Source organism: Apus apus, chromosome 14 (genome assembly GCF_020740795.1).
Source record: "Apus apus isolate bApuApu2 chromosome 14, bApuApu2.pri.cur, whole genome shotgun sequence".
NCBI classification, from domain to species: domain Eukaryota; kingdom Metazoa; phylum Chordata; class Aves; order Apodiformes; family Apodidae; genus Apus; species Apus apus.
Genome location: NC_067295.1, coordinates 3,926,051 through 4,035,308, shown reverse-complemented (window position 1 = coordinate 4,035,308; position 109,258 = coordinate 3,926,051). Strand labels below are relative to the sequence as shown.

Sequence of the window (109,258 nt, the reverse complement as noted above, 5' to 3'; positions counted from 1 at the left end):
TTATTTTTAACATCTTGAGCAGTGGGCTGGTGGCCAGATTTCTGAAGGTGTTTAAGCATCAACAGATGCAGCTGGGTACCTGGAGGGATTTTTCAAAAGCATCTTGCTGTAATTGTTCGTGATATTCTTCACTTCCCCCTCATGATCTCCTCAGTAGCATCCCCATTCCTGCCAGCAGCCCTTCTCCTGTTGCAAAACTGAGCTGGATTTTGCTTCTTTTCTTCCTTTTAGTCTCAGAACTCCAGGCAACTGTGTAAAGGGGGAACAAAATGGGCAACATTTGCTGCAAATGGTCACATTTGGGTAGATTTTAATGTCCTTATAAATAGCAATGGGACGTTGAGGAGCTGCACATTTCCATTTAAAGCAGCAGAACTCCAGCAGGAGCTGAGTCTTTTCAGAGATGTGATCTTGCACTGAGAAGGGTACAGCGAAATCAGCTGCCTGCTCCCTTTGAAATGCAAAATATTCCTGTGTTGCAACATCACGGCCACACTTGCCAGTGGGTTTGGGGCATTTCTTTTCCTAGGAGCAGCAGATATTTTGCAGAGAGCTTCCTTGTCGCTTTTGCCCGCTGTAAATTCTGCGGGTCACGTGTAGGGGGGGGGGGGGGGGGAAAGGGAGGGGGAGTGGGATTTGCAGGCAGATCTGCAGAACGCAGTGATCTGACAAGGGACAGGCTGCGGGACTCCCCGCAGCCCGGGGCTGGTATTGAAAGAGAGAAGGGATCTGCAATTTCCATCCTGCAGTGCCACCTATAGCGCAGCGCCGCGCACAGCAAACAGGGCTGCAAAAAATCACACCAGAAGGCAAGAAAAAAAAACCCAAACCGAAGGAGCAGCCTGCGAGAAACCTGAGTGCCATGAATTAAACTGGCAATTTAGGGACCCTGGTTCATGGTGTGTTGGACTGCACGGGAGCGGAGCAGCTTGGGCAGGGAGTCCCACCCGTCCTCCTGTCTGGGCATCCCTCATTTTTGGGGGTTTGCAACAGACTTTCATTCCCTCCAAATCATTCCAGAAATGACCAGCTCTCTCCAGGGGACAGCTCAAGATACACTAGATCAGAGGCTTGAAACCAAAACCCATTTTGACTCTGATGAGCGAAGGGAATTTCTTTTATTTTTTGATTTTTCAAACCAGATGTTGCTTTCATGCTCTGACACCTCCAAAACAGCTGAATGGATTTTCTTCAAACTCCTCACAAGCACAAAAATTCACCTTTGGGCTGCAAACAAGCTTAAGAAATTGCTCTGTGATGGAGATGTGTTTTTTTTTCCCCTCCCTTCTTCCTTTTTTTTTTTTTTAATTTGGAAAGTTAAAAGGAACCTGAAATAGAAGTTGAGAATTGGATTAAATGTCCCTTTGTTAACTCTTAGCACTGCTCCAAGTCTGTAATTATCATTTCTTAAGGTGCCTGGCTCCCATCCCTCTCACACTGCCAGCTGCCACATTTTTTATTAAAATAACTGCTAAAATAATGTTGAAGACCAGCTCATCTCTGGTGCAGTCTGAAAAGGGAGATTTGCTGAGAAAACTAAGAGAAAGCCTCTCAAACAGCTCTTTGAAATTGCAGAAGGACATGGAGGTGCTCCTTGGCACCCCTCAACATCCTTAGGCAGGAGGGGCAGAGGAACAGGATGGCAGTGTCAAGTGCTTTGGTCTGGGCCTTTAGGTGTTGAAATATGCATCATGAGACCTGTGATGCTACTAGAGTAGAAAAATCTATCCATTCACTACCAGAAATGGATAAATTCCTCACAGACAACTTCCTTGACCTAAATGTAGCTGGAAAGGGACATGAGAAATTAAAGTTGTAGTTACATCATGTACATACCATATGTAGTTACCTAAGAAACCTCATAATACTGCAGAAATCTGAGGTTTGTTCCCACCAGTTCTCTGTTTTTCAAGAGCAGCTTCCAACAGAAAGGTCCCACGGGATGTGTGATCCCAACAACAGCCTCATGGTAATATTCATTAATGCTCTGGGGAAATGCATGTCTAGCTTATGTCCCTTTCTGTGTTGCATGGGAATTTCTAGGAGTGCTGGATGCTTGGGAAATTATTTCATTGGCAAAGGATGGGCCAAAATCACCAGCTCCTGCTCTCACTGTTAATTTTTAGTGACCCCCACTTCAGCTGATGGAATGTCTTACAAGAGTAGCTACTCCCAGTCTGAGCACAGAGCAGACAAAGCTCTACAGGAAAAAGGCAAGGTGAACTCTGCTAGTGTCCAAATAGGGGATTTCAGCCACTCAAGAGTGCTGGAGATTGAGGGGGAGCCACTTGTGACCTCTGGAATGGGTTGGTGAGAGCAGCCCTTGGTGTGGAGGAGCTGGACGGGCTGGTGCAGATGGATGCATTAGTCAGTTGGCCACTAGATGCTTTAACGGAAAATAATAAGCTGAATCAAGCACTGGAAAACAAATTGCACACTCAGCTTGGCTTTGGGGCCAGCCTCTGGCTCGTGCAGGTTTCCTCCATGGAGACATATCCACCTCCCACAGGACCTGCCATTGGGATTTGGCTTTGCTGGATGGCTGGAGCAAAAGCCAGAGTCTCACAGGCAGCTTCAGCCTGTGTGTGGGTGCTGTGTTTGCTGCCAAAGTGGGGGTATTTTTGTCAGGTTTTCCACTAAGAAAGCATACGGCACGGGGGTTTGGCTGGGGGTGGAAGCAAAGCAGGAGGCTTGCCCAGGGAAGGACTGGAGCCTGCTTGGCTAAAACCCTTTGGGCAAGCCAAGATGTTCCTGGAGGCATGGGCTGTGGATTCCTGTGCACTTCAGCTCCTGCTCTGGAGCTGAAGACACAAAGACATGCACTGGAAACTCACTTTTGCATCTTAGATAATGAAATCAGCAGTAAACCTTCCCTGTTTACACCTACAGTAATTCCTCCCCTTGTTCTTGCACGCCCAGTTCAAGTTACCCCTTATTCTTGTCCGTGTATCTGTAAACAGCTTGTTACTGGAGTCAGACCCTGCCAATACCTTGTGTGCTTTTTGGTTTCCTTTCCTTCCAGAGTCGGTTTGTTCCAAGTACCACTGCAGGGTGCAGAACGGGTTGAGGAAACACCTTGGTTGCCACATAAAACCAGTTATTTTTGAGCATGGCCCCTCTTTCTCACCAAAGGAGCCCTTGGAAGATGCAGGCAGCTGGAATCTGGGTATTGTCATGACCAGAAAAACTTCCTTTTACTTTTATTGCTACTGAAAAGCCCTGCATAGACACATTTCTCAACCAGCTGATTAATCTGAGGTGAGAGGTCACCACACCAATGATTACCCTGGTCTGTACCCCTGTGCATGTAGAAGTTGTATATCTCAACCTCTTCCCAAAAGAAAACCAGAGGCAAAGTGTTGCTAGCACGGAGACACAAATAATACTCTCTCTTTTTCATCTGAGACCCCAGCACAGGCTCTGTACACCCACTTAGGCTCCTCTCAGCTCCTAACCTGCCTCTGGGTTGCCTAGCAATCCTAACAATATTTTATGAGGTCTTATTCCAGAGGCACATTTTGCTAATGCTGAATTTTAGCTAGAAGCTCCAGGAGAAGCACAGAGGAAGCCTGAGATAGTATCACTCCAATTTATTACAGCCAGGATACGGGGGGGGGGGAAAGGAAAAGACCAAATTATCATGATGGACATTTAGCAATAAGTTCTTGCATTGTAGCTCACGAGGCAGGGATGGTCTCTGTGGCATCAAGTGGCTGTAGCAACATGACCAAGGATCGGTGAACGTGCTGAGGCTCCAAATAGGCACATCCAAATGGAACAGGCTGCTGGCAGCCAGGTTTCCAAGCAAACATCTAATGGAAAGAAGCTATGAGGGAAAGAAACTTCTGGCTGAATGTGACAGAAAGAATTGGGTTTAACCAGTTGCTCCCATCCTAATGTTGGGTGCCTCCAGCAAAGCTTGACTCCATTGCCCAGGGTCATGATGCTGGGAATTAAATGGGCTGAAGGAACCATGGGCTCCAGCACAACAAGAAGCTACAAGCCCTGGTCCCCCACTGCCTGGGCTGGTCACCCCATTCCACCCCAGCAAGGCTCTTGGCATGTGTGCAGCTCCCTAAAACCAGCAGGTTCTGGGCTGTGTGCTCCAGGCCCCAGGTCTGTGCTTGGCCAGGTGAGGCACTGAACTGGCACTACCTGGACAGGACACCCGTGGCCAAAATCCCCCCAGCTGGGTTGTGGCACTGCTGACCACAGGGTCCCACCTGGGACTGGTTCCCAGCTCTGCATACCAGCAAAGCTCAGGTGCTGAGCAGGGACAGGATGGGGACAGGTCTGCTGGTGGAGCAGTGGGAAGGTGGAAGGGGCTGGAGGCAGGTGACATCCACTGAGTTGTTTTACACCATATGGAAAAGTAAGGTGCCAACATGCATGAACCTCTTTCAACTCACATTCCATCCACCCCAAACAAACATGTCACTCAGGCATAAACAAGACTTTGGTGTCACAGTCAACATTTCTGAAGGCTACAGAGCTCCTATTTTTATCTTTTAATTTAGCTAATGCAAACTTTGTCCAAGACCCAAACTATCTATAAGCTACTCTTAATGGTTGGGGTTTTTTAATCCTATCTTTAAAAAGAAAAATAACGCCCTTAATTTCATCAAAGATCACTCCATAATGGTAATCTTTTACTAACAGAAACTGAATTGATTCAGCCATGAAACTCTTACATGATTATTATTTTGTTGAGGAAGAATGACCTTCAGTTAAATTCAGCAACTGTTTCATTTCTGTAAATCATGTATTTGTATATAAAAAAAAAAAAAATCAATAGACTTGTTTTCATGCCTTTTTATTTTTTCTCTCCCTGTTTTTTTGGAGTGTTTTTAATTTTTTTTCCATTTCCAGGGTGCACAGGTTTTTCTCTGAGCAGGTAAACACATCCCCTCCTGCCTGTAAAGCAAGCACATGAGCATGAGGCAATTGGTCAGTGAAAATTATTCTAAACAAAAGAGGGACCCATCTCTTTGATTTTTTTTTTCACTGACCAAGCTGAAGGACAAGTAAATGGGATTTTAGAAATCCCATCACTTTTATTACTGTATGGTGTTATTAGCAATGTAAGGAAGCAAAACTGTTTATAGCAGTAGGTTTTTCTGAACTTGACAGTGTGCCCTTAAGTGATGCAGGATGATTGTAAATCCAGGGTTTTCCAGCACTTAGAGCAAATGCCCTTACCACACTAACACAACTAACTCAACCAACTGGAAAGAAGAGAGGAAATGGGAAAAGGAGAGAGTTTCACACTTGATCCAGGGTTTTACTGGGAGCCAGCATTAGTGCTGGAAATACAATGAAAAGTTAGGTTTGCTCAGTGCTTTAGTGGTGTCTGGGAAACAGCAGGATATTTACAGTGGAGTCCATCCCTCAGCATCTGCTTCCTGCTCCAGGGATCTCAGAGGGTGCTGAGGACCCACTACAAGCAAGTACGGTTTACAAGTGCCTTTACTAGTCCCTACACCAAGGATAATCTGTCGACAGCCAAACCCAAGACTAGGTCGCAGAAACTTCACATTTCCTCTACTAGGATCTGCAGCAGCAGCAGCTGCGGTCCAGGGCTGCTCCCACTTGGATCCCTGGGCACTGTACTCTTCACCTCTGCCCTCAGCCCTTGCCCCTTATTTAAGAAAAAACAAAGCCACTTGAAAACCATCCTTCCTCTAGGTCTAACCCAGTCTGGAGGGTGTCCAGTGTGTACATTCATCCCTGGGGATGCTCTAAGCGAGAAGACCCAAGCAGGGAGAGAAAGGCTGAATCCAGACCTTTTCCTGGCAGGGCTTGGCCTACTGTTTGGTTTTCTCCCTTTTGGAAGGAAAGCTTTTGGTATCCCGCAGGTCAATAGGTGATAGCTGGTTAAAAGAGAAAAGGAGGTTGTTCATTTCTAGAGGGAGAAAATGTTGAAGAAGTACTAGAAGGCAGCAATTCCCGACGCTTGGGATAGTGCTGGGTCCAGATTCCTGGGTCAGATGCTCAGGACATGGAAGTGATGCAGCAAGGAGGCTGTGTACACACCTAACCTGCTGTGGGTTGTGGATCTGATTCCAGATTGCCCTGACCTTTCCTGTGTGGTTTCTGCCTGTGAAAATATAGGAAGGAAGTTGGGTTCAGGTGTGACTACTGTGGTTTTGGCAGCAAGTTATGCCAGTACATATCATCATATATATCCTCATAGGTGTGAATCATAAGGTTTGGGACAGTAAACATGCAGGTACTGTGGGGTTTGTTTAAATGTTTTGTAGTCATACAGGGAAAATGCTGCAGCTTTCCTGGCTCCTCTAGCTTCTTAGGAAGATTATAAAACCAGATATTTAAGCTCAGCTGCTTCAAGCCCTCCAGACAACGCATGGAGCTTGTTTCAGCAGCAACAGGCAGTATCTGCTACAGTTGCTCATAAAAGTCCAGAACCGTATTCCTTTGGGCTGAAATGCTTCGTGTTTGATATCAGATTTTATACTTACTGGTTCAGTTGGTTTTAGCTGTTGAAAAGTGTGTGGTTTTGTTTTCTTTTCTCTGCTTGCATCGATGGCAAGTGAGAAAATGAGATCATTCAAAAATGACTAAAGCAAATAATTCAGACCTGACTGGTGTTGTGTTGTTTCACCGGGGTCTAAGTTTCAAGCCAAATTGAAAGACAATTCTCTGAGCAGGTTTAAAGCTCGAACCGTACACACGAGTATAAATTTTATGAGTTATTTTAACTGCAACCCATGAAATGGTATTGCTTTTGTAAAATTATCTCGACGACAAATGGTCTTGTTCAAGGCTTTCCAAAAATGGGCTCTCATACATCAGACAGTCACTGGCATGGATTCTAGAAAAGTGACAGCATTTCTGCATGGGGAATGAGCAGATCATATAATATCTCAGGGAATGGCAGAGTCTGGGCATCAGATTTCCTTGGTCTTTATTGTATTTCTGAGAACTTGCTGTGAAAATATATGCTTGATAAGTGTGATTTGGGGAAAAAAAAACAAACCACAAAACAAACAAAAAAAAACCCTCGTGAAACCTAAATAAACTGTGACAGAAATATTTCCAGCATACTGGAGTTTACAGTAAACAAGATCACAGCTGATTTTAAAATGAAAAGATTTGTTACTAGAGAAAGAACAATCTTTCCAGGCTGTGCTGCTCTTAGGAGGGAGCTAACAGATGCAGCATCTCACTTAGCCCCCTCTTGCCAGGCACCTTGGCTGCTGCTCAGCACCCAGCACAAAGCACACAGCACCTTGCAGAAGGCAGCCCTGACCAGGCAGGGTTTATTCTAAGTCCCACTTTCTGCAGGCCTTTTTCTGTCTCTGATACTGCTCCCTTCAGCATAGCAGCCTAATGGCACTAGGAGAAAAATGCATGTTTTGTGAGCTTTCAGGACCATGAGTGCTCCCACCATATTTCTGACTCACCACTGTTGTTTTCCTTAACCTTCTGTTGAGGGAAAGCTGTGAGGGAAAAGGAACAGTTCTTCTATCAAAGTATCACCTCCTCCACAAGCAAACTCTTTCTTATCAAGCCATGTGGATTTAAACCTGGCTCAAAGCCACTGTGAAAAATTTGTAAAGCTGTTCTAATTGAGGAGGGGTATTTATAGGTGTCCCAGATGGGATTAGGGCTCTGCTGGGCTCCCCAGACCGTCAGCATCCTTGATGCCACTGTGATCATCACTGGTGCCCTCCTGGTCAGAGACCCGTGTGGTGGATGCAGCCTCTGCAGACAGGCAGATTTATAGGGGCTCTCCAGATCAGGACCAAGGAATGTCACTGGAGAGACACAGGGATCAGGGTTAAGAGCACAGATCATGCAGCAGAATTGAGAAAACAGGTAGAAATCCCTTAGGAAGCTGGATTAGACACTGGAAGTGTGCAGGTGTGTGTCGGATACTGTCATGCGCCTGAGTATGTTTCAGTGCCATGAATTTTTTTTAACCTCTTGCAACTGCTTGGTTAAGAAGAAAATCTTACCAGGTGCATATTAGTGCAAATCACTTTTTGCTCCTGTGGCACAGCTTTGTGGTTTTCCTCAGGCAGAGAGCAGAATTAAAACCCAACCAGCTGGAGAGCTGAGGCTGCTCCTGAGTGCAGGTGTGTCGGGGGAAGGAGCTCCCCAGATACAGGGCACATTGTACATCACTTACACTGCACATCACCTACATTGCTTCAAATCAGTTTGGACAAAAATAAAAACAGCGTTTAAAACCTCCTTGATGGCTGAGGAAAGGGAAAGAGAAAAGGGATGCAGGGAGCTGGGCAGGAATTTGAGAGAACGCTGCCCTCTTATTTCATATTTTATCTAAATATTTGTGTGATGCAGGTCCCAGAGTCCCTGCTTGCTTGCTAATGATGCACACTTTGCATCAGCAGAAGCCCTGTCACCCTTAACCCCATCAGATTGGCACTGTGCTCAGGAGAAATGCTGGACTGGGCTCACACAGAGACAGCAGAGTCTGTTATCCTTAGAGTAATTGCTTTCCTTCACTCGTCTCCTCCTCCTTCCACGGGTCAGGGCTGTGCACGTTAAGGTAACTTTCATTGTGAGCATCAATGTGTTGTCTAGCTGCTGGGTAAATACATCAAGCAGCTCACACCCAGCGTGCAGCTCACATCTTTCCTTCCTGTTGAAGCTGCTTTTCAATTACTCTTTGGTCTGGGGGCAGAACAGATTTCCTGCAGTGTTGAAGCCGGGCAGCTTCCTTGCTGAATTGGGGCTTGATAAATATGTATTCAGTCTCATGCATCAGAACAACGAGCAACAACCATATGAAGTGCTATTGAAATGCAGCATTTCGCTTAGAGAAACTCAGTGTTTTTAAGCAGGTGCCAGTCAGCAGATAATTGCAGAAATGTCCCCCTTTTGTCAATGTTTTTGCAAGATTTGTGTTTGCCCAATGCAGTGGTATCTGGGTGACCATAACAACCCGTTACATTCATTTGCCCACAACTGATAGCACCAAACATATTCCTGCTGGATATCGCTGCACTGAGACAGTCAGGGATGACACACTGCAAACAAATATTTAACAAAGGACAGTCAGGTTTTGCACCACTCTCTGAGTGTCCTGGTTTGAGTTATGCTGACTCTGTCCCAGCTACTTTCTGCTCTCGCTGCTTTGTCTGAATGTTCAATTTCTCCTCCCAGTTCAGGTTGCCCTGTTGCACAAATGTGGGGGAGCAGGGCAGCACCTCTAAATGGCTCAAGGTGTCTCTATGAAGTGCCAGGAGGGATTACTTCTGCTTGTGCATGGGTATGTGTTTGTACAGGGTCTCAGCACCACACCATGATACTGCCTGAGCATGGTCCTGGATAGAGTGAGCCCACAGCTGGCCAGTTGGGATGGCCAGGGACAGCCAAGGTGCCATTCCCATGTCTGAGCATTGCCTGGACACATTGCAGGAGTGGCACAAGGACTGTGCTCTGTGTGTGTGTGTGTCCCCAGATCCCACCAGGGCTGCTCCCCACCTCCCTGCAGCTCCCAGTACCTGGCTGGCAGCTCCTGGCCATCTGAATATTTTTGTAGGCAACCTGTAGAGTCAGGAAGTTTGGCCACACCCGCAGACACATTCGTCTAAAACCCTGCTGAGGAAAATGAACCACTTTAAAGTCAATCCAGCCATACGGGATGAGATTAATTTAATCCAAACAATTTTGAGTGCATTTACATCAGGCATTTACACTGGGGCAGCCAACTTGACTTTAAGCAGGATTAGATGACTGGAGGAGCGCAAAGCGTTTCCTTGTCTGAAGGGCCCTCGGTTTGATGCTCTGGCAGGGTGGATTAGAGCTGAGCAGAGCGTTGGAGGCTGCTGAGCAGAGCTCTGCTCCTCACAGCACAAGCAGCTTAGGGAATGGATGCTGCAGGCAAACAGGCTGGTGAGACACGATGCTAAGCACAACCCACCAAGCAGCTCGGAGAAATCCTGTTTCTGCACATCGCTTGAGCACCTTTTGCATGAAGCTGGGGTTTATCTCAGTGCAGTGCTGGCTTAAGCAGTAAATTCCACTTGGATGAAATTTCCAGGCAGAAAGAAAAAGACTTGTGAGGAAAAGAATCTCACCGGTTGGTGCAGAAAGAGTGTCTGGGTGGCTGCAAAGTGACCGTGACACGTGTGGACCTGCCCATCAGCATCCCAGCTCCAAAGCCTGGAGCAGCAGGGTGGTGCTGGTTCTGCCCTGGGCGCTCGGGAAGCCTCAGAGCAGGGCAAGGATCTTCACAGCCAGGCCTCACGTGCCAGCCCTGGGGTTATTCCCTGACTGGAGCTGCAGAAATCCATAGCCTGTATCCAATGTGGGAGAGGTAATGGCGCCCAGCCCTGGCAGCGACACGCCTCTTGGCCCCACATCAGACGGTCCACGGGGCTGCCTGCAACTCCTGTGCTCAGAACTGCTGCCCGCTACGCCTTTTCCCACGCAGCCACGGAAACATTTACTGACAACTTCTGGTATCTCTGATCTTTTCAGGGTCCTTCTGGTCAAATGATAACATTTTGGGTTTTAGAAAAGCCTTAGACACAGACTAAAATCTCTCCAGAGCTGCTTTCTCTTTCTTATTTTGACAGGTGAAAAGCTGCTGTGATATGAGGTTGCACCTCTCCTGCTCCCACACACCTGCCTACCAGCTTGGGTCACTTTTTAAGCACACTTAACAGCATACTGGTATGAACAGGTTAAAGGCCTGAGCTAGTTCTCCCATCAATCAGTGTGTGACACTGACTCTTACCCTTCCAGGTGGCCACATTTTACTTTCTGGCCACGAGCATTCGCAGATGCTGAGTGATTTGGGACAAGAGAGGAGCTGAGGCAGACAAGTGTGAGCAGAGCAGCTCCCCACCAGAGCCCTGGTTACACTACTGCAGTGTGCCATGGCCCTGCTTATTTGTTCCTAGCTGACAGCACTATTTTCACCTGCAATTAAATTTCAGGCCTCCAGAATGGACATTTCTAGTTATCACCTCCCTCCTCCCCATATTCCCTCTGGGGATGCCTTTTCTCCCTCTCCTGCCCTGGAGACTACAACCTTTTGCTGTGCCCAGCTCCTGGGTCTCGCTGGAGAGCAGACACTTGCTGGGTAGGAGGTGGCATTGGTGTTTTGTTAGATGGTACTTTTCTTTCCTCCTCTCAGTTGGTGTTGAACTGTAGTGGCAAAGAGCACTCTTACTGAAGATGTCTCAGGTGAGATGTCTAACTCAGGTCTCGACCGCTCAGCAGTCATTAAACATCTCAAGGAAGATGTTCCAGGAACAGGGACGTTAACTTTGTGGTCCTGGACCAATTCCAGCTCATTTAATTACAGCCTTCATAGCTGAAATTTGCTCTGCACTTTTGACTGGTTATGGGTTTTATTTTTTTTTCCCCATCTCCTCAGAGCTGCTGAGCAGCCTCGCCGCGAGCTGCCGCATTCCCCACACGAGCTGAAGCAACACGTAATTACAGCTGCTCCCCTCCCAGGATTCTCAAATTCATCTTATTTCCCGTTTACTTAACAATTTGGGATTCTTCAAATTATACAGAGAAAAGTTTTACCTATTTAATACGGATAATCTAACCAGTACAGAGTATATGTGATCCACCTATATGATGTTGCTGCTAAGAACATGACCTTCATCATTCACATAAGTAACTAATATATAAAAAAAAACCCTATAAAAAGTAATTTGAAGTAATAAATTGTGTAATACAAGCTAAACAACGTATACACTCTCCCTTATAATGAAAAATTATACGGATATAAAGCTACACGAGCATAAAAACGCTGTAGTAGTATATGTCTATATGAGTGTGTATATATTTATACAAACGCTATGAAAGTGTATTAAGGCGCTTAAAACTCACACCTCGGTGTACCTGGGACGAATCCCGCTTTCAGCAAGCCTTTGCAAGCGGCCCAGGGATATAAAGTTTGTGTTGCGATTACACCCCCGCCTAGCAGAGCGGTGGGGGTTTCGGTGTCACGACATGACCAAAGAATCGCCGCCTGACCCCAGCAGGGGCGGGCTGAAAACACCGCAGCCACCGAGCGGGGACGCTGCGGGGGCGAGGGCGAATGGCAGTTTCTGAGGAGATTCAACCCAGAAAGCGATTTCTCGGCCGGGCTCGGGACAAGGCGGGGACCGGCCTCCCCCCCCCCGGCCCCTGCCCGGGGCCCCGCGCAGCCGGCCCGGCCGTGCCTGCAGGCGGCGCCGCTCCTCCGCCCGGCCCCGCGCTGCCGGCCCCCGCCCCGCGCCATAAACCGCGGCGGGGCGGCCCGGGGCCGGGCCGTGCTGCCGGGGAGGCAGGGGAAGGCGGCGGCGGGCTCGGCTCCCGCTCCGCCCCGCTTTCCCTCACCCCCCGCCCCGCCGGCTCCGCCCCGGAGGCCGGCACGCTGGCTCGCTCCCTGCCTGGGAACATGGCCGAAGTCGGGGAGGACAGCAGCGGGGCGCGGGCTCTGCTGGCGCTGCGCTCGGCGCCCTGCAGCCCCGCCGCGGCGCCCCCTCCCGGGCCGCCGCCCCCGGCCGCGCCGCCCGCCGCCGCCTCGGCCGGCCCGGTGCTGGCGCGGCTGCAGGGCCGCGAGTTCGAGTTCCTCATGCGGCAGCCGGCCGTCACCATAGGCCGCAACTCCTCGCAGGGCTCGGTGGACGTCAACATGGGGCACTCCAGCTTCATCTCCCGGCGGCACCTGCAGCTCAGCTTCCAGGAGCCGCACTTCTACCTGCGCTGTCTCGGCAAGAACGGCGTCTTCGTGGACGGCGCCTTCCAGCGCCGCGGCGGCCCGGCCCTCCAGCTCCCGCCGCAGTGAGTGCCGCCCAGGCGGGCCGGGCCGGGGGCGCGGGGGCGGGGGCGGCGCGGGGAGGCGGCGGGGGCCTGCGGGGGCCTGCGGGGCCGGGCCCGCTGCGCAGGGAGAGGGAGAGTCCGCGGCCTGCGGGGAGGAAGCCGGGGAACGGCCTGAGGGGGCGGAGAGGTACCCCCTCCGCCCCGGGGAGGGGACGTGGGTCTGGGTGGAGAGGGGCCTCCGAGGAGAGAGGGGACGGTGAGGGGACAGTGAGGTGCCTCCGCCCCGGGGAGGGGACGTGGGTCTGCCAGGGGAAGGGCCGGAGGGGGTGGCGAGGGGCTGCCACTGATGAAGGGGAGAGTGAGGGATACCCCTACCCGCAGAGGGCCTGAGAGAACAGAGCGGGACTCCTCGCTTGAAGTTGATCGCGGTGGGTGAGACAGTGACCCTCACCTGACGGAGGGCCCGAGGTGGCAGGGAGGGATGTCTGCCCGGTGACCAGGCAGTGAGTGGATCCACCTCAGCATCAACAGGGGGTGTCCTCGGCTTCCGTGCCCTGTTGTCATCTGTCATTGAGAAGGATGATGTTTGTTAGGGCTGGAGCTGCTCCCTCTGAGGAAACCGTGACCGAGGAAGAAGTGTGAGCTCCTTGCCTCAGGGTGTGCCTCCAGCAAACTCTCCCCCATGGTCATTGTCCTTTATAACTGCATGTCAACAGACTCATGTTCAACTAACGGCCTTTAAGTCGTTTCCAGAAGATAAATGAGATACAGAAGGGACTCTAGCCAGTGGGCTAAAACTTGGTATACCCAGGGCCTGACTTCCCTGGAAAAGATCTAGTGGAAAAAAGTTGGAAAGCCACTTTGCCAGAGCGCTTACATTAGGATTGGCAAATTCAGTGTTGTTCCTGGTGGCTCTTTGGGGCAAGAGAAAAAAGGGTGTTGGGCCAGGCCGGGGGTGTTTTTCCTCCCCAGGACCCCTGCAGAGCAGATGCCCAAGAGGTGTCTTTGCTTCGCTGAGGAAGGGAGAGGTGGTTGTCTGTGCTGTGCTTTAGACAAACTCTCTTGCAGAAAGAAGAATGAGGTTGACGTTAATCTATTTCTTCCTCTACAAACATTGTTTATGGTTGCTGAGCACTGTCCAACGGCTGCAATGCTTCACCCCGGGGGCAGCAGCCTGGTAGTCGTGGGTGATGTAATTCCTGCCTGCATCTCTTCAGGTCGTACCAGACAGACTGTGTCTAATGCCATCTCTGAGTGAAAACACACTGTAAAGGCAGGAGGTTGAGTTTGTATGTTGTTCCAGTAGCCTTTTTGTTGTTTGTATGAAATAGCTGTTTTCTGGCAGTTTTTGGCTTTCATAGCGTTTACCTCCAGCACCAGGGTCCTAGAGTTACCCCTCTTGCCAGCCTGTTGCTCAGGGGAGGGTTTTTTAATTACTCATTTCCTCTGCAGGCTGCTTCATTTTGTACTTAGTAATTTAGTTATAACTCCCTAGCTGCTTACTCTCTGAGGCATTTAGGTTTGTAACGTGTTTCATTTTCTAAAAGAGATGTCCTTTAGTGTCTGTTTAATTAATCGTGCTTTGTAAAACAAGACCACCCAAAGCCCAGGACATTTCTGCAGTGAACTCCCTCTGGCTCTGGGTTTATCTGTGCAAGCTCTATCCTCCCTGTCATTCTGTTTCTTCAGTTGGTTAATCATAAGCATTGTTTCTCAAAACCTCTGCTCACCAGCGACTTGGTTGCTTGTTTCTCTATCCTTCTGTTTGTCCGTGGCTCCTGGAGTGGGAATGGCAGTTTTCCTTTTTCATTGCTTTAAAGGGAGGAGTTTAATGCAGTTATGAACTCTGCACAATAAGGCATCCTCCTTGCTTGGCTGCTGTTTGAGCTGCATAAATAAACTTGATGCTCCTCCCTTTCTGACTTCTAGAGTAGGAAAATGTTTTGCATCAACCTAAAGGAATTTGCCCCCTTGCTTTGAACAGGTAAACAACTCCTTGCTTTCTGCTGGCCAGTCAAGGGTTTGTAACTCAGACCAGGAAAAAAAAAAACCTTCTGAAGCTTGGTATACATAGTCTCAATTGAGGCTTAAAACTGTATTCCTCTCCACTCTTGGAAAAACAGACAGTTGCCTCCCAGTCACATACACATACACACGTTCCCTCCCACCTAAACAAAGTACTAGTTGGTACCTATAGAAAAGCCTGCTAGCCAACTAATGTCATCAAAAATAGGACAAAGTGAAGATAAGTCTTAGTACACAGGCTTTACGGTACAAACTATTATTTCTTTGGAGTATTATTTTATGGTAACACTATTGTCCTGTGTGATGCAGCCATATCTACTCCATGTACCAGCAGAATGCACATCTTATGTTAAATATCAGGAATTAATGACAGTTTCATTCAGTAATTTAGATGAAAGGCCCTTGTGATGTGGGGAGCTCTTACTGGTAGAGTTCAAAGGATCAGTTGCTTGATAAGTTGTGTCCCTCCCCTTTTTTTTTTCTTTTCCTCACCTGTCAAGGACAGCAGAAATACGCCAAGTCCTATTTCATTTGGACCAGTGCAGTCACTGCTGGTGTGATACTACAAGCAAAGAGATGCTTGTGTATCATGAGATCATGTATGGAATCAGAGGATTCCAGCAGAGGGTTCTGTATTTCAGGTGTTTTTCATACTGTTTGTTAAAAAAATACACCCTGGACTCATAGGTTCCGTTTCTGAGGTTTCTCCTCACTTCAATTTTCTATATAAAACTTCTCTGTTTTAAGCCTTCTTGGAAGGTTAGAAGTAATTATTCGTAAAATCTACACAGATTTTGTCAGGAGGAGTAGGGAAGGGTGGAAAGAGGAAGAGTTTCTGAGACCCTTCTTGAAGGCTGTACGTGCCACCTAACACAACGGGGGCCTTTGCAAAGTTTTCTATCACTTCCTCCATCGACATCATGTGGCTGGATAATCTGCTGGAACCAGAATTTCACTGCTGGGCAGGAGGATCATATTTCACAGCTGTGTTGTTATGGAAGATTATATTTCACAGATGTGATGACAGAACTATGAAGTATAATTAAACAATAATGACCAACAAGGAGGGCATTTCCTAGAGGTTAATGACAGTTAGGAACAAAGTGGGTAGAAGAGTGGAGGGCCCACACTACAGCTGTTTAATTAAACTGAGTACCACACTACAGCAGGCATTACAAATATAAATCAAGATGAACTTATGGGAGTACTTACATCAAAAATAAGGGCTTTGAATCAAATTAATGATAGCTAGAAACTGATCTCTTTAGCTGTGCTTGTGGAAGCTGGGAATCTGTGAATAAAAATATCTGGGTATTTTTCTATTTAAAAAAATGAATAAACTCAATATTATCAGTAGGATATGCACTAGATTTTTAAAACTAGTCATACAAGGAAAATGTAAGATACAGTGGGAGTACTTTTTCCTCCTGAAGAGAGTAATTTTTTTCAAATTTATCACATAATCAGGTGTTTACAAGATCAGGATGAATTGTCAGCTTTTTCTTTATTCTCATAACTGACTCCTTTTTAAAAAGAAGCTACATTAACAAGTTAGAGACTTGAAGTAACTAAAATAAGCATTGATTTATTCCCCCCCAGTTGACCCGAAGGAACTGAAACAGTTAAAAGTGAAGCTTGCTATCCTGAATTTTAAGCAGCTATGAGTCAGGTTTACAAATGCTCCTAAAGTACAAAAGTCCCAATGACTAAAAATTGCAAATGTTGATTGAGCGTAGCCTGGTAATAGCACTTGAGCTTTCTGAACTGGGAGCTCAATAGATTGGAAAATGGTCATTGTCTGTGAATATTTCGTGGAATATTTGCTTATTGCTTCTGTGGTAGTTTTGTATTTTTGCAGTAGTGCTATTAATGGAGCCTGAAGTTTCTGGTTTTCAGTGGAAATTGATACTTTAGCACAAGATTTCTAAGCATAAAATAAGTTTCTGAACTTGTAGTTCTTGAAGCATTTAGGAAATGAAAGAAATGAATGGAGGAGTTTTTAAGTTTGAGCGTAAAATACATGGGAAGTAAATATAGATGTATGAAGTTAAATGTGGAGTAAAAATTTTAAAAATTATATATGTAAGCCCCATTGTAGATTGAAAACCTACTGTGCATGTGAAGTTTTATTAAGAGCTTGCTGCTTTATTTATAATGGGATTTTTCCTAGGTACTTAATAAACTTGACAAAAATAAATGGTCCAATGCTCTGAGCACAGATCGAGGTGCTGGTCACACAAAATGTTATGTGTGCATTTATCTTTCTGTAGCACGAGTACACAAGTTCAGTCGAGTGCTGGGGTAGTGGAGGTGTCTCTGCAATTGGGGTTTAGTAACCAAGCAGAAAATTGAGAGCTAGAGCCAACAGTCTCTTAATTTCCCTTTCTCAGGGGGTTGTATGGTCTGCTAGCCAGCAACTCCAGGCACTCATTAAAGTAAAAAAAAAAAATTAAATTGACAACATCTAGGAAATGGAGATACACACAAGGTATCACAGTGTTTTCGTGACCTCACTAACCACTGGGCCTCCGTTCTTGTGGTCAGATTGATGCCATCATGGTGTGTCTTGAATGTGAGGATCCTGACATCTCGGAGCGAGCTGCGAGCTGTACAAGTGTGTACTAAGGAAATGCTGTGACCGCATAACCACGGCTACAAAACGGGTTGTTTCTGAAATGCTGCATGTGTATGTTGACTCTGATAACTCCTCATGTAATTTTACTTCTTAAATATTGCATCATCTGTGTGTGCTATTTTTTTGCTTTGTTTGAAATGCATAGTTTGCTTTGCTTTGCTACAGCTTATGGATAGTGGTTTTACTCTCTCTAGAAACTCTTTAAAGATTTTCTGTCTTAGTGCTTTGTCTTAAATTTTTCATGTTCTTATTTGATTTTAAAGACTGTCTTTGAGAACAGGTTTTTTGTTGCACAGTGAGATGGTGATAAAGGATTACTTGATTTTAATTATGGACTTTGTGTCAAGTAATTTTTGGCTGAGTAGCTCAATTTGTCATGGGTTACTTTAAAACGTTTAAGGAAAGTTTAATTATGTGAAGCTACTGATTGATTTGTTGATTCAAAAATAGCTGTGCTGTAAGTCGGGTTGTGAATATAAACTAATGCTGTGCAAAAGTCAGTGTACATTCTCTTATGTATTCTTTTAAACCAAGCTTGGTTCAGGTTAACAGATGTGTTGATCATGAAAAGATTAACCAGAACATGCCGCTCTTGTACATTCTTGCGCAGAGTCTCAGTTCTAAAGACTTAAATGTAGATTGAAGTTGTGCTGGTGTGACCTCTTTGGGTTAACAAACTCTCAATCATTACATGTCTGCTTAGCTGACTGTAAGATTCTTCCAGCTGGTAGTGTTGTGTTTTTATATCAATCTAAGTGAGGAATGAGTGCGAGAGTCTTTGCTTTTATGAAAACAGGAATAAAAAATATTAAATCCGTAGTAATTCATATCTTGGTTATTTTGGTGCCAGCTCTGTGGGCATCCTCACTGCAGAGTGTCTGTTTGGACTTCTGGTAACAGATCAAAATAATACTTTTTTGCTTCCTCCAGCTCCAGAAAATGGAACATGCAGTCTTGCACCGAGTAACTGAAAGCATAAATGACAACCCGATAAATGTGATTGGTTGGGGTTTTTTTGTAAGCAAGCTCCTAGTAACTGTGCTCTGATAGCCATTTGGCTTCAGAGCTGATCTGTGGGATGCCAAATTCTCTTGCTCGATGTTGCAGCTTCCTGGAGGAGTAGATGTGGCAACAGGATGTTGGTAAAAAACAGGAAACTACTTGAATTTGCTACTTACGCTATGCAAATGAAGTCTCATTACTGGTCCATGTGTAGTAATTAGTGTCTGCTATTGACTGAAGTTTTTGCAGCAATTGCAGAGTGTGGAGCTTGGCGAGTGTGTTGCACTGTGTGCTCTGGGAGCTGCACTCTGAGGCTGGGGTAACAAAAGGGGTGGAGAGAGTCCAGTGAAGGGCACCACAGATGACTGGGGGTTTGGAGCATCTCTCTTACAAGGAAAGGCTGAGAGATCTAGGACTGTTCAGCCTGGAACAGACTGAAGAAAAGGCTGAGAGGAGACCTTATTAATGCCTAGAAGTATCTAAAGAGTGGGTGAAGGGGGGATGGAGCCTGTTCAGTAGTTCCCTGTTGCAGGGCAAGGGGCAATGGGGACAAGCTGGAACATGAGAAGTTCCAGTTAAATATGAGGAAAAACTACTTTATGGTGAGGGTGACCAGAGCACTGGGACAGGCTGCCCAGGGAGGTTGTAGAGTCCCCTTCTCTGGAGGCATTCAAGACCCACCTGGATGCAGTCCTGAGTAACGTGCTCTAGGGGATCCTTCTTTAGCAGGGAAGTTGGACTAGATGATCTCTAGAGCTCCCTTCCAACTCTGACAATTCCATGATTATGTAGTTACATGCCTGTTAAACCACTGTTTGAGATTTGACAGTTATTTCAGCTGGCTTTCTTACTCAGAGTGGATCTCTATGAGCACTCTGCTCCATATCAGTTCTTCTGACATGTGCTAATTGACTTTGAGCTCCTGCTAGCTCTGTGTCTGAGCAAGGAGTGTCTGGATGTTCTGTAGTCAGAGCCAAGGGGCACTGTAACCAGAAATACTTAACAGACCAAGATTTACCTTCCTGCTGGTTAGATGTGGATGAGCCAGCTTTCCCTTGACAATCCAAATGGGAATGTGGTTTAAAAAAGAAAAATCATGTGCTTTTGAGCTGGTGATGTTAATGAAAAGGGAGAGGAGTTATCTCATTTGCTTTCTGGTCAGATCCTTTCCTCTCCTTTTGCTTAATAACAGTCCAGAGCACTGAAGCCTCCCTCACGTGTAGCCATACCTAACTCTGGTTTGTTTTGTGTGTCTTTGGTTCAGTCCCCGTGCATGTAGGGGTTTCCTGAGGTTGCATACTCATGGCTGGGACATCCACCTCAGGACTCCTACTTTAAAGAAAGAAGTATGAAAGCTAAATATGCTGTAGAGCTTTGTCCGCAGTGTATTAGGTGGTTAAAGTCTTTGTTGTCTTGCAAATGCCTCAGAAATCCACTGAGCTTGTGTGGTGCTTTCTCACTGCCACACTTTGGATGCAGAAACCAACATTTAAAAGCTACCAAAGTGGTTCGTGGCCCCTGAAGTATCAGACTGCAAGACCAACACCAAGAAACATGGGGAGCCAGAGGGCTAGGTGTCATTTTGGAATGTTTGGTTTGTTTTTTTTTGACAAATCTCTAAGATAAAAAGGTTGAGACATTTTTTGTCTCCTCAGTGTGGGCTACGAAAAGACGTCTTAATGTGCTTCCTGCCTTGGTTAATCGACTAATTGCGAGTACAAATTACTGTGTGGCCTTAATGTGTTCACTTCAGTCAATAATTCAGTATTAAGCACGGAATAGTTTTTCAAGTATTTATAGGTCTCTCTATTTCAGTTGCTTGTAGACACCTTATAAAAGCAGGCTGAGATGGTTACAGAGTAGGTGTATCTCTCGCTTAGGAAAACGTGAGCGAAAATTTCTATCCAGTAGTATATTCTTTGTTTTCGTAGTACAGATACGATTTTGCTAATGTCTTTTCACTCTTGTCTACAAATGTTTTTTGCTTGGAACAGCTCAATGAAATGCACGTGTGCATTCCTTCTGCATGGCACTTAATTTTTATGAAATACATATTTTATTGGACAGTAAAACATTAAAGGATCTTAATGGTGTAATTAATACTCTCTATCCATGTCTGTCTTGTCTATTTTGCTCTTCCTTATCCTACTGCTCCTTTTTTCATGTCCTTGTGCATTTTTTATAATGAAAATTTCAAGCAGCCTTGAGAGAACACTATATTAGAAGCCTGTTCTTTGAATATTCAGCAACTCCAAGTAAGATTTGATTGATAGTCCCTCCCCTCCCTACACAGCCTATTTTTAGCAATTTAAAAGCAAGTTTAATTTCTTGGGTTGTCGTTGGTTGTGTACGTGCAATTTACTTTGGTGGTTTTCCTCCCTCCTTTAAATGTAACAGATTGGTAATTTTCATGTGGTTTGAGGACATACTGGCAGTTTGGAAGAAATAATGTGGAAATTAATTGAGAGCTCAGCCTTAGCAGAGGGGGCAAAGATGGACAGGCTTGTCTGGGTCGGTTGATAGATACAGTATGGTTAGGATAGGAGGATAAGTGGAAGAAAATTTTAAGCACATTTTTATCACTTCTTATCCTGCCTCAAGAATCTTTTAGCATAAGAGACTGTTTTTATGTACAAGTACAATCCACTCCATGTTCTCAAGCAGAATGAAGAGACAAAAAAACCTTTCAGAGGTTCTCTAAGCACCTTGGAAAAGGATATCCCTCCTGTTCTCTCGGAAATAAAACATTATAGCTGTACCCCTTTTTTTTCCCCTCTGCTTTATGTCACTTTAAAGAGAGCCTTGGGAAGTCTTCCCACACAAACTGTTTTAATCTTCTGTCTCCCTTAAGGCCACATACGGAAGCCACCAACATTTTGACTAAGCAGGACTGGACTCCCTGCAGAGCCAGTTTGTGCACTTGCTAAAGGAATTGTTCTTGAGCAACTTAAGGCCTTTCCTCTCTTGAGGGCATAAGAACTGTGGACTCTTAAACACTCAAAATCCTGATTGTGTGGAAGGAGAAAAGGACTAGACCCAGAAAGCAAATTGAGTTTCCACCTAATGGGTAGACCAAAAATGGTTTTGCTTTTCATATTCAGTTTGGGGTGTAGCCCAGACTAGTAAGGCTAGACTCTTGATGTGGGAGATGTGCCAGCTGCTCTTCATTTATTGATCTTTTTCTTTTTTTAATTGTTTCATGGCTTGCATAACATGGTGTACCTTGGATTGGCTGCCTGCCCACTGTGCGTAAAGGGGTGTTGACTGTCAACAAGCCTGGCAATTGGGTGGCTTTGCCTCTTTCTGTCTTGTCCATTCAGCTGTATAATTACTATCTCTCTTCTTCTACCACGTCTCCCTCAGACACTGTCTAGTGAGACAAGCCACAAAGACCTGCAAAGGAAGTCAAAGGTTGGCACATGTTTTGCTGCTAATGTATGGATTATTGAGGCAGGCAGTGAAGTTTTCTCCAGGCATAGGACTCCTTAGGAAAAAAATTCCTAACATGTAGTGGTTGAATAAAAATGTTGCTAGCTTTTTTTGTTTTGTGTAAACAAGACATATGCAAACTGGCTGTTAGAAATAGGGGCAATCAAGAAATTTAGACTTGCACATGATCTGTTTACAATTGAGTGGCCCAGATCATTGCTTCACTACAAGCAGAGTCATGGAATGAACTTGGGAAATAAAATTGTCTTTGTGGATAGTGATTCCAAAACTGAGGTCTCTTGGTGACAAGTGGGTGTGCCCTCTTCTCAAAGTGGTTTCTTCTCACTTTCATCCTGCTTGGTGCTTCACCAGAAGTGATTACAAGTATGAAAACTCTGAATTAAAAGCCAAAACTGTGGCAGAGAAGAGCTAGAGTCCTGTTCTCAAAAAAGCTGAGTGCAAACTATGAAGTTTGTAGGAAGCTTTCAGATAAGGTGTATCTATTAAAGTAACGTGTTTCCCTAATTCTGTATGCTACATTGAGCAAAGGAAGGAGAACATTAGGACATGCTATTAACATGACAAGTGTCTCTCTAAAATTTCCTGATTTAAAAATAAGGAAACCACTGTGGCAGCAACTTACATATATACTGTCATTTTGCAAGAGTCATTGTTACTTCAACTAGTTAAACTCCTTTCCAGGACGAAACCCCTCAGCACAGTTGGTTATGCTGACAGGATTTAAAATATCATCGTAATCTTGTGATTGTTTTACATTGTTTGCCATCATAGCCATGCCCTGCTACGTGGTGTTTCACAAGCCAGTCTAGTACATCTTCTCCTTAGAAGTGAATCACAGTAAGATGATTTTTCATTTCTTCTGTGTAGTAGGTGGGGCTTATCTTACCATGTTGGGCTTGGGATTCTCCTTTAACCTTTATTTTCAGTGTCAGTATTTTGGAGGCTGTAGGTGGGTAGATGTGGGTGAGAGAGATGCTCTCTATTGCCCCAAACACTTGGCTCTGAGTCTAGATGTCAGCTTTTAAAACATCTGCATTACCCTCAGAGCCACTTTTAAAACAGTAATCCTGGCTTCCTCTACTGGGTATTGAATGGATTGTGAAATGTCTGCAGAGAGAGTGGAACGGACTTGAGTGAACATTTTGCAAAGTCTGACTCCATATGGATCGTTTTTTATAATGTACATGAATAGTACATTAGCTCTTTCAAATCACTTTCTAAGTGAGCTGAACCAGCCTCAAAGGAAAATACATCATAGTCACGCTCTGTGCGTTAGAGAGTCTGATTGAATTCAAAGGTTGGTAACATCCCACACACAAGATTTTTCTGGCATATGTCTGCAGGAATTAGGATCTTTTCCTGAGCTTTACAGAGGTTATTTTGTTTTGCACAGCCTTTGCTAATGTGTTTATAGGTAGTTCCTTACATTGGGAAGGGAAAGTCTTCTGAGATGGCTTGTGAGACCTTTCAAGGAGCTGGGCTGGCTCCTTCAAAGCAAACCATACAATGATGAATGGCCCAGTCAAAGAAAGCTGATGGCATTACAAATGAGATTTACATGAGAATTAAACTGCTGGAGTGTATCCAGCAAAGATGCTGAAACAAACGCCTCTCTCCGATGGTTATTAGGTGATTTTTATGAACTGATCTTTTCAAACAGTAGGTTTCTTCTCCTTCTCCAGGGTATAAAATTTTCCCAAGGATCTGCATGCTTCTTATAGTAATAAAGGAAGAGTCATCCCAAGAAGATGTGAGGTAGGATGAAAATAGGAGTTTTGAAGTTGTGTGTTGCCTGTGGCAGCTGTGGCCAAATTTCTGTGGTGAAGGGGGCAGGATCTATGGCAAGCTGGAAATTCCCCAGCAGTTGAACAAAGTTTTAAAAGGCTTGGGTTTGAGTTAGGTATGGAAATGAATAACTAGTGCTACTTGTGGAGGCCAGTTGTGGCACTGCATTTAGTTCCATGCTGTCACTATGTATTTAATTCTCAGTGCACTGCTTAATTTCTTATTGAAAACGGAAGTCTTTGCAGAAGCTGTTACAGGGAAGTTCCCCAGAGTGTGGGTGCAGGTGGGGCTTTTTGGCACAGAGGTAGGTGTTAATTGTGGTTTATGATTGAGGGAGAAGCATACTTAGTTGAGCACTTCTGACAAGATGAGCAAAGAAGGAAAATAGTATTGACCTTTTTAGTTTTAACCAAGATCTGTGTGAGCAACAGAGGCTTGGAAAGCCTCTCAGAAGGGCTTTTGAATTTCGCAGAAGCACGGAAGGAGTGAGAGATGCTGGTGGTGGCCATGCTCTGCTGAGTCACCGCTTGTGGTCTCTGCTGTATCACCTCTTGTGGTCTCTGCTGTGGTAGAATAGAAGCCAGACTCAGGCTCTTAAGATTTGTCTTGGAGTGGGGGGGAAACTTGGCACATCATGAATGGGGGCTAGACAGCCTGTTCTGGTGTGAAGATACTGAGCAGATGTGTGTGTTACAGAGCTAGTATTGGCCTTTCCTTTGTTTCTGGAAAACAAGCTGAATGTCAGACTGACTGCTCACTGCCCGGTGTTGCCAGAGTAGCCACAGGCCAGGGGTCTTGAAGCATCATCAGTGCGCTGTGTGTCATGGTTGGGGCTGGGCGCTGTGGTTTGGCAGGACTGGGAAAGGTGGGATGCAAGAAGTCCTGCAGGGAGGCAAGATGCATTGTTCCTCTGAGCCCTTAACAAACTGACTCCTGATCCAAGACTTCATGTAGTGTCTGCCTTTTCAGTCTTGGTGGTGGAGAGTTTGCTGCTGCTTCTTGAAACACAGGTAGGTGTAGGATAAGGGTGGTGACAGCAGAATATAGAAATAAGTATCATCCTACTTGGTTTCATACAAGTTGCTTTTCATTATGCATTTCACTTAGTGGGACAGCAAGTTAGCACGGGGGTGGATGGAATAACCTTGTTTGTCACTGTGTGTTGTGGGGTTTTTTTAAGAGCATAAAACCTTGGCTGCTGTAAGCACACACTTGAAGACTCTCTGTCTCCAGAGAGTGCTTTTTTCTTTTAAGCTTCTGTTCCACTCCATAGTTCTGCCAATTAGATCTCTAGCTTTGTCTAACGGGTATTGTCTGGTAGGGTTGGGATCTTGTTTTGATCTGGCTTTTTTTCCTTTGAAACATCACACTGGGTTCTAAAATGGAGCTGCTTGAAAAGTGAAAACTAAGATGTGGTGGGGGGACAGGGGGCTTGCCAAAGTTGTCAGAGTGACAACCACAGAAAATAAGTTTGTGTTCCCTGAATATGCCCTAAACATAACTAAGTGCCATACCAATGAAGTCCTCCAGGGCTATGTGGAGGTGCTGGCTTAAGACACATCTTCACTCACTGTCAAAGCAAGGAGTGACAAGTATGATGTTGATTCTTCTAAGATGGACACCGGCTTAGCAGGACTGAAATCCCTGCTTTCATGCAGCCCATTTTACAGGGGTCCACAGAGACCAATGATGACTAGAAGGGGATCAGAAGTATTTGAACTAGGTTTTTAAGACCTGCTTACTCTGTCATCCAGTCGAACCAGCTCTCCAGCCCCATGATGAATGTTGTTAAAATCCTATGAGAGGTCCTAAACACACATTTACCACATAAGCAAGGTGGGCTACACTTGTGGAGAGAATTGATCCAGCCCCAGTGTTGATTTTTGTGGCACAAACACATGCAGTAAGCTGGAGGAGAGGAGTTAATTTTAGCTTGATTAGCACCACAGAAGGGAATCAAGATGACTACACTGTAAATGGCAGTGGGATGAGATCAATGAGGGTAGTTCCATGCAACTCAGTGGGTGTTCTAAGCAATTTATTTTTCTTTTTTTTTTTCTTTGTTTTTAGGAGAACCAAGAAATCTTTCCGTGGTAGCAATTCTGGATACTTTAATGTTGTTGCATGGTGGTTGTTTTAAATGAACACCAGGTGCTTGAGTTCTGTTGCTTAGCAGTTCCTTGTTTCTGCTACCTGGTTCAGCAGCAAGTGGCAAGTGATTCTTGGAATTGGACTCTCAGTTCTTCTCCTACTCACCTTTGTTTATATTCTGGAGCATGTTCAAAACTGTTTATCATTAAACATTGCTCAAACAGCCAGGTTAAGAGTTATTGACATAAAGGAGGCTGGGAGGAGGGAGTGGCTGACTGGTCATCTGTGTCTACTTCCAGCAGATCATGATGTTGCTGAAGTTGTACACGTGTCTGTGCAAGGGCTGTGGTGTGTCAGGCTGCTGTTCAAAAGCACAGGGACTGATACCTGTCAGCACAGTCTTTTTTCCTTTGTATGGTACAATGAAATCTCAGTCAAGGGAGTGTCTGTAGGTGATGCTCTCCTTTCCCTGGAGCTTGGGGTTCTAAAAAACATCCCATGCCTCTCAAGCATGGGTCTGCTATTTCACTCTGTGGGAGAGGCTTGCACACCCAAGGAGAGAGATCTGGCTTTTAAAACATGCTAATAGGGTTGTGACCTACAGGAATTTTAAGCAGGGATCCTTTTAAAAAGAGACATGTACCCCTTAAAAGACAGTGGTGTTGTGTGGAAGGCAAGGAGGTTCAAAATGGGAGACTGGAAGGTGAGCACTATTTGGGAAAATAAATTCAAATGAAAATACAGAAATATCAGAGCTAGGAAGAGGGTACATTCATTAAAAAAACCTATTTTTTTCTGAAGCTAAGACAATGTTTCCTGGCCCCTCTTAGCTGCATGCAAAGCAGAGGTGTTAAGCAGCCATTTTGCTTGAGTCTTTATGTACCGTGTTCAGTTTTGTTCGTTTTAAGATCAGCTATTGGTAACTTTCAGGCTTTAGGGAAGAAAATGCTACCGACAATATACTTTAAAAATTAACAGATTGATCAGCCTAACATGGAAAGGGATTATTGCAATTGTAAGACTTGATGACAAAAGTGAGATACACACACACATGCACACCCCGTATGTTGCACATAATTTACATTTTCTCTGATGATCACATATTTATTTGCTGGTGGAGAAATGATTAAGATAGGATCTGGATCTCTACAGGCTAGAATACCTGATCAGAGCAGCAGTGGGACACAGGCTGTTGTGTGTTGTATAGAGTCTCTTAACTATCGTTATTTTTATGTATACAACCACACACACAACAAAATGAGATAATGGGTTTGCTGTGTGTCACAGATGATATCAGGCCTCTGCAGTGCTGATAGCAGAACCTTCTGGTGCTGGCAGCCAACCTCATTTCAATCAAAGCATTATCTGCTCCTTGTGCCAGCCCACGTCTTTGGTGGCAAATTTTCACATCTGATTTTTGTTGGTGTAGGTAAGAGCTCCTAAACTCATACATTTAGCATGTTGGGAGACTTGCATCTTGCAGAGCTTCAGACTGGCTGCACTCCATGTAATCTGCCTTCTGTGCTGCTGAACTGCAGCTTCCGTGTTTTTAAAGGAATAGGAGTACTCAGGAGAGGAAGAGGAATTTGTCTTCTGATAGCAAGCCCTGTGCCCAGCACTCCTGGTTTGGAGTGAATGGCATATTTTGGAACTGACTCCAATGTTTTGAAATGTGAAACTGAGCGAGGTACAATTATAGCACCACCTCTTTGTTTCTGTGTGCCTACTGGATGGGCACCGAGTTACTACCCTGTTGTCTTGGAGTGCATATTTAAAAGGTAGGCTTTGTGATTGGTGGGCTTTAACAGAGTCCCTGACTGAGGAACCAAAACTCTGCCTTAGTGGGATTTGTTATAAAAGCCTGTTAATAATATTCTTTTGATTATAGCAAGGCTTGCTTTCTGAGATCATCTTATGAATTTATAATCCATCTGGAAATAATTGTCAGGATTTTTCAGGATTAATTTGGACATGAGTGGAGTTTGCTATGTTTTTAAACAGAGAAGTAAATTAATCCTTAGGTGTGGATTGACCAGTGTTCCAGTGAGTTTGTAAGTAAGTGATTATTATGGTATTTCAAGAAAGTCCTTCAGCTTTTTTTTTTTTTTTTTTTTTTCCAGGCATTAAAGTAGATGAAAAGACAGTGCTAGGTGGCTTACAGTGATTTCTGCTTGAAGAGTTTTCTGAAAGGTCACTTTTGAAACTGCACATTCCTGGCCCTTTGCACTCTGATAGCTTTCTGGAAGAGACTGGCGGTTGGTTTCTTGCATCAGAATGAGCAGGATTGCTCTAAAACCCATCCGGCAAAGCTGGGAATAGTAGGGTCTGGAGAAGACCTGTCCATAATGTGAATTTCCCAGGCAGGGTGGTGACTTCAGAAGAGAACCTCTGACCATTCCAGCAGTTTTGGTGATATTCTTCCCTGCTCTTCTATGAAATCCTCTGCTGATGCTCTTTGAATTTATTCCTTGAAGTTGCTGTGGTATTTCATTACACCAAAAATAGGCAACTACAATATCTTATGTGGTTGTTTGTTTTTTTTCCTTCCCTGCACTGTGCTTTCATCCTCAAAAGGGAGAATCTGGAAAGGAAGCTGTGCTTGATGTCTCAAATAATTCTCTAAGAGTAGAATCAGAACATTATTAAATAGATGTAAAGGGTGTGAAAGTAAAAATACAGCTTTTGATTCTTCACTGTTAATTCTCCTGTGAAAAGCAGCCTCAAATGTTCTCACTTGAATAAAAAAATAACTGTTTCTGTCAGTGGTATTGCTCAATTTATGAGTTTGCTCTGTGACAGCAATTAAAAGGTTTGCTAGATAAGAAATTGTAGGGAAGCTGTGTAGAATAAAATTATTTTTGAAGTTTCACAGCATGGTATCATAGTGCAGGCTCCCCTGGAGGTTTTGCTTTTAACATCTACTTGTTGGAACCTCAAAACAGCAATAAAAAGAGTGCTCATTTTCTCCCGTGCCCTTTTAAAGAAGATATAGATGAACCAAATGAGTGTTTTTATGTTCTTTGTGTTGGGCTTCTGGTATATCTTTTCCTTTTTAGCCTTCCTGATCAGCCTAGGGGTGTAGACACTCTTCCCCCTCCACCACCTGCTTGGCTCAGTTTCACTTGCTGCCTGTTCCTGGATGGGCAGTACAGCTGAGACCTTGCTGTTCCTCAGCCCTGCAAGGTAGGATGTCCCCAGAGACTGGAGGGACTGAAGAAGCAAAAATGGTTTGTGTGTATGTCTGTGTGTGCCTGCTGCTGGCAGGGAGAGGAATCCCAGAGTTTGCCCAAACTTTCCTGTGAACGTTGCTGTCTTCAAAGGAGTTTGCTAAAATACCTATTTGAAAATTTGCCTGTGTGTGGAAGTGTTTCTCAATGTGTTTGAACCTTGATGAAATGGTATAAAGGGAAGCCCTGTGCAGCTGAGCTCAATAGAAGCGTTCATTACAGCTAATTTACTTGATGCTTTTAAGAGACATAGCTATTCATAAGCTGTGGTTTTGCCTGGTGCTGCTGGTAATATTTGTTTTAAATAGGTACACTTGCCTGCACACGCTCCTTGCCCATCTGAAGTCCTGTCTGGCTGTGTTGGAAACCTCGTTTTAAAGATGGTAATATGCAGTGTTAGGCAGATCCCAGTGTCACCTGTGGTGCCCTCTCATTAAGGGAAAAAGTCTTTTACATGTGTATTGTTCCAGCTAAACAGTAGCAAGGAGCATAAGGAAAAGGTCTTGTCTGTGACAGAGAAAAGGCAATTGTAATTTTTTCTGAAGCATCCTTGTTCAGCCATTTTCCTGCGCTTGTTTCTCTCAAGGACAATCAGTGATTAAACTTTGGAAGCATGAAGGTACTAACACCCACTTATTTTGCAGCATGCATAGCCTGCTTCTCTCTTCTGAGATGACCGGGAACCCCCACTTGCTGCTGTAGATGTGACCTGCTGGTTGCTATGGTAGAATTACCATGGGTACAGGCCCAGGAAAACACTTGTTGGAATGCAAAAAACATTTTTGGTCTTCGCTTGGTCCTCTAGTGTACAGCTGAGTGACTTGGGATTTGAAGTAATTCAGCTGAATAATAAAAAAATCTGCCTTTCCTGTTTCTGAGCTTCTGAAAATGTTCAGCCTTGGAGCATCAGTGTGGTGGCTGGTGTGATTTACCTGATAAAGAAAGGGCTTTTCTCAAAATGAATTAATTGCCTTTCATTTTCTGAAAGGAGAAGGCAATATTTGGATCACGTGATGCTTAAATCTCAGTCTGTTGTTATAATGTTCTAAATTTGCAGTGTTTTTTGCAGGCACCTCCTCCTTCCTCCCCTTGATACCTGTCCCCTGCATCTTCTCTGTGCCGATGTTAGTGCTTGTGTTGCCATGTGGGAAGGCAAGATAAGGGATCTGATCTGCCCGGCAACTCGCTCCCAAAAAAAATAAAACTGAACTGTGCTTTCAGCTATCTGCTTTGTCTTGCTGTGCTGTGGTTTGGATGGTGCTATTGGCACAAGGGTGGCAGAGAGGAAATGGCTGAGGGGAAGGAATGCCTCTTAACAGCAGAGAAACAGATTTAGATTTTGTTAAAATAAATCTGCTTGAGATTGGCATTATTGATATCTCTTTGGGGAGAAGATTATTTTTAAGGCAGAGGAAACCAGTAGTGTCTGAGCTGTAGAATTTTACCCAATTGTCTGGTTACTCATCCCAAAGAGTCCAAGGTAACCATGGAAAGACAAAGATTTCCAGTTAACTCTGCCACAATTCAGGGGAAGGGGAAGGACAGAAAATCCTTCCAATAATCTGGAATTACAGGCTAGTCAGTACTGATTCCACTGGATCAGGTATGAGGAATTTTCAGTTACTTCAGTGTGAGTTTGCCTTCACTAAAACCAGGTTCACATTAGCTCTAGTACAGGAGCAATGCCTAGAAGTGGTTAATGCCAGAAACTCCAGTACAGTGAGGTTGAGCTACTTGTGCATCTGCAACAGGGCTATGGAAACAGTTGCTGGTTCTTTTTCTGGAAAAAAATTCCCAACAGAAGAAAATTAAAATTCATGAGGGAGAAGCAAGACCACACTCTTTTGGATTTAACTAATTCTTTCAAAGTCATGCTCACTCACATATAAGCACACAGACAATTTTAGTTCAGTCTCAGCTGATATCTGTACTTCCTTGTGTATCTGAAATGTTAAGCGTGACAGGATATAGTAAATAAAGTGATTGTGTTACAAAGCATGAAAGGCAAGTGATCTGTGAGCTCAATGTAGCTGTGTGGTTAGAAACTCAAGTTGTGACTTACAGAATAATTATGGCCAAACATTTCAATGGGTTGCCCGTTGTTTTCACCAGTGGTGGAGATCACTATACTCCTTTATTTGCAGATAATCTCAGTCCTTTCTAAATCTAGTTTTTCTTTGGTTCTGTTAAAAACACTTTTATAGCTTTTTCTCTAATTAAGCATTAGTGGATACACCAGAGGCATTTTTGTAGGGAGCTCTGCAGTTTATTTCCTTGTTCTGCTGCTGTCTGGCAACGTGCTTGTCTTGTATTCAGACTGAGTTGATTCATTACCGGAAGAACAATCTGTGCTTCACCATTTACTTGCAAACCCTTTGCTTATCTACTGCAACAAATGATTTATCATGTTACAGATATTTCTCAAATGTGTTTGATAATGGACTTTATGGGTAGGCTTTCAATAGGATTTCTGTGTTAGACCTGGTCAGCTCAGTAGAGCAATTGAAAGGGAACTAGCAAATGCTGAAAACTCATTACTTTGACTGCAGTAACCTCCAAAATAAACCCAGCACTCTTAAAAACCTGGCAGTTAGTGTGCCTGTGCCCTAGCCTAAAGATGTGTAAAGAAAAGAACTATAATGACTCTTAAATTGCCATGGTGATAGGTACATGCTTGTTTTATAATGTGTATTTAGACTTCAGAGAATAAAATGTATTTGTTTTTGTTCCTCCAGAACTCTTTCTGCAGTCTCAATTAACTTTTTTTTCTTTTGGAATGCAGATTGCTCTAGCCAAGTGGATGATACAACTGGTTTCTTATTGGTATTGATTACAGAGTGTTATTGGCGGGGAACCTAGGGTAGGGAGGGGAAGGAGAAATTTTAGACTATTGTTTTATTATAAAGGAAAGATGAATAGTGCCTAATCTGTGACAGCTCAGACAGCTTTCAGAGCTTGTTGTATGGTTTTATGACATTCGTTCAAACTAATGTTCATTTTAATTCACTTGTGGTTGAAAGGTGGGTTTGTTACTCACATTTTTGCCCACTTTTTTGCTTCAGGCAGCTGTAGTTCCAGCAAAATAATCATTTTGAGCACAATCCTTATGATGATTATTCCCATCAGGGAGCAAGGGTCTAGTTTTATTATTACGAAGATGGAGAAAAATGGTTTGGTTAGTTGCTGAAATGAGGGGAAACCCTTCTAAATATTTAGTAGTTGAGGTGTTTTGTGCTGGGTGAGGCAGTAAGGCTTGCTGTAGAAAAGCTGAAGTTTTGAAGAGCTTTGTTTTCCCTGGGCAGAGTGCAGCATCACAGAGCAACAAATCTTTGTCACTAAATGTTCCCAGCTCAGCTGTTCTGCAGCAGTCACAGCAGTTATCACAGCTTTGTTTTTGAAGAAACGTGAATCTGAGGTAGTTGGGTCTTGTCTCAGTTTGCTTATCTCTCCATGGGCAGATCCTTCAGGGCTCAGACACATGTTTAGTTAAGTGAAGCAAACTCTTTATCTTATTCTAACCAGTCAGTTTGATACTGGGTGTACCAATGCCTAAACTTTCCCAGTGAGTCTTTTACATTGTCTGAGACACCTCCTTTCAGACTGCTTCAAGGTATTATGGGAATAGGGAGTGAATTTATGATTTAATGGGAACTTGATTTTCATAGATGCAGGCAACATGGTTCTTCCCTTTGTTGATTACAGTAGATGAAGAAAATTAGTGACAGAAGGTAATTGGGGCACTTCTCTGTAACTGCTAGGTACAGTGCCTGCACATTGATCATGGCCTGAAATTGTGGTATTTATCCTGACTGAAACAGTGAGAATTATCCACCTTGTCCTCTGGTAAAATCATGTCGGGTACCTTGAAATAACTGGTAATGGTAATAGCTTGGCAGAGATGACTGACAGATTCTCACTTGTGCTGAGAAACCCAGCATATTGTTGGAACTTTGTGCGTGGGAATAATACTGTATTCTTCTGGGGGAACTATGCAATTGACACAAAACAAATTGATTTTAGAGATGTTACAGGGAGCAGAGAAACAGCTGCTGTGTGGGGCTCGTTTGCGACTTTTTCTCTTACAAGGGTTTTTTGTGGGCATCCTTGGTCAAACTTCAGCTAGTAATGGCATAGTTCTGTTTCGTCATGACATGTGCTGCTGCAGTTGAGAGGTCTGGCTGCTCACCTTTGCTGAATCCAAGGTATTTACTGATCGTAGAGATGATTGCCTCATCCCTAAAGTTGGGCTACTGTCCCCTTGCATTATAGAATCACAGAGGCTGGAAGACCTTTAAGATCATTGAGTTCAGCCTCAAAGCTAATACTGCCAGGTCCACCACTAACCCATAGAAATCACAGAATCATTTTGGTTGGAAAAGACCTTTAATATCATCAAGTCCAACCATTGACCCAGCACTACCAAGGCCACCTAAGCACCACATTTACATGTCTTTTAAATATCTCTAGGGGTGGTGATTTTGACCATGTCCCTGGGCAGCCTGTTCCAATGCTTGCCGACCCTTTCAGTGAAGAAGTTTCTCCTAATATCCAGTCTATGCTGCTGCAGTTTGAGGCCACTTCCTCTCATCCTATTACTTGACTGACCTCCACCTCTCTACAACCTTCTTCTGGGTATTTGTAGAGAGCAATAAGGTCTCTCTTCAGCCTCCTTTTGTCCAGGCTAAACACCCCCAGTTCCCTCAGCCGCTACTCATAAGACTTGTCCTCCAGACCCTTCACCAACTCCGTTGCCCTTCTTTGGACACACGCCAGCCTTTCAATGTCCTTCTTGTGGTGAGAGGCCCAAAACTGAACACAGGATTTGAGACACAACCTCACCAGTGCTGAGGACAGGGGGACAACCCCTGCCCTGGTCCTGCTGGCCACACTAGTGCTGATACAAAGTCACAGTGGGAGGGTGGAAGTCAAAGTCATGTGGCAGAGGGAAAGATTAGTTTTTTGTAGTAACACGATTTGCAAGTTTAAGAAGAAAAAGTGGCAGTTGCAGCAAAGGGAGAGAGTCATGCTTAACTGTGTTGTTTGGGTTGTTTCATTTTTTTTTAATGAAACCTGTGATTCAAACTGAGAAAGTGCTATTTTTAACAAAGCACTTCCTACAGGGCCCGACCTGCATCTCTGCACTTTGTAACACAGATGCTGCTGGTGCATTTATACCCACCACATTCAGGAATAACAGGATTCCATAAATTATGGCAAGATAAAGTAGGCAAAGGTGGTACCAACTGGCAGATGACACTGCATGTGTAACAGTCTTCCAGCTTACTTTTCTGGTTGTTACCTTTTGCATAATAAACTGGAATGATGTTTATATATAACATATATTATGTTTATATATATATCACATTATATATAAACATTTCAGGGTTTATATACACTTTTTTGTTTATATATATTTTTATATATGTCTTTCACCTTGGCTTTTTCATTATTTGTCTTCTCCATGTTGTCACTGTGCTCTTCCACAGTGTAAACGTAAAAACATAAATCCAGCATGGTTTCCTGTCTCCTTTTAAAATCTTTAAATAGCCTTTTCTTGCTCTTGTGCAGCAGATTTTAGAAGTCGTTGGTTGTTGAACAGCGCTCAGAGTGCTCTGACAAAGAAATCGGTGACTATAATAGCTTCCATTGAACCTGGGACTGTGTTGTGGCAAATGCATCTCTGTTCGCTTTGCATCTGTGAGTCAAAGGTGCTTTGAGGAGGAGGGAGAATGTCTGCTTTCTATAGAGTCACTTTGTTGGTCTTTTTTCTTTTTTTACCTAACGATTTTTCCTAAGTCTGCTTTAGGGGTGACTGTTTATGAGAAGTCTAGTGTTCCCTAGCACTTTATTTTCAGACCTTATGTAGATGAAATGCTTGTGGTCACTGTCACTGGTTCACCACATGATGTCTAATGGCATGGGTGCTGTGTTGTCAGTGCAAGGAGCTCGTCCAGGAAACTTTTTTGGAAAATCTGCCTTGCTTAAAACAAACAAACAAAATTCTAGCAGCATCTTTTATATCACTGTAACCATGTGTGGCATCCCCTTTCCCTTGGGCTCCAATGTATATATAGCATGCATTCAGCAAGTGCTGGGGAGTCTGAACTCAAGCATGCATCAGGGAGCCAGCAATCCATTTTCTTTTACTTTCTGCTGCCTGTAATCTAATAAAGCCAGATTTGTTTCTATGCAGTTATGTAGGCTGGGGGGCGTTGGTGTTTGTGTGGTTTTAGTTTTAACACAAACTAAAAAAAAAAAAAAGCGTCTATTCTCGCTGTCTTGCAAGGCATCTTAGAGAAGTGGGAATCCTTTCCCACAAGGAATTTATGTATGCAACATACCAGAAGTCTGTGTGAGTTCAGTACGTGTTTATATGGCCAGGGATTGCAGGATACGTCTGTCTGGAGCAGATTATCAAGTGGCAATTCTGGAACTGAAGCAGGTTGTTTCCTGCCTGTACCAGGACCAAGAGATTTTTGCAGACCGTTTATTTACCCCCTCTAATCAGCTGGAAATTTCAAAGGTGCTTAAGAGACTTGACTTGGGCACCCTTGGAAATACCAGTTAACTTCATTGTGCTTTTTGTTGAGTCTAATCTGTGCTTTCAGCTTGCTTTTTTTCTCATGATGGAGACGTTAAGCAGTAGTAGTAACTGCTGTGCATATTATGCAGGAGTTGTACAACGTGGATCAAATAGTAGAACTCGGTTTAAACAACTTGAAATATATCCAGTAATCTGGAGGCATGCGTGCTCAGTTTTGCTTGGGCTGTCTATCTTGTCCTGCTTATCTGCTGTAGAAGTATAATTTTCATAGGCTTAAGTCATGTGCTGACATGCCTCACTCCTAAATAGGGCTACCTGATACAATTAGAGTTTATCCTCTTCTGGCTGGGAAGAGGTTAATTAGGGAATTGAAAAAGCTCATTCAGGTTCATCATAATGAAAAGTGAGCTTCCTGTGACAAGATGGTTCAGAAATCATGCTTTTCTGATTTCTCACTGACACAGTTACCCAGGATTGATGCGTGTGTGCTGATGTGAAGCAGTGTCTTGGGCTGTGCCACTGTTGCTGTTTGCAGTGCCAGGGTTGTGATAGAGACTGGAAGAATAACGTTAATCCCAGGCACCTTCTCACCCCTGAGGGAGGGGAGGAGTTCGGCAGGAATTCGCTCCGTATTTTGCATTGCATTTCCATTTCTTGGGTCCCAGGTTTTTACAGCAGTTAAAAGCATATAGACTCTTTGGATAAGTTACCCCCACTTTGGCTTTGCAGGCAGTGTCAATACTGGAAGCCAGCCCAGACCAGGCTGTGGAAGCCTTTTAAAGCTGTGAGCACCCTTGCAAATATTCACTCTGATGTTTCTGGGACTGGTTCCTTACAAAATGGCCATGGATGTGCTAGCTCACGTAATATGTGAAAGCTTTTTGTGTGTCCTGGGTTCAGCTTCACTGGATTGGCAAGCTTGTCTTTCTAAAAATGAAATCAGAGCAGCCAACAAATTGTTTGCTTGTATAGTCAGCCCAGCCCAGCCTCTCTGGTTCCCTTCCCTCGTTCCAGTCTGAGACTGTGGGGAAGTCACGTGGGTGGATCAGATCACTTTGGGAAGGCTCTCAAGGAAGGGCAATGTTAGATGGGCCTTTTCAACACATGTTTACTGGGTTAGTTTAGACTTCATATTTCAGGTTGACTCATGATTTTGGAAAAGTAACAGTTAGCTTTTGTTAAGGTTGCCCATGCTTACAGACTGATGAGACTGTCTCGCAGTGTTTTGGGTGCAGGTATCAACATCTTATCTAGGGTTTTTACAGCATCAGTAAATAAAAATGTAGAGGAGATAGTTGCACCACCACATGAAAGCAGTAATGTGTATGAGATGTGGATCTTGTATTACCGGGTCCTTTGAAAGAGGAAGACTTAAGTGGCAGCGGGATGGAGCTCCTTACTGGTATGAAGCTGCAGTGGGGATCTTCTGGCCTCAGCAGTGCTGCAGAACTACCCTGGGGCTCTGTGCAGACAGACCTATTGAGAGATCAGCAGCAGGATGGAATTGCACTGAACAGTTAAGCAAGGACTGATTTGACCTTGACTCAGATACTGAAGAATGCTGAGCACCTGGCATTATGGCAGGGAGTTCAATTGCTCTGCGAAAGGAAGCTCAGCTTTTGCCCAGTAAGGACTTAAGAAATTATGAGTCTCTGCTTGTACTTGTGATGCTCATTGCAAATTTATGTATTCTCTGCTTTTTCTATAAGCAAATCCGTGGAGCAGTACAAAAGCTTAAAATCCAGAATAATGAGTGGTTGTTGCAGGTTCATCTCAGTAAGCTGTGTGGCTGCTGCTGGCAGACACTGCCAGGCACAGACACTGCTGTTTTGAATTGTGTGCTTGTATTGAGTCTGCAGGGACCCCTGTTTAGAAGGGTTAGATAAACACGATCAGGCTGCATTGCCAGCAATGATGTTCTTATTTAATGCATTAATGAGTGCAGGTGGCCGGACCTCTGGAGTCAATTGAATGCAATGCAAACTCCCGCCGTATATAGCAGAGCCATTGTGAGTCCAAGCCACTGAATGCTGAGCCAGCTCATTTGGGAGATGAGGTGGGAGATGGGAATGAGCTTTCCACACCTGAATAAAAATTTTGCACTGTTAACAGCAGGTTTCTGAACATTACATTACAGCATGAACATTACAGCAGAGCTAGCTTGTGCAGAAGAACCAAGAGCAACAGAGTATCTTTTTATAGCTGTAGCAGGATTTTTCTTTGCACTTCTGTTGATAGCAACTTGAAATTTGGGTAGTCAACAGCTATGGATTTACTTGCCTGACACCTTGTTCTGTTACCTGGTAGGATTCAATAAAGCACTGGTTAAAATAATTATGTTGGGCCTACACCAGCACTTACAGTGCTGGAACAACACTGCCAGAGTTCTTCATTTCCTTCTACAGGCAAGATGTTGGAAGCCAGCACAATTACTGTGTTCTGCTGGCCATTCCCACGGTGAAACCTGGTTTTTATTTCCTGCGTCTTTAACCTTAGCATCAGTGAAATGATCCCTGGAAAGGTTGTATTGATTGCACATTATTGTCTAATTAAAGCGCAGTAAGAAGAAATGCAGAACACTCGCTCTTGCAGCCCTGTGCCTCTTGTAGACACTGTAAATTAGTAAGCTTTCTGCTCAAATACGGAAAATGTCAGTGCTTATTTCCTTTTGAATTTCCCAGCATCTCCTGAAGGCTACACTTACAGATTTGTGATTTTTTCCTTTTTTTCCCCTGAAATAACAATTGGAAATAAGTGCTATTTAGAGAAGAAATGAGGCCCTGTAGGCTTGCAGGGGCCCTGTTCTGACCCTCTTGGCTATAACCCATTCTGTCTGAAGGGAGGCACTTCTAAATGAATGTATTTTAATCTCAAACCTTCAAGATGATCCTTTAGCATCATATGCAAATATATAAATGGGTAATGAGCTATACAATATATAGAGACCAGTCTTTAAATAGTGCTGTCTGGTCTTAACCTGGAGGCTGTTGCTTTGTCTGGATTTTATGGCTCTTCTTTTCAATGTTGCTGGTGGCTGGATACTTTATAGTAACTTGTACCTTCCTGAGTTCTGTGCAAGAAGCTAATAAAAGATAAATCCTGGTCTTTGATTTGTCAGGAGCTCAGGTGTTTGTCATTGTAGTTCTGCATCTTGACTAGTGATTGAATATGAGGCCTTGGGGAGATTACTTAGCTCACCCAAACCTTCAGCTTGCATCTAATCACTAGATGATGCATGACACACTATGATACATGCACAGAGATTTGTGAATTATCAGTAATTCTGCTCAGGACTCTGGGCAGAAAGATGCTATGGAGAATGGTGGACTTGTATGAATGAATTTATGATTCACCAACTGCATACAAAAACCCCTAAAATGTTTAGTATCATGTGGGAAACTGACTTTTCCCTTTTTTTCCCCTCATAGGTGTACTTTCCGATTCCCTAGCACAGTTATAAAGATCCAGTTCACATCTTTATACCACAAAGAGGAAGTAAAAGAGGAAGCCTCATCACCTCCCCTTCGTCCACTTTATCCTCAAATATCACCTCTGAAGATCCACATCCTGGAGCCGGATCTCCGGACCGTGGTCAGTCCCCTACCGTCCCCCACAGGCACTATCAGGTAAGATGTTAACTACCCAAAGCGTGCTCTCTGTCACCAGTTTGTCAGCTTTGTGTTGTTTATCTGGTGTACTTGGTGCATTAAATACCTCATTAAAAATAAAAATCAAGAAACATGTTAAATATCTGCTGTTCAAAATGACAGAAGATTTAAAAACTGTTATGCTGGCTGGAAGTAGGGCACAAGGCTTTTGTCTAAGAGCTCTCAATGTTGAGAGTTAAAAACTTGTCTCAGTTTTCACACTATAGAGTTACTAGTCTATCTTTGGCAGTGGAATTAGAAATATTTATCGGGAGCTGCCTATATGCATGGAGAAAAGAAAGCAGGCAAATATTTTCTATGTTAGGACTGCCTGATTTATTTTTATCTCAATAATATTCTGTTGTTGCTGGGTGGTGCCGGTGTTATCTGAAGTTAGGGACAAGGGTGGCCATTGGCACGTGGTTTCCTGGGAATAGAAGGAAATGGGGGTAGGATGCTGACCATGTACTGAGGGGCTTTAGCAATCTGAATGTACATCTGTGCGAGTATCCTGTTTTGTAAATTATCTGATTGGTGAGCGTGCAGTAGAAATAACCTGAACACCAAGTTACCGTCTGGAATATTTTCTTTCCTCCTTTCTCAGCAGAGTTGATGTTATGGATTTGCAGTAATCTGTTTTAACAATAAAGCTATTATTTGGAAGCATAATAAATTTAAGAAATTAAAGTAGACTGATGATACAGGATGATGGATTAGTTTTAAAACATGCAGGCCTTAGAATAGCAAGAGTGTACGTGGCAATAGTAATAGCCTTTGGTTTGTTTTCTTGTCTGTACATTTGAAAAAGGTATAATACACAAACATCTTGTGACAGTTAGCACTAATTCAGTGAGTAGTATTCAAATTTACGTGGCTGAGAACAATTTCAGTGTCACAACGAAGCCAGTTTGGTTTTGCATAGGTCTGGAGGTGCTTGCTTGTTTGGGTTTTTCCCCTGGTCTTGCAGAGCTGCACAGATGTGCAGTGCAGATATTCTAGAAAGAGGGGGCTGGAGGTAGCTGTGGTTTTAGTCTTCTGTTCAGGCACTGCTTTTAGTTTATATTTAACCTTCTCGTTTTAGATGAAGCTTGTTGCTGGGAGAGGAGGGGGATGGTTTCATTGCCAACATATGGTATTTAGTTTCCATTCAGTCATCTTGCGCAAAGCAGCACAGTGTGGTTTGTGTTACTAACAGAGGCTGTATCTTTTGACGCTGGCGTATGCCTGCAACTGATATTTGACTCCCCGAGAATGTTTCTTTTGCATAAGGAGAAAGTGGAAATAGTAGTGTTGAATTGTGCTCAGCCCCTAACGGAGTGTTTACTAAGGATGATTAATGATTGCATCCGTTTGTCTTGAGCAGAAGCTTATCCAGACAAGTCTTCAGAAAACCTCAAAAGACATCTGAGGTTTCACTTGCCAAACCCCTTTCGTTTCCGAGTTCCTCTTGCAGAGGAGGGGCTGACACGTTTGTAAACATCCCTGCTCAGCCCCTTCAGCCTTCCCCTCTGCCCTGGCAGGGTCGTGCAGCTCTCATACCCTGTAGGCCTCGTTTTGGTAAGCGATTTGGGATTTTTTGCCCGGGAAAGGGAGTGATTTCCAGGAAGCATGTAGCTATACATTCAGGCCATCTGGCTTCCAGAGCAGCTCTCTCCAATCATGGTGGGTGAAGGCTGGTACAGGGTCCTCTGCCCCTTCCCAAGGGTAGCTCTGGGAGGGCTGGTGGGGGCTCAGTGAGGGACCCACACCCCTGTCCCATTGCTGCCTTTGGGAGGTGGTTGCATGAGCTGGGCTCTCCTCCTCCTCCCTCTCCCCCTTCAGTATTTACTTTCCTAATTTGGTGCGTTTGCCTCGCTCCTCCCTGATTGGCCCATGGAAAATTATTGCAGTTTGGAAATCCTGGGCAGGGTGAAATTTCCTTTTTGGAAAGTGGCTCCTGGCGCCCTTTTCCTGCCTCCGCCCGGTGCAGGGCAGGGGCTGTACCTGTGCTCCCGCAGCCAGACCCAGCCCTGCCCTCCTGACCCCCAGCCCTGCTCTGCCTCCCTGTTTACATTGCAGTTTGCTTCCCTGCGGCTCCCCTGCAAGCTGCTGGGTTTTATCCAGCCTATTTATTTTCCCTCTGCGAAGTGCACCGCCTAGAGAGGGAAGGAGTTTTAGTTAAACAAAACCAAACCTGCCACCCTCAGCAGCTTTGCAAAGCAAGATTTCTGCTTACTCCTAGAGAGAAATGTGTCCACTGTTTTCTTAGGTAGGTGTTTTATCTCCAGGAGGGGCCGTTTGTAGATGTTTGAATGCTGTTGTACAGCTTTAAGGGAAAATGTTGGCTGGCAGCGTGCTGTGAGGCTTACACACAGGGACGGCTTATTTCTTCCTGCTTTGAGTTCAAAATTCCTTTTTTTAAAAAAAAATAAATATCAGACTTACATGTTTGAAAAAGGAAAAGGTCAGTGTGGTTGTAAGAAATTGGTAGAACCAGCCTGTATGTTTTACACAACGTAAGAAATGGCAGAGCAGCACCAAATCTCTTCTCAGCAGATTCAAGACATTGAAAAGCTGTTTCAGACCATGTGTAGTTGGGTTAAATTCAGCTCTGCCTGTTGAGAGATAGAACTGAGTCCCAATATCGGGATTTAAGGGGTGGTCTTTCAGTATTTGGCTTTAGGATTCTCGAGCTCGCACTTGGAGGGTCCTCTTTGAGTGACACCCTTGCTGGTTACATGAAGTTCCCAACCTATGCTACAAACACTGGCTTTGCCTGGGTTTGCTGTGAGTCCTTATCTACATGAATGTGACTCCATGTATGTATTGTCATCTAGTCCCCAGAGTGGCTTGTGCTTGGATGATGAACATCCACAGAGACAAAGTGTGATGTAGGAGCCTATTCCTGGTCTCATAGTCATGCTGAGTTGGAGTTTAGATTTACAGTGTTTAGTTTTTGTTTTAATATCTTTCAGTTTATGTTAATGACCCTGTAGTAGTAACTTAGTTTAGTTTTCCAAAGAGCATTTCTCTCCAGCACTGCCTCTCAGGATTGGAGGTTTTTTAGTATTTGTGAAAATGAAATTATTTCTCTCTACATGCTTCCCTATTCTAAACAGCAATTATGTTCTCACTGTTACATATTTTTAAAAAGCTACAATAGAGAAATAATAAATGCTGTGCTATGCAGGTCAGTATTGTTATTCGTATTTTACTGTTGCTACTTCTGGCTTGTCTGAATGACTGTGGGCTTGAACACTTTGTACTAGTTTGTTTTTTCACTGCAAAGCTGGGATAGTTAGCTCACACACAGTCTCTACCAGTAAAAAATAAAAATAAAAAATGAATATTCTTTGACATGGAGGAGGAAGAGGAGGAGCCCTTAGAGCCCTGTGATAACCACTGCCTGAGAAGTGTCTGGTGAGGTTCTGTGCTAATAACTAAACTGGTACATATTTGTGTGTGGACCCAAATTTGTAGTTTAGAGAATTATTAGTACTTAATGAGCCTGTCTATGTTCAGCTGTCGCTAGAAGGGTCAGTATGTAGTTTGCAATGAAATTAATGGTATGAACAATGAAAGATCAGCTGGCATCTTTCTGCATCTTTTGTTTTATAAGCTTGATTAGTAAACCAGAAGACTTGAGATGAATTGCCATGAATTGCCAAGGTTTTGTAGTATTTTTAAACCTTATTTCCTTTTCTCCCTTATTTTCGCTAGGCAAAATGAGTTCAGTAACACGCTGCATGCTCTGATAGTGGATTACTCAGAGGCCTGCACCCCAGGAACTGCAGTTATCTTGGCTTAGCCACCAACTTGCTTTGTGGCCTTTAACAGGTCATTTAAATTCATTGTCTGATTTTTATGTATGTATAGTGTAATTACTGCTTTCCGAGAGTGTGTAGCAGATAAATTATGTATTGAGCTTTTATTCAGTAAAGCATGACGGAAGAGTGTGTGCGAGAGCCATGTTATAGTAGATGTGCAAATGCTGCCTGTGCTTTGATTCAGACCTGGCCTGGAAAAAGGGAGTGCTTTATAATAGGCTCCAGGACAGCCATACAGCACTGTTTCAGAACACTTAAGATTTAATCTGAACTTGCCTTCCTCTAAAGGCATGTAGTGAGAAGCTGAATGAACCCTGAGTTCAATGGATGCGTTCACTCACTGGAACAGGGTGCATAAATATTGCCTGCTCAGTTTCTTTCAGGCTTTTTCCCGTCTTCCCATAGCACTACTAGCAATTGAACTGAACAGCCTGTGAAGAGCTCCAAGGCAGGTTTTTTGCAGGTTCTTTTGCATTGTCTTGGTTATCCATTAAATCCTGCATTCAGGCAGAATATACAGCTCAGGTAACTCCCACAATTGGACAGACCTGTGATTAAAAATAATCACCCTTGTCTCCAAACCACAAGCCAACTCGTGTGATGCATATACATCGTGTAAGCAAAGCAACAATCTATACTGGGCTTCTTGCAAGTTCCTACACATGTTTAGTTCAGTGACCATGTGCTAGAGGAGATGTGCCAAGCCTTGAGCTGGAGGAAAGGGTGCCACCAGCTACACAAGCACTTCCTCTTCCCCTGATCAGTATAAAATGTTTACTGAATCCACGGCTGGAGTGACCTCACTTCCTTTCAAAGAGGGGAACCACTGAAGCAGAAAGAAGCAGTAAGAATTTCAACTTTTGTGGATAGTTAACTTTCACTGTGGCTTGTTCGACAGCTTTGGTTTTCTTCGGTGTTAAGCAGGGAGGGTAGCTCTCAGATTTCTCCTTTCACATCAAAATCCAGCTTGGTTTGGCAGTCTCACCACTTGTGATTGTTTCTGAAACCTGTCTGAAGCTTGCAACATGCAAAGACTTGCCTTTCTTTGAGTTAGGATTTTGGGGTTAGGCTGGGGAAGGAGAGAGCAGCAGAGGATTCTCACCCATTATTGCTGATTGGTGTATCGTGGAAATGCTCGTTTCGCAAGACAAAGTGCTGTACTTTGACCTGATTCTTGCTTATTGCACGTAAAAAGCGTCCCTGTATTTTTTGGTGCCCCTTTTTGCAGGCTTATGAAATGGAATACAAAGGTAGTCTGAGGTTTGTGGCACTTCTGTAACCGTAGTCCTTGTGTGCAGGGCAACAAGCTCTGATTTTCATTTGAGGAGGAGACTGGGGAAGATCTTAAGAAATGGTGATTGTCCCTTTGTACTCAATAGGGGCTTTAAAAATGTCCTCTTCAGACACACATTTGTATATTGGCAGTGTGGCCAAGGTGGTAACTCTTATCACTGCTGTGTCTCTTGTACCTGCTTCACAAATGTGCACTTCAGGCATTTTTCAAAGGCACAGCCCATGTGCACAGCATATCCTACACCACAAAGTTGAAGAGATGGGGTTTTTTTTTCTTCCTCTTTAGCAATTCAGATTCCAAGTCAGGTGAACAATTTTATGTGGGATTCCAGATAATATTTCCTCTTTGTCATAGAGAAGATAGGTTTATCTTTATATATCTGGTTTAAATTAAGCTTCTGTAGCTTGATCCCCACAGGTATTTCTTGCTGAAGAGAATGAAGTTAAGTAATAGGGCAACTTGCCTGCTTTCACATACTGCCTCTCCTTCTGGGGAAACTGGCACTGGAGTTTGGGAGTGTTTCTGTTCCCAGCTTGTTCATAGACTCGTAATATGACCATACATACAACATTTAACCACTTCATTTTATTTTATTTTTTCTCCCCAGTCAAAACATAGCTAATATTGAGAGAGTCTGGAGATTTTTACTTAAGAATTTTTATATGTGCTTAAGCAACAGATCCCTGTAGCCCAGTATTCTGCCTCAGATGAGTGTATTTGGGGTACTATAAGAACACAGAAAATACACATTAATGCTAACTTACAGGTAGTTTGCCTCCACCATTTTCTTGGATCAGGGGCTGCCCCAGAGCAGGGACTTCCTGACCATCTGTCTAATAAAGCCCCTGATGGATTCCCTGTCTTCCTCCTTTCCCCAAGAACTTGTAATGGACTTTTTCATCCACACAGACTTTCAGCATCTGCCCTGTCTTGCAGTGTGTCATCCCACATAGTAACTACAAACATGGAAACACTTTGTTTTGGACATGCTGTTTTGTGTTCACCATCTCTTCATTTGGAAGGGGCCAGGAGCTTAACTTGACTTCTTGGCTTTGTTTTTATAGGCTCTGTCACCTTGCACGTCAGCTTCTGTTTTAAACTATTTGTTTAGAATCTGTTTCCTATCTCTGACCATCGTAGTTATCCCTGTCACTACCTTCTCTGGATCTGGAATATCCTTCTCTTTTATTTGAAATGAGAAGAGACAAGCGGCACACAGTGTCCTGGGTGTGGACACACCATGCACAGTGGTACATCTTATTTTTGCACTCTGGTTCTTTAGTTAAAGCAAACTGATTTTGCACATTCCAGTAAGTTGTACATATCTTCCAATAGCTGGTGTTTAAAGAGTTATTGCTAGAAAGTGCTGTGAATTAAAGAGGCTAGATTCTTGTTGGCAGGAGTTGAAAGTGAATCGTGATGCTACCAGACCTGTTATGTTCTCGACAGCTTGTGTGAAGTGAAGTGAAACCCTGTGCTTAAAAGGCTTTCTGCCCCTTCCGTGGTGAATGAATTTGAGACACTGCATTCAGCCCTCATCATTCTGGCCTTCAGCTGAAGAAGGGTTAAGTATTAAATGGAAAACATGCAGCACAGGACCAGTGTGATTCAGCACGTGGTTGTAGTCTGATTCTAAAGCTGAGTCTCAGCATGGTCTTTGGGGAACTGTGGCTTGATGGCTGCCTGCAGTCAGTGTTTCAAGCTGAGATACTGAATCCTCAGTGAATATCAAGGATCTCTGGGACTTGGGGCATTAACCATGGTGCCACAGGATTAGGCCTGTGGGTAACTGCAGCTGGTTTGCTTATGCACCCAGTGTGTCTATCAATGGTATAAAACCACTTGCTTCCTCTCCAGAATGCTCTCTTCTGTAACAGACAAGCTTAATCCAAATGAGCTTGGATTGCTTGTAAACTAAGGTTGCCTGCATGGACAGTGAGCATGGATCACAGCAGTAAGTTAGGATGTCAGAGACCTGGGTGAAACTGCAAACCTGGCTGTGCTTTTCTCAATAAAAGGTTGTAGTATCAAAATGGATCAAGTTGTCTCCAAGTATTGATGCAATATTAATATGCAACAAATGGCAATCACTGTCTCCACACTTTATTTTTGTTTTATAGCCCAAGCAGGTGTTTGTAGCCTAAAGTCTTTTTGTTCCATAGTATTTTTTGAAGGGGGTGTGAGTGCATGCAAGCATCCCTGGCCAGCCCTGGCTCTGGGTGGCGAGGAGAATTCCAGGAACTCCAGGAAACTGATGTCAGTGCATTGTGTGTGTTTGTTTTCTTTTGACTGCACTAATGTTTAATTTTAACTTAACCCTCAGAGGGGTATTTTTAGTAAAACTGTTTCTTCACTCCTTTTGTCCCATGTGTATGTAGAGGGGTGAACAGATTGTGCTTCCTTAGTTTTTTCCAGTACTCAGCTCTTTCTTCCTTCCCTCTGAAGAGCTCGCTGATGATTGACTGAGGGCTTGAACATTTAGCAGCTGTGTTACCCTGTCTCTTTGTATGGGGTGGCTAAAAGTTCATGTTGTTTGTCCTGTACCTCTGTCTCTTGATTTGATCATTGATCCAGGCTGAAAGGAGGCAGATCTACCTGGGCAGAAGTGCTCCAATCTGGTAAATTCTTCAGCCACTGCAGCAGCTTTCCCCAGGGACAGCTGCTGTTTTAGGGGAGTATCATATTCCTCAATGAATATCTACTGGGAGAGGCTGGCTTTCCTAAAAGTTAACAACACTTCAGGTTGGAGGGGCTTTGTCAGCACTCAAGAAAATCACAGCCTTGAAGGTTAAGGTTTTTTCAGTGTTTTTAGGGAAAAAAATAAAAATATAAAAAATCATTATCAGCTTCAGAAGCTGAAATTTGAACAGCAAAAAAATGGACTACTTGCTCAGCTGATCTTGAATCAAGCCAATTCTTGTGTGTGAACTGCATGGAACAGTTCTTGAAGTGTCTGCAGTGCATGAATTTGCAGGAGAGCTTCTTCATTTTCCATATCCTTGACCTGAGTTTTGGCTGATCTCTCTGGTTTGCTGTTCATGTTATTTCTGCAGACAAAGAACAAAATCAGAAAACCTTGTTTCATCCTGTTCCATTTCTAGTTTGTGTGTTACAATAATGGCTCAGGTGCTGAACACAAAGATAAAAAGAATTGCAATAGTTTTGGTTTGTCATTGTTTCATGTATGAAAATGGCTTTCATTTGTAATTATCTACACGTTATAAGAAGTGTGTATGTGGAGAAGCTCTTGAAAAATGACAGCGGAATAATTAAATTCACACCAGCTCCCCATGTGAGTACTAAGACATCAAGAGTGTCTTCTGTGGTTTAGCATTATCCACTTCCAAAGCAGGCACAAAGCAGGGAATAGCAAACTTTGATCCATTTTCCTGCACGAACAGGCCACTGGTTTTTGAAAGACTAGGCAAGAAATGTCTTTATCTCTGGCAGAAGGAGATTTGCACATGTGGGCTCATCAAAGCTGTATAGACCTTGTACATCCTGAAAGCTTCACCTGTCCAGAAGGACAGCATCACCTATTCATGCCAAGGACTTTTGGTGGGTGCAGGAAGGGTTACCAGGCACTGTGCAACCCTGGTTAGATAAGAGAGATGGGTGAGCTTGGGTTTCCAGTTGCAAAGGTTTGTCGTGGCTGGATATCTCTGTTGCCGTTCACCTCTCCCCAGCCTCCCCCCCCCCATATCCTACAATTCGCTTTTAGAAGAAACCAGTCTGGGTTGTGCTGAGCTCAGCGCTGCAGCCATTTGCGAAGACGCCACAAGGAGAAGCAGCACTTCTCAGTTTACAGGCTGGACCGCGGTAGGAAACGGTCCTTCCTTACACTGTCAGATTGCTTCTGCACCAAAGGTATTGCCCATGGAGCAAACAAGGACTGTCTTGCTGTTTCCTCTCCATCCACATGTGTACGTGCACGCGTGGGAAGCTATTTAGACAGTCACCTTTTTGAGGACGGGGCTGTGCTGATTTTTCATGCAGCATTTAGCACCGTGCAGTGATGAGTGTCAGCTGCTGCATTTGTGTGTCAGGGTTAGTGCTGCTGTTGGGCATTTGACTGGGAAGGAGGTTGTTTATGCCTGTTTTACTGAATTCTGGTTTTCAGCTGTGGGCTTCAGTTTGCATCTTCTCATACCATTTGGACTGCTTGTTCGGCTGTGTAAATCTGTGTATTGTTTTGCTTTCTTGCTCACTGTTCCTCTGTAGAAGACACGTGGTCCTGGGATTTGGCTGCACCCCTCAATGCCAGGCAGTGCAGAACGGAGAGGCAGAACTTCACATTCCCGAACTCATCCCTCTCCTCCCGTCCTTCCAACCCCACCAATCAAGAATGTGTGATCCCTAGACAAACCTTTCTGATGAGTTCTCATCTTGTAGCGCTCACTCCCATGTGCCTAGTGCAAATTACAGCGACCTTTCATTTGTTCGTAGCGTTTCATCAGCTGCAGCACGGCTTTCCTGCTCAGTAAGCGTTCCTGCAATGCCATCGTGTGGTGGCTCTGGGACTCTGAAAGCGTCTTTTCCCCGTGCTTGCCAGAGCTGATGAAAGAGCTGCTTTCTGCGTTGGATACGAGTGATTGCAGCTCCCTTTTGTTAGTTGCATTTGTGTGCTGGTGAATCCAGGAAATCCCTGTCTCTGGCTGTGTGGCACTGATCAGGACATGATCTCCTGAAGCTTCTGTGTTTAGACAGGGACCTTCATGGCAGATGCCTGCACTGGGTGCTCTAACTATGATACTGTAGAAGAACGTAACCCGTATCTGTCAAAAGGGATGACTAAATATTTCCTGTGTTGCAAGGAGTGTGGTGTGGTGTTCCTTCACAAGCTATAGTAGCAAGATATTTACTTAGTTAAGCGTTCATCCCTGGTGCAGTGTATGTTGCTTTAAGTCCCACACTGTTTCCAGTGCTTCTCTAAACAAAAAGGAGCTGTTGAATGCTTTGAGGCTCTACTGTCTTGTGATCACAGAAGATGGGCGGAGGGAGGGAGTGTCAGGATTTTGTAGAAATTCCAATTTTATCTCTGACACGTTTTATTCTCAGTCTGTCTGGGCTTTGGATAAGCCACAGGGACAAGAGTAAATCCAGCGCTTAACTGCTTCTCAGTGACCTGGGAGCTTTACCTAAGATAGGACAAACAATGTGTCTTGTTAACAAATGCAGTAACAAATAACTTTGTTTCCTTTTCGCCTCTCCAGTGTTCCCAACTCTTGCCCGGCCAGTCCACGTGGTGCTGGATCCTCAGGATACCGTTTTGGTCACAACATTACCTCGGATCTGCAGCTGGCAGCAGAGTACGCCGCGAAAGCAGCATCAGAGCAGCAGGCAGATGCATCTGGCGGGGACAGCCCAAAGGTTCAGAGAAACATTTCTTACCCAGCAGTGCTCGTTGCCAGGCTTATTAAGACCTGGTGGTTTTTTGCCAGTGGTGAATATATTTAAAAGGGGTCTGAGAATACCCTGGACAAAAGGGCTCTGTGCACAGTGTCCTCCAGGGTTTTCAGACCATGTATTCAAACCGGTGTCTTACTGGTGGTAGATGATTAATCTTTTTGCTGCCCAAAATGCTTTCAAGTCCTTCACTAAAAGGGTTAAGTGAGAAGAAATTTTTTTTTTTTTTTTTGCTTGGAACCCATGAAGAAGAGGTGCATTAAAATTCAGAGTGTTATTTTTCTCCTTTTTAATTAATGGTATTTTGCAAAGCACTATTGGAGAAAGGAGAAGCAAGGGAAGAAACCAGATCCTTGCCATGAGAAATCTATAGTCTGACTTTAAAACAAACACAAAGGCCTGTCAAGCAAGCACTAAATGAGGAGAGTAGCAAGTGGAATTTAGATTAAAAAATAACTTTGCTGTAATGATAAAATTTAATTTTGGTAAGCTGATCTTCAGATCAAAGTTAAAGGTCTAGATCCAAAACCACCTGATTTGAGATTGCGTGGAGGAGCACAATGCTAGGTAGCTTTTTTGTAGGTTGAATTATCCCTTGAGACAAGAAGGGCTGTTTTTGATGGAGTAATATGAAGAGCTGGGAATATGAGATGTGGCAAACAAATTAAAGTTCCTAGAATGAAACAAATCCTGCTGGAGAGGGGAGGGATAGGATCAAGTTTCATATTAGGCATGTTGCTGGGAGGGAAGCTGATAGTGTACTTGCATGAAACCTTTCTAACAAAGTTTAGTTGTAGCTGGGCAGATTTGAAGGCTGTAGTTTCAGGAACACTGAAAGCAGAGAATACACCCAACACCCTCTAACTCTTTGCTTCCAGTTGCTTGTCCTGATTCTGTTCCTTGTGTAGGTGTAAGCACGTGTGGTATATTCAGTGTGAAATGGAATCAGCTTGAAGTTAGCTTTTTTCTGTGTGTTTGTGAGGAGAGGGAAGGAGATACTTTAGTCTGTCTCAGTCCCATAGTCCTGTTTGCACAGAAATGCTTGTGCTAAACTGGGAGGTGGCAGTATGAAACAGGAGGGAAGAAGGTGGTGCTGCTCTTAGTTGCCCTTGATGCTCTCATAGCATCTGTGACATTTAGAGCACAATGTGCTTTTTTAAATTTGGGTTGTTGGTACTCACTCTAGTGTAGGAATTCTTTGTTAGTGACTAAATTTGATTTTTTTTTTCCTTAGGATGAGTCCAAGCCACCCTATTCTTATGCTCAGCTAATTGTGCAGGCTATATCTTCAGCACAGGACAGGCAATTAACACTAAGTGGGATCTATGCCCACATTACCAAGCATTATCCATATTACAGAACTGCTGACAAAGGCTGGCAGGTGAGTTCTTGACACTGACAAGCTTTTAAACTACTTTGATGGGACTTACCTGCATTGAAATATATTTATTAAAGATTTGGGGCACTGGGAGTAGAGCTGCTTTGACTATTCCCAGAATGAATTTGTTTAACATAAGCTAACTAGTTTGTTTGTGGGTTATTAGATATTTTTAAAAAACTTTTTAGTCTGTAACTGTTGGGCTCTCTGGTTTTTGAAACCCTTTTAATGCTATTGTTCTTTATCTTTCATTTTTGTTTTCTTCCACATCCTTTCTATCAGTCACTCCTCTGCCCAGATACTTGCCTGAATCTTGCTTAATCTTTCACCTTGTCTTTATTTGTAATGGTCTGTCCAAGCAGCAGATGTCCAGGCTAAAACTGAGGTCCAAGTTTTTAATCATACCTTAAATCTTTACAGATGTTTTGTTTTCCCATTGTATCAACTTCATTGCCTGAGTCACAGTTTGTAAGTTCTGAATCTCAGCACAGGAACTTTGAGTCTGTGCCTTCCTTGTGGTATTAAAGGAAATCTGACCAGCTTCATAGGAGAGTTTGAACATAGTTAACACATGCTAAATCAAGCTTAAATGTTCACTTGAGGGCTGCTTTCAAAGTTCCAGAAACCTCAGCTCCACCTGCTTTCAGACTTTCTTGGCGTTGTACCTCTGCAATGGGTGTTTTCATTTGAATATAATACTCTAATGCAGCTGGAAAGACTGTTGCAGCTGCTGATTTCATTGTGTTCAACTGGCAGGAGCAGTATTGCTTGGTGCACTTTGAGTACAGTTGGAATAAGTATGCTTCTGCCTCCCTGGCTTTCCCCTGCAGTTGTAATTAATTGTGGAATTCACTTCCTGCCTTAACCTGCTCAGCAGAGCTGTGCTTTGCAGACCTGTTGCTGCGTCCTGCTTCAAAGAGAGCTGCATTTCAGTGGAGGATGAACTTGTCTTTTTTCCTCCCCTACCAGTAGCATTCTAAGGCTTCACATGTGAAGAGCTTGTCTGAAGCTGTTACAGAAGCTTTTGTTTTGAAAAGGGGAAGAAGAATGAGCTTGGGCACACCTGGGCTTACTGAGCCTTTCCCCTAACCCAAAAGATAGTGCTGCACCCAGCCAGAGGTGGGTTTTGCAATGAAAAGGATAAATAGTGCTGTCAACATCTGGGGAGCTGTACAGTGCTAGACTAGTGCCACATAAATAATGGATTCTTCTTGGTGAGAGCTGTCTGAGGGCATGTTGGCTGGCTTTTGTATTATGATTACCATGAGATGCAGTGTCCTTCAGGGCATGTTTGGGCTCCCCGGTGATTGTCTGGCAGGTAAGCAGCTAGCACAGGCTCAGGCAGTTTTTTTCCACTTGCCTAGAAGAAGACCTGTCTTTTGAGAGAGTTCTGATGTGGTTTGTGGTGATTTCCCCTTGCCTCAGCAAAAGCTCTGCTTTCATTGCTTTTCACAGAAAGTCACTGCACTGCCAGACTCCAGGTGTGGTTAAGGGGTGATGTGGTACCAAGCATACCCATCTTTCAGCTTGGTTAGTAGAAACTCTCTGACATGTTTCCTCAGGTTTTTCTCTTCCATTTCTCCTGTGACTTTGGAGCTGTTTGAGCTGAGTGACCTGTTTCCGTCTTCAACACAGATTCTGGCAGTGTGGATTTTTATTTTTCCCAAGCTATGTGGTGAAACCCATTCATCTTTGTTATAAGCTTCCTCATGGCAAAATAATCATCTCATTCCTCTGCTTCCTGCAGAATTCCATTCGGCACAACCTCTCCTTGAACCGTTACTTCATTAAGGTCCCACGCTCCCAGGAGGAGCCTGGAAAGGGCTCCTTCTGGAGAATTGACCCTGCCTCTGAAGCCAAACTAGTAGAGCAAGCATTTAGAAAACGAAGGCAAAGAGGGGTATCCTGCTTCCGAACACCTTTTGGGCCTCTCTCCTCCAGGTAACTTCAGCTTTCCCTAATCTCTGTGCCAGAGGCATTAGAAGCAAACAAACAAAACCTTACCAAGTGCACTGAGCAAACCCTACTTCTCTATATAGTTTGAGAGGTAATACAGATAGTCCTGAGGTACAATCCGAAAATAGTTCTGACTTCTTAACTGTTTACCAAAAAAAAAAAAATCCATAACCAAACTATAAAAATGCATCCAATAATATATCTGTTCTGGCATCATTTCAAAGAAATTCAAAGCAGTTATCACTAGAGTAAATGTTTTCAGATGCCAGTCTCATTGCAGGAGAGCTGTGTTTAGATGTGGATTAGATCATAGTGGGAATAACTTTTGTGGTATTTAAAACACTCTCCTATAGGGAAGATCATGTTGTTCATGGTTGTCAGTAGTGAAGCAATGGGGGAGTGTACTGTGGAGCTGCTGCAAAAGAGGAGCTCAATGGAATACAGCTTTCTCCCAGCCCTGGAGATGCAGGGATAAGACTTGCAATTTAACACTAACTGGAGCAGTCTCATGTAGCGTTCTTCCCATACCTTGCTTCCTTTCTGTCTCTTAAAATGGGGGAAAACAGGAGGAGAATCGTTTTCAGCTGATGAACTTCTGTTTTGTTTGTCGTTAAAGAAATGTAATGATTCCTCATGTTCTTGGTGGTCACATGGGACCAGAGGTGGGAACCAAGTGATTAGGGAGAGAGAAAGGGGGTGCAACTGCTCTGGAAGCACAGGCAGAGCCAGACATTTGCATCTATGTGTCCTCTTCCTCTCCCCTGTCACTCTCAAATGCTGACAAAGCTCCTTTGAGAATGGCCTAAAATTATGAAACTGATCTGAACATGAGGCACCTCCTGCTTCTCTGTCAGCAGAAGGGCTTAACATGAAATGTTAAGCATACTCTGAAGAGTCCTGGAAATAATATGGCAGCTGGGAATAATATGACAGTATTTGGTGCTAGGGCGTTTGTGAGAACACTGTGTTCTTTTGAACTCTTCCCAGCAAGACTGCTGTGGGTAGTGCGGAAGAAGGGCTGACCACCTACTAGAGAATCCTCTAGTGGAGATAACTCTTGGTCTCTGCTGCTGTCTTGTGGTTGAAATGCATCTACACTTGCCAACTCTATGCTCTGGTGTTTCAGGAGTGCTCCTGCCTCCCCTACTCATCCTGGCCTGCTGTCCCCTCACTCTAGTGGCCTACAGACCCCAGAGTGCCTGTCACGGGAGGGCTCACCCATTCCACATGATCACGACTTTGGGTCAAAGTTAGCCTCAGTTCCAGAGTATCGGTATTCCCAGAGTGCACCTGGTGAGTAGCTCTTGTTCCACAGAGGGTGACTGTTCAATTGCATGGAGTGTCATGCTGGGGACACTGCAGGAATGCTTCTGCCAGTGTATCACAGGAGGAGCTTGTTTCTCTTTCCACTTCTTTGTTAGACACTGATGATGCATATGCAGCTTCAGTCTGTTCTTACTAGTCTCTGCATGAGGGGGCAGGGCATAAAGGAGTGTGTAGAAACACATGAGCCAACCTTGAACTAGGTGGCTCTAAAGGACTGACAGCAGAGTAGCCATGGTAGTAGCTCACTCACCCTAACTTACAAGCCACCTGGAGAAGATCAGCTCAGCTTTGCAGAGCTCCGAGGTGCGGTGGCCAAGGCCTTGGTAATTTGTTAAGCACTGGAAAAAGTATCTGCTTCTCAGCTGCTCTGTAACTGGCCTGGTGTACGGAGCGTTCCTGGTGAAGTTGAGAGGCAGAGCTCATTACGTAAAGCTTCTTTCTTATTTTTTGGTGCTTATTGTGGTTTTTTTGCTCACAGAAATGTGCTCAGGTGACAAGGGGTTTTTTTTTAGGGAAGAGAAGATTGAAAGTGGTATTTTTTAAGCCTTATTTTTTGTTCCCAACCCCCCTCTTGCCACCGCTGAAGGACTGAGTATTGCAGATTAGAAGTGCATGGGTGAAATGAATGGAGGCCTTTTTGCCTCTCCTATTAATGTGTGCTTCTCTCTTTTGTTTAGGATCTCCAGTCAGTGCCCAGCCAGTGATTATGGCTGTTCCTCCCCGACCATCTACTCTGGTGGCAAAACCAGTTGCATACATGCCAGCGTCAATAGTGACTTCTCAACAGCCTTCGTGTCATGCCATTCATGTTGTTCAACAAGCTCCCACTGTTACAATGGTCCGAGTTGTGACCTCCTCTGCAAACTCTGCCAATGGATACATCCTCACAAATCGGGGCACAGCAGGAGGAGCTCATGAAGCTGCAGGAGCAGTGCTGGACTTAGCTGGTGACCACCGAGGTAGCTTTTCACCTCCCATGCTACTCTGCTACGAAGGCTTGGGGGTTGGAGTGGCTGGTCAAACACTCTATCACTCACTGGGTGCTTAGCCCTTAATAAAATATGTTACTCCAGATAAAACTTGAACTAAGTAAGAGCTCATCCATTTGATGTCTCTACCAGTGAGCTGGACACCTGTGCTCCCTTGTCTCCTGTGGGGCACAAGTCTAACAGACTTTGGAGGCTGAAGAAACATGCAGTGCTTTAAATATTTACGTTATCCCCAGGATCAGGATTATGCCTGTGTAATAGTCAGCTGGATGTGCTATGGAAACATGTGCTTTTCGTAGCCAAAAGAGATGGCCGGGGAAAAGCTGAAGCTCTCTGCTTCAGGATGGCCTTTTAAGTAAATGATTGAGCCCTTCTTTTCTGCAGGCCTGGATTCCTAGAGGAAAGCATGTGCTTCTGGAAGTGCAGGCAGTGCCCCATTAAAACAATCTTCAAAAACCAGTTTCAGCAAAGGCCTCTCTTTTCCTAAGCTGGAAATTCCAGCCTTGGGGGATTTAGTGAGTTAAATGTTCTCTTGCTGTGATCCAGGCAACGCCTTGTCTGCTCCCCATCGCAGAAAGGCTTAGTGCTGCAAGAGAGATGTGTGCTGTACCAGCAGCAACACTGGCTACTCTGATTGCTTTTATGTGGGCAGTGGGGCAATAGTTCTTCTCTAAGGGAAAGAAAAAAAAAAAAAATCACAGATACCTTCCCCTACAGCAGTAGCAAGACCACTGGCATTTTTAGTTCAGCACTGATTATTCAGCTTGAGTTTCACTTGCATTCTCTAGAAATTCCTGTTTCAATCCCATACATATTCCTGAAGAGCTAACAGTTGCAGCTCCCTACCTGTCACCTGCTCCCTTCTTTCATTCACTTGTTCTTGCTGTTGCTTATTCTTTCCCTGCTTGTCTCACTCCCATTCATCTCCTTTTCTAGTCTCTCCCTTTGTTTTTCCTGGTTGCTCCATTTTCCTTCCTAATCTCCCTTTCCTTGCCTCTTCTCTTCCTGTTTCCCATCTGCCTGCCTGCAGGTCTCAGCTCAGTGCTTATGTCCCATCTAACTCCACTCTTGTTGTCTTCTGCTGTTAAAGTGGGAGAAGCTGTCTCTTCCTACAGAACTAATGAGTTGTGCTTCCTGCTTACCTGCTTTGCTTTGAGTCCCACAGAGCCCCTGGAAGAGAGGAGTGGCTCTCCTCCTGCATGCCCAGCAGGAGGCTGTCATGTGTCTGTTATGTCTGCTGAATTGAACCCTTACCTGTCCTGGGCAGAGAGAGAAGTGGTTAAGTGCTCTCAAACAGTTACCTCTATCCAGGAATTCAGACCTCACTTTTTTTTTTCCTCCTGGTTTCTTCCCGTATTTCCACAGCTGGCAAAAGCTTGCAGCTGTGGGACAACCTCCCTGTAAATCAACCTCTGTGCAGGCCTGACAGCAAGCTGTTGCGGACTTTTGGCTCCAGGCATTGTTGGAGATCTTAATGCCTTCTCCTGCAGTGTGGTATTGAGAGTCAGGCCAATTTGCCTGTAATTGCAAAGCAGGCTATAAGATTAGCAGTGACTGCTGTCCATATCACAGCTGTAATGTGCCAATAAGGAGATAATGCCTTCTTAGGACAAGGGGTCAAGTTTATAATCTTGATTTTTGTGTTTTATTTTTGGTTGGGTGGCTTATACAATAAGAAAAATGATCCTAATATTGATAGTGTATGTGCAGCAGGGAAGATTCTAGTGTTTTAAGTGTTCATCCCTGACTTTCTGATACGTTTCAAAATAAGTGTTTCAGGGAGACTAATCTTCTTATGTCCCTGGTTGTCATGTTCTTCCCCTCATGGGCAGGGTGAATGAACCTTCTCAGAGCTGAGTACACTGTATGAATCAGCCTGCAGAAAGTGTGTTTGTGTGTGTGTGGAGAGCCTCATCCTGCCTAAAGAGTTCTGGGAACAGCATGAGCCCTCTAGCAATATTCTCAGCTTTCTGGAGACCAAATATGTTACTTTTGTGACAAGTCACTTTGTGGTGCTGAGGTGTTTTCGGATGTGTAAGCCTGGGGTGTGTGTCCCTGCTAAAATGTTAATGAGAATAAAGCCTGCTGTCGAGCCAGGGCAGGGAGTGATTGTTGTCTCTTCTGCTCTTTACAGGCATGGATGAAAAGCCAACGATCGCCTTTGCCACCATCCCCACAGCCAGCCGTGTTATTCAGACTGTGGCCAGTCAGATGGCGCAGGGTGTCCCAGGACAGACAGTCACCATCCTTCAGCAGGCAGCTCCAGTGGCCATCGGGCAGCACCAGCTCCCGGTGCGGGCAGTCACTCAGAACGGGAAACACGCCGTCCCCACCAACAGCATCGCCGGTGCTGCCTGTGGTAGGCTCCAGTACCATTGCTCTCTGGTGTTGGGTTGCTCCCTGAGCTTAGCCCTTAGGTTGTAAAGCTGTAAGTGTTGTCTTTGTTATATATCAGGTTATTCCATATGTCCAATTCCAAAGGTATTCCAACTCCTCAGCTCCCGTGGCTGTAAATGTCAGTGGTGGATCCTCCTGTCCCCATCCATTTGCTCCCTTTGCCTGGTGGAAAAGTTTTGCCATCTACTAGTGCATCTGAATAGTCCAGTGTCTTTCCTTTGTCCTTGGCTATGCATTTATTACTACTCATACCCTCTACCTCTTGTGTGTTACTTGTGGAAAGTGTTAGTGATTCCTGTGTAGAGCCTGTTTCCATTTGTTTACCTCTGACAAATAGCTTTGCTTTCAGCACGCCAAATAATAAAATTTCCACGGTGCTCTTTAGATCTTGTGAAATACGACTCCACAGAGTATTAAGAAAATAATATACTTCCCCATCTTAAGGGCTTAGAGCTCGAGAGAAATAAGATCTATTTCATCAGGTGAATGACTGTAAATTTTTTTTTTATATACAGGATGTGTTCTAGTCATTTCTCGAGCCAGATTTTTAAAATCCCATACCAGCTGTGTTTCGGCAGCCTCCTCTTATTGCTTGCTCAGCACCTCATGGTTTGTCCAGTTAAGGTTGATGATGAGATGGTAATATCCAGATTTCTTACAGCCCTTTTGAACAAGATGTTAAGCACCTCTGCTGTCCCAGACTGGGGCTTATGGGGAGTTTGAAATGAAGAGCACTGGTGGCAGTTTTGATGGCTTTCATGAAGCAAATAAGGAATGTTTCTACTTAATTTTTTGCTGCATCTATTTGCAGTATCAGCTCAATTTGTAATTGTTAACTGCCCTCATCCTCGCCCTATTTTTTTTTCCTACATCCTCTTGATACTCTACCACCTTCTTCCCAGGCCTTGGTAGAAGATGCTGGGCTTTGAGGACCTTTGTTCTGTTTGCTTTGTTTATTTATCCTAGGGCTCCTTTTTTGATGCACTTAGCAGTGAACACACCACTAATGTTCTGTCATTCCATCCTTTGCAACTCAGTCTGGAGGGCAAAGGATGTGCTGTCTCCTGAGTCCCCTTTGGCTGCCTCTCCAATTGATGCAGAGGCCAAAAAACTGCATGTGTTTTGTGTTCCAAGCAGTGTTGTGTGCCAAAGCCAGCATGTAAGCACATTCTCTGTCTGGAACTAGGAATTGTAGACATTTTTACAGAGGGTTGCTACTTAAATCGCCTCTTTTCTCAATGGTTTTATTAATGGGAGGGCGAGAGCTTTTGTCAGGACTGGAATACAAGACTGGGAGTCAGAATTCCTGCATTCTGATAGGAATGCATTTGGTTGTCTGGGGTAAGCTCTTTCCTGCCCCTTTTCCAAGTGAGATGTCAGTACACTCAAGATTTGGATTGTTAGCTCATTTCTCAACCAACTGGCTGTTCTTCCTGAGCAAGCAGGGCTAAGAAGGGTCCTCTAAATTGAAGGCAAAACACAGAGATGATGGAGCTGCCAAGAAGTTCTGATTGTAGGTGGCCAGAGAATGACCTCTCAAAGAGGAGATGTGCTCTTATTTTAACAAGGGATTGATCCTCCCCTTCTGGAGATGAATGCTTGGCTAGCAATTCCTTGTTTGACCATGGAAAGGATAGGAAGAAGGAAGTTCTCCCATGAAAGGGGTTGTTACCAGTTGGGTGAATGTGCCAGCCTTGTCTCTCCCTCTTCCCCCACAATCCCAGTTATGTGCAAGCATTAGAAAATGGACTTGAAAACAATACTTGATTCCGTGCCAGCTATCACATTTGGCTGTGGTGCTTTGTTTTCTTGTTTTCTGGAATAACAAACACTGGTGCTGCTTCATCACAGTAACTCTCTTTCTCTCTCTTGTCCAACTTCCCAGCTCTTACAAATCCATTGCAGCTCCTCGCAGCCCAGGCCAGCTCATCCACTCCTGTTGTAGTCAGCCGGGTGTGCGAGACAGGGACCGAGGAGACAGCAGCAGCCTCTTCCAGTGAACCTGAAGTCAAAAGACCCCGGATAGAAGAGCCCAGTGGAGCAGTCTCAGCCCAGACTGGAGTCATCACATCTACCGTGCCACAAGGACAAGCAACCAGTGAATGAAGAAGCGGTGGGAGGAGCTGGAGTGATGCGGGGTGGGCATGGGATGGCAGGAGCCCTAAAGCAGCTCTGAAAGAAAACAAACCACAACTGTAACACCTGAAAACATAGTGGATTAAGAGCTCTTTTTAAAGTCAGATTTTTAAAAGGGAGGTCAACAGCCCTTAAAATCTCAAGGTGTGCCAAAAAGAATGGAAAACCCCTCCCAAGTACCCATATCTGGAACTCTGTTCTGTCTTTACCTATGGGATTTATTTTCCTTTTTTAAAAAAAAAAAAAAAAATCAAAAAAATACAGACAACTGATTGTATGACTGCTGGGATATTTTTAACTGTCTTTTCCCCTTTTGGCTCCAAGGGGATGGGATTTGCAGTTCAGCATCTAAAGGAATGTAACACAAATACAGTCTGCTCCCTGGAAAGAAAAACTCCTCGTTTTCCATGCCTTAATACTGTGCTTCTCAGAGCTTTGAACCATAGGACCATTTTAAAAAGACCACCTAAGGCAATCAAATGCTGAAAGATGGGTGCAGTGTCTCACAACAACAGCATTAAAGAAACATGGTACCAAGTTTAAAGAAAAAGGCAAACAATTTTGTTTTTTAAAACAGAAAAAAAAAATCTGCATATGAATGAATGTTTATTTATGTGGGGATCCAGGAGGAAGAGTTGCAGGGCTCAACCACCTGGATTTCCAGATGCAATTTCTCTCCATTCCCTCTGAGGGAAAATAAGATGACAGAGGAACTGTATTCATTTGGTCCCTGTAAAGATATTAAAAACAAAGGGTTTTGTACCTTCAATGATTTCTTACAATTATTCATCCCTTGCTCTGGACAACAGTCAAAGTATCTCGATGACTGAGGATCACATGGGGAAGGGTGTCTCAAAAGGGTTCTGGGTGCATTTGGTCACATCTTGTACTAGAGCACCAGGTGTTCAGAATAGCACTGTAGGTGAAGGCATTGGCATTAGATTGGTCTTCTGCAGTAAAACAGTCTGCCTTCACCTCCTGTTGGTACCGTGGTCCTCAGCTAGATGGATGATGATCAAGAGGCCATGGCTGGGTAGGAGTCTGTGCTTGCCTCTCTGCCATGGCTAACAGCAAAGCTTCTGTGTTGTTCTTCTGAGAGGGAAGTTGAGAGCTGGGGTGAGAGGCAGCAGAGCTCACCCAGTGTGCAGTACAGATTCTGTAAGTGTGTAGAGACCAGGGCAAAAGAGGCCTTTGATTTTCCATTTGGCAAAAGTCACTGGAGGTCTTAAACAAGCTTGCCAAAAGGAATTTGGAGTTTTCCTTTCACTGCCTGGCTCCCTCTCCCATCTCTCCTCCCTTGAGGATCATTTGGGTCAGCCAGTAGGAGAAGGCTTTTATTCAAACTGTGTTCCAGGTTCTTCATGTACTGCAGTTACCTCTTAGGAGCGAAGCAGATGGGAGTCACTTCAGCCTTGTGAAGTGGTGGGTGTGTGCGATGCCTTGTGACTGGCAAAGAAATCAACCTCTGTGCAGCCTCTAGCTAACCCCTTTGGTTTTATGCCTGTTTGCAGTCCCCTTGGCTAACATGTCTTCTGGCAGCACAGCAGAGATCTCTTACTTTAGAAAACGTTATGGCTTTGGCAATGGCAAAAGAGACGTAAGAGGGATGGGCTGTGCCTTTGGTAGGTTGTTCCCCTCCCTGGACTGATTTATTGTCAGGTTGCTGTCTCGCACAGCCTGACAGTGCTATCACAGAGCAGAAAGGCAAACCCCCTGCATAAACAGGTTGCAAGATTTCCCCAATATGCAGTAAATGATACTGTCAGTATGTCCATGGGGATTAGAGGGGGAGGCACAACCGCTCTGTGTCTGCTGGAATTTGGGAAGGGGGAGGAAATCCGCAAGGTAACAGCTGGCATCACTTGTTGCTTCTAACTTTCCTTTCTCTCTGCCAAATCCTATCCAATAGCCAAGTCCCACAACTTGAATAAAACCCAGCCATGTTTTAGTCTTAAGCCAATTGTTTTTTGAGAAATATTTCTGAAAGAAGGAAAGAATTTCTTGGTCTCGTGATTTGTGGTTATGTTCTGCAGTTCGAGGCACAACAAATGTTCAGGACAAGGACAGTTCATTTCTCTGCAGCTTGGCTCCATAATTTAGGTGTGTGCCTTTAGTGACAAGTTACTAGATTGGATTTTAGTACTTTGAAATGATTTTGTGAAGGAGGATTGTTACAGACCACAAAGTAATGGAAGCAGGCCGGCCTCCAGCTGTCAGTTTTCCTGCTAGGAAGACTAGGTGAGGCACAGTGGAAAAGCACATGGATTAGCTCTGTTTTCTGTAGCCTTTTCAAAGCCAGAATTCAATCAACTGGACTTGAAGGAAGACTGCACAAGTGAGAGTGCAGCATAGTTTCTCCATGATTAATCATGACGTTGGGGTGACTGCTGGTTTGGATACAGGCACACCCCCAGAACAGCCCTGGGCTGGGGAGCTTTCCTGAAGCTGAGAAGTCTTTAGGTTTCCAGTATGTTGAGTGAGTCAGTGCAAGATGAGCAACCACCAGAATACTGTTCAGGATGTGAAGCTGCTTTTTTGTTGTTGTTGGTTTTGATTGAAAGTTTTGTGGATTTTTCCCTATTGCTGCTTTTCTGTTGCAAAGTCTAAATAATCAGGCCCTAAACTTCTGTAAACTGGTCCAGCACCATGGAAATACATTAGCTGAGGGACTGTTTTCATACACCAGCTGCTGCTTTAAAGATACCTCTTGAAAGTCCATCCTCAGGTTGCACATATGGATCTGCCTCCTCAGTATTTAGAACAGAAAAACACTTTTTCACTTTTCCTTTTATGGCTCCCAGTGCCTGCTGGTTAAACTGCAAGTTGAGGATAAACAATATCTTTGATCTGCTTAAGGTGTCTGGAACTTGCCAGTTCATCCTATCAGGGGATTTTTGCTTTATCAGTCTGCTGCATCCCCCTGCTACTGTAGGAGGCAGCTGTGCCACTTGAAAATTGTCTTTTTTTGGTAGGTTTGTCTATAGTTGCCTATATCATTCATTGCCTGTTACCAGGTGAAATAACAGATCTTCCTAAATCCTGTTGAGAGCTGTGGAAAAATGTGGTCCTCCTCTGGAATACATGAGATGGGGACATCTTTCAGGCCTTCAGATTAATTCTTTCAACACACACTGCTCAGTCTGGAGGACAGCACCACTCGTTCTACAGATCAGTCCTGATTCCCCACGCTTCCAGTTTTGAGCACTGCGGAGGAATGAAAATGAATGTGATGGTAGAATTAAGCCTTCAACTAGAAAGAAAATGTTATCTTAATGGCTAAATGCAGTACTCAGCTCACTTTAAATTGATTGTCTAACTTGCTTTTATTGTCTGAAAAGTTTACATCTCATGTCCTCAGTTATATTGTCTGAGGGAGGTTTGATGGGGAGCGCAGTAGGAGGCTTCATTGCATCTTCTGCTGTCAGTATCACAAAGATCAAGGCATATTGAATATTTAACCTGTGCAAACTTAAACTTGGGAAAACTTTAAAGCTGACTTCTTAATGTGTGAATTCACTTTTCACCACCCCCTATTGTGTGGGTTTGTTTTTTTTTCCATCTTAGGCAATGACAGACTAATTTTACTTTGCAGTCACTTTATAGTCACCTCAGTTTGCAAAAGCTGAATGCAGCTGGTTTTTATTTTATTCCACTGAAATTCCTTAGTTATTCTTTTGTCTTGACCTTGGCTCTTGTGACACAGAAAACGTTTTACAGTGAGATCAGTTTAATCTGATTTAGTGATAACGTAACAGTGCTGAGCACAGAACTGAAGTTCATGGTTAGCTCATATATTCTTTTCAACTCCTTTTTCTTCCCATATTCCTCCCTCCCCCATCTCATTAGTGCTGTTCCCTGTAACCTACCTACCCAGTTGTTTCTATCCAGAGATGGGAGCAGCACCATGCATCAAGCTCTGCCCAAGGACTCAAGGGTGAAAATATCTGTGAGATATATGGAGCTCCAGAACAGGTTGAGAAAGGTCTATTTGGTCACCCGTTATGTTCATGCTGTGTTTTAGACATGTTACTGTTGGGTGTAGCTTGTTCAGGAATGTGTTTTCAGAGACATGTTAAAGCTTTGGAAGAGGAAGGAAATAGTTAATTAGCACCTGAAGCCTTTACAGTGCTGCTGCAGCCAACATCATGGTCTGGCTTCAGGTTTTGGGGAGACTAACCTTGGTTTTGCATGTTTTAGATATCTATCTCTTCCACTGACTTAGAACTGTCATTCAGAGTTAACTTCTGCATTTTTTTTTCCCTTTTGCCAGTAGGGAAATACCAGCAGTAAAATAAAACTGGAGGCACAGAAGGCTACTGAACTGTATCTAAGCAAGATCATCTCTTCTGAGCTTTCAGACAGTGTGGTGTGGAGCAATTTTCACTGACCACTGGGGATGTTAAACTGATATTAGAGCTTTTCATCTGTGTTAGGAAGAGGGCTTCCAAGTGAGATATTTGGTATCATTGATGTGTTTACTGGGTGTAAGTGAATGTCAAAACGTAGGGTGAAAGGAGGAACCTTGGGGGTCCGTTGGGGGTCCTGGATGACAAGACTTTTATCTAGCAATAGTTGTACCTTTCTACAGAGGATAAAAAGCTGTTTCTTCTAGCTATTGCATCTAAGGAGTCAATTCCAGATGGTTTGTTCCATCTTTCTGAGCTTTAAACTATGACTTTTAAGTTATAGTTTATCACTGTGATAAACATAGATCACATAAAAGTTCAATATTAGGGAGGATGAAATCTGTTTGTCTCTGCCAATGGCCAGTTGTAGCTGTGTAGAAATATAACTTGGGTCAGAAGAAACCTTTGGAGGTCTCTGCTCTAACCTTCTGCTGAGAGTAGGTCCAACTAGATCATGTTTCTGTGACCTTGTCCAGCTGAGGTTTTAATGTCTTGGGAGATAGAGATTCTATGACTGTGGTCCCTGTTCTGCTCTGACCACCATGAGGTGAAAACTTCCTCAGCTGTCTCAGAAGAATTCCCCATGCAGCTGCATGTGTTTGTTGCCCTTTGTCCTATCACATCACACCTCAGAAAAGCCTGGCTCTGCCCTCTGTGCATCCTCCAAATAGGTAGTTGAAAACACCAGTAGGATTTCCCCCATTTGCTTCCTTTTTCCCTTGAACCAACCTGGTTGTCTCAGTCTCTTTTTGTGCAGCCCATGCTCAAGCCCTTAAGGCATCAGGTGGAAGGTCCCTGTCTGTCTTTTACTGGGGACCCCAAAACTAGGCTCAGTACTACAGGCATGATCTGATCTGATAAATACTGGATGAAGTGGAAAAAAAAAAAATCATCTTGGCCTGCTAGTGGTACATCTGCAGGTGCAGCCCAGTACCTGGTTGTCTCTTGCTGCAAGACTAGTGGAAGTGTAAGAAACGAGTCACAAAGTGAACTGGAAATATTCAGGATTGCATTTATGCATCTGCAACCATCTTGTCCCCTTCCTCCAAGGAAGAGTGCCAGACTGGGTCTTAATGCTTTTTGAACAGGAGGCAGCATGGAAGGATCCTGGTCACTTCTAAAAATATCTGTGATTTACCTTATCAACTGGTAGTTTGAAGCCAATATGGAATTTGCTTTGAGTTTCCCTCCTGATGAAAAATCTTTCAGGTTTTTATGTCCTGCTGCTAATAAGTTGGACTAGGGCATTAAGAATGAACTTCTAAAGGAACGTGACTAGCTTCATAATTTTGCCCTTGCTGCACACTGAGCTCTTGAGCTTGCAGATGCCATCCTGCAGCAAACGATCTGTCTTCCCTTGCCAGCCAGTCTCTCAGGCAGCTCCTGTTTCTGCTCCCCATCACAGGGGTTTTTTCTCCATCCCCCTCTTTTTGTAGTTGTTTTTGTCAACCCCAGAGTCCTTTAATCCAACTCCTAATTTAATGTCATTGCTTGAAGGTCTGCATCTGGTGAGAATCTGTCTGTTAGTCTGTTAGCTTGCAGTTACACAACAGCTTGTTCAGTCGTGTAACTTTCTGTTTTCTTCTGGGTGAAAAGTTGTGCCAAAGCTGCTACAACTATAGCATACACTACTGTTGTCAAGTGTAGCTCACAATGGAGCCAGCTGTGCTGCAGGAAACAGTTACACTACAGGATCATGTGGATTGCTGGAACTGATGGGAGTGGGAAGTGAAGCTTTCTTGCATTTTGATCTGGGCCTGATCAAAAGGTAGCGGTGACTTGGTGCTGGAGCTCCTCTCTCTGCCACTGCCCATCTGCTGCTTGTCTGCCAGGAGTTAAATCAGCATCTCTCTCTGCTAGGTGGGTATTTTGTAGGGCAGCACATGTGTTTGTGGACATACACATAGCTAATAATCAGTGGGGAATACCTGGCTGTGATGAGCTTTCTCTCTTAGGTTGTGTTTCACAGGGCAGTAACACAGCAATGAGCATTTCACTTTGGACTGAGCAAGACATTTTGAGAAAATACTTGGTTTTCTTGGAGCACTGTATTTAAATTCCAAATTTCTACTCGACTTTTAACCTTTGTATTTATATGTTCAGAAAATTCTTTTGATACCTTTCCAATTTACCAACACTGAATTAAAACCCTTCAGAATGTGTGGCTGGTCCTCTCCTTGTGTGTCACTTGGAAGTTTCAGAGCTTGAGGGTAGTTGTGCTCAAGGTAGAAGAAACTATTTACAATTCATGGGTGGCAGCTAAGGAAGAAACCCTTTAATTATTTTTTTTTTTCTCAGAGAATATTAAATTAGATCTGTGTAAACATAAAATTTATATTTATTGTGTGTGTGAGCGTGTGTATAGATATATAAATGGTCCATGACTATTTCTTTCTCTTAAATGGTACTTTACACAACTTTTATACAGTATGTTGGTAAATTCCTGCACCAGGCACTGATTCTAAAAGAATGATGCACCTATTCTTGTAATAAATGTGGGCAGCCAGCAGAAGCAGCTTTACTTCAGTGATTGTTTTCATTCCTCTCACAGAGCAGAAGAGATTACCTGGTACTTTTATCTACCTGGGGTAGGAGCCTTGCTTCTGCCTTGTCACACTTCCAGCAACCCCAGTCCATGCTGCTTTTCTGGCAAGAAATGAAAGCTGGAATCCTTTCTCACCTCAGATTATCTTTAGATGTGGTGTCAAGGGGTTCTTTATGGATTCTGCTCAAAGTAATGGGACCTCATTTCTAACAGAGGAGATGGATAGAGGGTGCTGTGAGGTTGAGGAATTCCTGTCTGTCTGTCAGGTGGCTAAGCTAACACCAGGGCACTATGAAATGGTTTCTTTTCCTGCGTGATTATATTATTCTCCTTTTACGATGCTTCTTTTTCTTCATGGGGCATGAGGTCTGTATATACCCCTAAAAACAAATGCCTGAGTGTTTTTCTAAGGTTCCCCATTCACAGGGATTAGATTTTACCAAACTGGCCAAATTTCAGTCATGGTTTTTACTCCACAAGGATCGCTAAATTCACAGAAGTGCATGTTTTGACCTACCTGAGTCTTTTTGACAATCTTAAAAGCAGGTGATCCTTGACTTCCTAATTCTAATTACTCTTCCAGAAGTAGAAATTCCTTTCTCTGCAAGGACCTGAATGCTTCACCCTGGTTTCTGCTGTCACTGCCCAGTGGTCTCGCTTTGATACTTCAGGGAGGACAGGATTGGTGGTAAGAACAGTGACCAGGATAGGAGCAGTGAAAGGAAACAGCTTTCCTCCTCAGCAGGAAACAGCCCTTGAGAAAAAACAGACTTCCCATTAGGGCTTGGTTGCTGCTTTGTGTCTGCCCCTGAGTGAAGCAGTGCACCCAGTGTCCCAGCCCCTAGCACCTTTGCCATGATCTAGACCTTTCAGTCCTGCTTCTGCCCCACCTCAGTTTCACTTGAAGCAATCTGAAAACAGCCTTCCTTAAAGCTAGGGCCAACGTTGAGGAGAGATGTCTGTTGACTGAAGAAAAATGAGATTTAAATGGAGCAGAAAAAGAGAGATTTCCTTCTGTTTCCCTGCCTTGCTGCTAAAAGTCTGGAGTAGAACATCCTAATGTTCTGCTGATTTATGTGCTGCTCTTTCAAGGTGGACAGGCTGCTAAGTAGGCAAGTTGGCTCTGAATTGCTGTAAACCTCAACTTTATCTTTTTTGTTTTTTCCTGCCCCAAATGGGCATGATGTGGAAGGAGGGAACCAGGGTATTGTTTGTAAGATCTCTTTTAAGGGAAAAGAAAAATCCCATTCAAATATACAGAAACCAGAATGGCTTTCAACTACAAAAATCTTAGCAGACCACATATTGCCTTGGGTTCTGGATATGCCATTTGGACCAGGATGAGACTGGCCTCATCCAGCCTGCCAGCCACCCTCTGCCTAGCCAAAAAGAGTATTTAGGATCCTGTACTTGTACCCAAAGGACTGTTTCAAAACTGTTTAGGGATAAATGAAAAGATATATGTGAGCAATGGATGGTAAAGCTGGAAATTCAGATCCAACTCTTTTGCTTTTAAAAAAAAAAAAAAAAAAAAGAATTCAGAGAGATCTGAAGCTCCCCGTGTTCTGCAGATCTGCATTCCCACCAAGTCTTCAGGTCAAGGCTGCAGTGGGACAAGGACCTGAAATACCTCAACAGCTTGACAGAAGTGTTCTGCTAGAAAGATCTGGAGGAGCTTTATCCCTTTCACCAAGATTTGGCACTTAAAGATGGGGATGGATGGGGGAACAAAAGCCATGCCTGCATTTCAGTTCCTGGTGTTGCCTGTACAAGACGCCTCCAGCCAGATGTTTTGGGCTTTGTGGATTTTTATTTTTTTTTACAGCCGATAGCAAAAGTATTTTTTGTGACTTGTTCTCATGATCAGTGCTTTTTTAAAAGCAGGTGTGTATCCCAGGAAGGGGAAGCTCCATCTGGGGCAATGAATCATCGTCTTGATCAGCACTGCTCCTCTGCAATGCTTCACTGCACAGGCAGCCCCTGGCTCCCCCAGGGCTGGGAGAGTGTCCTGGGCTGCTGAGGAGGCTGCTGCTCCCCAGGGGAGCCAGCACAGAAGAGCATCCGAGGAGCAGGACCTGCATTTCCACATCAAAAGGGATACAGTGGTTTGGTTTAGTTTTTTTTTAATATGGAGCCATACATTTTTTTTAAGTAATTTGAGATCTGAATGTGATTTCTAATGTATCGAGAACGTTAATATTTTAAAGCTATAACAAAGTTTTAAATTTCTACCTTTTTTTTTTTTCATTTATTTTAACTGTTCTGTTACCTTAATTTGATGTATGTGGTTGGGGAATGTTGCTTCTCCTCTTAGTATTTGTTTCTATAACCAGAAATAAAATTATATATGAAAGAGAAAATGCCCTGAAATCGGTTGCTGCTTTTGAATGACACTTCAGGGTAGTGCTGTAAGTCCTGCAGCAGTTGGTATTGCACACTCTGCCCCTTCTGACAGTGTGAGGGAACAGAGGGGTTTAGTATTTTCTTCCTTTTGTTATTTTCGTGATGGCTGAGGACCTTGCACTGTGCCAGAGTTCACAGATACCCAACTTCTGATCCCTTCTCAGTTATTTGGGAAGCTGTTCACTTGCAGGAGAGTGAACATGTGTATGTCTGTGTGTTTGAGATCCCTCATGCTTCACATGGGAATTACAAACTATTCCTTCAGCTCTAGCCTTCATTTTGTCACAAAGTGTTGTTATTTTGAAAGATAAATGATCAGTGTATTTCCCTGTGGCTTATAATAATTTCATTTAAGCACGTGAGGGCAGAAAAATATTTATCCAGCTACCTTAGAGTTGGGTTTCTCCTTCCTTGTCCTTCTAATGGAGGTATAATTTAAGTCGTTCTGCATTTATTTTGACTGGAAGGCAGTCTGAGCTCCAAAATTTGAATAGGAATATCTTTTAAGACCCCAGTTGATTTTAAAGTACCTGTATTTGACTAACTAGTGTTTTGAAAAATACGTATTTAACACAGTATAGCTTATGAGCCGTCGGGAGGAGATGGTGGTGATGGGGAAATGTTGATGTCTTCACCTGGGGGAAGCTCTGAAGACACCTGCAGAGCTGCTGTTTTTAGTGCTTCTTGCCCCTTTTTGGGAAGCCTGGGTTTGGAACAGGTCGCAGGAAAAGCTATAAAGGCATCTTCTCCTGCCCGGCTCTGGCAAACCCCCCCGGGCCGGGCAGTGATGGTACCTCTGGGCTTGGTGCCCGAGGGCTGCGCTGCTGCCTGGCCCGGGCTGGGCGCCGTCCTCACCTCGGCGCGTAGTCCTGAGGGGGGCAACAACAGCGCTATAGCCTCGAAAGAAAACAATCAGCAGCCGCTAGACAAGACTTCGCCATCAGCCCCCTGTCCGTGGGCAGGGCCGGGCTGGCTGTTCCCCGCCAGCCGGAACCTTGGTGCAGCAGCAGCCGCGTCCCCCCCGGAGCCGGCCCGGCCGGACCGCCCGGCCCTGGGGGAGCGTTTTGAGGGAGCGGCCGGGATGTTCAGCGCGGCGGCCGAGAGCTTCCTCCGGCAGGCCAGGTACCGCGGCCCTGGGCCGGCGGGACGGGAGCTGGGGGAGCGGGGCAGGGCTCCCTGGGGCTGCCTCAGGGGGTGGGCATGTCCCCCCCTCCAGCCCCGGGCTGCCCAGGCGGGCCTGCAGGAGGCCCCGAGCGGTGCGGCCGCGGCCGGGCTCCTGAGGCCCGCTCCCCTCTCCCGCCAGGGAGATCCAGGAGGAGGAGCTGAGGAGATTCGTGTCGCGTGTCGCTGCCCTCCTGCAGGGCCCGGAGCTGGGTCCCGAGGCCGCGGACTGTCTGCAGAGGCTGCACCTCGTCATCGCCGCCACCAAGTACCCGCGCAGGTGAGCTGCCTCCTGCCTCGGGTCAGCAAGAGCCCAAGTGTCACCTTCCTGGGGGGAAAGAGGACTTAATGCTTAAAAAAGACCCGCCCTGCTTGAAAATCGCTGAGCTCCGTATAGTGTAAAGTTTCTCTTCGCCGTTTGTTGCCATCGCTGAGCAGGAGGTGCCTGTCTTCTTCTGCAGTGAGAGTCACAGGTGTTTGTGCCGGCGAGCACTCTCACAAGCTGCTCTAAGGAGCAAAATTCAGAAGTAGAGGTGATAAGATGACCTTAGTCTGGGTTAGTGCTGAGGTTGATCGTCCCAGGGCCCAGAATGTGCAGGAGACAAATCTCTGAACCTTTTCTTGCCTTGCACTGATGCTTGACTGTGACTCTTGCAGGCTAGATGGCAAGTTTGTGGAGCTGTTGCAGACAGTGCTGTGCTCAGCCAAGAGCCCTGAGCAGATTCAGGTGTTATGTGCTGCCATCCTGAGAGAGATGTCGCCTTGCAACGATCTGATCCTCTCCTGTGATGAGATTCAAGATACAAAGCTCTTGAGCCTGGTGTCCTCCATCCTTTTGGCTCAGGTAAATGACCTGTCAAGTCAGAAATCCTCCCCTGTCAATACAGATTTACATTTTGATCATTCCCTGTTTGCTGAGCTCAAGGAGAGTGCAAAATCAATCAAAAGCATCTAGGAATGAAGCAAAGGCAGTTCTGTGTTTATTTAAGGAATCAAAATATTCTGCTTTGCGTAGTAAAAAATGCTAACTTTTTTTCTATTTAGTATTTGATAGCAAAGACTGCTTAAAATTGTGCTGTGCGTGGGTGGAGGGCCTCAAGCAGCCTGGGAACTAACTGGGTGCAACAAGTAACATTTTAGTGCTACCTGCTATAATAGATTTCAAGTCAGAGCTGCTTGGACCTGTTGAGCAAAAGATTTTCAGAGTGAATCTGTTACTGCTACATTTGCCTTTTAATGGTACTGGCTTTCATGTTCAAATGTAAAAAACCCAACAAACTATACATAGAATCTATCAAACGTGGGGCTGTGAATGTGGATGGTGCTACAGGGATCTAGGTTGTCCATGGAGAAGGAAACACGAGGACCTTCCACTTTGGAGTGCTGCCTGTACTGACTGCCCTCTGAGCAATATGCTGGAAACCTTTGTTGGCTTTTTTCTTTTTCTTCTTTTGCTGTTATGGTGCCTAATTAAGATACAATGTTTTTCTGAACCCTTCTGCAGCTTCTCATTCTGAGTTTCCCTGTGTGCTTAGGAATGCCTCCTGTGTTTGTGGTTACTCCTCTGAGCCTCAGCTAGAGGAAATGAAAACACAGAAATGGAAACCAGTGACATGTCCCTTATGTGCTGCCTTACAAAGCACCTCTCCCCCATATCCAGCCCTGAGACAGCCCTGCAATTCTGCAGTGTAAAAACCCTGCCTGTTAATTTTTGTTAGATTGCAGCTAAAATGATGAAGAAATTTTTCATCCATGTTTGATGTTCCTAAAACTTGTCATATTCTAGCCATTTTGGTATCATTGCTCCAACTCAGGGGGCAACAGGCTCATTCATGAAAGCAGCCCCACTTCAAGCAGAGCCTTTAAAAACATCTTCTGCATGTTTTCATTTGTCTCTGCTTTGAGGGGAAATCATCTTCCTTCTCTCTGCTCCCTTGGCTCTGCGAAGCTGATGTTCTTTTTGTAAAGCTTTTGATTTCCCAGAAAACACAGTCTCTGGTGTTGCATGAGGAGCTTGAAACCTCCTACTGTTTGGAGTTCAGTCTGGTTTTCCTCTGAGCAACAAGAGATGTGTCAGCAACATGGATGAGCAGCCCCGTCATTGGCACTGGGCTGCACAGGGTGTCTGCAGAATGAGCAGGGTTCTCTTTTCTTTTTTCCTTCACTGCACAGTTCCCCATCCCTGAACCTTAAACTTCCTTGTCTATGAGTTGCTTTGGTTGATTTATCCATGTCTATTTACAAGAGAAGCAGAGAAAGCAGCTCCAGTCATGGGTAAGGTTTCCATATGAATTCCTCACTGGAAGCTCACCCCATCATTTCCTAATTCCTTCTAGTGATCTGGTACAAATCTGACTGTTAGGTGGGGAGTGTTGGAGGTTGGTGTTTCCTCACAGCCAGCTGTGCCAGACCCTGAGTGGCACAGGTTTCCTTTGTGATGACATGATGACACTGACAGAGAAAGAAAACCTGTCAGGCGTCTGAGTCCACCTGTCATCTTGGACAGAAGTGTTTGACAGCATCTCAAGAGCTGCAGCTATAACAGCCTCCAAAAGAGGAAGCTGCTTCATTTTCCACACTGTGAGGATATGGACTAACCAAAGAGTCCTAGAACATTTTACAGCTGTCCTTTTTTTGGTCATAAATTTCTAGTCTTAACAATTGACCTATCGAACTGACAACATGGGGGTAGTTAGTGCTAGTACTCTCTGCTCTGGGATTGATGGATCATAGTGTTTGAAGACATCCATTGCACTTGTTAATTCCTACATTGTGTGATCCTTATTTACAAACCTGTTGCTCCATCAAAGTACATCAAAGTCCTGGGATCTGTGAATTCACATTGCAGATGATCCTGTAAAATGTGGTGAAATAGCTGGTGCTGTGTGGTTTTTTAGTGCTTGACATTGGTATTGATGCTTGGTGGAAGAGTTTGTATGGTGTTGGTCTCTAATGCTAGTGGATTATCTGCCCAGCTTTACCTCTGCTTTGATTTTAAGGGCAATAAGGCTGAAGTATCTGCTGTGGGGCAACGGGTTGTAAAAGCCCTGGAAAGGAGACTGCCTGAGGGCCAGAATGCTCGGTACCTTCTTCCTGTTCTCTCCAATGTCATCAGTCTTTCACCAGAATCTCTAACTGAAGGTGAGTAGATAGGATGGCCTGAGATTGCCACCTGGCTGTGATCTGTAGAGTGATCAGAACATGCTCTGGAGGCTTTGGCTGGGACTAGGACTAAAAGTGCTGTTAAAAGTGACATCTGGGGCACAAGGAAAGTGAACTTATTGGGTAAGATCTGTTCCACCACTCAAAAATGGGGCTGGGCTGTTTTGGATCAGACAGACAGGCTGAGGAGACATTATAGTGGTCTTCTAGTGCCTAAATGGGGCCTACAGGAAAGCTGGGGAGGGACTTTTTACAAGGGCTTGTAGTGAGAGGACAAGAGGTAATGAATCAAAACTGGAAGAGGGGAGATTTAGGTTAGACATTAGACATTAATTCTTCCCTGTGAGGGTGGTGAGACACTGGCCCAGGTTGCCCAGGGAAGCTGTGGCTGCCCTATCCCTGGAAGTGTTGAAGGGCAGGTTGGATGGGGCTTGGAGCAACCTGGGCTGGTGGGAGGTGTCCCAGCCCATGCAGGGGGGTTGGAACTGGGTGATCTTTAAGGTCCCTTCCAACCCAAACCATTCTATGATCTAGGCTGGAGGAAAAGCACAGCAACTGAGGGGTAGCAGGGCTGTGTTGCAGAGGCTGCTTCTCCCTCTGGTCTGGCAATGACCCTGTGACTTTCCTTCCACAGAGCAGACCAATGTAGTCAGTAAGAAGATGGCTGACTGGCTGAGGTATGCAAGTGTTCAGCAAGGAGTCACTCAGTCTTTTGGAGGCTTCTTCTCCAAGTCCAGGAGCAGGCAGGTGGGTGCTGAATTGCTGTGGTCATCTCAGGGGCATTTGCTAGTCAGGTACCTGCTGTTTTGGTTTCTCAGAAACAGCTTTTTTTGAGACATGGTAACCTCAAAGGGCTGCTGTTCTTTGTCACTTTTTGTGGGGTAAGTGGTCAAGGAACATAAGAAAAGTAGGAGCGATTTATAACCCAAGGACTTAGGGGTTCTGCTGTAGAGCTTTGATCCTTGAAGTAGTTTTGAGGGGAGAGTCTTTTGGTCACCATGTAAAAGCTGATTGCAAATGAGGCCTGTGTCAGAGAGAGGGGAAGTTTGGAGTGTTTCACCTGGAGAAAAGGATCCAAGGCATTTGGCTTTTTTCCCTCTGAAAAACTGCCTCCCTGCAGGTCCCATAGGACACAACAAGGGCTGCCTGTCTCCATGGGCTCCATGTTTTCCTTGTCATCTCATGTAGCCTCTCCCTGGGGATCTGACCTGCTGCATCTCTTGCAGCCTGGTCCTGTCACAGAGGTGGATGGTGCCATTGCCACAGACTTCTTCACGGTGCTGTCAGTGGGTCAGTCCTACACACAGGACCAGTGGCTCAACGTGCAGGCCTTCTCCATGCTGCGAAACTGGCTGCTGTGCTACGGGGGCAAGGAGCTGAAAACCCCCAATCCAGGTGGGAACTGAAGGGCTGTGGGCCAGTGGGGGCTGCACCCCCAGGAGGGCTGTGTGCTCTGAGAGGATTAGGTGGCTGCACCAGCAACACAGCCAGTGGCAGCAGTATGGGCTAGAGTGCAGAGCTCTTGAGCTGGGAGCAGGGAAGCTTTGGGAAGAAATATCACAAAACCTCCTGACTGATTGTTATTGATCCATGAGGAATTATTCATTGGGTCCCCTGGTTTCAGACAAAACCCTGTGGGTCCCTGAGGTAAAAGGCCTGTGTGGCAGGAGATGGCATCTCCTTAGTGTTGTAACACCCCTAGAGTGTCACCTGGGGACAGACAGCGCGCTGGCTCTCGCTGGGCAGCTGTGTGGGTTGTACTGCCCGTGACACGAGCTGATCCGTGGTAACCTTTATTCTGTAGGTGACAAATCAGGAATGGAGAAGTCTGTAACATCTGTGGTCTCCACTGCATCCACATCCAGTCACCTCCTTCCCCCCAAGGACCGTCTGCGGGAGAAGGCCTTCGAGTACTGCCAGCGGCTGCTCGAGCAGAGCAACCGGCGTGAGTCTCCCTGTGCACTCTCCCTGCAGCCCTCTTGCTATTGTCCTGGAAAATGTCTCTGGCACACTGCCTCCTTGGGCTGGGATCTCACTCCCAGCTTTAGGCATGGAACCAGTTGCAGCTCCAGGGGAGGTTTAGTTTGGATATTAGGAAGTACTTCCTCACAGAGAGGGTGATTAGACATTGGAATGGACTTCCCAGGGAGGTGGTGAAGGCACCATCCCCAGATGTGTTCAGGGAAAGGCTGGATGTGGCACTTAGTGCCATGGTCTAGCCAATGTGGTGGTGTTGGTCATAGGCTGGACTGGATGATCTTAAAGGTCTTTTCCAGCCTTGGTAGTTCTGTGATTCTGTGACACTGGTGCAAGTCAGTGACCAGCCCTGGACTTCTTTCTCTGGCAGGACCTCTGAAGAAAGATGATGGAGATCTGCAGAAGGCTGTAAGTATGCAGAGGTGGGACTGAATCTCTGAGAGCTGTGGCTGCCCTCACTCTGATCTGGCTCTCTGCTCTCCTGCAGTGTCTCATTGAGGCAGTGAAAATCATGGACCTCATCTGCAAACAGGACTCCTCCTACGTGTACCGTGCAGTCTCCTCCCTGAAAATCCTGCATGGCAGAATCTGTGGGGATGCCACTTATGCCAGGGCATTGCTGCCCATTGCCCAGTTCTTCCTGAACCACAGTAAGTCATCAGCTCTCACCCCCTCCTCCACAATTTAGTCTCAGCACAGTCTTTTGTCCTGGCAGTTTGGTGGCTGCCAGAGTTGGTAATTCAGCCTTGGCTGTGCTCTGGGATGGGTGATCCCACTCCAGGAAACCCAGGAGCTCGGCTGTCCCCAGCTCTTTAGAAAAGCATAACCCAAATTTAGCTTAGCCCCTTGGAGCCCTGGTTGGTAAGGCTGCTGGGTGGGCTGTGCTCAGTTATGTTCTGTGTCCTCCCAGGTGAAACAGCAGCTGTGGACTCAGATGCAATCTACAAACATTTGTTCACTGATATCCCAGCTCAGCTCTTCCACAGCCCGTTCTTGGCCTTTGAATTTGTCCAGTTCTGCAAAGACAACAGCCAGCTCTTCACTGAGACCTCCAGCATATTCAGGCAGAGCTTCCCAAATCTCTTCAAGGTACAGCTTGCTGGTGCAGCACAGGAGAGAGCCTGCTGCACATTCCTTTCTGTGCCCCAGAACCTTCTGTTTGCCTTTCAGTGCAACCCACAGCCCTCTCTGTCCCCCCGTGGCAGTGCTAGGCAGAGCATGGGCAAAAAGAGCTGTTACAAAAGCAAGTGTGTTTGAAGAGGGAAGAGGGTTCTGGGTGTGGTTAGCACTGCCAGTGAAGGAGAGTCTGCATTGCTGCTACTGCCAGTGGGTTGGGAAGCAGTGAACAGTCAGGACACAGCACTTTGCTTTTGGAAAACTTTAGTAAATTGCAGCTTGCCAGCCACTGAAACAGCTGCCAGCAGCCTCCCAGGTTTTCGCCAAACCCTGAGACTTCTCTGTTTTTGCTTTTCAGAAGTGTTTTTCTTTTCCCTTTCCCTTTTGGGTCACAGTGTGAGAATCATATGGGTGTGTGCTGGAGTAGCAGGGATGGTGCAGGAGTTTGCTTGTTCCTTGTAGTTCCTGGCATGGAACAGCCCACCTCTTATCTCTGAGTTTGTGGACCTTCTCCCGTTTCTGTTGGATGCAAGCACAGCTGTTGAGATCTTCCTTTTGCTGCTCGACCTGCCCTGTTTAACTGCAGCTCTGGACATCCAGCTGAGGTAACACTGCCTCTCCTTCCTCTCACTTGCTAATCAGGCTGTTGACATTGACCACAGCCTCGTACACGCTTCCCTGAGCTTCAGCTGCCCTCTGGCTGCTGCTATCACAGGGTGAGAGGCATCTGCTACAGTCAGGTTAGCACAAAGCTGCACAGATGTCAGCCTGTTTTTCCTGGTAATGTGCTGTGCATGGGAAGAGAAGGTGACCAGCTCTAACACCTCAGTACAGCACTGTCTTTGGGGCTCAGGGAGCTCTGGTCATTCCTCTCTCCAAATCTAGCTCCAAATTCTTGCCACAGCCTGGAGTGTCTGTCATGAGCCACCACCTCAACATGGAGGTGTGGGCTGCCTGGTCTCCCCTCCCTGCTCTTACTCCTCTTTTCTGGCTTTCCTCTCCTGGAGGCATACAGAGAGGTTCCTTCCTCAGATCATTAGGAACTGAGAGTCTCCAGGAAGATGGGATAGGACTGGAACTGGCTCTCACAGCTGTACGTCTGATCTTCCTTATCTTCCCTAACTTCAGCAGCTCTTTCTGGCGTGCTTAGAAAAGGGACTCATCCTAGAGTCAAGATGTTGGTGGGCTTCAGTGACTGAGGGGTACAGAGCTCCATTTTTCCCCTTTCTTAGGAGTGATACAGAAGCAATTCTGGAACTATTGCCCAAGCCTGAGGGGTCTGAGCTTATCGTTTCTGTCATCCTGGTTGGCTTCCGGAGAGCCTGGATTAGACCAGCTTGCTGTCCCTGTTTCAGTGGAAAGTTATTTCGTTGTTCAGGATTCCATTATATCCTGGCTCATTTTCATAATGCAGCATGTTCTGTGTATGCCTCCTCCTAGGTCATCTGTTCCTCCTACCTCTGAGAAGGCTTCCTGCAACCCAGCCAGGGAGCCGGCCACCTGCCTGGAAGCCTTTCACCATCCCCTCTACAAGAACATGTTCCAGTATCTTCTCCGCACCAAATCCACTCCCGAGGATGCCCCAGAGAGGTAGGAGACTGCCACAGGGTTTTGGTTCAGCCATCCAGCTCTGGGAGGCAGCACTGGCATTGCTGGGAAAGGCATAGCTGCTCTCAGCTGGGGTGAGGTGAGTTAGATCTTCCCTGGGTTAGCTTTGCCAAGCACCCAGAGGCCTTGGGGGCATAGAGAAGGGCAGCCAGGAGAGCAGTTGGGAACAAGCCTTCAGCAGTAACTTCTCTGTTGCCCACAGGCTGATTCCACTTCGGCAGCTGCTAGGATCCCTGGCCAGCAGCCCAAGGGTGGTGCAATGTGCAGAGACTGTGCCTGTCTTACTGGAGCTCTTTTTCAAGGTGGTGGCAGAGGTAGGCCCTCGTGGGGGAGTTTGGCTCCTAGTAATGCTGTGGGGATCTCTTGTTACAGAAAGACTTGTAACAGTAAATGTGTTATGACACTGCAGCTTCAACAGAAGGGTGGATGAGGGGAGGGTGAGATGGTCTGGCATGAACCAGCTCTGAACTGGCTGAATCTGGAGAAACAGAAAAGCTCTAGGGTGCAGTGTCAGGCTTCACACTGTTCTCTCAGCCTGATACCTGCTCTGTGCACTGCTCTCTCCTGATAGATCAGGCTGTTTCTGGTTAGTTTGGGGTTTGGCTGCTGCAAGTCACTGGTGTTACTGAAGCAAGGGCTATTCCTCAGTTTGCAGATGGACTACTGATAAACCAGCTGGTGGTGCTGCTGCTGCAGAGGAGTGACCAACTCTATGACATCCCAGCATTTAAAGATGAAGTGTACAGGTGAGGTGGGACAGGGGGCCCAGCCAAGCTGCCAGCCCTTCCACTGGCTGCAGCCTGGAATCCCAGGGCAGCCCAAGAACCTCTTCAGTTACGGCCCAGTTCCTGCTGTGACACATCTTTGGAGGGTGCAGAATTGGAACAGCACTTTGAGCTCTGCTGGGTGCTGCCAGCTCCTCCTCCATTTGGTGATAGCCACCCTTCCCATGGTCTGAGCTCTGCCCATCTCTCTGCTCCAGGGTGCTGAGCTCACAGCTGGTGATGCTCTGCAAGCTGCACCCTGCCCTCATTGTGGAACAGTCCACGGAGATTCTGGAGTTCTCGGAAACAGTCAGCAACATCCAGAACAAGGAAGTCATCTTCACCCACATGGTAAGCAGGGCCTACCTGCTTTTGCCACAGGTTCCTCCAACTTCGGTGCCATCTGTTGGTCACCTTCCCTTTCCTCCTCTCCTCTATCCTAGCATTAGCTAATCTGATTTGTTATTCCCTAAAAATGATCAAATCCCCTTTCCTTCTGCTTGCCCTGAACCTGCGTGCCTCTGTTTCAGGTCTGGGCTATTGGAGAGTACATGTCAGTGTCCTATGACAAGCGCTGCACTGTGGAGCAGATCAGCCGGTTCTTTGAGACCCTGGAGACTGTGTTATTTGAAATCACCCAGCTCAGACCACTGGCCAGCACCCCCAGATACGCCCCCCGGGCCATCAGTGTACTTATGGCCACCTTGACCAAGTTGGCAGCTCGCAGCCAGGACTTGATCCCCAGGTGAGGAGAGCAGGGAAGGGCAAAGGGCTGAGCCGTGCAGATCTGATGGGTCCCAACGCAGATGTTGGCTGGTGTTAAATAATCAGGCTTGACAACTGATGGAACCTGAAACTGAGATAGTACAAGGGAAGCAGGCTCTGGAGGAGCTTCATTTGGGGAAGTGGGATTCATCCGCTCACTGACGCTCTGTGCATCAGGAGGAGGGGTTGGGCAGCATCTGGTGTTCAACTGCAACAGTCTTTTGAAGTGCACAATCTTAAGTAGTGACCTTACTGGGTGCAAAGGTCCTGCCAGCTGATGTCTGTGTCCTCCTCTCCTGCAGAGTGTCCATGTTCCTGTCCAAGATGAGGACATTTGTGCAGAGTCCTGCTATCACCTCTGTTTACTGCCAGGAGGACCTTGAGGAGATCCTTACCCAGGCAACTGAGCTCATGAACCTGCTGAAAATGCCAAGTGTGGCTCAGTTTGTGTTCACGCCGCCTGTAGACGTGGCCAGCACACGGTTTCAGAGAGAGGTGAATGACACCCTGCCTTTTGCCCTGAGGATGGTCACCCGTCTCCTAGAGCCAGCTCCTGGCTTCATGCCAGGCTGAGGGCCTAGTGTTTCCGAGAGGCTTCAACCCTTGTTGTCACTCATGGGAAATTGCTGACGCTCAGGCTGAGGCCCTGCTCTGAACTGGAAATGAGGGACAAATGCTTGTGAATGAAACGGAAAACAAGTAGAGCTGGGTCTGCTCTTCTAGTCTGAGGCTGTTTGTATTTATGTCTCCTAGAGCCTGTTGCTTTTCTGCATCCTAAACTTGTCTTATCTCTCCCTGTCCATTATGGATTGAAAATCCCAGTGTATTAGCGTGAATGTGGCAGGATGGTGAGTGCATGCATTAAAACTCTGCAAGCACACACCATGCCCCTTTGGAGAAGTACTTCTCCCTCCCTGCACCCTGACTAGACACGTGCTGCTTCTCATGCCTCTCTGCTCCCAGCAGATCAGCCAGGCAAGGTGGAGAAAGCAGAAGTGAGTCTATGAAGTCTTCTGTGAGCCCTTGCTGCTCTTCTGTCTTACCATCAGGGTGAACGTGTTGAGATCCAAGAGACAGCTACCAGACAGGAGCTTAGAGAGATTTATTGATCCAGTTTATTGTTGACAACAAGAGCATTTCTTAACATACATCAGCCCCGTGTCAAACAGGCGCCATGCTGAGTTCTGTGTCTGTGTGAGGAGTTTATACACATTTGAGCTGTACAGTATTAACAAATGGAGGAAGTAAATACATCCCACTGCTCCTCCCAGGAGGAGCACAAGCCCTCATGCACACTAGTAAATAGCTGGGTTCATTTGCAGTCTGTCTCAATACCTGACTGCACTGTGAGCAGCACACAGCTCTGGGGCTGTTTCCCACCTCCAGGGGTGCCAGTGGGGAGCAGAGGATTGTGTGGGTACTACTGGAACTTGCCAGGGTGCAGCCCTGATACTGTCTAGTGCAAACCAAGCCCCCCCTGAGCCCTGGCTGCCAGGCAGAGGGGAGTAAGGAGTGCCTGCACTTTGCCTAGGGGCTCTAGACAGCCCATTTCCCACCCTACAAACCTGCTGAGCTCCGTGGAGGATGACAGGCCAACAAACCTACTTGATTCAAAGGGGTGAATCACCAGGAGCCCTGTGGGGCCCTGAGCCTTTGCTTGCCTGCCTGGTGCAGCTGAGTCAGTGCAGGAGGGATGATGCATTGTTCCCAGTCCCTGGTCAGGCAGCACCCCAGGCCGTTGGCATGAGCGTGGCCTAGCAGAGAAGCAAGGCACTAGTGTCTGGGTGAAGGGGCTGTGTCCATCTTGCCCTGGAAAAGGGAGGCCAGGCTGCTTTGAAATCAGTAGTGGAGTATCTCCCCTGCAGGGGTTATTGACATCTCTCTCCTGCAAAGTGCAAGACTGAGCACAGAAACCAAAACGGCAGCAGTGAAGTATCTGAGGTTTAAGGCGAACCCTGTTAAATGTCCCTTTTTTAGCACTGCAGTCCTCAGAGCACTGTTGTTGTGAGATGCCATGTGAGTGTCTGGTCTGCTGCCAGAGCCCAGCCCTGCTGGTTTCAGTGCAGGGTGTGATGCAGGGCTTTGTAGCAGGCTCTTGTACTGGAGTTCAGCTAAACTAGGTCTCAGTATCTGTCTATAAGTGGAAATCAGGTCGGGTTTATCCCGTGCATGTCGCTAAAAGCAGAGGAAGGACCTGGCAAGCAGGAGGCCGGGTGTGCAGGGGACAGCCAGCCGCACGGTGGAGCTGCCACCTCATCGCTGCTGCCACCGGTGCTGTCGGCAGCAGAGAGCAGGGCTGTTTCTGGGACATTCAAGACTGACATCCCCCCCAAAGGGAGGCTCCCCTGCCTGTCATGGCCCGCGGGCGTGTCAGCAACACGCACTTGTGAGGTGCTCTGAGCTGGGCAGGCAACGGGGTGGCCTTGCAATGGCCTGGCAGAGCTGGAGGGAGAGGACCAGGACACGGTGCCAAGGTGTCCTCTGTGCCTGGTGTCAGCCACACCTCCAGCCTGGCACCCCACACTGCCCAGCCTGCTCAGATCCTGGGTAGCACAAACCCACTGTTCCCAGCTTGCAGGGACGAAGGGAGGCACAGAAGCATTGACCTGGCTGTAGCCCCTGGGAGAGGGCAACAGCAAATTCTCCTCCTGGTAAAGGCCCTGTGCTGCTGGGTCAGCCCTGGGGACCTTCTGCCAGAATCATGGTGCCAGAGCTGGGCAGTAAATCTGCTGCATGAGCAAGGGCAAGAGTCCTTTTCTTCAAGGTTCTCCCCCCAGGACTCACAGGGAACTGCTGGTGGTGTCAGCCCTTTGCTGGAGCTGCTTCCCACCCCAGAGCTGGGCGGGGGCAGCGTGGTGGTAGCCCAGCAGCAGAAAGGCACCTGTCTTAGGGTCTGGCACCAGGGAACTTAACTCCTAGCAGCGCATTGTGCTTGGAATCCCGCTCCTGGGTGCTTATGCTGCCTTTGCCCTCCCACCCCCAGAGCTGGGAACTTGTTTCCAGCCTGACATGCCAGCATCTCAGGTGGCCACAGCCAACAGCAAAGCCCGGGCCTGCCCCATATACCAATCTTTAAGTCCCAAAGGTGTTTCAAGCCCTCTGCCTGCCACCGTGAAAGGTCTCACAGGGCTGCCAGCCTAGAGGAACAGAGGAGCCTGCCTACAGTCCCCAAGGGGGGGGCACCCCCTTCCTGCCCCCTGCCAGAGGGGACAAAGAAACAGGAAAGCTCTTAAAAAGGGTGGAGCAGGGTACAAGATGAGACTGGGGAAGGGATCAGGAATGATGGTCCCAGCCAGGGCAGTGGGAGAAGCATGCACCACCCTTGGACGTCCTGTCATCCACTGCAGTGCAGGGGCAGCAAGGCGTCAAAAAGCAAATCGAGGACAGTTGTAGAGTCCTGGTCCTCCTCTTGCACTCCAGCCTTCCCGTGGGCAGCCTCACCCAGAGCTGCATCTGTAAGCTGCTGCAGAAGGACCCTCGTACCACAAGGACTAGGAGGAAGAGGAGCTGGAACTGATTTTTTTGGCTATTTCCATATCCGACTTGGCAACCAGAAACCGCAGCTTCTTCCCTCCGGAGCGGATGAGGTCCACTGCACTGCAGGGAGCAGCAACAGGGAGAGGGGTGAGTTCTGGCAGCCCCCCAGGAGCCTGCCAGGTCATGGACATTTGCAAAACACTGTGCCCCCCCCCTTCCCCCCCCCCGATTTGCAAAACACCTGCACCCTCTGCTCTGTGCCTGCAGCTGCCCCATCCCACTGCCTTTGAGAGGAAACCTGGGGTGGGATGGGCAGGGGCAGCTCTGCATTGCTGAGATCCACCTCTGTAGCTCTCGGTTGTTTCCCAGATATGCCCTCCAGCTTCTGTTCCTCGATCCCTTTTCCAAGCCCCTCCATTCAGCTGCCTTCCCCCCTTCCAGTGTCCTGTACGGGTCATTCCTCTCTCTGCAGCTTTCCTGTACTGCAGCATCCTCTTGCTTGTTGACCAGAACCATAGTGCCAGGCACTGGGAGACCCTGTGCATCTCTGATGCCCAAACTGGACCTGGACCTGAGCAGTAAATCCCACAGCACCAATAGCAGGACAGGCCCTCCAGCCTGGTGCCACTCACCTTTGGTAGTCTGCCCCGATGAGGCTGGTGCCATTGACAGCCAGGATGCGGTCCCCGATGGAGAGCCTGCCGTCCGTGGCCGCGGGGCTGTCCTCGATCAGCGTGCGGATGTAGATCCCCGGGGAGCAGAGGGACGTGTGCTGTGGCAGGGACAGGTGGTGAGTGACCAGCCAGGGGAGGGAGGGGACACCAAAGGGCTGAGCTCCCCAGGCAGGGTGACTCTGATGGCCTGATGGCACATTGGGAGGCACAGGGGTGGGGGGACATGATGGATGGGGACAGTGTTGCTAACAGTACCAGGACAGAAAAGCAAACCTGCAGTTTTGTATCAATTTATACACAGGACAGGTGAGGGCAATCTTTTCTTGTTCACTTTAATTAAGAGCCAAAGCATCGTTAACCTGCATCCATCTTGGGATGGGAGCTCTTTGCTCACAGCTGTCCCAAGGGCTCTGTGATGCCCTGTCTCCTACTGACTAATGCACTGTTGTGAAAGGCCACTTAGTGAGATGATGCACGCACAAAGCCAGATGGCAACACCACCTTTAGCAATGAGTGCTGTCACTGGCAGAGCTGTGCTGGCACCCCAGGAGCCTCCCTGCTCCCCTCACCACCCGCTGAAGGGTGGAGGAAAGACCTCAGCTGAGTCATTTCCCTTCCACAGGAGCGCTGAGCCCGTTTGCTCTCTCCAGCTGCAGGACAGCTGTGATGGACTTTGCATGCACAGCACAGCAAGCCAGGAGCAGAGCTCTGCTCCTCCTGAAAGATCACTCTGTGCCTCATTTTCCTCAGGAGAAGCAGACTAGCTCCTGTGGGAAACCAGCAGCTGCTTTGCTGGCTTTTCTTGGGGTCCAAAACATGTCCCACATGTCCCAACTCCAGCTATCTGGAGGGGCATCAGTCCTGTCCTGCCACCAGTGAGAACTCACCACGCCGTCGATCAGCCCCATCCCCAGCCCGATGGGTCCTCTCTCCAGCTCCACCACGAAGACGTAGCAGAAATCATCAGTGGCAGAGCTGCGGCTGGAAGACTCTGGCGTGGGGTAGTCATAGGGAGTTGGTGAGCATCCTGGCAGCAGAGAGACCTGCTTACAGCTCTGGTATCGCCCAAACCCAGCCTCACAACCTCCCCCAGAGAGCTGCCCCCCTAGAGCCCCATGGAAGCCGACCTCAGGCAGACCCAGGGCTGCTTCTCTGCCAGGGCAGGAGCTGGATGAGATGCTTAATTTGCTTTCACCTGCCTTGACCAAGCACTGACAAGTGCTTGAACCATGTGTTAGGAGGAGGGCTGCACAGGACAACAGCAGCAAACACCCTCATGCCCCAATCCTGCACCCCCAAAGCAGGGCAGCACCAGCCTTCCATACCTTCAGGGGTGCTGCCTTTGGTGCTGTTCATCCCGTTCCTCCGGGGGTCCTGCAGCCCCTTGCTGGTGCCCTGTGGGGACTCCGGGCTCCCAGAGTCAAAGTTCAGGGGGGTGGTGGGAGGTGTCAGCAGGCAGGAGGAGTCTGGGGGGGCCATGCCAGCCTTGGGGGCCGGACCCCTGCCCAGCTGCAGCTGCTTGAGCTTCTCCTGGAGCTGCGGATCTCCGGCGGGTTGCTCGCAGGGGCAGCCATTGGTGGCCAGGAGGAGTGGGGAGTGCCCCTCGGGCTCAGCACAGCCCCCCAGGGAGCAGTAGTCCTCCTGGGTGATGGTGCTGGCTCTCACTGGGCTCTCGCTCACCTCCAGGACATCTGGTGTCGTGCATGCCTCTTTCTTAAGAAGGAGAAAAGTGCTCCGTGGGACCCCCTGCATGTGCTTTTCACGCCCTACCTGCCCCCCCAGCCCCTCTCTGCTTTGCAGGCAGGTTGGCTGTTGGCTCCAGCCAAAGCCTTAGCAAATGGGACATCTCCAGGGCTTGTCCTGGCTTCCCAGCACAGCTCCTACACCCCAGTTTTGTAGGCAGGGTTGTGCTGGGTTTGGTCACAGCCAGCGAGGAGGTCACGTCCTTGTTGGAGTTTCTCACTGGAGGGGTACACAGGAGGAGCACAGCTCCTCTTGTGGCCCCAGAGCTGGGTGACGTGGCCCCAGGGTGACAGGAGGGGAGGTAGTGGTGCCTGTGGGTGCTGCAGTTGATGGGGACAGAGAGGGAGAGGAGAAAGGGACCTGCTGGAGGGACATCCTCCCCAGGGAGCTGGAGATAAATGGCAGTCGAACTTAGCACCCACAACACGTCTCACCCTCCCTGTGCTTTACAGGCATTAGCTAATTAGTGCTTTTGTGCAGGCCTGCCTGGCAATGTGGGGACAGGCAGGGTGCAGGGGAGGGAGGATGGGGGGACTCACAGGGAGAAGGGAAAGGCTGCCTGCAGACATCCTCCCTGCCTCTCCTCCCCCCTAACGAGATTGCTGGGACAAGCCTGTCCTTCCAGCTCACCTTCCTGTCCCCCCAGCCTGGGGGATTAGCAGCACTAATCCTTCCAGCAGCCCTACGTGAGGGCATCACTGCAGCTCTGAGCTGCAGGTGGGGACAGCAAGCCCTTGGCGCTGGGCTCAGAGGGATCTCCAAAGGAACCCAAGACCCTCCTGCCCACCCAGGAGAGGAACAGCCCCTCTGTGGGGTACAGACTACCTTCGGGGGTGCCAAGCCTGGCCCCTCGCTGCTGTGGGGGCTCTTGCTCTGCAGGCTCCAGAGGAAGTGGCGGATGTAAAGGAGGTGCCGGTAGATGTTGTCATCCAACGTCTCCACCTCCAGGTCCACTTTGAAACCCCCACTGGGCAGGATGATGGGTGGGTGGTTGTCGAAGGATTCCAGCACCTCATCTGAAAGGTGGAGGGAGGGAGGCTAACACTGGCCTGGGCTGCACCCCATTCCTGCCTCCTGGCCACATGCCATCCCCCAGTGGGGATCGAGGACACAGTGAGCTGTGAGCAGCAGCATCCTTCACTTGGGAATGCAGAAAGAGCCCCAAGCACTTCTGAGTGCCCTCTGCATCCTTTGCAATATCCAAATGGTGGGGCCGTGGTTATTCCTGATCACTGCAGTTACTGCAGGAGCCCCAGGGAGGGGAAGGGAATCACCTCTTTGGTTTGTACAGAAAAACCCTGGAGGGAGTCTGCAGGTGACCCAAGCATGGTGACCAGAGCAGCAAAGGCAGGGGCTCACCAGGCTGGAAGGTGGCTGGGCTCTCCTCCTCGCCGGGCTGCCATGCTGTGATGCAGCCCAGGTCCATCACCTCCTGGCACTGGCTCAGCACCCGGTGGAGCTGTGCAGGGCTCAGCGCCGGGAACTCAGCTCGCAGGGACGACCAGGTCATCTGAGCAAGGAGACAGAGCGTGGTGCCAGTGGCAGAGGTGAGGAGCTGTGTTCTCTGAGGGGCAGGGACTCACGAGGGGAATGCGGGAAGAGGCTGGGCAAGATGGAGTGAGCCATCCCCTCCTCGGTACTCCCCACCCACAGACCCACCACCCTGTCAAGGTGCAGCTGGCTACAGGTTGCAAAAGGGACGTATCGCTGCAGGGACCCTCAAACGCCAAGCAGGGTCTCTCCTGCCTATATTCATCCCAATCCCATGAGCCCCTGGCTGGGCATCCCTCACCTGGACCAGCTGGGAGCCAGGCATGGCCAACAGGTTGGCCACGCTGGCAAGTTTGGCAAAGAACTGCTGGGCGAGCTGCTCGAAGCCGGCACCGCGCAGCCACTCCAGGAGCAGCCGCACGCAGGCTCGCAGCTTCACCCCCTGTGACCAGTGGAAGCAGCTGAGAGAGGAGCCTGTGGAGGCAGGATGCAGGAGCATTCATCAGCTCGTGTAAGAGACCAGTCCCCCTATCCCCTCCATCAGCCTTTGGCCAAAACCCAGCCCCTGCCCCAAGGCAGCAAAATAAATCTAGGTTAATGTCCCTAGCATAGCTGTAATTCCTGGTGGCAGCTGGACCTCGCTTGGCCCTAACAGCAGGTAATGGGGCTGCTGTGTTAATGAGGGCTAACGAGCACCTGCGTTACAAAGCAGGCTGCAGTAGTTTATTAATGAGCTGCCCCTCCAAGCTGCTCTCAGGCTCAAAAGGGCAGTGAGTGCTCTTGAAGGGGGTGAGGATGGGGCACCAGTGGGGTTAAACTCCTCCTGGAGATGGGGACCGTGGGGAAAGCAGCTGGGGCTGTGCCTGGCCTTCCCATAACCTTCCCACAACTACCCATCTCCAGCCCCCTCAAGCTGCCTGAAGCCTCCTCCCTCCTGTGCCCCTGAGGTGGCACTGGGATGGACCGGAGGGTCTCCCAAAGGGCCAGTCCCCTGCAGGTGACCCCATGCAGGCTGGGTGTTTGAGGAGGACTGACCCTTGTCCAGGAGCTGGTTGAAGAGCAGGGTGTTGGAGAAGAAGAAGAGGTAGGCAAACATCTGGGAGGTGATCTCTGGGTGCACTTCGTACTGGCGGAGCAGGTCCAGCGTGGCCTGGTAGATGAGCACGACCCTGCGAAGCTCCTCGGGCAGCGGCGGCACCGCCCGCCAGCTCTCCCGGCACTCGTTCTGGAAAGGGTTGCACTCCAGCAGGGCAGGGAGTGACACGTACAGACACTGCAGAGAGAGCAGCAAGTTCACAGCAGCCTGCTTTGGCTTCTTTTTTTCGTTTTTAGCACCAGCCAAGTCCTTCCGACCCCCTCACCTCCACAAGCTGAGCAAACCCCGCTGGCTCTGCTCCTGCTTGCCCTCTGCCCCGGCGCGCTCTGCTGGTGGGCAAGTGTTTAAATAAAAATACAAATGTCTGTTGCTCTCAGCAGTTGGAGGTGACAGAGTGGAACAGCTCAGCTAAAGGAATCTGGAAAATGATCTGAAGCAGCAGCTGGGGACAAGGGTGAGTGAAAAACCAGGACTGACGGGATGACCTTTCCCTGTTGCTGAAACGGGAGAGCAGCACCCTAGCACCCACCTCTGCTGAGCTAAGGGGGTGGGGAAGGGGCTGGGGAGGAGGGTGCTGCACCCCCTGCCTCCCCACACACAGCAGCCTTTCTCCTGCCTCACACTGCCCACTCTGTTCCCTGCTCCTGGCTCTCCAGATCCAACGGCGACGGCCCAGGGGCCCCTTTCCATCGCGCCCTGAATCGCCCCATTATGCTGAGCCGAGCAGCTCTCCCCAAACGCCGCCCCCCAGGCGCTGCGCTGCAGGCAGGGAAACACACCCCAGCCATCCAGCCCTTCTCCTGGGCTGCAGCCAAAAATCGGGGCACTTCAGCACGAAGGAAAACACCTCGGCTTGATGCAACTGCCAAAGAGTAAAAGCTTAAAAAAAAAAACAAAAAAACCCACCACACCAACAAAAAGCCTCCTGTGCAGCCCGAGAGCTGCTGGGGATGGTCGTGGTGGCCCCGTAGGATGCTGCTGCCCTCTCTGGGAATCAAGTACCTTCGAGATGTAGTAGACACACTGCTGGAAGGTGTACATGATCACCTCCTCCAGCACCGTCATCGCCTCCTCGCTGGCTGTGATGGTCGAGGAGAACAGAGACTCCTTGGAGCCTAAGGGATGGAGAGAAGGACAGGGGAGCCAGCCTGCAGCAGCAAGGGGGGATGAATTCACTGCTCCCCAAATCCCTGAGGTGGGGGTGATTAGTTGGGGCTGGCATCACCCTGTGGCATCCCCCCAACAGGGACAAAGAAGCTCCTCTTGTCCCAGAGCACCTGCCTTCTGTCTCCTATAGCAGCCCAGTGCCACAGCATGGTGGCTTCTGCCCCATCCTTCCAAGAGCCAGTCTGGCCTACAGGCATTTTAACTTGCTGCATAGACCAGAGGGTTTCCATTTTAATCCCTCTTTCCTTCTTCTTCTACCTTTTTTTCATTTTTTTTTTCTTTGCAGGCATTACCAGGGCCCACCAAGCCCCTCTTCAGGGCTGCCTGCAAATCCTGGTGCCCCTGCAACAGCCTGGGGGGGCAGAGAGCCACCCCCAAGGCATCAACCACAAGCTGCTGGGGTGGAAAGGAGAGGCTCAGCTGTGAACACAACACAACCTGGCCCTGAAGCTGAGCAGCACGACGTGAGGCTGCTCCTCCTGCACATTTACCCCAGCCTGCCCCACAGAGACATCCCTGCTGATGAGGATCATAGGGGGGTTAAAGGAGCACCTCGGGAGCACTGACCACCACTTGTGACCAAGGATTAATGGAGCAAGCAAGGTGCTGCATCCAGGCCTACCTTTGACATCCAGCTCCTCCTCCATGCTCTGGATGTAGGTGGGTGATTTCTGCTGGACAAAGTAGAGGACCTCAATGGCATTGGCCATCCAGAAGAGGATATGCTGTAGGTCTGGGAGAAGGTCTGTGATGGTGAAGCAGGACAGGGTAGCAGGGTCCTGGCTGGAGATACACAGTAAGTGTTACGGCTCCTGCTCCTCGGCATCCCCACTCAAGCTTTTGGGGAGAAAACAGCCAGCCTGGGTCAATGCCAGGAGAGCTTTTGCATCTCCTCACCCATAAGCCCAGCACCTCCTTAGGAAGACCCTTTACAATCAAAAATCTGTTGGTTCTTGATCTGTGGGATGGCAAAGGGGACCCTGTAGGGACCAGGCTGGCCAGGGGCCACCTGGCCTTTCTGGGTGCTACTTCTGGGGCAGGTCTCCCCACAAAACAGCTGAACTGCAGTAAATACTCTTGGCTGAAGAGCAGCTCTCCCCAGAAAGTATGTGCTGCTCCTGCCAGCTCTGGACGGTTAAACCCAGCCCGCCTGCACTGGGCAGTTCAAAAATAAAACAACATAAATAAAAAGCATCTGGGAAGCTTTTCAACTGCTGAACTGCTCTTTCCTGCCATAGGAAAGGCCTGGGAAGCAACCTCGGAACTTATCCAAATGGAGAGCTCATAACAAGCACCAAAGGTTTCTCCAGATGCTGCTTTGGAGCCTGGAATTTGGAAAAAGCTGGGAAGCCCCCACACTGCTCTGATGGCCCCAGAGTGGTACTCCCCACCCCAGGACACCTTGTGCCACCATCCCTGCTTGCACACGTGCTACATCAGTGCTATCCCTGGTCTGCAGGGGGTTCTTCAGCATGAACAAGGTGAGATCTCTGCTGGGGCCATCCCCGCTACATCCCTCAGGAATGCTGAAGCCACAGGTGCAAAGTCTTGGCCAGGTCTTGGACTGGAGAAGACCTCAGAGCTGCTGCAGGTCCTGTTCCCCTCTGAGCTCACCTGCTTTTCCATACATTCCCAAGCAGGGGTCTCACAAGCACCGTGGTGAAAGGACCAGAGAGCTGAATGTGTGGAACTGAGCAGGAAAACTCAGCGTGCATGGGTGCTGGCAGGCTGGGAGGTGGTTTCAGCCAGGCACGGACTCCTCTCACTCATGGAGGAAGAACTGAGTTAAATTCTTCCCCTTTCAGGGCAAAACAAGGAGGGGCAGCAGGTTGCACTTACTGCTGGGATTGCTTCTCAGCCAGCTCTCGTGTCCGCTCCTGCGCAGGGAGAGAAGGGGAAAGCAGAATGAAAACCCAGGACAGGGTGGCACAAGCATCACGCCCAGCAGCACTCGCTGCTGCTGGGGAAGCCCCTGGGGACTCCAGCAACACCCTCACCCCCCCAACACCCTCCTCATAGCACCACCAACTGACCCACACTGTCCTCTGGATCATTTTGGCCACTTTGAGCAGCAGCTGGCCAAAGTCTCCTGGCTCAAAGCTGGTGGCTGAGTGCTGGATGCAGAGGCAGAGCAGAAAGGCGGGTGTCAGCTTGTGGTCGTCCCCCCCTGGCTCTATCAGGGTCATGATGCGCCGCAGGAGCACGTCCTCCACCTCTGGCCCAAACTCCAACAGCAGCTTTCTGCAGGGTGCCCCGAGACCACCGGCAGGCGAGGAACCCCGTTTTTTGGTGGCAGGGTCCTGCTCCTTCAGCAGGCTGCCACACGTCCCACAGACGGGGGGACCCTGGGGACCAGCGGGGCGCAGGGCTCGCAGCCTCAGCAGGGTCTGCGCCGGCAGCGGCTGCGCCTTCATGGGGTCCTTGTAGAGGAGCAGGTAGTAGAGACCAAGGGAGAGGAGGTCCCCGTGCCGCAGCACGACTGTCCGGGCCACCTCGGTGAAGTTGACAGAGATGCTGGCACCAGCGATGGGCTCCAGCAGCAGCTTCTCCTCCCAGTGATGCCGGGAAGGTCGGAGCTTCCGGATGGTGCAGTGCAGGGGCAGGATGTCAGGGGCCGACAGGCTGATGCTGGGCTTGCTCGCCTGCGTCCTCTGGCCCACCGTGTGCTGCTCACGGTTCAGCAGGTAAACCAAGCTGTCCTGCCAAGCGGGGAGAGGCAGCATGAAATGGGGGGCTGGGGTGGGGGAAGGGACCCTCCTCCCTGCAGCATGGTAGGTGCTGCAGCCTCCTACTGTCCCCCAGATGCCCACCTGCCCACGGCACCTTTGCACGGCTGAGCCCCATTTCTTTCTCAGTTGTCCTCACTGCCCAGCAGGACAGCAGTGATCCCTGCTTTGGGCATGCTAATTAATGGGCACAACAACTTTGGGCACGCAGTAAATGGGGCTACTTTGGGCAGAAGGAGCTTTTCCCCCACCTCCTAACTCCCCCCACCCTCTAACTCTCCCCTTTCCCACAGATGCTTCTCCTTTGCACCTTCTTCCCCCGGGACTGCATCACTGCCTGCATCCCTCTGCCCGGTGAAGGACAGTGGGACCCCAGTCAGGTGCTCCCCACCCTGATTTTTGCCCCCGCCTGCCCACACACCCTGAGGCGGCTCACATAACCACCCCGTGCCTCAGCTTCCCCGGGGCGGGATGGGCGAGGGCTGCAGTGCCAGTGTCACCGAGCCGGAGAGCTTAGAACAGCCAGTGGGGGCGAAGTAGCCATTAACTACAGGAGCCGTCCCAGTCCTTTCCAGTTCCCCAAGTGCCTCCGGTGCTGGGGAGCAGGGGCTCCCAGACGCTCCGTCTCCTTCCTGCCTCTCATTAGGTTTGCCACTAACGAAGCAGGCAGAGCGGGGACGGGGCAGTTCAGCCATCACCCACAAAACCGGCCCTCCCTTGTGCAGAGCCAGGGGTTCTGCAGCTCCGAGGACCTTCCCTGTGTCCTTCTGGGGCTTTGCGGTGGGGTCGCGGGTCCCCTCTCCGCGCCCACCCCGCTTGGGGACAAGGCTGCAAAGTCCCGAGCTGACACCACTCGTTTTCTAAAGGATGCTCTTCCGAGCCACCCACCCCCACCGCCCCCAATACCCCAGCAGCTCCGGCCATGCAAGCAGCCTCCCCCCTTCCCCGGGGCTTAAGGGGGGGTGAGTGGGAGAGAAAAGCAGGGGGGTGCCGTGGGGGGGGGTGCAGGGGGCGGTGAGCTTACATGCTGCTGGCTGTAGCCCTGCAGGAGCAGGAGGTGCGGGGACTGGTAGAGGGAATACCGCATGCTGCCGCCGCTCCGCGCCGCCGGGCTCCCGGGCAGGGTGGAGCAGAGCCGCTGGTGCCGCTCTCCGGTACCGGCCGCGGTCCCGGCCCGCCGGGTAGGGTTGCCCAGGCTGGTCTCGCTGAGGCTGCGCCGCAGGGCCGGGGGGAGCGAGGGGGGTCCGCACCGCTCAGCCCCCGCCGGCAGCCGCCGGGCCCCCCGCGCCCGGTGCCGCTGCAGCTTCCGAGCTTGGGCGTTGATGCCTGCGGGGATGGGGGAAAAGCAGCGATCAGCTCCCCCACCCCACCCCGGGTCACACCTCCGGGACCCCCGCAGCCGCAGAACACCCCCCGCCGCCGTCCGGAGGGATGCTGCGGTACCTGGAGCAGCTGGAAGCCACCCCCCCACCCCCTCCCCGGACCACGCACCCTCCCTGGGCTGATGTCCCCTGTTCTCCCTGAAGGGTGACGCCAAGACACCAACGCCGGGACTTTTGCACCCTGATGCCAACATCAAAAAGGGGGTGCCCCAGCCCTCCCCAGCCCCCAAACCCCACTGACCGGGGGGCACCTGGGCCGAGCTCAGCATCCTCAGCATCCCCCAGCCACGCTGCCAGGGCTGGGAAGGGGGGGGGGGCGGTAGGGAGGAGAGGAAATCTGAGCCAAAAAGAAATTGTGTTCAATCTTTGCAAAAATCAGAAAGATGGGAAAAATAAGAGCCTGGATGCTGCTTTCAGGCCTGCAGCACTCGGTGGCCAGCAGCAAGCAGGAGCTGCAGGAAGCCCCCTCCGACCCCCCCAGGCATAGGAGCTGCAAGCTGCAGTGGAGCCTGCCTGCTTGCCTGCCCGTCTGCCTGCTGTAATTAACTTCCCCCAAGCATCAATTCAGGCAGAACTGTCCGCAAGACAAATGGGAGCAGGATGGAATGAATAGGCCTGGCCACACTGCAAAAGCAGCCCCTCGCCTGGTGTCCCCAACCCCGGAGGGGGGGTCCCCATGGGCCCCTCTGAGCTGCAAGCGTGACTGGAGCTCTGCAGGAGAAGTTTGCGGGTCTGCTGGGTGACACTCGTACCTCGGGTGGGCAGCCTCCTGCGGGCAGGTCGCCGGGACGCGGGGAGGACGAAGAGAGGGTAAAAAAAATAAATAAAAAATGGAAAAGATTGGCTGGCGGGAGCAGCACTGCAGCAGCGTGGGTGCAGCAGGGAGCCAAAGTCCCGCTCGCGGCTCGGCCAACCAGGCTCTGGCCGGCGAGATTTGGGGACAGGCAGCGGGATTTGGGGACGGCAGAGTAGAGAGTCAAGTGCCCAGAGCTGCTTAAAGGGACAGTCACAAACTCAGAGCCAAAGAGAAAAAAAAAAATAAAAATTAAACCCCCCAAAAAAAGTCATCTGCGTTATTTGGTGAGGAATGGGCTGCCGGTTCTGAAAGACATTTTCTTGTTTGTTTGTTTTAAATCGAGCCCTCCTTTGCTGGGAAAATGAAAGAGATGGGGATTGGGAGGGAGGGTGGGAGAAGGAGAAAATAGCCCCTGCTGTTTACATGCCTTGGGATTAGGGCAAGGCCTGGCTGAGCCACCCCCAGAAGTCCAGTGCCCTGCTTCCTTCTTAAAAAAGGCCACCAGCCCCACTCCAGTCCCCATCACAGCCAGCAGCACCTGTGTCCTGAGGATGTGAAGTCCAGGGGGTGCAACAAGCAGCCTAAGCCATGCCAAACGCCACCCCAAAGCTGTCTGCAGGAGGCCTTGGCTCCCCCCAGGAGCCCCGTTCCTGACCCACAGCATGAAAATGGGCCAAAGGGATGAAGGGTGGCTGGGGGATGCATCTCCCAGCTTGGCCAGTGGGAGTGGAGGAGAGGAGCCGGATACTGGGAACAGTGATTGCTGGAGCTCATTGCACTGGGAAGGAATGGGGGCTGCTGGGATTGGGATCCCACTGCCCAGAGGGACATGCCATCACCAGTCCCTTATCTAAGGGAAAGGAAACTTCTGTATTTATTCTGTGTAGGAAAAAGTTGCTTTTTTACTGCTGATAGAGCCCCCGTCACAGGCTCCCCGATAACCCCGGAGCTGCACTGGAAAGATAAACACAGCTCTTTTCCTGACCATAACAAAGTCCCTCCATAAAACTGGTTATTTTCAATCCTCTGGTACTGTTTTCTCCTCCCAAGCATGTGTAGATTATTCCACCCAAAATGCTGCATGAGGATGTCCAACACAGCATGGCTGGGGCAGAGCTGACACAGCACCACGGATGGGGATGGGGCAGGATGACACCCCACCCCTTAGGGAGAGCTGGGCACCCTGGGCAGGGGCACCACACAACCCCCAGCCAGCATCTACTGGTCTCCACCAAGCTGCTGCCTCTGAACCCATCCTGCACCCTGGGGGAAAACCTGCTGGTTGTGGTGCCTGGGAGCTCAGCTGGAATCTGCCTCTTTTTCAGCCTAGGCAAGAGGTTCCCTTTTCCTGGCTGAGAAATAAATCAGTCAATAAATAACTCCACAGGCCCGAAGGAAAGAATAAATGCTTTGAGTGTACCCAGGAGGAGCTAACGCCAGTCCTTCCTGATGCAATTCCTACGCAGATCCTGCAGGGAGCCCTCCCTGGATGCACTTGTGCCAAGGTGCATCAAAGCCAGATCCTCAAAGGCACCCACCAGAGCATCTTTTGATATAACAGCATGAGCTCCTAAGTTTCCTGAGGTGCACACAACATTCCTCCCAGGAAAACCCCGGCAAGCTCTGGACGTGGTGCAAAATGGAGCTGGTTTGGGAGATGAGTGCCATAAAGAAGCCAAGTGCTGTGTCTCCCTCCCAGCACTCTCCAACCTGCAGGTATTATCCATGGATGCTCCCTAACTGCTGCCTCACTGCTCCCCAAAAGGAGCAGGGCTGGGGCAGCAAAGGGGGGGGGTCCCTCAGCCTCGTTTACTGCAGAGGTGTTCTACCTCTGCTGCTAATTAGTGCCATGAGGAGTTAGTGCCTTCCTCCCCTGTGGGAAGCAGCTAATAAACTAATTAGGATAATGGATAACAGAGCAGATAAAACTCTTCAGCTGCTTGCTAACAGGTCGTGGATGGGTGTGGAGCTTCTCCCCCAGCCACCAGCTTGGCAGGCAGCAAAGCACCAGCCTGTGTGACACCAGCAGTCTCAGCCCTGCTACTCTGGAGATGCCTTCCATGGGGAAGAGCCCTGCAGGTATTTCCCTGGGGAATCTGCTTTGCAGTACCCCTGTGCTTTTTTTTTTTTTTTTTTTGCGGGGGGTTGTTTGTTTGTTTGTTTGTTTTTCCCTAGGGAGCTGTGAGCCCAAAGTCCCTTTATTTTTGCACAGATGCTGTATTTTCCACACCAGTGCCCCATGATCACCCTCAGGCAGCTGATGGGCAAGGGGACCTCTGCCAGCTTGAGGCTAGTGGCAAGGGTGACCCTGGTGGAAGGCACTTGAAGTCAGGCCCCATCACACTAGGAGATTCATGTCTTTTTGGGGTATTGGATCAGCAGGAAGCAGATGCCTTCCTCAGACATGCTGCGTTGTTGCCATCCATTCCCAGTAGCTTGCTGTTGGGGTGGAAAAGTGTGGTCTTAGCCCTGCAACATCCCTTTGGTCAGTGCCACTGCCATGGGGTGAGACTGGTGACAGAACCTCCGGTGCCACCAAAAGAAAGGGCTACAGGAGTGAGATTTTAACAGGTAAGACAAATAAGGGCCATGTAGCCTGCAGAGCAGACAGCCCAAACAAATGTGGGTGTAGGTTTTGTGTCTCAGAAGAGCTTGGTCAGCTACGGAAAGTGCTCAATGGTTAAAAAAATTGAGAACTTCCACCACTCCACCCAGGAGCACTGAAACAAATGAAGTGATATGTCCATTAAAAGTGTAATGGGCATATTTCCAGATCCAGGGCACGCGATCCAGGCAGGAACTGCTCCTGCACTGGAAATGACGGCAGGGAGCTGAGCCCAGGCCAGCACCAGGCAGCCTGGAGCCTGCTGCTCCCCCAGCCTGTGTGGGAGCCCTGCCCTCCCCACGGCTGCCAGCCCACCCAGGGCACGGGTGAGAATTCCGTTTCCTGCTTGAAAAGGGGACTATTTGAGGCTGAGTTGATGTGACTTTGGGCCCAGGCGAGGAGCTGCCACGTGGCCCTCCCTGCCGTGTGCTGCAACCGTCGCACTTGGCTCTTGCCCTTTCCTCTGTTCAAAAGCAGCTGGTTTTAGTCACTCTCCCAAAGTGCTCAACAGCTCTCTGATCATGGCTGCAGAAAGAGCTGAGGAGAGAGCAGACCTTCCACCCTTGCAGGTCCCTCCCTGGCCTGAGCCCCTTTCTCTCCATTTGCATCACATGTGCAGTGAGCTGGGACTGATCCTGTGTTTTCCCCTCCCTGAGCAGGACTGGGCACAGGGAGGGATGGAGAGCGCCCTGGTGGGTCCAATGGACCACCCTGCACAGTGTTAATAAGGGGGCTGGGGGCTGTTTCCCTCTGCTCCTCCATCCTTCCCAGCTCAAGGCAGGAGGTGAGCCCGCCCTCGGCTCCCCACACAGATGAGGACCTGACCCCAACATGAGCAATCCCCTAAATCTGCAAACTCCATGCTCATATTTTGGGGCATCCAGGCAAAATCTTAATTGCAAATTGCAGCTGGTGGGGCCCCAGCAGCATCTGCTCTCCCTTGAAATGCCCACGGCTGGTTCCCTTCATGCCATGTGCCTGGGCTCCTTCCAGCCCTTGTTAAAGCAGATGGGAAAGGAGTCCTGTCCCTGCTGGCATGGGACAGGTTGGGCCATGTGTTCCACTGCTGGTGAGGGAACCTTGCCCCTCTATTGCTGAGTGCCTGGGGTAATCCTGCATCCTTGGTAGGTTATTTATGACAATCACAAACCTTTCTTGCAGGTGTCTGGAACTGCTTAGCGTCCATACCAGCAAAACCCTCCCTGACTGACACCTCCAGAGCCTGATCCAGACCCCTCCATCAGCAGGTCAGACCCACGAAGGGCATCGTGCAATTCAAAATCTGACTTTAAACCTTTCTGCTCTTATCTCTGTGGGGCTTTTGTTTGAGGGTGGGAGGAGGAAAACTTCATTACTCTGTGCTGGGGTCACTTATTAACATGCTGGTTCCTAATGATGCACTTATCTCCTCCTGCCAGCCCTGGACTCAATCAGGCACCTCCAGGGGGAGGAAGGGGGGTGGTTCTCCTGCCCTACTTTGCTCTCTTCTCATTAGCTATTAATTTTGCTTAATTGTTGTTGCAGATTTGCCAGGGGTGTCTGGCCTGGGGGATGCCCATGGGGAGATGGGGGTGCAGGGGAGCAGGGCAGTGCTCTGCCAGGCATGAAGCTGTGCTGAGGCATGGGATGCTGCGGTGGTGGTTCACAGTGATGGGAAGAGTAAGCAATGCTGATTGCCTTGCCTGCTGCTGCCCAGCCAGGAGTGGGGATTTGATAGGAATCTCTAGACAGGCTGGGGTCAATATTTGAGGTCACAGGAACCAAATTTCAGCAGGAGAGCACAGAGTACCAACTCTACCCACGAGCCCTGCAGCTCAAAAGTGGCTCCTCTCCCACTTGCACCATGCCAAGGAGCCCAAAACTTGTGCGAAAGCTGAGGGGGTGTCACAGCTCCCCAGACCCCATGCCCAGCTCTGACCTGCAGTGGTGGTGTCCACATCCCTGGCCGCCATCTCCTCCACCTCCGCTCTCTTGCGCAGCTCCAGCCGCCGCGAGAAGCCCTCCCTGGGCTTCCAGAGGTCCTGGATGAGCAGCGGCTTCTCGTGGTCACCCAGGACCCTCAGCCCCTCCGTCTGCCACCGCTTCTCAGGGCCCTCAAACCTGCCGATGACATCGCAGAGGGCGTATTGCTCCGCGCTCAGCTGGCTCAGCCCGTAGCGCTCCAGGGCTTCCTTCACCAGCTCCCGTGCGCCCGAGCTGCCTGTCGCCAGCACGCTCTTGTAGTTGGTGCCTGCACAGATGTTGCCCCCGAAGATCTTGAGGACACCAGGAGCTGAGAGTTGGGTGGAGAGCTCGGCTGGGTCATCTTCACTGGCTGCTGGGGAAGCGGAGGCTGAGCTCCGGTCCTTGTAGCTCAGTGTCCGGTACAAGACCTGGGAGAAAATCCGGCTCTGGCGCTTCAGCCGGTTCTTGGATGGTGGAGCCATGGTGGAGGAGGACCCATAAAACATCGTGTGTGCGGTCGTCATGGGGCACGGCTGGGGGAGGAAGAGCAAAAAGGGAGAGATCAGCAGTTTGAAGACCAGATGGGCAGCAAGGAAGGGCAAGCAGGAACTGGTGGGTGGATACGGAGCAGCCACTGTCACCTCCAAGGTGGAAAGGGACAGCAGCAAGAGGGAGCCATTTTACTTGTGCAACCCAAAACACCAACAACCAAGATCAGCCAGGTTCCTTGGCAACAGCATGGTTACCCCAGGATGGATTTGTCCCTGAAAATATAGCCTGGAGCGATCCCAAATTTCTCCATCGTGTGTATTAGGAGGTCTCTTTCTTGCCTGAGCAAAATGCAGTGGGAGGAGGGCAGAGCTCAGCAGAATTTGGCAGGACCCATCCCAGTCAAGAGCCAGGGCATCAGGAGCTACTTTCACTAACGAGTTTAAGGAGCAATCCCATTTTTTTGAGAGGTGAAACAGAAAGCTCAAGTGCAAATTCAATCAGTCTGAGGTCACCGCTAAATGCTTTTGCTCACCGAGAGGCACGGGGTGAAAATGGGCTTTAATTAGCCTTTCTAAAAATGTCCTGACTCTGGCAAATCTCCTGGCTGTTGCTAGTTTGTGGAGGATGTTGAAGCACGTGGTGGCATTGCTGACAACGCTGCCCTTGTCACACCAGCCAGGGCAGAGCTGCTTGGGGTGGGCAGCGACTGGAGAAGATGTGGCCATGGCCTGCCACAGCTCCAGAGCACCTCGGTCCCCAGGAATGGGTTGGAAACCATGATGCTCTTCTGGCTTTAGGCTGACATCTGGGGCCAGCTTAGAAACTACATCTGGATGCACAAACACTCAGAGCTGATAACGCCACTGGTGGCACCACGAGCTGCTGCTGGGAAAGGTCCAGGAAGAGGATCTGAGCATTTCTGATTCAGGCAGGATGAGGATTTCCCTCATCTCCAGATTCACATTGTGCAGGGGCTTGGTGCATACGCAGGGACCCCCCCCAAAAAAAATGTCCCATCAGCAGCTATGGGAGTGCCGTGATGCAGCACTCAGCATGATCCAGCTGTGCACAGCTGGGGATATGCAGGGTGCCAGCAGCAGGATGTGGCCTGGGAGCAAACCCAGAGCTATCAGGCAGAGTGATGTTGGCCCTGGAAAGCCTCCAAACCACCATCTAATTCCAGAAGAAAAAGCATCCCTGCTGCTAATGGAAGAGGTCACCTTCTAACCCAGAAACCAGCCCCAGCAGTGCATGGAGGATGCTGCAGGGTGTACCTCTCCCCAGCCCAGCACTAGAGGCCATTGAATGCTGCCAATTGGGAAACTGAGGCACCAGCAAGTGCCAAGGCTGCAGGATGTGCCTGGGAGCTGTGCTGCACCTCGACTCACCCCTTTTTCCTTCCCCCTCAAGTCCCACCAGGACTGTGGAAACACTGGGGTTTGTCCTCCTTCCCAACCTGCTGGCTCTGAAAGCAAGGACGCTGCAGTTGTCTGAGTGAGGGGGGCAGGGAGGGGGGCAGCAGCCCCCCTGGCAGGTCTCTGCTGCCTGCCTGAAACTGGGCTTGGCCAAAGCCTGAAGCACAGGGCTCAGTGTCTGGTGTCTTGAACCTCTCCAGCTGAGCCAAACACTTGCCCCAGCAGCTTTGCCACAGTTTGCTGGGTTCAGTGAAGGCTGTTCCTGCTCTCACCTTGCAGCTGGGGAAACTGAGGCAGGGGTTGGATTAAAGCTACAGCTTCCCTCCAAGCTGCTGCTCTTTCTTCAGCTGAGCCTGGGGCTGCTGCTGGAGACACTGCTTAGTGTCTGCTGTGTGATAACTCCCAGGAGTGCCAGGGCAGACCCGACCTGGGGAGCAGGTCAGGGCACTGGCAGACAGTCAGGTTCAAGAACAGCTTCCCCAGGCTGTTGGCACTGCCCCACCAGCCCTCATTAACATCACCCAGAAGAAAAACTAACCCAACAAGACCTTGCCATCAAGGATGCAAAAGATGAAACTTTGTCATCAAATCACTGTTTGCAGTTCACGGATTTAATCTCCTCCACCCTGAACTACCTCCAGCACAAAGGGAAACCTTTTAACATCTGCTGCTGGCAAAATCATTCCTGCAAGCCCACATCACAGACAGAGACACCATCCTCACTTCTCACAGGTCCCTGCCTGGTTTTGAATGTTATTTATAGCTCTGCTATTTGCCTGCTCTTTCCATCAAATGCAGCCACAACAGAGCACAGGGGCAAAGGCATTTCATGGGATAAAAAATGCAAAGCCTGGATTGGGAGAAGATTCCAGCCTGGTCGCTCTCTTATGCAACATCTGGAGCAATATTGGTGTGGTGTCAACAGGCACCAGCCCAGGCCACCAGAGAAATGGCAGTGTCACCATGAAGACAGTGTACTGTGTGGCCTTAGTCCCCTTGAGGACCCAATGGATGTGGTAAGGTAAGGAGGACACACATTGTAGCTCTGGAAACATAACCCAGACTTTCCAAAGGGTCCCTTCATCAATCAGGGGCATCTTCTCTGCCAAGGGCTGTACAGGAATTAGCCAGGAGCCTGTGATTGCCTCCTGGCAGGATCTGTGTCACGGATCCATCACCTCTTCTCACACCATACCTGGCCACACCAAAACCTGCTGTTTACCCCAGCCAGCACAGTCTGTATTTACCCTGCAGAGCTGTGACAAATGCTTTTGGTATTCACGTGGCCACCACATGTCCTTCCATCACCACAACCACCAGGGACTTTCCTGTGTGTTCTGAGGTTCCTGCTCCCACCATGAGTGAGCAGCTCCTTCCCAGTGCCCCCACTCAGCACCCAGGCCAAGCATCCCCTTACCTTGCCATCCTTCTCATGTGTCTCTTCTCCTTCCATTCATCCTCTTCCTCAAAACAGGCCTTTCCCCCTGTTGTGCATCATCCCAGGCAGGTGTCTGTCGTGCCTCTGCAAGAGGAGGAAGAGGGGCAGTTCTGGGCTGCCCACAGACACCAGCTGCTAGCAGCACGGTGGCTTTGGAGGGCTCAGAGACATGGTGACTCTGCTCTTGATGTGCCCCATGTTTGCATGCAAGCACCCAGGCACGTATATCCCACCTAGCATCTCACCCTGCCCCAAACCAAACAGACCAAGCTCTCACTGCAGCTGAGAGCTGCTGGTCTCTGGGATGGAGAAGGCCCAGTGCCCACAGGGGGCACGTGGCCAGTGACGGGTATGTTTGCACATAGTCATTCAGCCACAGCCCTTGATGGGGAAGAAGAAAGAGCTCCATGATAGCAGGGACACGGCAGCCTTGGGGGAAACACAGAGCAAACCCACCCACATCGGTGTCCACCAACAGCACCTACCCCATGGCAAAGAGATGGGGAGAGAACAGCTACAGGACACGGAATACTTTGGAAAGGAAAGGTGAAGGGGAGGAGATGGGACCAGCAACAACACCATGACCTTGATCTCCTTCTCCCAAGTATGTGTCCCCAGGGTTGCCAAGCTGGGGACCCTTTCACCCGTGGGTGGATAATAAGTCCTGGACCAAGTCCTTCCCCCAGCAACCACAGCATGCTGGAATGCTCACCAAGACTGTTTTTTCCTGAATTTCAGTCTATTTTGCTGGACATCAAGGACAACCACCAAGCACTGTCCCTTTGCCCACCCAGCACAGAGAACATGACCACTGGGAACTGAAACAGAAAGAGAACAGAAGCACCTGCCAAGTGCCTGAGCTGCTTTCACGGGTGTTCCTAAGGAAGACCCAGTAAGGCACAAGAAATACTCTTCCCTGTGGCTCTGCCATGGTTAAGACAAATTCTCCACCTAATTAAATCACCTAATCAGGGCCTGGGTGCAGGTTCATTCCAGCCCCTCTTGCTGGCCCAGTGCTGAGGCTAAGGGAGAAACTTTCCACCAGGTGACAGGTCATGATGGGAAAGGCAGAGAGATGCTGAGCCCACCTCTGCTGCTGGCTGGTGCTCCCAATGATTAATTGCTCCTGCCAGTTAAATATTTATGCCTTATTTCCAATGTGTCTACCTTCAGCTGCCAGACATTGATTCTTGTCATGCTTTTCCCTGCTCAATTAGTGAGCTTTTGGCTACCATGTATTTTTCTCCTCTGTTAAGAGTATTTAGATGCTTTAATCAAGCCCCCCTCATTCCTCTTTGCTTTGATTTATGACCAGACTAACCAGGTGGCCATCTCGTCTCTCACTACAAGACACTTTCTGCAGCTCCCCAGGCCCTTCCCTTTCTTTCCCTCATCTCCTCTGCCAAGATGGGTTTGGCAGTTAGAAGCCCAAATTTGGTTCTGATTGTGCCCTCACTGAAAATGCAAATAACTGCTATTTTTTTTTTCCAGAGGAAAATTTGCCATTACCCTGAATAATTTCAGTTCTTCAGCAGAGAAATCGGGATGGACACACAGCATCCCCATCCACAGGAGGAGGGAACAGGTGAGCCCTCATGTTACCTCTCCCAGCATTTGTGAGCATCATCTGCTGAAAACCATGGATAGTCAATTTAACACCCAGATCAGGGACAGGAAAACATGTACAACTCCAACTATTATTCTTGGGTGCAAATGGATTTCCATTTCCCACTCTGCTCCAGTCAGGATGCCTTTTGCTTGCCTGGTTTGCTGCCCAGATTTGTACAAACTATTTTAACACTGTGCTGCTCTGGGTCAGCCCCAGGTTCTTGCAGAAATTATTTTTATCTCCTTCTAGGTTAGTGATAAAAGCAGTGAAACACCAAGGGCATGCTAGCAGTGCCCAGCAGTGCTAATCTCCTCTGGTAACTGCCTTTGAAATGGATCAGGTTTATTTAATACTGGCTTTCTTGACACTGTGTAATGTCAGCTCTAAATACTGAGCTGGACTGACTTTTTTAATACTGAGGAGTGTGGATTTTTACAAGAATATCACCTCACATAACTCAAACGTTTCACAGAAGTGTATTAGAGCCAGAGTCACCTCTCACATCGAAGACTAAAACCCTTTCTCCTTGCCAGGAGTTATTTTCCATATAGCCACGTTGGATGGCAGGAATTTATTCCTGGTGCTGAAGTCTTTAATCAATTAAAGCCTGAGCCAGATTTCTCCCTCTTCTCCCTGAGGTGATGCTATCAAGCCAATCAACCTGTAGCTACCAGGTCATCTTACTCCCTTTAGGGAAGAGCAGCAACATTATTAAAACACTTTTTTAATCTTCTGGAATTTCCCCGGGGCTTGTCCCAGTGCAGACACAGTTCTGCATGGGATGTGATGCACAGTTCTGGATGGGAGGTGAAATTTCAGAAATGTTCAGTCCCGGAATGGCAACCAGAAAAGCAGTTTCCCTTGATGTCTATTTGAAAAAAATTTTTTTTTTTTTTAATTGTGTGTGTGTGTTTTGTTTTGTTTTCCCTTTTCTTTGGACAGAAACCACTCTTGTCTCAGCCTGGGTGTAATGGCAGCGACCACAGCCTGGATGCTGTGAGCAGGGGGAGAGGCCACTTCATTCCAGCACTGCAATGTGGAACAAATTAGAACTCGGAGAGCAAAGGAAATGAGAACACCCTGGACGCGGCGGTTTTGACGTGTGCTCCTCAGCTCCAAACCCTGCCCCTCTGCAGAATTCCAGCCCTACAGCCAAGGCTGCTGGGGCAGAGCCCAAAGAGCCCCCACTCCCTTCCAGTCTGGACCAAGTCTCGACTTCAGAGCCCGGTCTTTTCTTGTGTGAGTTTTATCCACCTAATCCCGGGACGGAGCAGGGGCTGACAGTGTCAGTGCCCGCCTCGGGGGCGTCTTTAGCCGGATCAGAGCGGGTAAACTCCTTACGGTGTTATTATTAGCAGCAGCCACCCTGCTGGAGCACCCTGGATCCCACCACCCAGGGACCATTCAAGCAATATCAAGGCAGTCCCAGTCCTGCAAAGATGAACTAACAGTTTGTCCTAAATTCAGCTCTAGCTCCACAAACAGATTATAATTATCCGGGGCCCGATTCTGAAAGGAGAGGGCCTTTTAACAGGTTTTCTTGCTCTTTTTTTTTTTTTTTCCCCTCTCATTATTTTTGCAGAACCTTTTTCAGCCACCAACGTGCATCAGCTCCCCAGCAATGTGCAAGTACAAATGCCAGCCCTCTGCCCGGGCAGCTCTATTCACACACATGCAAGAAACATTTCACAATGAACAATTTGCTTTCTGCTGCCTCCTGAGCAGCAGAGTCTCGGTAGGCTCCCTAATTATAAGATCTTAGCAATGATTTTTTTTTTTTTTCCACATTTTTTTTTCTAGCGATAATTAACTGATCCTGGAGAGCGCTGAAAATAAGCACTTCCCAAGCAAGTAGCAAACTCCCCTGAGTTTTCTCTGCTAAAGTCACAACTCAGCAAGAAACTGCTCCAGCTTTGTGGGGACACAGATCATCCCAGCACCTCCCCGCCAACGCCTGGGATGCCACGACAGTCACAAGCAGGGGGACGCAGGTGAAATAGTGTCTGTGGAATAGCAGGGGGGTCCCAAAGGGCGTGCACTGGGATAAAGGGTTGAGGGGCGTGCAATGAGGAGGAGGATCCCAAGGGACTCGCGATGGGGAGAAGGATCCCAAGGGACTTGCAAAGGGACAAGGGTCCCCAGGTGTCTGGCAATGGGAACACGACCCCAAGGGGACTACAATGGGACAGGGATCCCCAGGTGCGTGGCCATGGGACAAGGATCCCCAGGTGCTGCATCCCCCCAGCACAGCCCAGCCCGCCCGGTGCTGTCCGGGAGGCAGCCGGGCAGGTTGGGTCGGGTCGGGTCTCCAACGGCAACCGGACCAAGCTCCAACCCTCACCGCCGCTTTCCTCCCGCCTCCACTTGCCAAGGGGACGAGCAACAAGCATTCCCGTCCGAGCAGGAGTGGGGGACCGGCTGGCCGGGGGAAGAGGCTCCCGGGGGCGGGGGGTCCCGGGGGTGTTATGAGGGAGATCTGTCCGGCCGGCACCCGAAAAAAAAAAAAAAAAAGGGGGTAGGGGAAGGAGAGGGGAGGGGATATCTCCGGCAGGGTCTGTCCTCGCCACCACCCCCCCCCCCGGCCCGATACTCACCGTGCGGGGCTCGGCGGGGCTCGGCGCGACCCCGGCGGCTGCAGCGCCCGGAGCCGCCGGGGCTGCGCGGGGAGCGGGGCGGAGCGCGGCGAGCGGAGCGGCTCTAGGGCGCCCCCCGGCGGCACCGCGCCCCGCACCGCGCCCCGCACCGCGCCCCGCACCGCGCCCCGCACGGCGCCCCGCACCGCGCCCCGCACCGCGCCCCGCGGGGGCTGCGCCTTCCCGGCCGGGTCTTCCCAGGCCGCGGCTTCTACTGCCCGAAGAGCAGCGAGACGGGCAGGGCTGCGCGGGCAGCTGCCGGCGATGGCTGAACGGGTTCCACCGAACAAGCTCCGAAGTCGACCTGGAGGCTCCTGTGGGTGGTTGGAATCGGGAAGGGGTGGATGGCGGCTGTTCCCGGGTGTTGCTCAAGACCAGGTGGTCACTGATGCTCTGCCTCCCTCAGTTAAAAAGTCTCCTTTTGGTGAAACGGGTGTTTCTCCATCTGGTGCTGCAGGGTTATGCTTTGGGTGGGAAGGTGGGTCTGCCACCCAGACATCCTTGAGGAATGACAGCACCAAAACCAAGCTAGGAGACCTCCCGGTCCTGCCCCCTCACCACCAGCAAAGAGATTATGGGTAAGGTGAAAGCTGTGGCTCAGGTTTCAGGGTGAGTTCAGCTGCCCCTGGAAGCAGGGAACTCTCCCAGGTTTTCCAGGTAAGTTGCTCAGCATCGCAGCCATTGGGGGATCCTGCCCTGTCATAATTAGGATGGAGCAGTGTGAGCAAGAGGGCAGCCAGGGGATGTGCAGATCCTGGGGCTGGCAGTGTCAGCTGGCTGGTTCCCTGGGTGGGGGAAAATTCACCCTCTCCAAGAGCACCCAGTGCCCGTGGGAGAGGCTGGTGGGTGACGGTGGGTTCCCCTCTGGGGTCTGCAGCAAGCAGTGCTTCCTCCCTGCCTGCTCTGCCACAGGTTTTCCTCCTCCTGGGCCCAGCATCCTTCCTCCCTGTGGGGGCAGCCCAGGCCCTCAACATGTGTCACCCACAGACTTGGTCACCACAGGAAGGGAAATGACAGGGCCAGCGTGGGTGTGCAGGGCTCTACACTGAAACCACCCTGCTGAGCTGCTGGCAAACCCTTCAGCCAGGCCCACGACCTCAACAGCTCTTTTGTTTTTAAGGAAACTCTGCAGCTTGGAGCTCAACCCATCCTCAGACTCCTGATTTTCCCCGTGCAGCTGGTGCAAAGGGTGAAGCAGCACTGATCCCCTCCTCAGCAGGCCACGCCAGCAGATGCCAATGCCATCCATGCACCAAGGTGAGTGGGTGCTCAGCACCCCATCACTGCCAGCAGGGCCTCCTGCAGCTGGTCGAGTGGCTCCTCTCCTCATTGGGAAGTGATGCCTTGCAAGGCAAGTCAGATAGAAAATGGGTTTATTTCCAGATGCTGCAGGGAAGCTCATTTTAATTCATAAGCAGGCAATAGTGAGGTATCTTGAGTTTTTTATTTCAATCCTACTCCACAGGAAACAATATTTGAGAACGTTCTATTCCTCACAGTTGTTTTTAATTTGATCCAATACTGTGTTAAATATAAAATACTGATCGAACAAGAACGGACAGTGAAAAACACGAGATGCTAAAAAGATTGATCAAACCCTCCTCTGGATACGTCCTGAACGTTACAAGTCATTTAAAATTAGTATAAAATAGGAGGACAATCCGATAGCCTGCTCTGGGTCCCCCACTTTGCTTTGCAAGGGAATGACTTCAAGAAGCAAGAGAAGAGGGGGGGCTTCACAAATGTGGAAAAGCCCACTCAGCAAATCCAGGGTGAAGGCAGGATGGCAACGTCCCTGATGGAGCCTGGTCACCCATTCCCACCCAGGCAGCTGACCTGCCCTGGGTTTTCAGCAGGAGGCTGAGATGAAGAGGCCTCAGAAAGGTCCTTCTGGCACCTCTCTGTGCCTCAAGAGCCCTTGGGATGGATTTACAGCTGAAAGCCCCCAGTGGCAAAATGGCTTCTGAGAGAAATCCCTTGAGATCAAGCCTAGGGACAAAATGCAGCAGTGGTCCCTGGGCATCCTCAGCCCTTGCCAAGGGACATTAGCCTGGTGGATGGGACTGCTGTGTCTATGGTCTGTCCCCAGGGGGGTTCCCCTGTGGGATTTAGTGATGGAGGGGAAGGAGACCCAGGCAGGCTGAGTGGTATTTGTCACCATGCCCTGTGGTGGGTCTGGAAATCCAATCCTCTGGACTCAGTGAAAATTGAAGTGGGTTTGTAAAGCACTGGTCATGCTCCAGGAGCTTCACAGGGTCCTCACATAAGTCCTGTGAGGTAGGGCAGTGTCTTCACACCCATTTTACAGATGGGAAAACTGAGGCACAGAGAAGGGTAACAACTTGCCAGGGAGAAAAAATGGCAGCTCCCACCCTGGGACCCCATATCCTGCTATTCCAACCCCAAACCTACTCCCCCAGCTGCTGGTTACTTGTAACTCAGCCTTCTCCTCCCCTCTGCAGCAGGTGATGGAGCAAGGGCTGGGACCTGAGAGCCTGGGAGAGGCAGCAGCAGAGACTGGGCTCACACAGTCATCCACCCCCTGTCACTAAGACTATCCCTTACCCCAGAAGGTGTCCCAGCCCAAAGGCTGCTTTGGGGTGCCCCAGGCAGAGACCTCCCAGCAGCTCCATGTTGGACTAGCAACTCCTTATTGGAACCTTCTGCCTATGGAAGCAAAAACCCAGCAGGTTTTTTGCTGACTTGGTGACCCCTGTCAAGAGGGGGAGAGTACCTGGACACCTTTCCTTTGGTAATTTGCTGCAAAATGACACAGCCCTGGAGAGCTGGCCCAGGGCACCGCAGGC

General features: G+C 48.0%; 3 protein-coding genes across 4 annotated transcripts; 2 read left to right on the top strand and 1 right to left on the bottom strand.

The window, feature by feature from the left end:
* Positions 1-12,373: 12,373 nt before the first annotated feature.
* FOXK1 (forkhead box K1) lies at positions 12,374-60,625 on the top strand. Its single transcript, XM_051632066.1, has 9 exons — positions 12,374-12,783; positions 38,950-39,147; positions 49,482-49,638; positions 50,909-51,055; positions 52,800-52,993; positions 54,135-54,301; positions 55,012-55,293; positions 57,458-57,682; positions 59,606-60,625. Exons 1-9 carry the CDS (start codon positions 12,398-12,400, stop codon positions 59,824-59,826), a joined length of 1,977 nt encoding a protein of 658 aa, XP_051488026.1. The 5' UTR covers positions 12,374-12,397; the 3' UTR covers positions 59,827-60,625.
* A 9,624-nt stretch (positions 60,626-70,249) lies between these two features.
* AP5Z1 (adaptor related protein complex 5 subunit zeta 1) lies at positions 70,250-80,491 on the top strand. The gene is made up of 17 exons (XM_051632391.1): positions 70,250-70,332; positions 70,514-70,651; positions 71,029-71,215; positions 73,371-73,512; positions 74,168-74,280; positions 74,760-74,928; positions 75,338-75,478; positions 75,881-75,918; positions 75,998-76,160; positions 76,421-76,599; positions 77,089-77,231; positions 78,067-78,216; positions 78,437-78,548; positions 78,883-78,980; positions 79,217-79,349; positions 79,529-79,743; positions 80,066-80,491. The coding sequence occupies exons 1-17, from the start codon at positions 70,292-70,294 to the stop codon at positions 80,334-80,336; spliced, it is 2,433 nt and encodes an 810-aa protein (XP_051488351.1). The 5' UTR covers positions 70,250-70,291; the 3' UTR covers positions 80,337-80,491.
* A 429-nt stretch (positions 80,492-80,920) lies between these two features.
* On the bottom strand, positions 80,921-102,282 carry RADIL (Rap associating with DIL domain). Of its 2 annotated transcripts, none has more exons than XM_051632389.1 (15): positions 102,189-102,282; positions 98,839-99,397; positions 93,162-93,463; positions 91,445-92,110; positions 91,251-91,288; positions 90,034-90,194; positions 89,247-89,359; positions 88,184-88,421; positions 87,450-87,622; positions 87,017-87,167; positions 86,483-86,673; positions 85,240-85,627; positions 84,802-84,941; positions 83,873-84,012; positions 80,921-83,360 (listed from the first exon to the last, which is right to left on the bottom strand). In XM_051632389.1, exons 1-15 carry the CDS (start codon positions 102,222-102,224, stop codon positions 83,255-83,257), a joined length of 3,402 nt encoding a protein of 1,133 aa, XP_051488349.1. In that variant the 5' UTR covers positions 102,225-102,282; the 3' UTR covers positions 80,921-83,254. The 2 variants fall into 2 exon arrangements, with proteins under 2 accessions (XP_051488349.1, XP_051488350.1); XM_051632390.1 differs by having other exon boundaries at positions 84,802-84,905.
* Between the last annotated feature and the right edge of the window lie 6,976 nt (positions 102,283-109,258).

Excerpts from the sequence above, each read along its gene's own strand:
- FOXK1 (XM_051632066.1), top strand. The coding sequence starts at position 12,398 with ATGGCCGAAGTCGGGGAGGACAGCAGCGGGGCGCGGGCTCTGCTGGCG. Across the intron at positions 49,639-50,908 it reads CTGGCGGGGACAGCCCAAAG|GATGAGTCCAAGCCACCCTA; the intron begins GTTCAGAGAAAC and ends TTTTTTCCTTAG. Across the intron at positions 57,683-59,605 it reads CATCGCCGGTGCTGCCTGTG|CTCTTACAAATCCATTGCAG; the intron begins GTAGGCTCCAGT and ends CCAACTTCCCAG.
- AP5Z1 (XM_051632391.1), top strand. The coding sequence starts at position 70,292 with ATGTTCAGCGCGGCGGCCGAGAGCTTCCTCCGGCAGGCCAG. Across the intron at positions 71,216-73,370 it reads CCTCCATCCTTTTGGCTCAG|GGCAATAAGGCTGAAGTATC; the intron begins GTAAATGACCTG and ends TTTGATTTTAAG. Across the intron at positions 75,479-75,880 it reads GCTCGAGCAGAGCAACCGGC|GACCTCTGAAGAAAGATGAT; the intron begins GTGAGTCTCCCT and ends TTTCTCTGGCAG.
- RADIL (XM_051632389.1), bottom strand. The coding sequence starts at position 102,224 with ATGGAAGGAGAAGAGACACATGAGAAGGATGGCAAG. Across the intron at positions 99,398-102,188 it reads CACATGAGAAGGATGGCAAG|CCGTGCCCCATGACGACCGC; the intron begins GTAAGGGGATGC and ends TTCCTCCCCCAG. Across the intron at positions 83,361-83,872 it reads ATCGGGGCAGACTACCAAAG|TGCAGTGGACCTCATCCGCT; the intron begins GTGAGTGGCACC and ends TGCTCCCTGCAG.